Raw genomic sequence first — 144,179 nt, forward strand, 5'->3', positions numbered from 1 at the left:
TTTCAGAATACACAAAATTGAATTACTAATATATATATATATATATATATATATATATATATATGAACTGAAAAAGTAGTTTCAACCCTGGAAATTTACAGAGAGGTAGCCCAATTAACATCTTTGATAAAAGCAGATAATAAGAATACCCTTGGGCATAACTGGTGAACATTGTACTTGGTACCAGCTAGGAAAACAATTTGCATTTATCTACCATACCTGGTAGATAATCATATATTATATTGTGGGCACCCAATTGAAGGCCTCACCTAGTTCCTTAGACTAATAAATAAAACTCCCTTTCATTTGTCTTTAGTTTTTTAAGCTGATTTATTAATTGAGTGACCGGTTGGGTGGTTGATCAGCTGGTTGGCTTTTGAGAGGGAGAACAGTACTCCCTTCTGGCACATACAGTGGTAGGGTGGCATCAAAAAACTTAAGAGTCTAAGGTGACTGGGTAAAAAGCTGTGGGGTACTTGTTTATTGAAGCATTTTTCTGTCATCAGAATGGGTGGGGATGTATTGCTTGGAACAAAATGGATGAAAATGGAGGTGATCATTCCACGTGAACCAAGAAAGGGGGTAAAGAAGAAAACGGCCAGATGGTTCCACTCATATGTGGAATATATATGACTAGAGCATAATAACTTAAGTACCTAATCAAATAATCTTTACTTAGACCTAGACACCCTCCTAACCTACTTTCTTTCTTTTCTTTATTGTTGTTGTAGTTATTATTGTTATTATTGATGTTGTCTCTGTTAGATAGAACAGAGAGAAATGGAGAGAGGAGGAGAAGATGGAGAAGGGGAGAGAAAGATAGACACCTGCAGACCTGCTTCACCACTTGTGAAGCGATTCCCCTGCAGGTGGGGAGCCGGGGTTTTGAACCAAGATCTTTCCATTGGTCCTTGCGCTTTGAGCCACATGCACTTAACCTGCTGTGCTACTGCCTGGCTCCTCCTCACCTACTTTCTATTTCACTTCCCTCAATCACTTCAACACTAACCAGAAAAAGTAAGGATTACAAAGGCTGGATAAAGGCAAGAAACTGGTATACTTTAATGATGACTCTGGTCACTACCAGGCCACCCCATCATCTGAGGCCCTATTCAGAGAGTCCTGGGATTCCTCCACAGACATGATGGGCCTAGACCTCTAACAGATCCCTCTCACCACTGTCACTGGCCATGTCCATCAGGAACAACATAATGGACTCCTTTGTGGGCCTCTAATGGATCTTGTCTTCAATGTGAATCAACAATAGTAGGGACTGTTCTATTCTCCAAAGGGAGGTTGGGCAACATACTCTATATCTGGTGAAGATGGTGAAATGAAATTAATTAGTGCAGCCTTCAATGTTCTTAGCTGTGACCATAGAATATGAGCTCAGGCCTATAGGGATACAGATGCTACATAGGCTCCTGTGCTGAACATGGCCACCAGATCAGATCAATGGGGTTTACAGTTAATAATATTTATATACTTTCCCTATATTTGGGAGCTACTCTCTTCCTTGATCCAGCTTTCTAGTCTTTTTCCCATCTATTACACACCATCACCCCAGACAATACCTTCAGTCCACCTGCATATTGGATGTCAGGCTCAGGAAAAAATGAGTGAAGTCATGGACCATTTGAAATATACATAAAATAGATCCACTAGCTTTTTCTAAAATGGAGATCTCCAAATATTCATCTGTAATATTCTTACCATTAAGTTCATGATTAGTCAACAATTTGTTCTGCTTTTTATCTTAACTCTTTTTCAGACACCAGGTTCTAGATGCTACCATAATGACAACCAGACTTCCTCAGAGCCCTTCCCCACTATGGAAATAGAGACAGGCAGGGAGTATGGATCTACCTGCCAATGCCCATGTTCAGTGGGGAAGCAATTACAGAAGCCAGACCTTCCACCTTTTGCATCTCATAATCATCTTGGGTCCATGCTCCCAGAGGGATAAGTAGGAGAGTTTTCAAGGTGGGGGAGCAGATAGAATAGGGAGTCCTGATGGTGGGAATTGTGTAGAATTATACCCCTCTTCTCCTAAGGTCCTTTCAATCTCTCAGTTTTATAAATTAAAAAAAGTAAAGTAAACACACACACAAGGTAACTAGATGTGTCTCACATTTCATGAGAAGTAGGGTGGTATGGGGTGGTGGGGGCACAGAACTTTGGCAAAGGGAAAACTGGTTTACATGTACTACGTGTGAGTCTGAAAATACTCATAAAATCTTACAGTTCTTGAATACACTGTTATATTACTGATAAAATTCAGATATATTAAGGAAAAAATTCTTGTTCTCTTATACCAGAATCACTCTATAAAAAAACTTTTGGTTGTATTATTATAAAACTACAACCTAAATATCAAACTAATAGGTAAAAATGAGTAAATATATACTTTTAAAAATTTCTTTTAAAAAATCTATTATTTTTAGATATTGTAATTTTATTTTTATTTATTACTGGATAGAGACAGAGAGAATTGGAGGCTGGATGGTGATGCACCAATGAACAAGGACTGGGGTTTGAGCACCTAGTCCCTAACTGCAGAGGGAAAACTTTGCTAGTGGTGAAGGAGGGTTATAGATGTCTCTCTCTCTCTCTCCCTCCCTATCACCTCCTTCCCTCTTAATTTCTGGCTGATATCCAATAAATAAATAAAGATAGTAAAAAAATTAAAAGGGATAGAATTGGAGAGGAGAGGGGAAGATAGATATAGACAGTCACCTGTAGCCCTGATTCCCCACTAAGAATGCTTTCCCCCCTTCATGTGGAGAACAGGGGCTTGATCCTGGGTCCTTGTGCACTGTAATGTGTGTGCATAGTCAGGCACATCACCACTTGGCCCCTTAACTTTTCTTATATAAATCAACAGTATTGCTTGGATAGTGTGCCTGCTTGGTCCTGCATGCTACTCAGATTTGACTCTAGCCTCCACAAGCATAGAGGAAACTTGGAAGCTGTGGTGTCTTTGCTTCTCTCCTCTGTCTCTGTTTCTGCCTCCCTCTATCAGAACAAGTTGAACTGAATGATGAAGTCCTGGTGATTCCAGATTAAAATAAAATAGTTATTTTCCAATAGAACAAATACTATAAATAACAAAGTATAACTTTTTTTTTTGTAGAAACAAAATGAGAGAGGAGAGGGAGACACAGAGATGATATTCATGGAGCTTTGCCCATACAGGTGGGGCCTTGGTGCTTGAATCTGAATCCTTTCACGTGGCAATGTCTGCATTCCACTAGGCACACCAATGTCTATCCCAAAACACAGCATTTTCCACAACATGAGCAAAGCATGAATTGAAAAATCATTAAGGCTAGGGTTAGGAGGTGGCACAGTGATAAAGCTTTGGACTTTCAAGCATGAGGTCCTTCCTTCGATTCCTGGCAGCACATGTGCCAGAGTGATATCTGGTTCTTTCTCTCTCCTCCTATCTTTCTCATTAATAAATAAGTAAAATCTTTTAAAAAGAGAGAAAAAAATTATTAAGGCCCATGGCTATACCACCCTGATCTCATCTGAAAACTATTAAGAAGGCTGGGCAGTGGTGCACCTGGATGAGAATGCACCTTACCACACGCAATGAAGCACATAACTGATGAGCACAAGGACCCTGTTGGATCCCTGACTGCACACCTGGAAGGGTGACATTTCGCAAGTCAGGAAGCAGTGATGCAGGCATCTCTTTTTTTTTGTTTTTTTTGTTTTCCTATCTTCCCCTCTACTCTCTTTTTCTCTCTATCCTATCAGATAAAAGGGAAAGAAGAAACAAAGAAATGAAAGAAGAAAGGTAAGAAAGAAGAGGGAGAGAGAGAGAGAGAAGTTGAGTAGTGAATTTTCTTATTGCCACCAGGGTTGTCTCTGATTAAGGCTAGCACTATGAATTCACTACCACTACCACTACCACTACCACCACTCCCACTCCCCTAGCCCTACCACTACCACTACCACTACCACTACCACTACCACTACCACTACCACTACTACTACTACTACTACTATCCATATTTTCCTTTCACCTCCTCTTCTTATTCCTCCTATTCCTCCTCCTCCTTCATTATATTTTATTAGATAGGACACTTTCTGTGAGAAGGGAAGGGAAGACAGGGAAAATGAAAGACACCTGTTGACCTACTTCACTGTTCATGAAGCTTGCCCTGTTCAGGTGGAGAGGCTTGAACTGGGTACCTGTTCATAGTAATGTGTGTGTTCAACCAAGTGTGCCACACCTGGCCCTCCACAGTGTGCTTCTACTAAGATGAAACTCAAATAGACAGATCTGACTAGTATACCATTAAGGCATGAATACTCATGTAGCAAAATCTATAAGAAAAATGACAGGTACAATTTAGAAGAGGTTACTTTAGCCAAAGAAATAGGGAATTTAAGAAGAAATATACACTGAAGATTTCAAATGCATGTATATCTGTCAAGAAATATAGTACTGAATAATAATTACTTTTTAGAAGCTATAGTGTTTCACATTTAAAATCATTAAATTAAATACTTGATTAAAATATACTGATATTTTCTATCATCTAAACTAATAACTATGTGCACTTTTTCACTTGCAGTGATAATGTTTTTTACATTGACTTTAATAGTTCTTTGAGTACCTTGTATAACTGTCATTCTATATAAAATGTGAAAGAAGTAATTTCTTATTACTGTTTATTGTTAGCAAAAGATATATTCATAAACTTAATTAGATTTCCTTTAAAAATAGTCCAAAGATTTTATATCATGTTTAATTTAGAAGTGTAATGTTTTATTGTTTCATAATTAAGAAAAGTGGCAAGTCTGAGGAGATAGCATAATGGTTATACAAATGGCCTTTATGGCCGAGGCTCAGGACCCAGGTACAATCTCTTCTACCACCAAGAACCAGAGATAAACATTGCTCTGTTTTCTCCATGTCATTCTTTATGAATCTCTTTTTCATTAAAATAAAATAAGATATTGGGCTGGGGAAACAGAATAATGGTTATGCAAAATTTTTCCTGCCTAAGGTTATGAGGTCCCAAGTTCAATCTCCAGCACCACCATAAACTAGAGCTGAGCAGTGGTTTGTTCTTAATATTTATCTTTGTATATTTATTTCATTTAAAAACAAACAAACAAAAAAAAAAAAAAATAATATATATATATATATATATATATATATATATATATATATATATATATATGTTGTTTTCGATGGGCTGGCTTCACGGGCGGGTAACAGATGACCAGGGACTCATGGCTGGGTTGTACGCAGTATCTCTTTATTCATGCAGGACGAAGCACAATCTATACCAAGCTAAGCTAAACTAAAAACTACAAACAATCTTGTCCTTATAAATATACTAGCCCAGTAGGGTGAGAACAGGATGCGACACAGATAGGGTGGAGAGAAAAGTGACTGGTGAAAATCAGGGTATGACAAGGAGAGGGGGCGGAGCAGGCAGGATATATATATATATATTTCAAGAAGGAAAAAGACATTTAATTATTATTCACAACTGAATGACATGCTTTGATTTCATTTTTCACCATTGGACACAAGGACCATTGGTTGTTCACTTGGAAAAAAATTGGGAGATAATCCAAGGACACTTGTCTTTTTAGAAACAGTGAACTTAATCCCAGAAGACATGATTATTTCATATGCCACAGACAATGATACACATACTGAGTAAGGACACAAAGTTCTTGCCTCAAAGTCAAGAGAGTGGATCACTCATAGAGGTTATCAATCAGCCTTATTATGTACCCCTCAAAATAAAAAAGAAATGCACATGCATTTCAAAGGCCAAGTAATATAGCATGATCTGCTTGAGGCATGAGTGACTAGATGCCATGTCAACATCAGGAAACAGGGAGCTGAGGGTAACTGCTAATTACATGCCACTGGTAAAGAACTTGGGAAAAACTGGATTAGGACTGAGCTTACATCTCAAAGTTAACACTTGGCCACCAAGGAGAGAAAAATAGCAGGGACTAATGTTGTAATGAAACAAATGACATGGCCCCACCCCACACATGTTGCACTATGCCGTGTTAATTGTTACTGTAGCTTTCATTTTGAGTGGTTACCTTGGCCCATCAGTGGAATGGGTAGTGGAAGAAATTACATATTACATCTAATTGTCACATTGAGCAGCACTGTGATGCAGGCTTTCCTGGAATTTGAACAGAGACCTGACTGACTTGCCATCTAATATAAACTCAGCCTCCTAACTACTTTCCTTACTCTCATCTTGGTGACCTCAACTGATAAATTCTTATGCCCTTTCTCGATTTAATTCAATTTGTTAGACATTTGAAATTGAATTATTTTGCACAAATTAATGGTAAATGAAGGCTTTCCCTCCACCAACCACCCCTCCCTCTTGCCTTCAGGAGAGATTACAAGGGATAAATTGGAGTATAACTGGCTAAAATTGCACAACTGTTCAACATTAACTCATGAAAGGCAGCGTGGTCTTTCAGAGTGCAAATTATTTCTTAAATCATTGGGTTGATGTGAATAACTGAAAAAAAATTGTTGAGGTTACTCTGTTGTTTGATGAAATAATAAGCTTGTGTTGATAAGATTCCCTTTCAAGTCAGATAAGCAGGAGTTAAAGTCCAGGTGTATCTACTTAGTAGTTGCATTCAAAGTAGACAAGATACTTAAACTCTGGAAATGGCAGCATCCCACATGAACACAGGCATCTTAAAAATTGATTTTGTGGGTGGGGTGGGGAAGATAGTGTAATGGTTATGCAAACAGTCTCTCATGCCTGAGGCTCCTAAATCCCAGGTTCAATCCCCCGCACCACTATAAACCAGAGCTGAGCAGTGCTCTGGTGTTTCTCTCTCTCTCTCTTTCTCCCTCTCTCTCTCTCACTCTCTCTGCATTTCTCTCAAAAATAAAATAAATAAAATATTTTTTAAAATTGATCTCGCACAGTGAGTGTAAGACTTTGATGAGAAAATGTACATATACTATTTAGCAATGTATCTGACATATAAAGGATCTTATGACTGTATTATATTTCTGCTTTTAACTATTATGCCCCAGATAGAATCTGCCTACCAGGATCTTCATCTCATGATCTTCTAAGACTCTGCACACCAGCTCCAGGTTCAGAGGTAGTATTGAGTGTGAATGGCCCGTGCAGACGGTAGTGATAGGTTCAGTGCAAATGAATCCTGTGCCAGCCCTGTGGTTTGTAGAGTTCTATGTCAATATGGTCCTGTAAGTATCTGACTCTGAATCTTACAGGCACCCCCGGGAACATTAGGGCAAAATTAAACAATCTCAGATATTCTCAATTTCTTCTTCTTGTCCATGTCCACAGTTAAACTTAGGGATCCAATCTACTTTTACATGAAGTTAGCATGGGCTTGTTTTACAGCAACTTGAAACATTTATGGAATACCTCCTAATTGTCCTTAACATGAAGACGATGACCTGCTTGTACCAATTCCAGATTTGGGTCAATTCTAAATCTAAAAGACAATTTGAGAACAATTCTGGAGGTGGGGCTATGGAGCAACAGCAGCTGTGTTTCTCTCCTCTCCTCTACCAGGTCAACTAGGAATACCAAAAGACACCACCTGGGACTGCAATAAGACAGGACGAGAATGACTTCAGAAACCCACCAAATCATTGATGAGTGCAAAAAAACGTATGGCTCATGGACAGAGAGGAGCCTAGTGAGTGATTAAGTGGCTGGTAACAGTCCAACAGTTTACCAGTTGATACACCACCTCCAGTCTGTTTCACCAACAAGGAGATAGCTGAAAGGAGGATAGGACACCCCTGAGACTCACCAGATGCAACTGTGAGTCTCAGTTGCTACTGCCTTCAGAATAAGGAGCAGTGGCAGAGAAGCTCTGTGCTGACACCAGGGGATAGAGAATTAACCAGGAAACTCAGGAGAAGATCTATACCTTGGTGGCCTAGCAGTGGGACTGTGAAAGTCTCTTTGAATAACCACTGGATTATCTCTACAGCAACCTACTTTATCTCTTGGTCAGGAGTCAGTGATTAAGCTAAGAAGCCTAATTATAGTTTAAAAGTCCTCAGTCTCCCATAGCCTACAGGGAAGAAAATGAAAAAAAAGAATCTTTTAAGCCACTGAGCCCCAACTCAGGGATTAAAATACTATTGAAATAACCGTCAGTTTCCACAACTGTGAACCCTTTAATTAACTTACCTAGACACAAGTCAATCCAGGCAAGAGTGATCAGTAATTTGAAAAGTACTGAGAAAGGGACCTCATAACATATTATATAAAATGGTTAAACCAACAAGAAGAAATACTGGAGAAATGAACCAGGACAAGAGTCCAGCTAAAAGCCCCCCAAAGGTTGAAGCACAAAATAATGAGGTCAACGTCCAAACACTCGTTAAGGAAATAAGCACAGGAGTGAGTAAAGAGTTTGAAAGAATAGTCATCAAAAATGCAGAAGCAATCAATGAGACCTTGGAAGAAAACACCAATTATCTCAAGGTTATTAGAGAGCTGAATGCTGAAACAGCTGAACTAAGAACACAAGTAGCTGAACAAGCTAAAACAGTATCAGAACAGGGTAACAAAATAGATGAACTCCAGAAAATAGTAGAGGGGAGAAAGAACAGAATAAAAGAGGCTGAAGACAGAATTAGTAAGATCGAGGACAAATGAGAGACAACTAAAAAAGAAGTAAGAGATCTCAAAAAGAGATTAAGAGATAACGAAAACAACAGAGACCTATAGGATGACTTCAAAATAAATAATATATGCATTATTGGCTTACCAGAGGAAGAAAAAGAGGGAGGGGAAGAAAGCATTCTTCAGGACATAATAGCTGAGAACTACTTTAGTCTAGACAACAAAAAAGATATAAAAGTTCAAGTAGCCCAGAGGGTCCCAAACAGAATTAACCCAGACATAAAAGACACCAAGACACATCCTATCTAGAATGGAAAGGAATAAGGAAAAAGAAAGGATTCTGAAGGCTGCAAGAGAAAAACAAAGAGTCAACTACAGAAGAAAACCCAAAAGATTAGTAGCAGACTTCTCCACACAAACACTACAGTCCACTAGAGAATGGCAAGATATCTATTGAGTACTCAATAAGAAAGGCTTTCAACCAAGACTACTGTATCCTGATAGTCATTCCGACTAGATGGAGGCATAAAAACTTATCAGACAAGCAACAGTTGAAAGAATCAACTGTCACCAAGTCTGCCCTGAAAGAAGATCTGAAAGTTCTCCTATAAACACTCAGATCACCATAAATAGACCATATATCAGAACACTCTAAAAATTTATAAGAATGGCATTAAAATATCTGCAATCTTTGATATCAATAAAGGTCAATGGCCTGAATTCACCTATTAAAAGGCACAGAGTAGAAAAATGGATCAGAAAACACAACCCAACAATAAGCTGTCTGCAGGAAACTCACTAAACACAAGACAAACACAAAATCAAAGTGAAAAGATGGAAAACTATCATACAAGCCAATGCCCCCCCCCCCTGCAAAAAAAGGGAAGGAACAGCTATTCTTGTATCAAACATGATAGACTTTAAAATAAATAAAATTTTAAAAGAAAGGGATGAACACTACTTTATGGTCAGTGGATGAGTCAATCAATAGGACTTAACAAATTTTAACATCCCTGTACCCAATGAGAAGCCATCTAAATATATCAAACAGCCACCAAAAGAGCTACAGCAGTATATTAACAGCAACACAGTCATAGTAGGGGACTTCAACATCCCACTCTCTCAACTTGTCAGATCATCCAGGCAAAAAATTCAATAAAGACATGAGGGAGTTTAGTGAGGAGACAGAAAAACTAGAACTAGTGGACATTTTCAGAGTCATGGATCCCAAAAGACTGAATACACAATTTACTCAAATCCACATGGGTCAATCTCAAGGAGGGACCATATGTTAAGCCACAAAGACAGCATCAGCAAATTCAAGAGCATTGAAATCATCCCAAGCACCTTCTCAGACTACAGTGGAATTAAACTAGCACTTAATTATCAACAAAAGATTAGTAATAGTCCCAAAATGAGGAAGCTCAATAGTACACTACTTAACACCTACTGGGTCAAAGAGGAAATAAAGGAAGAAATCAAAATGTTTTGAGAGTTCAATGAAAATGAAGGCACAAGCTATCAAAATATTTGGGACACAGCTAAGGCAGTACTAAGAGGGAAGTTCATAGTCATACAAACACACATTAGGAAACAAGAAAAATCACAAATAAACAGCCTGATTGCATCTAAAGACATCTAATCTTTGACAAAGGTGCCCAGACTATTAAATGGGGAAAGCAGAGTCTCTTAAACAAATGGTGTTGGAAGAAATGGGTTGAAACGTGCAGAAGAACTGAACCACTATATTTCACCAAATACAAAAGTCAGTTCCAAGAGGATGAAGGACTTGAATGTTAGACCACAAACTATCAGATATGTAGAGGAAAATATTGGCAGAACTCTTTTCTGCATAAATTTTAAAGACATCTTCAGTGAAATGAATCTAATTACAAAGAAGACTAAGGCAAGCATAAACCTATGGGACTACATCAAATTAAAAAGCTTCTGCACAGCAAAAGAAATCACTATCCAAAACAAGAGACCCCTCACAGAATGGGAGAAGATCTTTACATGCCATACATCAGAAAAGAGGCTAATAACTTAAATATATAAAGAGCTTGCCAAACTCAACAACAAGAAAACAAATAACCCCATCCAAAAATGGGGGAGGGGCATGGACAGAATATTCACCACAGAAGAGATCCAAAAGGCCGAGAAACATATGAAAACATGCTCCAAGTTTTTGATTGTCAGAGAAATGCAAGTAAAGACAACAATGAGATACCATTTCACTCCTGTGAGAATGTCATACATCAGAAAAGTTAACAGCAACAAATGCTGGAGAGGTTGTGGGTTCAAAGGAACCCTCTTGCACTGCTGGTAGGAATGTCAATGGGTCCAACTTCTGTGGAGAACAATCTGGAGAACTCTCAGAAAACTAAAAATGGACCTACCCTATGATCATGCAGTTCCTCTCCTGGGGATATATCCTAAGGAACCCAACACACCCATCCAAAAAGATCTGTGTACATATCTGTTCTTAGCAGCACAATTTGTAATAGCCAAAACATGGTGTCCAACAACAGATGAGTGGCTGAGCACGTTGTGATCTATATACACAATGGAGTACTACTCAGCTATAAAAAATGGTGACTTCACCATTTTCAGCCTATCTTGGATGTACCTTGAAAAATTCATATTAAGTGAAATAACTCAGAAATAGAAGGATGGATATGGGATGATCTCACTCTCAAGCAGAAGTTTAATATCAAGATTAGAAGAGAAAACACAAGTAAAACCTGAACTGGAATTGGCGTATTGCACCAAAGTTAAAGACTCTGGGGTGGGGGTGGGGAGTAGAATACAGATCCAAAAGGATGACAGAGGACCTAGTGGGGGTTGTATTATTATATGGAAAACTAAGAAATGTTATGCATGTACAAACTATTGTATTTACTGTTGAATGTGAAACATTAATTCTCCAATAAAGAATTTTAAAAATAAATAAATAAGTAAAAAAGAACTTGAGGGAGCTGAGTGATAGTGTACCTGGTAGAGAAAACACATTACAGTGCACAAGGACCCAGGTTCAAGCCCCTAGTCCCCATCACAGGAGGAAAGTTTCACAAATGTTGAAGCAGGTCTGTAGGTCTCTCTCTCTCTCTCTCTCCCACTCTATCTCCTCTCCCCTCTCATTTCTCTCTTTCTCTTTTCTAAATAAATACATATTTTTACAATGAAATATTTTATTATTAAAAGACTACTTGGTTCTGTGAGTCAAGCTTTTAACCATGTTTCTCTGACTAGAGGATGTGGCCAGGCTTTGCAGTTGGGAGGAACAAGAACCGCAGTCTCTGTGTGTTCTTACTGTCTCTCCTTGCTGATAAGAAAACTAAACTTTGTGTGGATCTTCCTCCTATGTATGAAAAATATAGCTCATGAAATTAAAAATGGCTATTATTTGTGACCGTGAAACCCAAAATCCAAGTAAGTAGACTGAGTAGATTCTTCAGTTAAAGCCTTGTTTCATTCTCTACACCTACCTTCATTTTTAAAAAATAGTTTATTTATTAACTTGTTTCTGAACCCAACAGCTAACCTTAGGTGGGCCAAAGGTATTATCTGGGGAGTTAGTGTCAGGGTTGGAAATAGGAATAGAAAGCTGGATCAGGCCAGAAAGTAGCTCCCAAATCTGGCAAAGGTATATAAATATCATTCACTGTAAACCACATCAATTGGACCTAGGGCCCATATTCAATGAAGGAGTCTGTGTAAACTCTGTGTCCATGTAGGTCTGAACTTGCATTCTGTGGTCATATCCAGGAATGTTCTACGCTGCACCCATAGCCAGACCCATTTTTCTCAAGTGGTAGAGGATTTTGGTCTAACCTCCCTTCTGAGAATGGGGCAGTCCCTACCATAGTTGATCCACAGTGAAGAAAAGATCCTATAGGGGCCCACATAGGAGAGCATTATGTTCTTCATGACAGAGCTGACCAGTGACCAGTGCAGAGAGGGATCTGTTAAAGGTCTAGGCCTATCATGTCTATGTGGAATCCCAGGACTCCCTGACTAGGGCCCTGGAATATAAGGTGGCCTGGTAGTAAGCCAAAGAGCCATCATTAATGTATACCAGTCTCTTGCCTTTATCCAGCTTTTGTAGGCTTTACTTTGTCTGATATGGTTAGCCTTAGAGTTATTGAGGGAAGTGAAATAGGAGATAGGTGAGGAAAGAGGTCTAGGTCTAACTTGAAACTATTTGATCAAGTACTTTATGTTTTCTTTTAGGTTTTCCTACTTGCTTGCTGCACTTATTGGGTCACTGAAAACTGTTGTGTATTTTTGATTTAAGGTATATGTTTTCCCCTACCTTAGGGATACAAGTGTGCATGTGCTCTATCATTTAGGTCCTGGTTCATATCTAGGTATTAGGGCTTTATTAGGAAGTGCACTACATGAAATGGAATTAACGAGTCATATGAGCCAGGAATGGCCATGGGCCCCTTGGAATATACCTAAAATAGACCTACTATCATTTTCCAAAATGGAAACCTCAAATATTATCTGCTATATTCTTACCTTTAGGTTCAAGATTATTAAACAATTGGTTCTTCTTTATATCTTAATGCTTTTTTAGACACCAAGTTACAAATGCTACCATGATTCCAAACTGATTCCCCCCCAGGCAGATGACCTCACCAATGTTCCCTGGGACTCCATCTCTCCAGAACCCTGCCCCATTAGGGAAAGCTAAAAACAAGTTGGGAGAGTGGGTTGACCTGCCAGTGCCCATGTCCAGTGGAGAAGAATTACAGAAGCCAGACCTTCCACCTTCTGGACCCTATAATGACCCTGGATTCATACTCCCAGAGAGATAAAGAATAGGAAAGTTTCCAATAGAAGGAATGGAATATGGAACTCTGGTGGTGGGAAATGTGTGGACTTTTACCCCCTCTTATCCTATTGTTTTGTTGATATTTTCTATCTTTACTTTATAAGTAAATAAAATAAGTAAATAAAATATTTTATATATTTATTACCAAGAGAGAAGTTGAGAGGGTAAAAAGAAGGGGAGAGAGAGAGAGAGAGAGACCTGGAGCCTTACTTCAACACTTGTAAAGCTTTCCCCCTACAGGTGCAGACCAGGAGCTTGAACCCAGGTCCTTGGGCACTGTAACATGTGTGATTTGCCAGGTGCACCACTGCCCGGCACCCTACATTAATCTTTATCTTTAGCCATAGCCCAGTGAGAATATGTGTCAGGTGTAAGGCATTGCTAGCATTAGATCTGATTTGTAAATACCCCTTTCCTCAATTTCCTCCGCTGCGACCAAACAACATCACACTACACACCATACACATTTCCTTCTTTTCCAATTTTGTTCTTCACTTAAACATTTCTCTCTACTAAAGCATGTATATCTCAAGCATGTGACATCAGACCTACTATAGTTCTTCAGTTTTCCCCCACTACAAGCAGCTGACACATAAATTCTCTAACCCATGGAAATCCAGCCTCAAAGAACTGAACAGTTATCTCCTCTGTAATCCACGTTACCAGACTGCCTCTTGCTCTGCCAGCTCAGGTGCCATTATTTGGGAGATTTTACTTCTCAACATTTTCTTCTTTTCTCGATGTTTGCTTTTTCCCATTATTTGCAGTTCAGCAGCTATTAAGATCCAGTGCTGTGGAAAACAACAATAACAACAAAAGAGCCGCTTAATAACTAAACTTAAAAAACAAACTAGTCAGCAGCAAACAATGCCTTGTCAACATTTCTAAATGGAGCAGAAAGCAGGTGAGCCAAAAAGACAGAGAGAGGGCAAAAGATACAAAGGGACACATCCTGATGGAATCGCTGTGCATAAGTGCTTCAGATAATGGCTAAGACATATAGCCTGCAGCAAATTCAAAGTGGGGAGAAGAGGAACAGGGAAGATCTCCACAAAAGGCCCAAGCACAGAGATACAGGGAGATCCAGAGCTTGGCAAATTGTGGCCAACAGCATCTCTCTGCCTTGTCATTTATTTACTGTCTCCTATGCAGCCTCCCATGTCAAGATTCCCCACCATCTTCCTCGCCTGCACAGGAAAAGTTTTGCAAGTGGTGAAGCAGTGCTACAGGTGTCTCTGTTTCTCTCCCTCTCTATTATGCTTTTCCCTCTGGATTTCTGGCTGTTTTTATCCAATAAATAAATAAAAATAATAAAAAGTTAAAAATAGAAAAGAAGAGAAGAGAAGAGAAAAGAAGAGAAGAGAAAAGAAAAGAAAAGAAAAGAAAAGAAAAGAAAAGAAAAGAAAAGAAAAGAGGGGATCAAAACCTCCCCTTGGCTTTCTGTCAGAGCTCCTCTTGGTTGAGTATACCAAGCAGACAGACCACCCACAAACTGTAATAAATAACAACCTTCTCTTCTGAGTTAGTTACTCAGTTTCACCCAAGGTAAGAAGTGATTAAAAAGTTATTCTTTCTTTCACATTCCAAGTGTACTTCAAACCCCAGCCTTTTCAATGGCTTCACAAAAACACTTTGAAAGGACAAAGTTCCATGAGTCAAATTTGATTCTCTACCATGAACTTGGAAGTATCAAATTGATAATAGCATTGACATTTTCAAGGATAAAAGTCCTTAATAGTTCTATTTTTGTACTTATGCAGTAGTCAGATTTGTGCAGTTTCCTAAGACTTTTTTGTTTTTGTTTGTTTTTTTTTGCACCAGGATCACCACTGGGTCTTGGTGCCTATGTTAATATGCGGCCAATTATGGCTATATATATCAAAAGAAGAAAAAAATGTTAGACTGTAGCACTGTGCCACCACTTGTGAATCTTCCTCCCCATAAATAGGGGGACTAGGGACTTGAACTCAGATCCTTGTGAATGGTAATGTAGGTGCTATACCAGGTACACCACCACCCAACTTTGACCTTTTTATTTCCTTTTGCAAGATATGGTACTGAATGACTTGTTCAATTTTTGCTCCTCCTAAAATGAATTCTTGGAAAAAAATCAAAGGATATTCCACTTCCCAAATAGTCTACAAATTACTAAGCAGCAGTTCTTTGAAAACTATCATCAAAATTCATGTCTAGCAGGACACCCCACTCATAGTCTCACGTTTAGCTTAAATATCTTAGTCAATAAGACACTCAATGATCATCATTAGTTGATACTGCTGATCTTGTATTTATATGTGAACATTTTTAATAGATAATAAAAAAATATTTCTATTTTTAATTTGTTTTTAATAGTGATTTAATGTTTCATGAGATCATAAGATTACAAGTTTATAGTTCCACAGGACATCCAACACCACAGTTCCGTGCCTCCCCTATCCTACTCTCAGTTCTTCTCTTCCCCCTTTCTAAGATAAACATCATAGTTTTCAGAAAGTCTTCACAGTAGTTAGATTATATATTTTTTTGTTTACAGATTCATGTGTTTCAATTCTTCATATTGCACATATGAACAAAAACTTATTTCTCTTTCAGAGAAATAAGGTCATTTGTTAACAGATGTAAACTACAGCAATAAGAGTCCTTAAACACACACAAAAAACTGAAGGATAAAACCCTTTGTCTAACCTCCCCACCCCCACAGTTTTTTCTAAGAAAGAGTTAGGTAGTGGTAGGTTATCCCATCATCATTCAAGGCTTTCACAACTGAAGCTCCATAATCCCAGGTTCAGTCCCAGGCCTCACCATAAGCCATAGCTGAAAAGTGCTCAAGTGAAAAGAAAAGAAACAGAGAGAAAAGAGAAAGAAAGAAAGAAAATGAAAGAAAGGAAGAAAGAAAGAGAGGAAGAGACGAAGAAAGGAACAGAGTCGGGATGAATTCAAGACTTCTTGAACAAAGTAACACTGAGCTTTCTAATAAACCTATTTTTTAATTTTCTTTTGTAAAAGGAAGATACACAGGGAGGGAAGGATCAGCAGACATACCACAGCACTGCTCCACCATACATGAAGTCCCCAATGCTGAACCAATTATTTCAAAAACAACTTACCTTTTAATAAGTAAATGGAATCATATGATTCCATCACTTTGAAGCTCAAGAACAAAAAAAGGAACCAATAATGGAAAAAACTAAAAGAGTGTCTGTTTTGGAATTTGGATGTGATTGAGAAAAAGTGAAGAAGCATTATAAGATGGTCAACATAAAGTAAATGATAACTTTTTTTTTCCTTTTTGATAAAGAGGAGAGTTAGAGATAGATAGAAGATGATAGGTAGAGAGATGACAGATAGATAGATAGATAGATAGATAGATAGATAGATAGATAGATAGACAGACAGACAGACAGACAGATACCCTATAACACTACTTCCCCACCTATGAAAAAGCCCCCATCCTCTGCAGGTGGGGACCAGGGGTCCGAACCTGGGTCCTTGCTTATGGTAACATGTGTGCCTTACTAAGTATACCACCACCCAGGCCTGAAACAAATCATTTACATAGGTGCATATAATCATCAAAGTTTAGTCAATGTTCATTCCATCAGTTTCTTTTCTCCTCCAAAATGTGTGCTCCTCCTCACATCAGCAGGTTCAAACATCCCCTTTGCTTCCTGTGAAAATGTTTGGAGAATTTGCGTAAGAAGGCATGAAAGCTTTACATTCCCATCACACAGTATTGCTCTCCCTGAAATACTTTATTATCCCCTTTAAGCATCCCTCAGGACACTTTCAATAATGTGATGCTTTTGGGATCTGTAGAGATAATTCTCTCCTGTCATTTTTCTTTCACTTATTTTTTTCTAATTCACTTCACATACCAAATTATGGTAAGTTTCTCAAACTGAAGTTTTCACAGCCCCAATTCTACCTGGTATGTAGAAACAAAACAGGAGAACATTTTTGAAAGACTTCAGCTTCAGTGGGGCTGGGAAGTGTGTCAGGTGAATAACCAGAGGTTGTTACACATGGTACATGTGTGCAGCACCAGGTGAGCCAGAAATGTGCCCATGTTACTGGACTTTGAATATTTTCTTTTGAAACCTCACACTAGTTTAAATTAATTGAAAATCAATCTTTAAAAAATAGCATGACTTCTGATCTACTTGGTCTAGGCTTTTGAGAGAGTCTGCATATCAAATACACAGTCTATATATTAAAAAGATTCAGTCTGTGTTTTAAAAAACTTCGAGACATACAATTAATTTTCCCCCTCTCATATTAATTAACTAGTGATTTATATGACTACATTTTACTAGGAGTGTACATAAACACCATTCCCACCACCAAAAGACTGTGACCCATCCCTTCCCACCCACTCCTACCCCCCACTGGCCCAGGAAGCTGCATGTCTACCCCTCACCACAGGGCTTTTACTTTGGTGCCCTACTTACAATTTGGTCAGGTCCTGCTTTTAGTTTCCCTTTCAGATCTTCTTACTCAACTTCTGTTGATGAATGGGATCATCCCATACTCATCTTTATCTTTCTGACTTGGCTCACTTAACATAATTCCTTCTAGCTCTGTCCAAGATGGGTCAGAGAAGGTGGGTTCGCAACCAATAGCACATCTATATACAAGATATTGGGTACTGTACAGCAAACCCTAACATAAGGACTTTTCAGAGTTAACCCAATTACCAAATAATGTGATGATAACATTAACTATCCATTGTCTTTCTGAACCCTAAGGCAGCAGGAACCTCATATCTCCACTATAGAGCCTCTACTTCCCCCAGTCTTGGAACCATTGGATAGGGCCCACTTTCCCATATGCCTCTCCCCATCCATATAAAATAATATTGCATCTGCCGATCACAACCTAACCAACACAATGATTGCCACCTCAACATGCTTCACTTCAGACTGTGTCCAGAGTGTGTCTGAAGTGAAGCATGCTGAGATGGTACTCCTTGCATTGGTTAGATTGAGATAGGCGGATGCAATATCATTTGGTATGACTTGAGAGAAGCATGCAGGAAAGTGAGCCCCACTCTAGAGGTTCCAGGACTGGGGGAAATACTAACAAAGGGATATTACAAAGTTAACCCAATTGTCAAATAATGTGATCATAGCAATAACTATATATTGTCTTCTTAAACCCTAAGACAGCAGGAACCTCCCGCTGCCTCTACAGAGACTGTATTTCCCCCAGTCCTGGGGGATGTCTCTCCCTTATTAAAATTATGTATCAGAATCATGTTAAGTTAGATAACCCAGAAATGCAGACTTTGGGAAGTAAACAAAAAAGGAAAGCACAAATTAATATTGAAGGATCAGAGGGCTGGGTGGAGGCACACCTGGTTGCGTACAGGTGTTGTAGTGCTCAAGGACCTGGGTGCGAGCCCCTGGTACCCACCTGCAGGGGAAAGTTTCACAAGTGGTGAAGCAGTGCTGCAGGTGTCTCTCTGTCTCCTCTCTCTAACTCCCTCTTCCTCTCAATTTCCAGCTGTCACTATCAAATAAATAAAGATTAAAAATAAAATAATATGCAGCTATCAAGAACAATGAACCCACCTTCTCTGACCCATCTTGGACGGAGCTAGAAGGAATTATGTTAAGTGAGCTAAGTCAGAAAGATAAAGATGAGTATGGGATGGTCCCACTCATCAACAGAAGTTGAGGAAGAAGATCTGAAAGGGAAACTAAAAGCAGGACCTGACCAAATTGTAAATAGGGCACCAAAACAAAAACCCTGTGGTGAGGGGTAGACATGCAGCTTCCTGAGCCAGTGGGGAGTGGGAGTGGGTGGGAGGGATGGGTCACAGTCTTTTGGTGGTAGGAATGGTGTTTCTGTACACTCCTAGTAAAATGTAGTCATATAAATCAGTAGTTAATTAATATGAGAGGGGGAAAATTAATTGTATGTCTCAAAGTTTTTTAAAACACAGACTTAATCTTTTTAATAAATAGGCTGTGTATCTGATATGCGGACTCTCTCAAAAGCCTAGACCAAGTAGATCAGAAGCAACCAACAGTACAACTATATACAAGATACTGGGTACTGTACAGCAAACCCTAAGAAAAGGACTTTTCAAAGTTAACCCAATTACCAAGTAATGTGATGATAACATTAACTATCGATTATCTTTTGGAACCCTAAGACAGCAGGAACCTCACATCTCCCTATAGAGCCTCTACTTCTCCCAGTCCTGGAACCCTTGGATAGGGCCCACTTTCCTGTATGCCTCTCCCAATCCATATCAAATAATATTGCATCTGCAGATCGATTGCCACCTCAACATGCTTCACTTCAGACTGTGTCCAGAGACTTCATGTGTGGAACGACAACCCTTCAGCTTTATTACGCAGGTGAGACCTTTCCTTTCATAGTATACTCTAATTCCATCCCAGGTGGTTCACTTTCTAACAAAGTCCCAAAACCTAGATATAGACCAGTTTCTATGAGAGAGAGCATATGTTCACACGTATCCATAAACTACTGCAAAATATACACCCAAAAGCAGAAGTACACTAGAGTTTGCAGTGAGTACTCCCCTAACACTTCCTCTCCACTATTCCAAGCTTGGGATCCATGATTGCTCAACCATTTGTTTGGCTTTGTATGTTAACTCTCTTTTCAGCCACCAGGTTCCAGATGTCATCAGGATGCCGGCCAGGTTTCCCTGGACTGAAGACCCCACCAATGTGTCCTGGAGCTCAGCTTCCCCAGAGACCCACCCTACTAGGGAAAGAGAGAGGCAGACTGGGAGTATGGACCGACCAGTCAACGTCCACGTTCAGCGGGGAAGCAATTACAGAAGCCAGACCTTCCACCTTCTGCAACCCACAAAGACCGTGGGTCCATGCTCCCAGAGGGATAGAGAATGGGAAAGCTATCAGGGGATGGGATGGGATATGGAGACTGGGTGGTGGGAATTGTGTGGAGTTGTACCCCTCCTACCCTATGGTTTTGTTAATTAATCCTTTCTTAAATAAAAGAAAAAAAATAGCATGACTATATCATCTCTTTGCTATTTTGAAAGATTATGCTAAGTATTACACACTTTTGAAAAGAATCATTAAGCTCAGTTCTCAACAGATTTTAGAAAATAATATTGTTGCTGGTATTTGTTAAAATAATCCTTCAACAACTTACTAAATGGAAACAGACACCTTGCTAAATAATAATACTAAATGTTAAATAATATTTTTATTATTATATATAATATATACTATATATTATATATTATTATTTCATCAACTTCTTTAAAAATTTTTGTTAATATTTATTTATTCCTTTTTGTTGCCCTTGTTTTATTGTTGTTGTTATTAATGTCATTATTGTTGGATAGGACAGAGAGAAATGGAGAGAAGAGGGGAAGACAGAGAGGGGGAGAGAAAGATAAACACCCGCAGACCTGCTTCACTGCTTGTGAACCGACCCCCCTGCAGGTGGGGAGCCAGGGGCTCGAACCAGGAGCCTTACGCTGGTCCTTGTGCTTTGTGCCAAGTGCGCTTAACTCACTGCGTTACTGCCTGACTTCCCCTATTTCATCAACTTTTAAGAGTTTAAGTGTAAAGTTTGGGAAGAGTTCAGGAACTCGGGATAGGCCATGTGACTTTCCCAAGGGATACCTTCATACCCATTCCTGCCAGGTTACAGTCAACAACTGTGGTTTGGGAAGGGAAATCATTGAGCCTATGTGACTTCTCAATCAGAGTGTTAAAGAGGCTCATGTAAGGTAATTCATGGGAACTGGGGGTGAAAGGAAATGAACTTGAGAAGAGAAGAAAGTCTTGAAAAAGAATATACAGAATTGGGGGTTGGTGGTGGTGCATCTGGTTGAGCACACATGTTATAATGTGCAAAGACCCAAGTTCAAGCCCCCGGTCCTCACCTGAAGAGGAAAAATTTGCTAGTGGTGAAGCAAGGCTGCAGGTATCTCTATCTCTGTCTCTGTCTTCCCCTTCCTATACATTTCTAGGTGTCTCTGTCAAATAAATAAAGATAATTTTTAAAAAGAATATATAGAATTGGGACCAAGCAGTGATGCACCCGGTTGAGCATACATGTTACAATGTGCAAGGACCCAGGTTCACACCCCCAGTCCCCACCTGAAAGGCAAAAGCTTCATGATTGGTGAAGCAGTGCTGCAGGTATCTCTCTGTCTCTCCTCTTCTCTATCATCCCCTTCCCTCTTGATTCCTGGCTGTCTCTAGCCAATAAAATAAATAAATAAAGATAAAAAATTTAAAATTAAAAAAGAAAAGGTGAAAAACTCATTTTAAAAATAGAATATACAGACTTGACCATTATATATTGTCAATAGCATCCCAACAGTGTTCTAGTGCAAACAAAATCCAGGTATTCACCACGGCCCCAAAACCTTACCCCTGCATGAAGCCAACCACAGCCAGTAGGACACCCTGTAGGACAGAGTGGAGTTAAAACTGAGAACAAGGAAGGAAAGGTAGTGGAACACACACATGAAAGAATGACACAGCATACTGGAGCTATTCTAGCTGGCCTTTCTGTGGATGAGAAAACAATAGGCCAATACATTTTCACTGGCCCATGGATAGTTCGTGATAGTGACAGTTAGGATAAGTGTTAATACCTTCTAAATGCAGGAGCAATGTCCCTTTTTTTTACTTGTAAACAATGATTTTCGTTGATGCAACTTTCAGCTGTACTTTTGTATAAATGGGAGCCTAAATCAAGCTAGTTAATTTCCTCATGTTTGAGAATATTCATCTGCATGGTCATAAGGACTGGCATGTAGATTAAATGGGATATCACATATCAAATCTAAGTGGCTAGAAATATTTCACAAGATGGTTATAAAAAATGCCATCTAACTGGAATAGGTCAAGACCAAAGTTTCTACAGTCAACACTAGTAGTTATCACTGTGGATCACCATAAGATTATAGCCATCCGTCTAAGGTTTGTAAAGAACAGTCTCCACAGTATAATTTTACACACATTTCCTGTTTAGTATTATATCATTTTCCCCTCTCTGTCAGTTTCCTTGAACTTTGACATCAGCTAAAGTGACTGATACATTTTCACCTGACTATATCTTCTCATCTATTCCTCTATGATAGATACGATATCTCTCTCTAAATAAAATTGTCTCTAATTTTCCATCCATTTATTTACATAGCATTTATCTTGGTTTTACAATGACCAGCTTCTCACTGCCCTGGGGTCATAGATGCATATGTGCTGGAAGATCTGAGTGAACAATATCCCCTTATGCACTAAAACGTTCTGAAATTTTGTGTAACTCCAGTAAGGACTGGCTCTGGGAATTCAACAGGGAGCGGTACAGAATGACATCTAACCGTTAGGGCACATATCATAGACTAATGGACAATCAGTGAAGATAGCTCAGAATATCTAAGTTTGCCATTGTGGTAAAGGCAGGAAAGAAGAGAGCTGAGTGTTTTAACAGCAGAAAAACAGAAGGAGGTAGCTTGCATCTGTCCAGAGAGAGCAAAGTGTATAAGATCTAAAGCATGACTTCAAGATAACCAATGTGTGTGTTGTAGGGAATCTAAGATAATCCAGACCAGGTAGAAGGCATGGCATATTTGGGAGACCCTTTAAGTAGAAAGAGCTACTATGATGAGAAAAAGACTGTGATGGAAGAATCTTAACCACATTCTAATATAGTTAAAGGCTAAACTATAAAGTTTGCACCTTCTTCTCAGTGATGAATGTCCTAGATCAGAGAGTTAGCTCACTAAGTAGGACTCACACTTTCCCATGAGCTCAGTGCTGTTTGAGCCTCAGAAGCACATGAGAGTGCCACCTTCCCAGGGGATTCTCCAGGGCTGTGCTCTCTCCTGTGCTCATTCTGTCTGTTTCTGCCTCTATCTCTTTCTATCTCTCTCTGAATGAAAATATGGTCAATAAGTGGTGAAATCATATATATGTGAGGCTTGGGCTCTACGAGAAAACAGTGATGAATTAGCTATTATGTATTTTAGAATATATGCACACTGAGAATTCAAGTTTTCAGGGTTGTTTTGCATTTTTCCTACTGGCTAAATGTTTCCCCTCATTTTCCTTCTCTCTCAGACAACTCTGTTTTTTATGTTACGTATCCTAATTATGGTGGGAAGAGGAAGAGCAAGCCGCCTATTCATAAGGATGTTTATTTCTACCTTCAGCATGGGCAGACAGTATCAGCTGACAGACAGAGGAGAAAACCACCAGAAATGTAAGGACCACATACTGAGAAGGAGATATAGAGAGGGGGAGAGAGGAGTCCCACCCTGCATTTCTGGTGAACTGGTCCATTTGAAGTCCTCTTTTCAAGCACAGAAAAGACAAAACGGGGAGCAAGCAATTTTAAGAAGGTTATTTTGAGGGTTGGTTTAATTTATGCGATTTACTTGTATCCTGTTTCGTTCAGCAGGAGACCTTGTAAATGATGTTTGTATGCACTAAAGTGTGATAACTGAACTGTTGAGTTAAAGACTTGACTGAACATTTAATGTTGCTTATTAAATAATTATGATGAGGTTTGATGAACGGCTCTGATTCCCTGAACTTCCAACTGAGATGTTCAGCGTGAGTTTCATTAGACAGACATGGATGGGACCTGCTGCAAGCCAGCTGCAGATGAGCTTGCTAAACATTTGAACCAGAAACCCTCAAACATGAATAATTTTACTATCTTGTTCTATCTTTCTTGGTTGCCAAACTAGCTTTTCATTTTCATTTTCATTTGATGGAGTGGAGACAATCTACCCTATATCTGTAGAGCTTTCTATAATATCACTGCAAGATATCTCCATATATACTTAATGAAAAATTAATCTGTATTCTTTCTGAAAGGAAAAATGTTTGACTAATGACATCCCCTAGAATAAATATTATTATGTGATGTCAGTCACCTTTCTACCATGAATGCCAAGGCTATGTCTTCCCAGTGACAGTGGGAGAAGAAGCATGTTAACTATTTTTTGAGAATAAACTTGTTCAATTTCTGAGCCATTTGTTTTTATTTTATGTTTTATTGATTTAATAATTATCAGCAAGACCATAGGGCAAAAGGGATACAATGCCACACAATTCCCACCACCAGAGTTCCGCATCCTGTCCCTTCCTTTGGAAGCTTTTATATTCTTTATCCTTCTGGGATCATTATGGGGTACAGATAACGGGAAATCTAGCTTCTATAATTGCTTCTTCACTGGACATGGTATTGGCAGTTTGATCCATACTGCCAGCCTGCTTCTATTTTTCCCTAGTAGGGTAGGGATCTGGGCAGGTTGGGTTTCAGGACACATTGATGAGGTCATCTGCCCAGGGAAGTCACATTGGTATTATGGTAGCATCTGCAACTTGGTGGTTGAAAAGTATTAAGATATGAAGCAGAAAAAATTGTTTAATAACCATTAACTTAAAGGTGAGAATATAGATGAGATTTGGAGTCTCTGTTTTGGGAAAATCTAGGAAGTCTATTTTAAGTATATTCCAAGAGGCCAATAACTTTACTAATTTTACCTGAGCCTGACAGCTAACATGGTAAGCTTAGAGTATTGTCTGGGGAGATGGTGTCAGAGTTGGAAATAGGAATAGAAAGCTGGATCAGGGCAAAGAGTATCTCTAAGATATGGGAACAGTATATAAACACTATTAACTATAAACCCCATCAGTCTGATATGGAGCCTACATTCAGGAGCCTGTAACCTCTGCATCCCTGTAGGCCAGAGCTTGCATTCTATGGTCATAGCTATGAACAGTCTAGGCTGCACTCATTTTGGGACCCATCTTCCATGAGTGGCAGAGTATGTTGACCCAACCCTCTTTGGAGAGTGGGGATAAACCAGTCACTTTTATAATGGTATTTATCATGTACCTTTTAATTCAACAGTGCAAGGGTTCATATTATACCATCCCACACGTTTATTTCAAATAAGAAATTATTACAACTCTATGATATTTTTTTGTATCTTAACATAACTTTGTACATAGTTATGTCTTTTTTGATGACATATAAAATTTATTTTAACTGTTAATAATTTATTTACTTTTTAATTTCTTTGTTGGGGAATTAATGTTTTATATTCGACTATTAATAATTTAAATTGTATTTAATGTACTGACATAGTTTTATTCCATAAAGACAAACTGAAATTCTACTCCAAAACTGAAAGGAAAGTAGTTGGTACGAAGTACAAGGAGCCCTGGATTCAAAGAGGCTATAGAAGGTGAGGGCTAAGCCCCTGAGACCTGGAGCCTCGCTGTTTTGTCTAAATCACAACTCAACCACCACCAGCTATAGGGATAAGTGCAACTGGGAGAGGAAGAAGTCCCTGAGTTCTTAATCTGCTTTTCTAGTGGCCAGACCCGCATCTGGGAAGCAACTAAATTCTCTAACCTCAGTGTTTCTCATCCATATATGTTCATGTTTTAAGTGATTTGATGAGTTAGCAAATAGTCCTCTAGAATTAATTTCCTTGCAATCAGTTAAGGGTATTTAATGGCCCATAAAAGTGTAATATGTTGAGTTTTTTTATAATTTATTTCTTTATTGGGGAATTAATGTTTTACATTCAACAGTAAATACAATAGTTTGTACATGCATAACATTCCCCAGATTCCCATTTAACAATACAACCCCCACTATGTCATTCATCATCTTTCATGGACCTGTATTCTCCCCACCCACCCACCCACCCCAGAGTCTTTTACTTTGGTGCAATACGCCAATTCCATTTCAGGTTCTACTTGTGTTTTTAATTCAATATATTCTAAAACTGTTCTTAATTTTCAGTTTTGGTTATAATTTCTTGAACTTTTAGTGCCATAGAAAAGTCAGTCTACTTTTACCTTGAATTTCTGACTCAAATGAAAAAGGAACAGGTAGCTAAATTAAATTTCTTTTTATGTTAATCCAAAACCAGTTTTAAGTAATTTAATAAGTGACAGAGAAACACTAGACACCCTAAATCACAAATGACAAAGTTTACAATTGGGATGACAGTGTGATCCAGATGTCATTCAACCATTTTTTCCCTCGAATTGCCCTTGATTTCTGAGGGAAAATTTTCTACCTCTCAATAAAACAACACTGATTAGAGAGCAGAAAGTCGACAGTGGCAAGGCCCCTTATGAAGGTGGAGAGAAGAGCACAGTAATCTGTTCAGAAATTTGAAAATAAGGACTTGAGAATTTGAAAACTAGCTATGAGTTGTAGCTTCATATTGTGTCCCTTCAGCTGTTGATCTGAATCTCTTTTTGAATTTTCTTTCACCTTTGTGTTTTCATATAATAACTTATGTACACACACACGCGCACACATGCACGCACGCACAAGCACACACAAAGGCATACACACATGCACATGGACTTCACGTGGGGACTCTAGGGACTTAAGAATGAACATCTGGGAAGTCGGGCTGTAGGGCAATCAGCTAAGCGCATGTGACGTGAAGCTCAAGGACTGGTGGAACGATCCCGAGTTGGTGCCCCCGGCTCCCCATCTGCAGGGGAGTCACTTTACAGGTGGTGAAGCAGGTCTTCAGGTGTCTATCTCTCTCTCCCCTTCTCTGTCTTCCCTCCTCTTTCTATTTCTGTCTGTCCTATCCAACAACAACATCAATAATAATAACAATAATAACACAACAAGGGCAACAAAAGGGAATAAATAAATATAGAAGATAATATAAATATCATTAAAATATTTTAAAAGAATGAACATCTGTTGCTCTACTGTGTCACTGTTTCCCTGTCTATTTTTCATTGGCTACAGTAAGAATTGCTAGATAGTGGACTTACAGATAAATTCCATAGATATTATGATAAAAATAAACACTATTACATTATCCATAAGTAGCGACAGTTTGAATTCTTTTCTTCCAACCTGTAGCACATCAGGGCTTCTTTCCAGAAAGCAGGAGAATGTCTTCCCACCTGCACGGTGGAGCTTTACTAGCCCAACCTCTTCTCCCTTGCACAGTCAGCCAGCACTGCATTTATGCAGAGGCCTGTATGTCATCTTGTTTCTGCTAATATCCAGTCCCACATTTTTCTCCACCCTTCCTGTAATCTCTAGGATAAAAAGCCTGGGACCCTACCCTAGGGATTAAAATTTAATTGCTGCCACTATTTATGTCATGATCAAAACCATCATAGACCAACTCTTCCTAATCAGCACATGCAACTGCTATGAGCTGAACAATTACTGTCCTTGGTGTGTGGCTCTCCTAATGTTTTATTTTTCTAGACTTGCAGGGTCTCCAGACTCCAACTCTAAGATAAAGTAGTGACTTCACCTACATTGCATTTAGCTTATTCACATTTGTTTCCCACTAACTGTCTTCCCTGTTCCCAATAAATGGCTAATAAGAGCTGTCTGAGACTTTGGAATTGCACCAACAACTTCACCTTATCAGGAATCATTGATAAATAGCAGAAGCCAGTAGATAACTTTAAAGGGGAGAGAAGAGTCTGGAATGCTACCAGATGTCCAGAAGAGACTAGTCACAAGGCACCTGGACATTAGTCATTCATGATACTTAGAAAGTAATCAATGGATTATTTATTAGAATAATATGAAGATAGTGGGAGCTGCTTCAGGCTTCAAACCCGAATTGGCTCCACAGCAATAGTGATAGGGCAAGGCAAGCGGTTTTCAATCATTGGCAGTACCTGCATTCCCTGGGAAAACAAACTGTTCTGTAGCATTTCAGATCATGTTAAGAAAAATTCTGAGAATACAGAAGGACCTTCCAAAGTTTACCTGGAAAGTGGAAAACTATATGAAAGTCAGGTTAGAGGCTGGTTCACAGACTTCTGAACCACAGGTGTCTGGGGTGTGTTCAGTGCCCATTGAAGACAGCATTTTCTTTTAACACCTTTTCTCTTGCATTCCCTTTCCAGGAAGTGCATTTAAAATTTTTTGTTAGTGATTTATTATTGCTATACAAAATTATAAGACAACAGGAGTATAGTTCTACGCCTTTCCCACAACCAGAGTTCTGTTGTCCCTATTACCTCCACTGGAAACTGCTTTAGTTCTCCCAAGGTCATAGATATGGGTTGACTACTATTATTTCTTTAACTATTTCTCTCTCTCTCTCTCTCTCTCCATATATGTACATATATATATATATATATATATATATATATATATATATATATATCCTTTTTCCCCTATGGTCCTGTGTTATTTTCCTAAATCACACCTACTACTTCTGAGTGTCCTCCACCCTTTATTTCCCCTCTCTCTCTTTGGAGATTAGATCTAGAAATAGACAAAGATTTCAATTTGCATGTATGGTGTAAAGGAAATTAGTGAATTAGGCAAGTGATAAGGACAGCTAAATTAAGACTCAGAAATTAAATCTGGCTTGCTCTACCTTTTGTTATAAGGAAGACCAACTCATAGTGACTTTTACAGATTCACATGTTTAATAATCTAATGCTTGAGAATACTAACTTTGAACTCCTATTCTGTAACATGCAATCCCATCATAACAGTTAGTTTCATTCTTATGTCAATTTTCTAGAGGGCGCCATATTAAAAAAAAAAAACTGGTTGAATTATACTAATAGAAATGTAATGCTCCTATAGTTATGAAGGTTGCCAAGTTCCAAAGCAAGGTGTTTGCAGGAGCACACACTGCCTAGCGTGTATGGGGGAAATCTTTCTCTGCCTGCATCAACTGTGTCTAGAGCCTCTTGGTTTGTGACAGTTTAAGCCTCATCTCTGTCTCTGTTTTCTTTGAATCTCTGTAATTTTTTCTTTCTTTCCTTCTTTCTTTCCTTCTTTCTTTCTTTCTTTCTTTCTTTCTTTCTTTCTTTCTTTCTTTCTTTCTTTTTTCCCCCATCCTCTTCCCTTTTAGTATTATCAGTCTATTATCAATGTCCACTGGCTTGTTTTTTTGAAAAAATTTCCATCAATACATATGATGGAACCAAGAAGTGGTGAATCCTGGAGATCAGGCTTGATATATTCAAGAATCCATAGTCAATCTCCCTGGTCATGTGTGTGTGTGTGTGTGTGTGTGTGTGTGTGTGTGTCTGGGGCTTCAAGAATGGTGGTGTAATATTCGAGGTGTCTGTCTTTCTCTCTTCCCTTTGCTATTTCTCTGTCTCTAGTAAAAAAGAAAATTAATAATCAGAAAAGATCACCAGGAGCAGTAGAGTCATTGTCATGAAAGCACGGATCTGTTTTCTTAAATAACAAAGCCAATAATTGAACCCATTCTAAATTCAGACGATTTCATCTTGAAATGCTTAACTTAATTATACCTGCAATGACCCTATTTTTTTAAAAAAAATTATATTTATTTATTTATTTTCCCTTTTGTTGCCCTGTGTTTTAACATTGTGGTTACTGATGTTATTGTTGGTGGATAGGACAGAGAGAAATGGAGAAAGGAGGGAAAGACAGAGAGGGGGAGAGAAAGACAGACACTTGCAGAACTGCTTCACTGCCTGTGAAGTGACTCTTCTGCAGGTGGGGAACTGGGGGCTTGAACTGGGACCCTTATGCAGGTCCTTGTGCTTTGAGCCACCACCTGACTCCCATTAACCCTATTTTTAAAAGAGATATTTGAGATTAAACCTTGGATAGATAAAATAACAAATAGCAATGATAATAATAATAATAAAAGACAGACCTTTTTTTTGTTGGACACAGATCTGGTACAGTATATCTGTTTTACAGAAAAAAAATGTTCTCAATTATTAGAATTAACTTTAATCCCTTCATAAAATGTTTGGAAATGTGTTTACTCTCTGGTTTTGTTATTAAGAAAAAGGAATTACATTATAACCTTGGTTTTTCCTCTTAAATTAAAAAAAATTCTGACCTCTGTACTAAATGTAGCTAATATCTATATATAAATATGTAAATTCATATCTCTAATTACTGTCCAGTTTGTATCAGTATCATGATTCACTTGTTCTCTCACTTCAGGAAAGAACAATTCTTTCACTTTCTCTTAAAAGAATTTATCCACCCTATTATCTTCTTGCAGGGTTTTTCACACACACAAAAAAAAACTGGGTTAAGAAAAATGAAAAATACACACAAAAGACAACACTTTAATTATGTAAATTAGTTTGGGATTTGGCTAAATGAGTCTGACATGTAATCTGAGATTTTACAGTCTCCTGTGCTAAATATGAGTAGATATGGGCCCCAGGTAACATAGATGTGGTAAGCAGTTAATTACATGTATACATTTTCTTCAAGTTTGGGAGCTACTCTCTACTCTAATATAGCTTTCTAGCCCTATTCTCAACTCTCACACCATCTTCACAGATATTTCTATTACATCTCCATGTCAAGCTCAAGCAAAGATTACTAAAGACATGGGCCTCTTGGAACATACCTAAAATATATTTCCCAGCTTCTTTCCATCCTAAGGTATCTATAATCATCAGCTCTATGCCTACTTATTTTTGGTTCCTGTTTATTAAACAAATTTTCCTGCTTTCTATCTGACTGCCATTCAGCCACGAAGTTGAAATGCTACTATGATTCCATCCTGACTTTGCTGGGCAGATGACCTCACCAATGTGTCTTAGGACCTCATCAATGTGTCCCATAACTCACCTCTACAGAGCCCTACCAAATAGGGAAATCTAGAAACAGGCTGGGGTTATGAATTCATCTTCCAATGTCCATGTCCAGTGTAGAAACAACTATAGAAGCCAGAATTCCCACCGTCTGTACCCCAATAAGAAATTTGGTTAATACCAAATAATAAGAGGAAAAGTATTAAGGGTCGATGACCAGAGGGCTCTGGACCCTAATTCCACCAGGATCCAAAACAGTTGTCACCAGAAATCTTGTTTTTACACTATCCCTAAAAGAGAAGTGTATCTGGAAAAATACCAGAGGACATCAGACACTGTTTCTTATCTGAGAAAGGGAGGGAAAACAGAAGAACACAGAACTCTGGTGGTGGGAACAGTGTGGAATTATAACCCTATTATCTTATAATTTTGTAAATCAATATTAAATCACTAATAAAATAAAAAGTGAAAAACTACACACCAAACAGAAGAGAGAAGTTTTGCATATGCAAATTATCTTGGGAATTGTCTAAATCTAAAAAATTTAGTCTGTTAAATGAATAGCTATTTTAATAGATTGGCTTCAGAGAGTTTATATTTAACAGTGTCCTCCATGCCTCCCTAACCACTTCCAAAAGACTAAAAAATAAAACAAAGCAAGAGCATAGTGTCAAATACAAATTTTTTACTGCAGAAATATACATTGAAATATAGTTTAGATGTATTACCTGCATTCAAGTTGAAAATAGAGAGTGAAAATATTCAAAGTCGGACAATGTTGTATACAAGGAAACAAATTATGGAGCTTGCCTGGGTAAAAAATAACTTACAAAACGTTAGTCCATTAGTCCAGCGTTAATGTTACACACCCACATTGCCATATCAACAAAAAAATCAAGCAGGAGTTGGAGTGAGTCATAAGATCTTGAAATGTTCTCAAGTCTTGAGCTAGACTTCAACTGTCTTTATGCAAAATGGGCCAGCAATGTCTTTGAAGAAATAAAACTATTCATCTTGCAAAATACCAAAGGAATGGTTATTGAAAGTCCAGAATTCTACTCTCTCCACCCACATTCTACTGCTACTTCCAAACAAAACTGATCAGATTGTAGAAGAGAAAATCTGAAAAAAACAAATTAATCCCACAAAATTCTAATTTCCTAGATAAGAAATATTCTCAAAGGTTGGAGAAAAATGAGAAATGAAAGTCACTACATAAAATAAAGCAGCTAAAAGATGCCAAAAAAACCTTGTTCCAAAGGAAAAAAAGGAGACACTCCAGTTGCTGCAATAATACTGACACATAGTTTTTTTTTTAATATTTTTATTGGGGGATTAATGTTTACAGTTGACAGAAAAATACAATAGTTTGTACATGCATAACACTTCCACATAACAATACGACCCCACTAGGTTCTCCTCAGTCATCATTTTCCACGACCCAAACCCTTCCCCTCACACCTGAACCTTCACCCAGTCTTTTACTTTGGTTTGATACAGCAACTCCAGTCCAAGTTCTGCTTAGTGTTGTTCCCTTCTGATTTTGCTTTTCAACTTCTGTCTATAAGTGAGATAATACCATATTCATCCTTCTGTTTCTGACTCATCTCACTTAACAAGATTTCTTCAAGCTCCATCCAAGATAGGGTAAAGAAGGTGAATTCACCATTTTTAATAGTTGAACAGTATTCCATTGTTTATATATACCACAAATTGCTCAGTCACTCAGCTGCTTTGAACACCTGGATTGGCTATCACAAATTATGCTGCTATGAGCATAGGTATACACAGATCTTTTTGGCTGGGTGTTTTTGGCTCCTTAGGATATATCCCCAGGAAAGGAATTGCATGGTTATAGGTTAGGTCCATTTCTAACTTTCTCAGTGTTCTCCAGGTTTCTCTTCATAGGGGTTGGATCAGTTGACATTCCCACCAGCAGTGAAGGAGGGTTCCTTTGCCCCACAACCTCTCCAGCATTTGTTGCTGCTACCTTTTCTGATGTATGACATTCTCATAGGTGTGAAGTGGTATTTTATTGTTGTCTTCATTTGAATTTCTCTGACAATGATGACTTGGTGCAAATTTTACTATGTTTATTAGTCTTTTGGATCTCTTTTATGGAGGATATTCTGTTCACATCCTCTCCACTTTTTTGGATGGGATCATTGGTTTTCTTGTTGTTGAGTTTGGTGAACTCTTTCTATAATTTGGGAATTAGCCACTTGTCTGATTTATGGCATGTAAATATCTTCTCCCATTCTGTGGGAGGCTTCTTTGTTTGGGTGGTGGCTTACTTTGCTGTGCAGAAGTTTTAAATTTGATGTAGTCCCATTGATTTATTATTTATTTAATCTTCTTTGTTGCACTGAAGATATATTTAAAATGTATACAGAAAAGAGTTATGCTATTATGTTTCTCTAAGTATTTGATAGTTTCTGGTCTAACATCCAAGTCCTTGATAAATTTGAAATTTACTTTTGTATTTGGTAAAATATAGTGATTCATTTTTATTCTTCTGCAGTTTCAAATTTTCTAATACCACTTTTTGAAGAGACTGTCCTTTCCTCATTTAATAGTCTGGCCACCTTTGTCAAATAATATATGTATAGATTTGGGCTTTACTTCTGGGCTCTCCATTCTATTCCATTGGTCAGTGTGTTTATCTATGTTCCAATACCAAGCAGTTTTGATCACAATGGCCCTGTAATACAATTTGAGACCTGGGAGTGTGATGCCTTCAATTCTGTTCTTTCTTTTCAAGATTTTTTGGGCAATTCTAGTTATTTTTTGGTTCCAAATAAACATTTGCAGCTTTTATTGTATTCTCCTAAAAATTGGGTGGGATTTTGATGGGAATTGCATTACATTTGCATATGGTTCTGGATAGTATATTCATTTTTTAAATTTTTTAAAAATTTTGTTACTGTGGAATTAATGTTTTACATTCGATGGTAAATACAATAGTTTGTACATGTATAACATTTCTCAGTTTTCTCCCACTAGGTCCTCTGTCATCCTTTTCAGACCTATATTTTTAAACTATTTATTTATTTTCCCTTTTGTTGTTCTTGTTGTTTTATTGTTGTAAAGCAATTGTTGTTGGATAGGACAGAGAGAAATGGAGAGAGGAGGGGAAGACAGAGAGGCAGAAAAAAAAGATAGACACCTGCTGGGAAATTGTGCAGATGCAGTCACATCTGCCAGGTTGTCCCCTCAGGCTATTGCTAGTTCCTGCAAGAGTTGGGACATTCTCCGAGCACCTGTTCCACCATGTTGTGGCCTCATGGCATTGTCTATTCCCCACAATAGTTGCAGTGCTTTGGTTACTCCTCCACCTTCCCATTCTCAAGAGAGTTATTATCCTACTTTGGAGTGCTATGGTTACTCTTCCCCCTTCCCATTCTCGCGAGAGCTACTCCCATAAAAGCCCTTCTTCTTCCACACCTCTCTCTCTTGCCGGCCCTTCACTTCAGTGTTTAGACGCAGGAAAGGTTACTGCGTGTGGCGGCCATTTTTGCTACCTCCACATGGCCCAATCTGCTTCTCTCTCACCCAACTCTGAGTTGCCAGCGCAAATAAAGATTTGTGTTCCCTCTTCACTCCAGATCTCCTCTCTCTCTTTTCCATGGCGCGGCTGAACAGACACCTGCAGACCAACTTCACCCCCTGTGAAGCAACTCCCCTGCAGGTGGGGAGCCAGGGACTGAACTGGGATCCTTACACTGGTTGGTGCACTTTGCGCCACATGTGCTTAACCTGCTGCACATTTAACATTTTACTGGTGTTAAATCTTCCAGCCCATGAACATGGAATATCTTTCCACTTCTTTGAGTCTTTTACTATTTCCTTGAACAGTGACTCATAATTTTCAGTATATATGTCTTTGACTTTTGTTAGATTTATTCCTATTTTATTGTTTTGTTCTTATAATAAAGTAGATTAACTTCTGAACTTATTTTGCTAACTTAATGTTTGCATAGAGGAATACCACCAATTTTTATGTGTTAATTTTTTAGCCTGACACCTTACTATATTGACTGATAATTTCCAAAAGCTTACTATTAGATTCTTTAGGTTTTTCCTGTGTATATTATCCTATCATATGCAAATAGTAAGAGTTTGACTTCGTTTTTCATGGTCCATTGGCTTTCACTTTGAATCTGTGTTTGCTTTTATGAGTTAGGTGGGATTCCTGCAGACAACATAAGGTTGAGTTGTTTTCTGATCCATCTTCCTACTCTTTTAATAGGTGAATTCAGGCCATTGACATTTATTGATATTATAGATTGAAGATATTTTAATTCCATTATTCTAAACCTTTACAGTGTTATGATATATGGTATGTTTATGGTGATATAATTATTTATAGAAGAAATTTGAGAACTTCTTGCAGGGCAGGCTTGGTGATAGCTGATTCCTTCGACTATTGCTTATCTGAAAAGGTTTTTATGCCTTCATCTTGTCTGAATGACAGTCTAGCAGGATAGAGTAGCCTTTCTCATAGATCACTAGATAGACAACTTGCTATTCTCTTCTGGCCTTTATTAATGTTTGCGTGGAGAATGCTAATCTTATAGATTTTTCTATGTAAGTGATTTTTCTTTCTTACTGCCTTCATGACTCTTTCTTTATCCTTATTATTTTGCATTCTAAATATGATGTGTCTTGGTTTCTTTAAGTCTGGGTTAATTCTGCTTGGGATCCTCTGGGCTTCTTATACCTTTTTGTCTTTATGTTGTCTAAAGTAGAGAAGTTCTCATCTATCATGTCCTGTAGAATGCTTTCTCCCCTTCCTCCCATTCTTCCTCTGGTATGCCAAAAATGTGTATATTATGTCTTTTGAACTCATCCTATATGTCCATGTTATCGTTTTCAGTATCTCTTAATCTCTTTTTGAGATCTCTTATTTCTTTCTTAGTTTTTTTCTAATTCATCTTCAATCTTGCTAAGTCTGTTTTCTGGCTCACTTACTCTGTTTTCTGGATCACTTACTCTGTTCTCTTTCTCCTCTGTTGTTTTTTGAAGCTTAATTCTTTTGTTATCCTATTCTGATACTGTATTAGATTGTTCAGCTAGTTGTGCCCTCAGCTCAACTACTTCAACATTCCAATTAAGATAATTAGTCTTTTCTTTCAGAGTCTCATTTGCTATTTCTCAATTTCTGACAATATTACTTTCAAATGCTTTCGTTGCTGCTGTGACTAATGTCTCAGTTAGTGTTTGGATGTCCTCATTCTTATGAGCTTCATGGGCTTTTTCTCCTGGTCTGTTGTCCTGGTTCATTTCTCCAATGTTTCTTTTGATTTAGCAGTTGTATATGGTGTGTTATGAGGTCCCTCTCTCAGTACTTTTCAATGGGCAAATCACACTTCTATGGATTGACTTATGTCTAAGTAAGGTATTTAAACAGTTCACAGTTGTGGAAACTAAGAGTTGATTTTTAACTGTAAGTTGACTTCTTTTGCATAATCATTAATCCTGACCAAGAGATAAAACAGGATGGAAGAAAGCTAACACAGAGGTTATTCAAAGAGACTCCCACACTCCAAGGATCCAAAATTCTGGGCCCAATTCAGTACTCTGCCAGCAGTCAGAGGAGAGCCATGCAGCAATCCTTGATCTTGTGAGTTTCCTTAAAAAAACCTGTCTGAAGCAACTGGTGGCATAGCTATACACAAATAATGTCAAAGGACATAAATTATGGTGATGTTTTGTATGATACAGCAAATCCTAACAAAGGGATTTTTCAAAGTTAACTCAATTGCCAAATAATGTGATTATAGCAATAACTATCTATTGCCTTCTTAAACTGTAAGACAGCATGAACCTCCCACTTCCTCTATAGAACAAATATTTTACCTAGTTCTGGAACCTCTAGGATGGGGTTCACTTTCCTGCATGCTTCTCTCAATTCATACCAAATGATATTGCATCAACCAATCCCAACCTAATCAATGCAATGAGTACCACTTCAGCATGCTTCACTTCAAACTATGTACAGAGACATCAGGCATGGAATGTCAGCCCTTCACCCTTATTACTTGGGTGAGACCTTTCCTTTCATAGTATTTTCTAATTCCATTCCAGATGCTTCACTTCCTAACAAAGTTACAAAACAGATATACCAGGCCCATGAGATGGAGCATATGTTCACATTTATCCATAAATTAGGGCAATATATATACCTGAAAAAGTATACATTTTTAAATATATAAAAAGGGTACACAATAGGCTGCAATGAGTAAATATAAAGTTCATAGTGAAATAGTATCTACTTAGACTTAGAAACCCTCCTCGCCTACTTCCTATTACACTTCCCTCACTCACTCCAAAGCTAAGCTTATCAAAGCAAGGTCTGCAAAAGCTGAATAAGGGCAAGAGGCTGGCATACTTTAATAATGACTCTTTAGTCACTATCAGGCCTTCCCATCAGTGGGGCCCTATTTGGGGAGTCCTGAGATTCCCAAACAGACATGATTGGGCTAGAACTCAAAGAAATCCCTCTCCCCTTGTTATCCATCATCTCTATCAGGAACAATAAAATAGAACCCTTTGTGGGCACCCATAGGATCTTGCCCTCAACTTGGATCAACAATGGTAGAGAATGTTTCATCCTCTGAAGGGAAGCTGGACAACATACTCTATGCTAACCTGAGGAAGATGGGTCCTGATATTGGGGCAGCTTAGAATATTCCTACTCATGACCACAGAATGGGAGCTCAGATACACAGGGATGCAGAGGCCACATAGGCTCCTAAGTTGAATATGGGCCCCAGATCACATCAAATCGATGGGGTTTACAGTCAACAGTATTTATACCCCTTTCCCATATTTGGGAGTTACTCTCTTCCCTGACCCAGCTTTCTAGTCCTTTTTCCAGCCATGACATAATCTCCCCACACAATAACTTGGATCCACCAGTATATCAGATTTCATGCTCAATAAAAACAAACAAAAAAAAACTAGTATAGCCACAGGCCCTTTGGAATAGAATTAAAATATGCCTACTAGCTATCTACAAAACAGAGACACCCCCCCCACACACACACACACACACACTCTTCCTCTGCACTAGTCCAGCCTTTAGGTCTGTGATTAGTAAACAATTTTTTGGCTTTATATTCTAACTATCTTTTCAGCCACCATGTTCCAGATGCTAGCATGATGCCAACCAGACTTTCCTGGAAAGACAACACCACCAATGTGTCCTGGAGCTCAGATTCCCCAGAACCATGCCCGACTAGGGAAAAAGAGAGTCAGGCTGGGAGTATGGATCAATGTGCCAATGCCCATGTTCAGTGGGGAAACAATTACAGAAGCCAGACCTTCCACCTTCTGCATCCCACAATGACCTTGGGTCCATACTCCCAGAGGGATAAAGAATAGGAAAGCTATCAGGGGAGGGAATGGGATACGAAGTTCTGGCAGTGGGAATTGTGTGGAATTGTACCCCTCTTATCCTATGGTTTTTTCAGTGTTTCCTTTTTATAAATAAAATAAATTTTAAAAATCCTTTTTGTACTCCGTGCATTCAGCTCCACCTCCACAACACCAGGATATTCTCCTGAGTTGTCTGGTCAGTTCTCTGCTCCCTGATGTTAGCGCAGGGCCTCCCAGCTGGTGCTCCTGCCTCCAAGGGATAGTAGTAATGAAGACGTGTAGTCGCAATTGCTGTGACTTAGGGGGTCCTGTCCTCTCTTCAGCAGTCTTTTTGTTGATAAAACTCAAATGGTATGTGGCACCTTAACTGGATAAGTTCCAGGATGTTACCAGCTGCTTCCAAGTAGATACAGGCTTTTAGTCCCAGGAATCTCTCCTTAAGCTCCTTTCAGCCCATGAGTCACATGTGTTTGCACATGTCAGTGACTTGGTGGGTTCCCAAAGTAATCTGAGTCTTGTTTTATTGTGTTCTCAGGTGATCCTCTTTATTATTCCTAGTTGACCACGGGAGCAAAGTGCACCTGCTACTATTTTATAGCCCCACCTCTGGAAGTCTGTAGACTCCAAGGTTTTTATGGGGCCTTAGTGCCTATATGATTCAAAAATCCTGGCACAGTATGTTTTAGACAGAAGATGAGAGACATATATCCTGACACACAAAAGTTAACAGCAAGGAACTTCTGCATTTCTTTTCTACTGTAGATTCTGGGAAAAGTATTCAAGTCTTTCAGGTAATCAGCAAACAGATTGTTTTATTAGCACTCAAAACCTAATTTTTCCCATTTGTTCTTGAAAACAAGGCAATCAAATTCAGAAAAAAAGTTATTGTGGTTTTGTCTGTTTGTGCATGAGATAATATGACATTTTAGTAAGTGGTGCTAAGCATGTTCTTATCCCCCCAAAACAAAACATATTAAAGACTGCAATGAAGAAAGTATCAGAAAACACTCCCTAGCATCAGAGGGTGACACTGAGATTATCAGGCAGGTAAATTGAGGACCAAAGACTCGGTTTGTCTGGCACCTTAAAAACAGTGGAGGGTGGGGGTGTGGGGGGGGGTGGTGGGGATGGGACACAGTCTTTTGGTGGTGGGAGTGGTGTTTATGTACAATCCTATTAAAGTGTAAACATTATATAAACCACTGCTTAATTAAAATGAAAGGCGAAAAAACTGATGATATGTCTAGAACTTCTTAAAACACAGACTGAGTCTTTTTAATACATAGGCTGTCTTTGATATGTTCTCTCCCAAAAGCCTAGACCAGGGAGAACAGAAGCAACTGACAGCACAGCTATATACAAGATGCTGGGTACTACACCCCAAACCCTATCAAAGGGACTTTCCAAAGTTAACCCTATCACCAAATAATGTGATGATAACAACTATCCATTGTCTTCTTAAACCCTAAGACAACAGGAACTTCACATTTCCACTATAGGGCCTATATTTCCCCCACTCCTGGAACCTTAGGGTGGGGCCCTAAGGTTTTCTTTTCTGCATGCTGCTCTCAATTCAAATCAAATAATATTGCATACACAGATCACAACCTAATCAACACAACGAGTGCCACCCCAGCATGCTTCACTTCAGACTGTGACCAGAGACTTCAGGTGTGGAATGACAACCCTTCAGCTTCATCACTCGGGTGAGACCTTTCCTTTCATAGTATTCTCTAATTCCATTCCAGGTGTTCCACTCCCCAATAAAGTCCCCAAACCCAGATATAGTCCAGGTCCCCTGACATAGAGCATAGGTTCACCCGTGCCCATAAACTAGGGGGAAAATATATACCTGAAAGCAGAAGTACACAAGAGCATGCAGGGAATACCCCCAACACTTCATCTGCACTATTACAGTCTTTAGGTCCATGATTGTTCAACAATTTGTTTGGCTTTGTACGTTAACTCTCTTTTCAGCCACCAGGTTCTGGATGCTGACCAGACTTCCTGGACAGATGACCCCATCAATGTGTAATGGAGCGCCACTTCTTCAGAGCCCCACCCTACTAGGGAAAGAGAGAAACAGACTGGGAGTATGGATTGACCAGTCAACGCCCATGTTCAGCGGAGAAGCAATTACAGAAGCCAGACCTTCCACCCTCTGCAACCCACAATGACCCTGGATCCATACTCCCAGAGAGATAGAGAATGGGAAGGCTATCAGGGGAGGGGGTGGGATGTGGAGATCAGGTTATGGCAATTGTGCGGAATTGTACCCCTCTTATTGTATGGTTTTGTTAATGTATCCTTTCTTAAATAAATACATAAATAAAAATAATGAATAATAATAAAAGAAAGAAACAGTGGCTTCTGAGAACATCAAAATGCCCAATGCAGGACATGTTCTCATAGTTCAGTATGATGAGTGGGCAACAGAAAATCTTCATTCATAGTCAAAAAAATTAAGTAAAGTATAATTTATTTTCCCTAGGGGTTAGTGATTTATCATTATTTAGGATTTAGATAGTCTCACATCTGGTCATTTTGTTTATTGACTCGAGTCTGTGGCCAAGACTCAGCATATGGCAAAGACTATAGAGCTGGTGATGATGGAAGGGAGCCAAGGGGTCAGGGACAAAGAACATTCGGGGCTCAATAGAAGAGAAATCATTCTGTATTCTACCCTAGTCTTATTCTTTCACTTTGGGCCATCTAATTTCCAGATATCTGAGTACTGAACTGATCTCAAGTTCAGTACTGTGCTATAAGGTAAGCTAACCAATAATAAAAGCAAAATAACTGTGGTAAGGTGAGCTAACGGTATTATCTCCAAAACTGTGCCATTATTATTAGTTTATTTTCTATGTATTATTGCATGTATGGATATATTTGTGCACTTATATATTTTTAATAAATTATTTGTTCGTTTTATTAGACAGAGATAAATTGAGGGGGGAGAGGAAGACAGAGAGGGAGAGAGACAGAGAGACACCTACAGCCTGGCTTTATCACTCATAAAACTTTCCCCCACAGGTGTGGGCCAGGGGCTTGAACCTGGGTCCTTGTGTACAGTATCGTGTGTGCTTAACCAGGTGCACCTCTGCCTGCCGCCCTATATTTGTGTGCATTAACCCTTGCCCTTTAAAAATAATTTGTGCTAATCAACATACTCAAAAACGTTATTTTGAAGTCATTGCCAAGCATTAAAATGTTTCCCTTCCATTTGTCCTAAAATGTCTTTATAATCAAGGGGACCCCTGCCTAATTGGTGTAAGAAGGTTAAGAGTCCATGTAATAATGGCTGGCAGTTCATTTTACACATGTACATTACATATGTATTTTTGTCAGAGTCATTTAATAATTAATTTAACATAATAGTAATAAAGGGAGCATGCCAATATTTCTTTCTTATATATACTGTAACTTATTTTACTTCATCTATATATGTGGCGATATAAAACTAATTGACATTTGTTAGTAACCACTAAGACCATAGGAGCACTATCAACACTCATATACTAATGGATATATTTTTTTAATTGGTAAAACAATAGGAGATGGTAAGATGGGTTAAAAGAGTTAGGCTTTAGGTGTGATCATGCATATATCATGTTCGAAGTTCAAACATACTGCATCTTGTTGCTTTCTCCATCTCTATTGCACCACTACCGGAATCAGAGATAAACCACACGTTTCTGTAGGTTCCTCCACCTCGATGTTAATACTGGGGTGGTGAGACTACAGCAGTAGTTCAATTCAGTGGAGTCTTAGAAGGCTTCACACATGTTTGTCCAGCTTAAGGAGGTGCTGTGGTACATGTTTTCTGGGGGGAAATGGAGTGTTTGCCACTGGCAGATGTACACTTCTAATAAGGGAAAGGAAATTTATTATCTTGCAAACAAGATTTAGAGTCACTGTGAAAAGCACACTGGAAAAGTGTAAATAAATAAGTTGCCAGAAGGAGAGTAAAGACAATAAATAGAATAATAAAAAGGCCCAAACCGAATGACACACTTAGGCTAGAAATCTCCCAGGCCTTAGAGAACAGACAATACAGGGAGATGCACAGTAATGGATTCCTTATCTCCACACACCCATGCAGTCCCCTCCTCACTAAATGGGGGACATTATGATGCTTGATATCACTAAGGCACATTACCCTTTCTGATGAAGGCACAAAAGTCTAGGGGGTCCACTCTGCCATGAGAATGGAAGGGTTAAACAGACTTTGAACTGAATTTAAACCATGCGACAGAATTGATGCATCTCCTTTGATTGTTCAAAAGCCAACTGAATCCCCCGATCCATTCCATTCCATTTATTTCTGTCATGCTGAGCTAAAGGATAGAGAAGACCTTTCTTACTCTAATAAGTGAGTAGCCCTGCCTCTCCTATTGCTGCTGCATCTTTGCTGACCTATATTTCTCGCATATGGATGGATCTCCACGAGCAGCTTCGACAGACGCTATAATATCATTATGCAAATGCAGGTTCACTGCCACTCGGGAATCCTATAGACTGATCGCTTCATTATCAGCCTTATCAGAAAATACAAGAGAATTGTGTCCCATACTCAGTGAGATGAGAACATCATTTAAATTAAGTGGTTGACTGCTTGGCAACTCAACTGGCCAGGGTGGGAGAGAAGGAACACTGATTTTCAAAGCTGTGCTATCAACAGGCATTGCTTCCTACAGAAGCTGTTAGCAGCACAGGCTGATTTTCTGGATCTGTCCTCTCCTCTCCTGCAAGTAAGATCCACATCTAAGCACCTGGCAGTGTCTAATGTGTCCCCTTGCTGTCAAATATCCTTGAAGAGTGTCTGTGTCCAAATAGAAGCATTTTTTACTTCTGTACCTAGATAGGTGCATTGTTGAGTGAAAATCTTTCAAACCGTAGACTCCGGTGACCTGGGCTCTCCACACCAGGTTCCCAGTAGGACCTTGAGCATTTTTCAAGATTCCTGGTTATGAAAATCTACTTGACCTAGTTAAGGGGCTCTTATTTATAAAATCGTGGATTTAGGGAAGACTGTTCTTAAAACTCCTCTTAGCAGAAGCATTCTATTATTACTTATGATTTTCATTTAATGTATTTACTCTGTCTTATTTTATTTTAAAAAGGGGGGTATGACACACCAAGTTGAGCAAACATGTTATGGTGTGCAAGGACCCAGATTCGAGCCCCTAGTCCCCCCACTTGCATATTTGGCACAGAATAGAGCTCAATAAAGAGTTGATCAAGTCAGCTCACAATAAACTTAACTCAGAAAAAACTTAAATCCTGTAAGGGAGTACTATAAAAAGAAAGTGTCTCCCAGTCTCTTGGAGAAATAGAAACACTTGACCCTACAGGGAGAAATTAATCAAAGATATTATTACCCAGTGACCCCACCCATCCACACTGGGAAGAAATTGACTGAGTTTGTAGTATCTCACCAAAGTAAAAAACTCTGGGTGGAGGGAGAGGGTAGAATTTTACTTTCTCTATAAGGGGGTGGGGGTGGGGACACATACCTTTGGTGGTGGAAATGGTGTTAATATACAAAAATTAAAAAAATTAAATGGACTTGCTCACCCAGGAAAGCCGTCCCAAGAAGAGCTATAGCTAATGTCTGTGTTGTTCAGATCCCCCTCTCTAGTTTGCTATGTTGTTTCTGGAATGATTCCAAACACCAGAGTCTGCCAGAAGAAAGTGGAGCATTTTTTACTTTATTGTAGCAGAGATTCTATAGTCTAGACTGAAATGTTCATTTTATAAAAGCTCTGACTCTAGAAAAAAGTAATAATCCCACTGGCCCCTCCATCCCTGGAGCAAGTGAGGACTGACTCATATTACCTTTAGTGCACAGGTGTCACAAAGTCCAGTTTGAACATCAGGACAAAAGCTGTAGCTACCCAAGAAGGGGACGAATGCCAAAGTTGCAAATATAGTCTTAAAAACTCAAAAATGAGGAGAGCTGGGCAGTAGCACAGCGGGTTACGTGCATGTGGCGCAAAGCACGAGGACCCGCATAAGGATCCTGTTATGAGCCCCCAGCTCTCCACCTGCAGGGGAGTCGCTTCACAGGTGGTGAAGCAGGTCTGCAGGTGTCTATCTTTCTCTCCCCCTCTCTGTCTTCCCCTCCTCTCTCCATTTCTCTCTGTCCTATCCAACAACAATGCTATCAGTAATAACTACAACAATAAAACAAGAGCAACAAAAGGGAATAAATAAATAAAAATAATTAAAAAACCTCAAAAATGCCCACCCAATCTTTTCCATAATTTTAAAGTAAAACTCTACTAAATGCAAAAAAATACAGTTTTTGATTAGAAGAATAAGAGAATGAATATTTAAATAGCATATTTCAATTAACTAATTACGTGAGTACCTGACGCTGTGGTTCATTAACTGATACTTTTCAAGTTGAAGAATTAGTATGACTGGGGGCCAGGTAGTGACACACCTGCTTAAGTGCACATACTACAGTGCACAAAGACCCGAGTTCAAGCCCCTGCTCACCACTAGCAGAGGGAAAGTTTCACGAGTGCTTAGGCAGGGCTACAGGTGTTTCTCTGTCTCTTCCCTTCTATTCTCCCAGTCCCCTCTCAATTTCTTTCTGTCTCTATCTAATAATAAGTAACTTAAAATAAATGTTAAAAAAATAATTAACACAACTGGAGCAAAGTTTTCATCAAATGATTAAAGATACACTTAAAATTATACTGTAGTACTATGTAATGGACAAAGGAAATTGGGAACCAGAAACACTGGGAATCTCTCCCTAGATTCAGTCAGTGGCTACAGTATTTCTGTTTTCCAGAAATTATCATTCCCAAACCACCACATCTGAAATTTGCTCTTGGACAAACCTATGACTTCAATCACTAGTGGTAAAGTTCCTAGAACTGACTAAGATCCTCTGAAAATCTGAGCCTAAGTGCTAGGGAGAAGAATCAGGGCTAAAGCATGCATGAGGCACTGAGTAGAATCTCCAGAACCTCATATAACATAATAAACGGTAGAGGGATCGGGGACGGGGGGGGGGGGGGGGGGCAGGTGTTAAGCAGTAGGTTAAGTGCACATTGCACAAAGTGCAAGGACAGGCTGAAGGATCCCAGTTTGAACCCACTGCTCCCCACATGCTTGGGGTAAATCACTTCACAAATGATGAAGCAGGACTGCAGTTGTCCATCTTTCTCTCCCCCTCTCTGCCTTCCTTTCCTCTCTCAATTTCTCTCTGTCCTATCCAACAATGACAACAACAATAACAACAACAACAAAATGGAGAAAATGGTCTCCAGGAGCAGTGGATTCATAGTGTAGGCACTGAGCCCCATCGATAATCCTGGAGACAAAAAAAAAAAAAAAAAAAAAAAAACCAACCAACCAACCAAGCAAACAAACAAAAAACAGTAGAGGGATGCTCTGGCTACAAACACACACGCACACACACATGCACCTAAATGAAGTAAATATAATACAGTTCAGACATACCGTATTAGAAAATCACTGATCATGTTTCATGTCATTCCTTCATCCCATAAACAATTAATCATTCCAATTATTTTGCAGGCATCTGGTCAAACCAGAGCAGCATTGCAACATAAATATGTCATGTATGCAGCTTTCCAGACACCCTGAGTTTCATGCAACTATATAATTGAACAAACTCCATTTTCCAATTCCCTGGTTCTCTGTTGGTATATGTAAGGATTAAGAAAATACATGAACTGCTATTAGAATAACTTGCAGCTGGAGAAAATGCCCAACTTCCAGGTAACATTTTTTTTTTTTTTAGGAAAGAATAGCATCAAACCTTAATCCACTTTAAAAGGCTTAAGTTTATCTAAATAAGCTTAATTGTCTTTGCAAGTGAGATGGTCAGTTTGAGAAAGTGAATGGCCTGTTTCTCTTCCCCATGGTGGTAGACAAGTGCTGGGCTTTCTTTCTTTTTTTTTAATTTATTTTTAATTAATTAATTTACTTATTCCCTTTTGTTGCCCTTGTTGTTTTATTTTTGTAGTTATTACTGTTATGTTGATGCCGCTGTTGTTGGATAGGACAGAGAGAAATGAGGAGGGGAAGGAAAGAGAGAGGGGGAGAGAAATATAAACACTTATAGACATGCTTCACTGCTTCTGAAATGACTCCCCTGCAGGTGGGAGCCAGGGGCTTGAACCAGGATCCTTATGCTGGTCCTTGCGCTTGGAGCTACCTGCGCTTAACCCGCTGCGCTACCGCCTGACTCCCAAGTGTTGGACTTTCATGTGAGGTCAGGAGGTGGTGAAGTTGAGAAGAGGAGTCAATGCTTCTCCTCCAGAATTTCTGAGACTGTGCAGCTTATTGTAGGTAGAAAATGAAGGGACTGCAGTTTGATGGCTAGGATGGGGAAGAGGGGCACAGCCATGTTAGTGTTCTGCAGGTCTCAGAGAGTTTTTGAATATGACCAGTCTGGTAGCTCCAGGGAGCTGGGTGTGGAAACTAGTCAGAGAAGCAGACTGAAAGGAACTAGTGAGCTCCTGTAGACAAAAGGAGGTACACTCACCACCTCTCCATACTCTTTCAGAAATCCAGAGTCAGAATGAAGTTAAGCATGACCTGAATCAACCCTGACACCTAATTCTCCCTTTCTCTACAGTTAAAAGAAGAAAAGCCCTGTGATGGTAGTAGGGGCAATGAAAGGAAGAAAGGAAGGGAGAGAGGGAGGGAGGAAGGAACAAACCAGAAAGTGGATTTAAACTTATAAATGACATAGTTTCTAATATACTAATAGTTAAATCAGACTTCATAGTCATGGACTTAACTTGACAAGAAGGAAAAGAATAAGTTTTCTGAAATAAGTGAACTTATTTCAGAAAACAAAAAGATGAACAAAGTAGGCTCTATGGCTATGTAGACCTAAAACTTATGATTAGTATATTTTACAAGGAAAATGGATAATCAGTCTGAAAGGTAAGCAAGGCATGTGGAGAGCTCCTTGAAAGTAGAGTCAGTGCCTTGGAGGTGGAGGCCAGGTGGTGATGCACCTGGTTAAGAGCATACATTACAATGTGCAAGGGCCCAGGTTCAAGCCCCTTGTGCCCACCTGCAGAGGGAAAGCTTCAGGAGTGGTGAAGCAGGGCTGCAGGAGTCTGTCTCTGGAATCAAAGGGTGGTGCACCTGTTTAAGTGCACATATTACAATGTGCTGAGACCAGGGTTTGAGTCCCTGGTCCCCATCTACAGAGCTTTGCGAGTGGTGAATCAGTGTTGCATGAGCCTCTCTGTCTCTCTCCCTCTCTATTACCCATCTCTCTCAATTTCTCTATCCAATAAATAAAAAAATAATAAAATTTTATATTGTTAAATTAAAAAAAGATGCCGTGGGGAGGATGACTAGCAAGTACCCATGGATATAAAAAAGGTTAGGAAAAAAGTTAGGAAAAGTGCATGAAATGATTCATCTTGAGCAAAAGGTACTATAGGAGTTTACCTGCCATAACTAGTGAGGGGAACTTTTTTAAAAAGTGGATGGCATATTGTAAGAAATGTTATCACTCCATTTGTTAGAGGAAATGAAGAGGAAAACACAAGCTCTCTGGATTCTGAATGGTAGGAGATCAGATAGCATAACAGTTGAGTTGCTTATTTGAAGAAATAAGACACTCGGCGCTAAGTAGGGGCTCACCTGGCGGAATGCACATGCTACCATGCATAAGGACCTGGGTTCAAGCCCCCAGCTTTCACTTACAGGAGGCAAGGATCAAGGGTAGTGAAACAGTGCTCTACGTGTCTCTCTTTTCTCTTCCTATTAACCTGTTTCTATAAGAAATTTTAAAAAGAAGAGTGGTATGGGAGGTGGCACAGTGGACAAAGCATTGGACTCTCAAGCATGAGGTTCTGAGTTCAATCCCCGGCAGCATATATACCAGAGTGATGTCTGGCTCTTTATCTCTCTCCTCCTATCTTTCTCATTAATAAATAAACAAACAAATAAAATCTTTAAAATAAAAAAGAAAAAAGAAGATTAGAGTAGGTACTGAACCCTAGCAATAACCCTTATGGAAAAAAAGGAAGGAGGAAGGAAGGAAGGAAGGAAGGAAGGAAGGAAGGAAGGAGGGAAGGAAGGAAGGAAGGGGATGAACGGAAGAAAGAGACACTCAAAATATGTGTCTCAAAACTATATGACTCAGGACTGATCACATAAAAATAGTGAGTGGATATCTCAAGCAGAATGATAGCGATACTTTTTGAGTCCTTGCTATGTAAACAGCAGTTCTCTGAGTACATTATGGATGTGATTCTCCTGAATGTTCTTATGACCTTCTGAGAAAGGAATCTTCTCTATTTGGACTTCTTTATAGGTAAGGAAAGGAAAACTCATATAAATTTAGTTTTTGAAGAACAAAATCTGTATTGAAATCCAATCTAGGTACACCCAATGTTCATATTACAAATGTTCAAAATTGATAAACATACACAGCCATTAAGAACAATGAAACTACCTTCTCTGACCCACCTTGGATGGAGCTAGAAGGAATTATGTTAAGTGAGCTAAGTCAGAAAGATAAAGGCAAGTATGGGATGATCCCACTCATAAACAGAAGTTGAGAAAGAATAACAAAAAGGGAAACTCAAAGCAGGATCATACTAAATTTGGAGTAGAGCACCAAAGTAGAAACCCTGAGTTGAGGGTGAGGGTGGATGTTCAGCTTCATAGGGTGGGGGGAGGGGGGAAAATAGAGGGGGGATGGGTTATGACACATATTTTTGGTGGTGGGAATGGTGTTTTTGTACACTCCTATTCTTCTTTTTCTAGCGTTTGTCCTTCTTCCGTAGCCAGTCAACAGCGTCAGGTTGAAAGCTGTCAGGAGCTGCTTGTTGCTGGCTTTGAAAGTGACTGGGATCCATGTGGATTCAGTTGGCTAGGAAGGATTTTCAGTTTCCCCAATGAATGGGTACTCACAGGATACACCACGAGAAGGTCGATCCAATGCATCCCAACACTCCTATTAATTTGTAATAATATAAATCTTTAAGTAATATAAGAGGGGAAAACAGATTGAATGTCTCAAACTTTTTAAAGCACAGACTGAGTCTTTTTAACAAAGGCTGAGTCTTTGATATGGTGACTCTCTTAAAAGCTTAGTTCAGGGAGAACAGAAGCAACCAGTGGCATGGCTATATATAAATAATGTCAAAGCCAATAAAATATGGTGATGGTGTCTATGATACTGAAAATTCTAACAAAAGGACATTTCAAAGTTAATCCAATTGCCAAATAATGTGCTTATTGCAATAACTATTATCTTAAACCCTAAGACAACAGGAATCTCCTACTTCCTCTATAGAGCCTATATTTCCCCCAGTCATGGGACCTCTGGGGTGGGGCTCACTTTCCTGCATGCTTCTCTCAAGTCATCCCATCTGCCAATCCCAACCTAATCAACACAACACAAGTACTACCTCAGCATGCTTCACTTCAGACTGTGTCCAGAGACTTCAGGCATGGAATGCCAACCCTTCACCTCTCATTACTCGGGTGAGACCTTTCTTTTCATGGTATTCTCTAATTCCATTCCAGGAGGTTCACTTCCTAACAAAGTCCCAAAACCTAGATATAGTCCAGGTCCCGTAAGATAGAGCATGTGTTTACATATATTCATAAATTAGGGCAAAATATATACCTGAAAGCAAAAATACACAATAGTCTGTAGTGAGTCGGTATCAAGTTCATAATGAAATAGTATCTACTTAGACTTAGATACCCTCCTCACCTACTTCCTGTTATAGTTCTTTCACTCACTCCAAAGCTAACCTTATCAAAGCAAGGACTGCAAAAGCTGAATAAGGGCAAGAGACTGAAATACTCTAATGATGACTCTTCAGTCACTATCAGGCCATCCCATCAGCTGGGGCCCTAATCAGGGTGTCCTGAGATTCCCAAACAGACTTGATGGGCCTAGAACTAGAATAAATCACTCCATTGTTACTGGTCATTTCTATCAGGAACAACACAATAGACCCCTTTGTGGGCCCCCATAGGACCTTTCCCTCAACTTGGATCAACAATGGTAGAGAATGTTTCATCCTCTGAAGGGAAGCTGGACAACATACTCTATGCTACACCTGAGGAAGATGGATCCTGATATTGGGGCAGCTTGGAACATTCCTACTCATGACCACAGAGTGTGAGCTCAGATCTACAGAGATGCAGTGGTCACACAGGCTCCTAAATTAGTTATGGGCCCCAGATCACATCAAATTGATGAGGTTTACTGTCATCATAATTTATATCAATATTTATACACCTTTTCCATATTAGGTAGCTACTATCTTCCCTGATGCAGCTTTCTGGTCCTTTTTCCAGCCATGGCATTATCTCCTCAGACAATAACTTGGATCCACTGGCATATCAGATTTCAGGCTCAGGGACAAAAAGACAAAAGAAAAAAAAACAACTAGCATAGCCACAGGCCCTTTGGAATTTAATTAAAATATGCCTACTAGCTATCTACAGTTGGGGGTGGGTTCTCCATTTTGTAGATAGCATATTTTGAGGCCCATGATTTTAAGGTCCATGATTGGTCAACAATTTGTTTGGTTTTGTATGTTAACTCTCTTGTCAACCTCCAGGTTCCAGATGCTAGCATGATGGTGTCCAGACTTCCCTGGACAGACAACTCCACCTATATGTTTGGGAGCACTGCTTCCCCAGAGTCCCACCCTACTAGGGAAAGAAAGAGACAGTCTGGGAATATGGATCGACTTGTCAATGCCCATGTTCAGCGGGGAAGCAATTACAGAAGCCAGACCTTCAACCTTCTGCATCCCACAATGACGTTGGGTCCAAACTCCCAGAGGGTTAAAGAATAGGAAAGCTATCAGGGGAGGGGAGAGGTACAGAGTTCTGGTGGTGGGAACTGTGTAAAGTTGTATCCCTCTTATCCTATGCTTTTGTTAGTGTTTCCTTTTTATAAATAAAAAAATTTTTAAAATTGATAAACAAATGGACTTACAATAAGTAGGTTGTGAGGGCAGATGGATGGATGTGTGAATAATTTCTCAAAAATGCACAGCTGTCAATTGAGGAGGTGGCTCAGTGGTAGAACACAGTAATTTCAATAGCTCATGTCCTAAGTTCATTTCTCCCATACTCCATATGTCAGAGTTATACTCCAGTTACTCGTTCTATTTATTACAAAATATATATTTTACTGTTTTAAAAAAAATCACAATAGTTTTCTCCATTCTTTCCTGACCATTACTTCCTACTCAGTCTGCATTTACTTTAGCTCTGAACCTTTTAGAACTATTTGGATCTTATACTAGACATATTGCCTTCAAACTTTGATCCCTGCCTACAAAGCTTTGAAATATAGTCACAGTTTTGTTTTTGTTTTTACATCATCCTATAGTATAGGGAAAAGTAGCTTTTGTTAAGAAAGGGTCTTCTGAAATCTATGTGTTTTGTCATAAATCTCAACTTTAAAAAAGTACTTTTCTAGAAATTGGCACCATGTAAACAAAATCACTTTGTATTGCTTTTCTTCCCAGTTCTGTTCTATCCCCATAAATAGTCCTGGGCTTTCCTGTTCCAAAATTTATTTTGTTTTATACTTCAGCTTTAGTATTACAAAGTTCTTGGGGTAGCAGCAGCACTACCTGAAACATGCAAATTTTCACCACTCCACACCATATTTTCATTCTGTTGGAGTGAGTGGCAGAGTTAGGAAAAGATACCACAATATTGGAATTTTGTTCAGTATCATAGCTCCAAACATGTGACACTGGAATTCACAAAGAATGTGCCCTATCTGCTGAGCTGTCTCCCCAGTCCACAAAGTTATTTAAACCAAAGTGAATTATCCTGGGGCTGACAAAACAGCTCACTGGGAGAGTGCACCTGCTTAGCTACCACATGTCACCAAGGTTCAGACTGAGCCTCCTCATGGTGTTGAAGTAAACTGTGATGCTCCGGATCATCCTCTGTCTCTGTTTCTCTCTCTGTTTCTAGTTCCTTTTTTTCTTTATTCTTCTCTTTCTTTTTTTTTTTTTTTTTTGCCTCCAGGATTGTTACTGGGGCTCAGTGCCTGCACCATAAATCTACTGCTCCTAGAGGCCATTTTCCCCCTTTTGTTGCCCTTGTTGTTGTAGCCTTTTTGTGGCTATTATTGTTGTTGTTTGTTGTTGGATAGGACAGAGAGAAATCAAGAGAGGAGAGAAAGACAGAGAGAGAAAGACACCTGCAGACCTGCTTCAACACGTATGAAGTGAGTCCCCCCACCCCCCCGCAGGTTGGGAGCCGGGGCCTTGAACCGGGATCCTTAAGCCGGTCTTTGTGCTTTGTGCCACGTGTGCTTGATCCGCTGCGCTACTGTTCGACCCCCTCTGTTTTTATTTCTACCACTATCAGAATAAGCTTTCCTGCAGTTGTGAAGCTACTTAATTAAAGAAGCTGAATTTGACCGATCGAATAATCTGCACTGAGGTTGCTCTACTTATTAACATTTGCATTTAAGAGCTGAAAACTATTTGCTTACTGGGATTAGTCTAAAAATCGAATCATTAGATTCTTAGGAAGCATGTTATGCTACACAATTTTTGTTCTCTTTTACCCAAAGCATAACCAATATATATTAGCTCTCCCTGACCTTTCCTCATCTTATGTGTCCCACACTCCAGCACGGACAAGTCTCAAATCACCTATCAATACAGGTAGGCTGCTCATCTGTGGAGTTGGAAGATAATAAAGCTGTGGCAGTGCTGTTATAAAAACTTCAATGAGATGCACAGGAGAGCTGATGCATACAAAGTACTCTGTATAGTAATTGACTTTCCTCTTTGGCCATCCCCAGCCTTTATCTCCTTGAAATCTCTCATCTTTATATCTTCATGTCCTCATGTCCCTATGACTTGCTCCACTTATGTTTTCCTCCCCACCCTTCCAGTGTGCATATCAAAAGAGGGCCAGGTGATGGTGCACCTTGCTGGGTGCATGCATTACCATGCATAAGGATCTGGGTCCAAGCCCTCAGTCTCCACCAACAGGAAAAAGCTTTAGGAGTGGTGAAACAGTGCAGCGGTATCTCTATATCTTTTTCATTCTCTCCCACTCCTTCCCTCTCAATTTCTCTCTGTTCTATCAAATAAAATTTTAAAAAAAGATCCAGCTTCAAGCCTAACCCTCACCACATGGAAAGAAACTTAGATACTATGGTACCATTCACCCTCTTTCTACCTCTCTGTCTATATACTGATAAAGAAAAAAATAAACTAATTATTTAGGATCATGAACTTAATGACCAAATTTGGGGCAGCAGTAGATCAGTAGGGAATTTTGAGAGAAAGAGAGCCAAAGGTTTGCACGCTAGAGTCCCTCTACCATCTGGCTCACGCCTGGACCTAGATTCTGACTCCTTTGTGGTTTGTTATGTCAATGAAGAAATTCAGAGGGGTCCTATAGGAGGGAGGGGATGACAAATTGCTGTCTTCTTCTGATTTCATTTGTTGTCAAGGATTCTTTGATCCGTGACTGCTTTGAATAGATTACCCAGCACAAAATATAATTAGAGCAGGACATCCAGGGCAGCCTTGCTGAGGGACGTATCAGGCCAGACATTCACCTGTCTTTCAAGGTTCTTATAATGACTTCTCCTCCCTTTATAGCATCTTGCCATCTGCCCTGTCCAGTGCTTCGCCTGCTGAATAGAGGGAAGGCTCTTGGGTGGGTGTTTCTCAGAAGCAATGAGAGAATATGGACAATCACAAATGGGTGCCAGAGTTAGCTCTTCTGGCTCATTCAGTCTACCTATCGCCATAGATTAATGACAGGATATGTATACATTCCTTCTATCATTGAACTGTATTATTTACTGGCCAATCAGTGACTGTGTTACTGTTGCAAGCAGGAATGGAGATAAGACAAAGCATTGGCTGATGGAACAGGCACAGAAATTCTGAAATGCAAAAGGTGAAACAATTCACCTTGCAACCTTGGGCAAAGATGACTAATCACAGATATGACTGTGCCAACCTTACTATAAATATTTGACTGTGTATTTATTCTTAGAATGAGAAGTACAAGATAGATAATAATAAGTTTCATCCATATTTTTTAGCTCAAGTTGACCTTCATCTAAACAGGCAGTAAACCTTCTCACTTCCATGATTCCAGATTGGAGATTACTCGCTGGCTCCTAGTAGATAATGCTGAAACTTCTGGTCTATGTGATAATGTCCTCAATGTGACACTGCTCTGCTCCAGGGGGACTTTAGCTTCCCGTTTCTCAGTAGGTTCATACAAGATGCCTCACAATATCAGACATGCCCATGGCGATGTACACGTACTACTTAAAGACTAGAGAAAGAAGGATGGAAGAAACCCATGTAAAGATAGAACCCCTGGAGTCACTAGTAACTAGAATAAATAAAAACAAAGCAAAAAAAAAAAAAACCTACCCAGAGTCTTTGGAAGAATATCCTAGAAAACACTGGTTTTGGACTTCTGGTGCCCAGAGCTATGTAAGGGAAGCTTCATGCGAGGAATGAGTAGTGTATCCCTCTTGATCATCTTGTAAAAGTTAATTTCTGTTGTTTTGTTTTTTGTCTCCAGGGCCCAGTACCTGCACTACAAATCCACTGCTCCTCAAGATCATTTTTTTCCATTTTTTTTTCTTACTGTTTGTATTTGACAGGACAGAGAGAAACTGGGAGGGGTCTGGGGTATATAAAGGAGGAGAGAGACAGACAACTGAAAATCTGCTTCACTGCTCATGAAACAGACCCCCTACAGGTAAGGAGGTGGTCTCAAACCAAGGTCCTTGCACTTGGTAATATGTCCACTTAGTATGTCACCACACATCCCCAGTTTCTGATATTTTGCGATGGCACTTTACTGATCTTCCCCAAGCTCTAAGAATACTAGTCCTCTGAATACAACAACAACAACAACAACAACAACAACAAAATCCAGTTATTTTCTATATGGAATTTCAACAAAGAGTTTCAAAACTAGATGTCATGGATACATTGAGAGGAAGAAGTAGAGTGCAAAAGGGAAAATGAATTGATGTAGTCCAGGGATGGGATGAATACAGTGAGAGAGTAATTTTCTATGAGCCTGTGTGTTCACATGAATTGTGTTTGTATCCCTCAAATATATCATGATCCTAAAAGCCTGAGAATCTGTGACTTAGTTCTCATTTTCCTCTCTTCAAGCAAGTTGCAGGCCATCATTACCCTTGAGTAATAAGACTTTCTGCTTCAAATTCATGGATTATGCACTCCTTGCTACTTTTCCTAAAGACATGTTTACTTACTAGTGATAGAGAGAAGGTGAAGCAGCACATCACTCTGGCACAACTGACACCAAGGGTTGAACTTGGGACCTCATGGTCCTATGTTCAGTGCTCCAGTCATTATCCCACCTGCCCTGTCACAACTTGGTATTGTTTTGAAATATGAAAAAAATAATGACTTTATGTTTGTGGTCTTCCAAAGGCTTTTCTTAGCCAGATGCCCTCTTCTGAAGACAGATTATAAACCACAGTCTCACATGAGCATATGTTCCTCCAGATAGAATATTGCTCCTTGAGACCAGAACTCAGTTTTAGTAACTGGTCTTTTTAGAGAGTTAGCCTGCTCCAGGAGTCATTTCCAGAAATGAGAACTGACCCAGAGACATCAGGCATGGAAAGTGGAATATTAAATATTGTGTGACTCTTTGCCACACTGCCTACCCTATACTTTTCTAATAATGTATGCCAAGAACAAACAGCAGTCTGGAATTTTGTCCTGAAATCCTCTACTACACACAGAGCAATAAATCTGTGGATTTGGGATAGAACTATCTACCCTGCTCACCTAAATGGAAAATGCCCCCATCATTTCTGATAGGTCCCATCTCAGATGTCTGTGTATGTAGATATAGAGGATTCGATAAAGGAGAACAAGGACTGAAGCAAGTAGGAGTCCATCTATACTGGGTATTAGATAGTCCCTTTATTCTGTCTCCTTGTACTATACTTGGACTAGTCTGCAGGGAGTACATGAAAAGAAGGAATACCTTTCTAGTGTATAGGAAACACATAGTAAATAGAATGACACAGGAAGTTGATCTCATCCATGGGCACTGCAACTACTCAGAAATTAGAAATCTTTCCCAGACATTTTTTACTCAGGCAGCAAAAAAGGCTGGACACTGATGCCACATGATATGGTCCATGTCTGTGTAGCAGTGTCAAGAGATAATTATAAGGTGCTTTCAAAGGTAACAAGGGGGACGGAAGTGAAAGATGAATCCCAATCCTTCCCTTAAAACAGATCCTACAACATATCTCTGAACTAGATCCCTCCACCTTTATACAGGCCTTGCTCATTTCCAACTTCAAATTGATAGGATATCATCTGTCTTATTTAGTACAGTCTTTCTGTTTATTCCCATGTCTAGTTATGAGTCAGGTCTAGCTCTGCCTCTTGGCATCCAAAACTTTGACATGATCAATTGCAACGTTCTAAAAGCTTGGTGTTTTTCTAGAAATTTTTGCTACATCCCAGTGTTCCTTCTGATCCCAGCACATGTCCTAACATGATCAAGTCTTTTACTGAGACAACCAAATTAAAAGTCCCAGCTGCCCACAATCAACTTTGCCCAAATGAATTCACTTTCACTAAAACAAGAATGAGTAGCGCAGCCTCTAACAGAATTTTGGTATGTCAGTAAACTATAAACTAATCACTTCCAGTGGAAAGTTATGTAGAAGCACCTCAGCTATGCAATTAAATAGATTTTGAATGTGAAAATATTGTTTTGCACTTACACTGAGGTAAGTGAACTTAGAAAAATATAAATGATGTGTTTGGGTGGTAACACACTTGGTTGTGAGCACACATTGCCTGGTGCATGAGTTCAAGTCCCTACCTACAGTGGGGGAGCTTCATGAGTGATGAAGCAGTGCTGTGAGTCTGTCTCATCTTTTACTCTTTCTCCGTCCCCCTCCTGAATCTCTCTCTGCTCTATAAAGTAAGAAATAATAAGTTATTTTAAAAGATAAAATGTAGGTAATGCAAATTTGTATTTGATTAGATGTGTCACTTCTCGTTTTCACTTGTAACAGCACAAAAAGTATATAAAGGAGTCTGGAATTACTTCTGACTCCAGCAACAGTAGTCACTGAAGCATATGTATAGTATATACATAGGTGCTCTTTTGTTTATTATTTTTATTATATATTTGATTAGCATATTATATAGTCTTCACATAAAGTTAATTACCAATGCTAATAAGCTTTTGACAATAATACTTCTGGATGGCTCTACTCATTCAGAAAAAAAAATTCAATGCAAGCTCTAAACTAAGTGCAATAAGACTGCTATTAAATCATAGAACTACTGTGTAGTAGAACAAACTGGAATATTTTGTTTCTGTTCTAATAAGTTATCAACCTACGAAAGGTTGAGTCTACATAAAATCAAGATCAATGACATTCTTCTGTGAAATTCCCAGCTCAATATACATGATGGATTTAAGTTGTCCCTGAAAAGAAGCTATTGATGAATGTAAGATGAATATTTCTTCAGTAATTCATAATTTCACAGAAATTACACATTATCCCATTCCACAGATATTTTCATCACTTGACTCCATTTCAGATTATAGTTAATTAGTGTTTACTCATATTTCTTAAAAATAGTACTGCGAGTTGGATGGTAGCTTAGCAGGTTAAGCACACATGGCGTGAAGAGCAAAGATTGGCATAAGGACCCAGGTACCAGACCCAGGTTCCCCACCTGCAGGGGAGATTGCTTCACAAACGATGATGCAGGTCTGTAGATGTCTATCTTTATCTCCCCCTCTGTGCCTTCCCCTCCTCTCCTGATTTCTCCCTGTTATATCCGGCAACAACAACAGCAATAACAATAATAGCAACAAAAAGGGCAACAAAATTGGGAAAAATAACCTCCAGGAGCACTGGATTCTTAGTGCAGGCACCAAGCTAAGCACCAGTGATAACGCTGCAGGTTAAAAAAAAAAAAGGAGTCGGGCGGTAGTGCAGTGGGCTAAGCGCACGTGGCACAAAGCTCAAGGACCGGCTTAAGGATCCCAGTTGGAGCCCAGCTCCCCACCTGCAGCAGAGTTGCTTCACAAACGGTGAAGCAGGTCTGCAGGTGTCTATCTTTCTCTCCCCCTCTCTGTCTTCCCCTCCTCTCTCCATTTTTTTTCCTATCTAACAAGACGACATCAATAATAACAACAATAATAACTACAGCAATAATAAAAAGACAACAAGGGCAACAAAAGGGAAAATAAATAAATAAAATAAAATAATTTTTTAAAAAGTATTGCATGTAAGTAATCCATACAGAAAATTCATGAAATAATAACTTTTAGTAACTACAAAGTCAGTGTTGGCTTCTCAAATAGAAAACTTATCAGTCACACTATTATCTGTCAACTCTTCCAGTACTAATAAAAGCCACTTAAAATTTTTTTCAGCATAACTATTGAATGGAAACTACTCCTAATGTCTCCAAATCCTTGAACAACTATTCTCACTAAAACTCTAATGTTATAAGTGAGCGTATTTTCTCTGGATGCCATTCACTGACTATTGCAATCAAACATAATTTCAAAACCTCACCATCACGAATGCTTTTTACTTGATTACTTAACAGGTGAAACACTTGAAAATGTACTCTGGTTTAAGCTCCATGTTCACATGTCATTGTTGTGAAGAGGGTCTCTGTGATGAGATATTGTTTCAATTATTTGAACTTTTCCAATCATTACTTTCCTACAACTTGGGACTATTAGAAGAACTCTTAATCAGTCAATGTGAATATCTACTCTGTTATTATATGATTGCTAGAGTAACACTGCATAGTAAATAAAACATTTTCAGTCTCTAATTTAAACAAAGGGCTAGATAAGGTAAAGTACATACTCTATTCTCTGAGCTATAGCTATTCACCCTACTTTCACCACTTTGTACTTTCTCTTCTTTAAGAGACTAAGGACCACATGGACATATGTGTACTCATATTCACAGTGAGTGACCAACACAACTTCCTTCATTATTCTTCACATATTCATATTTTTGTATCAATCAGTATTTAGTAGTTGGCAGCAGCAGACAATTTAACTTATTTAAGCAAAAGTAAATTTGCTACAGGCAACTAATGAAATTACAAAACCAAAGAGGACTAAAGATCATGCTTAAGAAAAAAAGGCTCATGGGCGGAGCCAAGATGGCCACCTAGATGGATCTACTGGCCTGAGTCCCAACAAAAACTGCTGGAAATGGTAGGATTTTTTTTGCCTTCAGAAGGACAATAAGTTGGGGTCCTAGCTGTGACATCAAGGGGGTGAATATAGCTCTGTTTGGGTTAGAATATAGAGGAAAAAAGAAAGGGAAAACTTTTTATTATTCCTGAAGCGTATGCTGCCCCCCCCCAAACCAGACCCTGCTCCTAGCAGGCTCCTCTACTGAGCTTCTTTCTTTACCAAGATTCCTGGCCCAACAGGGGTTCCATTCCTTTCCTATTCCATTCTGTAACCCTTGGCCTTCTATTTTTGTGTCCCTTTTTTCCTTTCTCTTTCTTCTTCACTTGGACTTGGTTGATATTTTCTCATGGACTAGAGACATTGTTTGGCTAACTGGTAGTGGTTAAACTGCTTCAATCCTTGCTTCAGTTGCTATTGTAATTTCTGAGGTTGGTGAGTGCATTTGTCATAAAGGTATTTAGTACAGTGTTGCCTGTACTCAAAACACAACAACTGAGGAACAACAGAACATAAAAATAAGTAACACATTAATAAAAAAAATGGGTAGATCAAGACCAAATAAACTGCTACTACAATGAATGAAGACAAGAGACCAGAAGAACCCAAAAATCAGCCAGAAGTAACCATAGATAAGAAAAGTATGCAAGCAATAATAAACTTATTAATCACAGAAATGAAAGAAATTGAGGAAAGGAATGGCATTATTGGAGAAACAACAAATGATACCCTCAGGGAAAACACAGATTACCTTGAGGCAATTAGAGAACTGAAAGCTGAAATAGCTGAAATGAAGAAAGAAGCTGAGGGAAGGCAAAGCATACAAGCAGAAGCAGAAAACAGAATTAGTTAGACAGACTATGAGCTAGATAAAACTAAGAAAGAGGAGAAAGAGCTCAAAAAGAGATTGAAAGACACTGAAAACAACAACAGAGACATATTGGATGATCACAAAAGAAGTAACATTATGTGGAGTTGTTCCCCTCTTATCCTATAGTTTTGTCAGTGTTTCCTTTTTATAAATAAAAAAAATGAAAGAAAAAAAAAAGAAGTAACATTCGTATAATTGGCCTGCCAGAGGAATAAAGAGAGGAAGGGGAAGGAAACATTCTAGAAGAAATTATAGAAGAAAACTTCTTAGACCTGAACAACAGAAAGTGCATTAAGATTCAAGAGGCCCAGAGAGTTCCTAGCAGAATAAACCCAAACCTGAAGACACCAAGACACATCATAGTCACATTGAGAAGAAGTAAGGATAAAGAAAGGATCCTAAAGGCTGCAAAAAGTCACATACAAAGGAAAACCCATAAGACTATCAGCAGGCTTCTCCACTCAAACTCTAAAAGCCAGAAGAGAATGGCAAGATATCCATCAAGCCCTGAATGAAAAAGGGTTTCAACCAAGGATAGTATATCCTGCTAGACTTTCATTCAAACTAGATGGAGGGATCAAAACTTTCTTAGACAAACAACAGTTAAAGGAAGCAACCATTACCAAACAAGCCTTGAAAGAGGTTCTAAAAGACCTCTTAAACAAGCACTTCACCATAATACTTGCCATGTATCAGAGCAAATAAAAACTTGTTGAACAATGGCACTACAATACATTAAATCCATAATATCACTGAAAGTCAATGGCTTAAACTCACACAACAAAAGGCACAGAGTGGAAGGGTGGATCAGAAAACATAACCAAACCATATGCTACTTGCAATAATCCCATCTGTCACAACAAGATAAACACAGACTTAAAGTGAAAGGATGGAAAACTATCATACAGGCTAATGGACCACACACACAAAAAAAGCTTGAACAGCCATTCTCATCTCTGACACAATAGATTTTAAATTAAATAAAGTAATAAAATATAGGCAAGGACATTACATAATTATTAGAGGACCAATCAGCCAAGAAGACTTAACAATTATTAACATCTTTGCAACCAATGAGGGACCATCAAAACACATCAAGCACCTACTGAAATAACTTCAAAAATACATCAATAGTAATACAAGAATAGTGGGAGATTTTAACACCCCACTCTCACACTTAGATCAACAAAGCAGAGAACCAAGAAAGAAACAAGAGAACTAAATAAAGAGATGGTCAGACTAGACCTCCTGGACATTTTCAGAGTTCTTCACCCCAAAAAACTGGAATACACATTCTTCTCAAATCCACACAGCACATACTCAAGGATAGACCACATGTTAGGCCAAAAAGAAAGCAAAAATAAATTCAAGAGCATTTAAATCATCCCTAATATCTTCTCAGACCACAGTGGAGTAAAACTAACATTTAACAACAAAAATAAAATCATTAAAAGACACAGAATTTGTAAACTAAACAACATACTGTTTAAGAAACACTGGGTCAGAGAGTCACTCAAGCAAGAAATTCAAATGTTCCTGGAAACAAGTGAAAATGAAGACACAACCTATCAAAATATTTGGGACACAGCTAAAGAAGTATTGAGAGGGAAACTCATAGCCATACAAACATATATTAAACAACAGGAAAAAACTCAAATAAATGACCTTACTGCATACCTCAAGGACTTAGAAGAAGAGGAACAAAGGAACCCTAAAGCAACCAGAAGGACAGAAATCACTAAAATTAGAGCAGAAATGAACAACATCAAAAATAAGAGCACCATACAAAAGATCTATAAAGACAAATGTGGTTCTTTGAAATATTAAACAAAGTTGACAACCCCCTAGCCAGACTCACTAAACAAAAAAGGGTGAAGATTCAATTTAATAGAATTGTAAACGATTGAAGAGATATCACAACTGACACCACAGAAATCCAGAAAATCATGCGAAACTTCTATGAAGAACTATACGCCACCAAACTAGAGAATCTGGAAGAAATGGAACAATTCCTAGAAACATATGCCCTTCCAAAATTGAACCAAGTAGAACTACAAAACCTAAATGCACCAATCACAGACAAAAAAAAATCGAAACCATTATTAAGAATCTCCCCAGCAACAAAAGTCCTGGACCAGATGGCTTCACAAACAAATTCTACAAAACCTTAAGGAAACAGTTAGTACCCATACTTTGAAAGCTTTTCCATAAGATTGAAGAAACAGGAATACTCCCTTCCACCTTCTATGAAGCCAACATCACCCTGATACCAAATGCAGATAGGGACACACCAAAAAAGGAAAACTACAGACCAATATCTCTGATGAACATAGATGTCAAAATATTAAACAAGATCTTGGCCAACTGGATACAGCAGCATATCAAAAAGATTGCTCATCACGACCAAGTGGGATTTATCCCAGGAATGCAAGGTTGGTTCAACATCCCTAAGTCAATCAATGTCATTCACTACATCAATAAAATCAAAGCCAAAAACCACATGATTATCTCAATAGATCCAGAGAAAGCCTTTGACAAAACCCAACACCCGTTCATGCTCAAAACCCTACAAAAAATGTGAATAGATGAGAAATTCCTCAAGACAGTGGAATCCATATATATCAAACCTACAGCCAACATCGTACTCAATGGACAGAAGCTGAAAGCATTCCCCCTCAGATCGGGGACTAGAAAGGGCTGTCCACTGTCACCATTACTCTTCAACATAATATTGGAAGTTCTTGTCATAGCAATCAGGCAAGAGAAAGAAATCAAAGGAATACAGATTGGAAGGGAAGAAGTCAAGCTCTCACTATTTGCAGATGATATGATAGTATACATAGAAAAACCTAAATAATCCAGCAAAAAACTACTGGGAGTTATTAGGCAATATAGCAAGGTGTCAGGCTACAAAATCAATGTACAAAAATCAGTGGCATTTCTTTATGCAAACACTAAATCTGAAGAAGAAAACACCCAGAAATCACTCCCATTCACTGTCGCAACAAAATCAATAAAATACCTAGGAGTAAAGCTGACCAAAGAAGTGAAAGACTTGTATACTGAAAACTATGAGTCACTACTCAAGGAAATTGAAACTGATACCAAGAAATGGAAAGACATCCCATGCTCATGGATTGGAAGAATAAATATCATCAAAATGAATATTCTCCCCAGAGCAATATACAAATTTAATGCAGTACCCATCAAAGTTACACCAAGCTTCTTTAAGAGAATAGAACAAAATATACAATAATTTATCTGGAACCAGAAAACACCTAGGATTGCCAAAACCATTTTGAGGAAAAAAACAGAAATGGAGACATCAGACTCCCAGACCTCAAACTTTATTATAAAGCCATCATCATCTAAAGAGCCTATTATAGGAACAAAAATAGGCACACAGACCAGTGGAACAGAATTGAAAGCCCAGAACTAAACCCCCACACCTATGGACATCTAATCTTTGATAAGGGGGCCAAAGTATTAAATGGAAGGAGGAGGCTCTCTTCAATAAATGGTGCTGGGAAAATGGGTTGAAACATGCAGAAGAATGAAACTGAACCACTTTATCTCACCAGAAACAAAAATCAACTCCAAATGGATTAAAGACCTGGATGTTAGACCAGAAAAAATTGAATACTTAGAGGAAAACATTGGTAAAACACTTTCCCACCTAAACTTCAAGGATATCTTTGATGAAACAAACCCAATTGCAAGGAAGACTGAAGCAGAAACAAACAAATGGGACTATATTAAATTGAAAAGCTTCTGCACAGCCAAAGAAACTATCACACAAAGAGACCCCTCACAGAATGGGAGAAGATCTTCACATGCCATATATCAGACAAGAGACTAATCACCAAAATATACAAAGAGCTCAGCAAACTTAGCACCAAAAAAGCAAATGACCCCATGCATAAATGGGCAGAGGATATGAACAGAACATTCACTCCAGAGGAGATCCAAAAGGCTAACAAACATATGAAAAACTGCTCCAGGTTGCTGATTGTCAGAGAAATGCAAATAAAGACAACACTGAGATACTACCTCAATCCTGTGAGAATAGCATACATCAAAAAGGACAGCAGCAACTAATGCTGGAGAGGCTGTGGGGACAGAGGAACCCTTCTGCATTGCTGGTCAGAATGTAAATTGGTCCAGCCTCTGTGGAGAGCAGTCTGGAGAACACTCACAAGGCTAGACATGGACCAGTAATTCCTCTCCTGGGGTTATATCCCAAGGACTTCATAACACCCAAACAAAAAGATGTGTGTACTCCTATGTTCATAGCAGCACAATTCATAATAGCTAAAACCTGGTAGCAACCCAGGTGCCTAACAACAGATTAGTGGCTGAGAAAACTGTGGTATATATACACAATGGAATGCTACTCAGCTACTAAGAGCAGTGAACTCAACTTCTCTGACCCATCTTGGTCAGAGCTAGAAGGAATTATGTTAAGTGAGCTAAGTCAGAAAGATACAGATGAGTATGGGGTGATCCCACTCATCAACAGAAGTGGAGAAAGAAGATCAGAAAGGGAAACTAAAAGCAGGATCTGACTAAATTGAAAGTAGGGCACCAAAGTTAAAACCCTGGGGTGAGTGGGAGGATAGACATGTGGCTTCCTGGGTCGGTGAGTGGTGGTGGTGGGGGTGGGGGTGGGGATGGATGAGTGGGATGGGACACAATATTTTGTTGGTGGGAATGGTGTTTATGTACACACCTATCAAATTGTAGTCATATAAATCATTATTTAATTAATATGAGAGGGGGGGATTGATTGCATGTCTAACAAAGGGACTTTTCAAAGTTAACCCAATTACCAAATAATGTGATGTTAACAATAACTATCCATTGTCTTCTTGAACCCTAAGACAGCAGGAACCTCACATCTCCACTATAGAGCCTAAACTTCCCCCAGTCCTGGGATCCTAGGGTAGGGCCCACTTTCCCGTATGCTTCTCCCAATTCTTATCAAATGATATTGTATCCACTGATGGCAACCTAATCAACATGAGTGCCACCCCAGCATGCTTCACTTCAGACTGTGTCCAGAGACTTCATGTGTGGAATGAAAACCCTTAAGCTTCATCACTCGCGTGAGACCTTTCCTTTCATAGTATTCTCTAACTCCATCCCAGGTGGTTCACTTCCTAGCAAAGTCCCAAAACCTAGATATATGACCAGCTTTCAGGAGATAGAGCATATCCATAAACTAGGGCAAATATATACCTGAAAGCAGAAGTACACTAGAGTTTGCAGTGAGTACCCCCTAACACTTCCTCTCCACTATTCCAAGCTTTGGGTCCATGATTGCTCAACAATTTGTTTGGCTTTGTATGTTAACTCTCTTTTCAGCCACCAGGTTCCAGATGCCATCAGGATGCCGGCCAGGCTTCCCTGGACTGAAGACCCCACCAATGTGTCCTGGAGCTCCTCTTCCCCAGAGACCCACCCTACTAGGGAAAGAGAGAGACAGACTGGGAGTATGGATTGACCAGCCAATGCCCATGTTCAGTGAGGAAGCAATTACAGAAGCCAGACCTTCCACCTCCTGCAACACACAATGACCCTGGGACCATGCTCTCATAGGGATAGAGAATGGGAAAGCTAGTGGGGAGGGGGTGGGATATAGAGATTGGGTGGCAGGAATTGTATGGAGTTGTACCCCCCCCCCCCGTCCTATGATTTTGTTAATGTCTCCTTTCTTAAATAAAAAAAAGGGAAGAAAAATGGCTCAAAATATCATTCCAAAACAAGATCCTATGTGTTTCCAGCTGTGCCACATTCAGAAAATTCCAAGATTGGAAGTGAAGAGGACAGTTACCAAGTTATCAGAAGACTGCCAAATTGGAAAAAAATAACAAATAATGAAGTAAATGCCCCAATTTTTTCTTCATTTGATTTTTTTTCTGTATATAACTACCACCACTTCCCCTAAGACTTAATTATAAGATCTTAATATTGGAACCTAGCAGTGGCATACCTGTTACCAAGTACGAGGACCCAGGTTTAAGCATTTACTCCCCACGTGCAGGGAGAATACTTTACAAATGGTGAAGCAGGTCACCAGATGTATGTCTTTCTCTCTATATATCTCCCCCTCTTCTTTCAGTTTCTCTCTGTCCTATGTGGTAAAAATTAGAGTGGAAAAAATGACCACCAGTAGCTGTGGATTCATAATTCAGGTATCAAGCCCTTCCAATAACCCTAGTGAAAAAAAAAGTCACCAATAATTGATCAGTGGTAAATTTAAACTTCTCAAGGGCAATAGGAAATCTGCCAGTTAAATTTTCTCTGCCCTTACGACCCATTAGTCACAAATTCCACTTGATGTTACCTTGAGCACATGTGGTGTGTCACCTCTTCCCTGTGTTGAAGTCTTTACTTAGTTTAATTCTTCGCTTGCTAAGGTATAATCCCTCCTAACTTGCTAAATATCAGAAGAAGAAAGTCAAATGTGTGTTAACTAGACTGTAGTGATGATATATGTGAAAGCATATGTTCAAATACATCAAATTGTATGAATAAAACATTGACTCGGTATATCACTATCTCAGAAAAGCTATAAAGCAAAATAGTGAGAGATTAATACTAATAAATATAACAATAACAAGAGAATAAAAGCAAAATGAAGACCATCAACAAATAAACAATTTTTTAAAAAGTAATGTTTTATAAATAAAAAAAGGACCCAGTTAGGTTGTTTACTTGAACTTTTTCTTGTCCTCCAATGTATGCTTATATGGCTTTGAGTTTCCCTCTAAATACTGCTTTATCTGTCCCAAATATTTTGATAGGTCCTGTCTTTATTTTCATTTGAATTTCTTGTTTGAGTTCCTCTTTGACCCAGAGGTTGTAGAGCAGTATGTTGTTGAGTTTCCAAATTTTGTGACTTTTACTAATTTTCTATTTGTTATTTAGTGTTAGTTTTATTCCACTGTGTTCTGAGAAGATGCTTGGGATGATTCCAGTGCTCTTGAATTTGTTGATACTGTCTTTGTGGCCTATGATGTGATCTATCCTTGAGCATACGCCATGTGGATTTGAAAAAAAAAATGTATTCCAATTTCTTGGAGTTAAGAACTCTGAAAATGTCCAGGAGGTCAAGTCTATACATCTCTTCAATTAGTTCTCTCATTTCTTTGTTGATTCTTTGCTTAGATTATCTAAGTGTGAGAGTGGGATGTTGGATTCTCCTACCATTTTTATGTTACCATTGATGTATTTTTGTAACTCTTTCAGTAAATGTTTAATGCATTTAGATGGGCCCTCATTGGGAGCATATATGTTAACAGCTGTTAAATCTTCTTGGTTAATTGTTCCTTTGATCAGTATGTAATGTCTATGCCTATTTTTTTTATTACTTTATTTATTCTACAGTCTATTATGTCAGACATGAGAATAGCTATTCCTGTTCTTTTTTTGTTGCTGTTGTCAATTAGCTTGACTGATAGTTTTCTATCCTTTTACTTTGAGTCTTCATTTGTCTTGTTGAGTCAGATGGTATTCCTGCAGACAGCATATAGTTGGATTGTGTTTTCTGATCCATCTTCCAACTCTGTACCTTTTAATGTGTGAATGTGTGCAGCCTAGGGTGTTCCTAGCTATGACTACAGAATGCAAGCTCAGAACTGCAGGTATGCAGAGGTTACACAGGCTCCAGTGCTGAATATGGGCCCCAGATCAAATCAATGGAGTTTAAAGTTAACAATATTTATATATTCTCCAAATATTTGGGAGCTACTCTCTTCCTTGATCCAGCTTTCTAGTCCTAGTCCTAAAACGATACCTTTAGCCCACCTGCATATTAGTAGTCAGGCTCAGGCAAAAATTAGTAAAGTCTTGGGCCCTTTGGAATATTCCTAAAATAGACCTACTAGCGTTTTCCAAAATGGAGACTCCAAATCGCATCTGCTATAGTCTTACCTTTAGATTCCTGATTATTAAACAACTTGTTCTGCTTTATATCTTAAATACTTTTTTCAGACAAGTTGCAGATGTTACCATGATTTCACTGGACAGATGACCTCACCAATGTACCCTGGAACCCCACCTCTCCAGACCTCACTAGGGAAAGATAGAAATAGGCAGCAAGTATGAATCAACATGCCAATGCACATGTCCAGTGGAGAAGAAATTAGAGAAGCTAGACCTTCTACCTTCTGCATCCAGTAATGATCCTGAGTCCAGAGGGATAAAGAGCAGGAAAGCTTCCAGTGTAGGGGATGAGATACAGAACTCTGGTGGTGGGAATTGTATGGGATTGTACCCCTCTTATCCTATGGTCTTGATCATTATTAAATCAATAATAATAATAATAAAGAACACAGTGGATGTATTTTTAATCACATAGTAGAAACTCTTTATAGAATTTATACTCTGGAGATCTCTGTGTTGGTGCACCTGGTTGAAGGTACTTATGACAATGCATAAGGATGCAGCTTAGAGCCCCTGTTCCCATCTGCAGAGGGAAAGCTTTGCAAGTGGTGAAGCAGGCATGCAGGTTTCTTTCAGTCTCTCAGCATTTCTATCCCCCCTCTCTTCTCAATTTCTGGCTGTCTCTATTCAATAAATATAGATAATAGTAAAAAACAATAAAAAAGAATTTACTGTCTGGTGTATATATTAAAATAATACATGAAGAATCAATTTCAGAAGAACAGAAAATGAGTAAAAACAGAAGCATCAAACTGACAGTGGGTCTAGTGACTAGAGAGACTAGCAGAACAAAAGGGGAGTAGTGGGGCATAAGCAAAAGGTGAAAATCAATCACTGGAAAACTTTATAAAATTCATGTAGACACCACACCGTGCATTTGAGAGATGCTAAAATTCCAAAGTAAATAAATATAAAGTTGATCCTGTGATTGTCAAAATACAATCTCTGAAAGCATCCAGAGTTTCTTAATGGAGGAATAGTAAAATGTGCAGCCAATATCACACCAGAAACAATGAAGGCAAAATAAGAAGCAAGTTACATTTGCAAAGCAATAAGCTTGATCTTTTGGTTTTGTGGAAAAGCATCATACCATATATACATATATATATATATGTAACATATTATAATTATTATATATATTATTAAAAAGGGAGGAGGGTCAGGAGGTGGTGCAGCAGGTTAAGTGCATGTGTTGCAAAGCACAAGGACCAGTAAGGATCCTGATTCGATCCCCCGACTCCCCACCTCAGGGGAGTCGCTTCACAAGCGTGAAGCAGGTCTGAGGTGTCTATCTTTCTCTCCTCCTCTCTATCCTCCCCTCCTCTCTCCATTTCTCTCTGTCCTATCCAACAACAATGACATCACCACAACGTTGTTAAACAACAAAAGCAGCAAAGGGGAAATAAATAAAATAAAAAATTAAAAAGGGAGGGGGGGATAGAGAGAGGGAAATAGAGAGTCATCTGCAGCTCTGCTTTACTACTCATGAAGCTTTACCCTTTAGGTGGGGACCAGGGGCTTGAATCCATGTCCTTGAACACTGCAATGTGTGTGCTTAACCAAATGTCCTATTGTCTGGCTCATTATTTATTTTTAATACCTTTCTTTTAAAAATGTGTATTATTTTTAATTTGATAAGACAGAGGAATTAAGAAAGAAAAGGAGATTAGAGAAGAAGAGAGACACCTGTAGCACTACTTCACCACTCATAAAGTTTCCCTCTTCCAGATGGGGATCAGGGGCTTAAACTTGGGTCCTTACACATGATAATGTGTGTGCTCAACCAAGTGCAGCACCACCCCGCCCCTATAATACTATGGTATATTCTTTGGGGACAACTAATATTTATTAATTATAAGAGATGATATTTGTCCTCTGAAAATGTTGTACTTGACAAATTTTCACCTCATTTTAGCCTCCATTAATGACCTTTGCCTAATTCAGTTATCTATTGATATTTTTATAACAGCTGATTTTTTATTGTTTCTTTAACATGCATTAACTGATATTCTACAAAGCAACCTTCCCCTTAGCAACTGTTAGAGACTGACTGTTCCCCCCTCCTCCAATTCCTTTGTTAAAGTTTCAGCTGCCAAATGTGATGATATTTGCAAATGGGCCCTTGAAGAGGTAATTAGGCTCTGATGTAGGCATGAGGATGGAGATCCACATGCTGATATTACTATTCCTATCAGAATAGCAAAAAACCCATATTGAAGGGAGGACATAGTAGTAGAAAATATCTGATATTTGTCTATCAAATTTCAGAGGAAGGAAATTTCTACTGCTTAGACCATTTACTATACAGTATTTCCTCACAGCAGTCTGTTACCACTTATTCTTGGTAATTTAAATAAAGGTTTATTTCTTTCTTCTCCTCCTCTTTCTCCTCTTCCTCCTCCACCTCCTTGACCTTCCCTCAGCCTCCTCTTTCTTTTCTTCTCCTTCTCTTTTGTAGCAAGGTAGTAGTCTAACAACTACTCCCAATGGTGACAAAATATTTATTTTCACTCACAACTTCTCTCGCACTCTTTTGATTTTTTGGTGGAATCCAGTTCTTATAAATGCATTTCATTGCCTTTTTTCATTCAGACGGAGAAAGGAAATGAGAGCAAGAGAAAAGGAATGATTCCATAACACTGGGACTTCTGATGTGAAAGCACTCTTATATGGTGCTGGGGCTAAAATCTGGGTGCAGTAAATCAGAAAGTATGTGTCCTAACCAGTGGCTTTCTCATCTTTGAATTATTATTAAGTGAACTACAAATTCAAGGATATATGATTATAAACTTTTCCAAGAAAGCCTTCATGGTCTAGTTTCCCTATGCTAGCAGTGGTTACAAACCTCTACAAGCTTTTAGTTCTAGGTAAAAGCTTTTGCTTTCTAGTAGAAGATATTACAGATTCAACTTTCATTCTCCCTAGCTTGAGCCCTGTCAGTCACTTCCCTCAAAGTCCTTTAGTCAAGAAACCAATATTGGATTTAAGACATATTGCTAACTCTTTATTGTCTGAGTTTGTTCTGAAAATCTCTGGCTTGTAACGGTTAAATACTAGGCAACACCTTCTATTTAAAATAACTGAAAACCCTTGCAGACATTGCCCATATTCCCTAAAGGGCAACTGAACTCCAAGTTGAGAATCCCTGATTTAAGTGAATGAAAGCATTGTGTGGAATATTGTCTATGCCTTGATTTGTTTCTTTAATAATATGTCCTAGAGGTCATTCTACAAGAGCACAGGAATAATCTTGATTATCTTTGAAGATCTTTTGGTATGCTACGATGCAGCACTATCTAGTGTTCACGGAAATATTCCCCAATGCTGAGCAGAAATGACGGTTGTGTATATGTTCTTTTACACTGACGAAGGTATATCTTTGGGAAAGAGTTCTTAAAAATGAGATATGTGATAAAAGGAAGTGTACATGTGTAATTTTGTTTTATGTTATGAAATTTCCCACAATAACATTTGTGTTGTGTTCCATGTCCTCCAGCAATGTGTGGGAATGACTGTTTTCTAACAGCTTTGTCAAAGCAGTTTATTCCACTCTAGTAGTGTAGCATAAGACTGAGGCTCAGATAATACTGGCTCTGCTAATTTAACAGGTGAGAAATAGTACTTTCAGTCTTCTGCATTTCTCTTTTAAAAAAAAATACTGCTTAAAGTATATACTTTGGCTGTGATTGCCCCTGCTTGATTTCAATTTTTACATTTCCATCAGAGATATTTTTGGAACTTATTCAGATGAGTTAAAAGCATAGCACCAAAATGTGTGTTTATCTGCACTTTATAATTCTTTTATTGAATAAGTTTCTTCATTATTTGACATGTTACCTTTATAGACTCATAGACTTCATTTTCACATATGCATAGATTCATTTTGGAGGATGTCTTTCTATTCCACCAGTGGGACTAGCTATTCATGTTCTGATACTGCAGTACTTTCAAGAGGTATTTTAGAGTCTATCTTAGCATATAGAGAGATTCAACATTGTTGAGTACCTTTTCAAGATGTTCCTGATGGGTCATGTTTGTTTATTTTCCCTATTTACCTTAGAATCAACATATGTAGTTTCAAAGTAAATTGTTTTGGTCAACATAGACTAGCTTACTGTTAGTTCAAGTCTAATATAATTTAATAGCTCAACAAATTAGGCTTCATCAAATTAGGACTCTGGATTGTCAAAAGATACTGTTTGGCAGGGGCAGGGGGAACAATTTAGGAGACAGTACTTACAAAACATCAATCTGATAAAGTACTAGTATCCAAGATATAAAAATCATTTTCCTAACTCAAGAAATCAAGGGACTGGGCTATAGTGCAGCGGGTTAAGCGCACATGGCTCAAAGACCAAGGGCCCACTTTTCAAGTGAGCTCCCAACCCCCTGATTGTAGGGGTGTCACTTAGCAAGTGGAGAAGCAGATCTATCTTTTTCTTCTCCTCTCTGTCTTCCTCTCGTCTCTTGATTTCTCTCTGTCCTATCCAACAACAGCAGCATCCATAAGAACAATAACAACTACAACAAGGGCAACAAAATAGGAAAGATGGCCTTGAGGAGCAGTGGATTCATAGTGCAGGCACCAAGCCCCAATAATAACCCTGCAGGAAAAAAAAAAGAATAAGAAAGCAAACAACCCAGGTCAATGAGCTAGCTCACTTGAATAGTTCACTGCTTTGTCACAGTTGCATCTGAGGCTCAATTCTGACCTGCACAACAATGATTGTGGAAAGAAGCTCCAATATTGTAATCTCTTTCACTCTCTCTGTTTCTCTGTATCTATCTGAAAACAAATAAAAAATGATTTTAAAAAGAAGGAAAACAACCAAATTTCAAGCATGCAAAAGATTTTTAATTTTGAGTATTTTAATAGAAATTTACAAGATTAAAGATAATAGGGTATAATTCCACACCACTTCCATCACTGAAGTTTTGTGCCCCACCTCCTACCAAGGATAGTCACAAAATTTCTCCGAAGGTATTAAAGATAGGTCAACACATTTTCCCTCAATTTTATGTATTTCATTTATCTACACTTCACACGTGCTCAAAAAGTCTAGGAGTTTCTTTTACTTCCTCCCTTCTTTATCTCACTAAGTATAGTCACCTCCGTCCGGTTCCATCTATTTGATTCAAAAGGACACAATATCCTTTTTAACAGTCAAGTAGTATCTCATTGAGTATATATCCCATAAAGTCTTTATCCAGTCATCTGTCAGTGAGCATTTGGGTTGCTTTCATATTTTGGCTACTATGAATAATGAAGCTATGAACATGAAGTGAACATGTCTTTGAATTAGTGTTTACATGACTTTTGGATAAATGTTTAAGAGTGGTATTTCTGGATCCTAATTTCTGGATTTTTCTTTTTGTTGCCTTTATCTTTTTTATTGTTGTTGTAGTTATTATTGTTATTGATGTAGTTATTATTATGTAGTTATTATTGTTATTGATGTTGTTTTTGTTGGATAGGACAGAGAGAAATGGAGAGAGGAAAGGAAGACAGAGTGGGGGAGAGATAAGGTATTGCCATATTTATTTGTTGCCATATTTATTGCCATCGGGTATTGCCATATTTATTTATTCAAGGATTGTCTATACACTTTTTCACAACAGATGCACCAATTTGTATTCCCACTAGCAGTCAAGCAGGGTTCCTCTTTGTCTACATCCTCACAAACCTTTATGATTTCCTGTTTCCACTTATGATTTATGATTTCCAAATCAACATTATGATTTGTAGATGTAGGTCATTCCCACCTGTGTGTAGTCTTAGTATGGATTTAATTTAGACTTCTCTCTCCCTCTTTTTTTAATCTTTATTCATTTATTGGATAAAGACAGAAAGAAATGTAAAGAGGAGTGGAAAGTAGAGAGAAACAGAGAGATAACTGCAACACTACTTCACCACTCAAAAAACTTTCCCCTTCCATATAGGGACAAGGGGATAGAACTTGGGTCTTTGTGCATATGTGCTCAACCATGTCCAGCACCACCTGCCCTCTAATTTATACTTTTCTTAAATATGTTTTTTCTTTTTTTAATATTTATTTATTGATTGATTGATTCCATTTTGTTTCCCTTGTTTTATTGTTGTAGTTATTATTGTTGTTGTTATTGATATCGTTGCTGTTGGATAGGACAGAGAGAAATGGAGAGAGGAGGAAAGACAGAGGGGGAGAGAAAGACAGACACCTGAAGACCTGCTTCACCGCCTGTGAAGTGACTCCCCTGCAGGTTGGGAGCCTGGGGCTCCAACCAGGATCCTTACTCTGGTCCTTATGCCGGTCCTTGCACTTTGTGTCATGTATGCTTAACCCACTGCACTACTGCCCAGCTCCCAATTTATACTTTTCTAACGGTGAGTGAAATGCAGCATTTCCTCATATATCTGTGGGTCATGTGTAACTATTCGTTAAAAACTGTCTTCATATATTCTCCCACTTCTTAAATGTGTTATATTCATTTTATTTTTATTGATTTGTATGATGTTTGATACAACTACTTGTCAGATGTATGATGTGCAAATACCTTTGCCCAATTCCTCAGCTGCCTGTTTATCCTTGAGGAATTTCCTTTCAATGTGCAGAGGTTGTCCTGTCAAAAACCACCTGTAGATTCAATAAAATTCCTATCAAAATTCCAATGACACACTTCAATGGAATTGAAGAATTTATCCAAAAATTAGTGTAAACCATCTAATAATACAAAAGCCCTTTTCAGAATAAAAAAGTAGAGGTGTCATGCTCCATGACTTCACTTTATACTGCAGAGCAATAGTAATTAAAACAGTATGGTATTGAACAAAAATAACCAGACACTTGGACCAATGAAACAGATAGAAAGTATATATAGTTTAGATGTGATAAGGAGGCCATAACATTTGACTTATGGGGAAAAGAAGAACTCTTCAAAAAAAATGCTGGGATAACTGGATAGATGTGTGTAGAAAAATGAAACTGGACCACCACTTAACAACAAATGCCAAAATTAAATTAAATGCATCCAAGACATGAATATAGGACCTGAGTCTATAAATACACAAAAGAACATATCAGTGAAACATTTCAGGACTTGCACATCCAACATGCGTTTGGAGATTCAATCCCATGGAGTAGTGAAACTGAAACAAGATTAAATAAATGGGACTTATATCAAACATGTAAAATATTTAGACAGTCACTTTTCACAAAGGATAACAGAATAAGAAACTTTAGAAATTATCAATATCATTATTTAATACGGAAATAAAAAATTAAAGCCAATATGTTGCTATTGCACACCTGCTAGATGATCTAAAACCAAAAGAAATCAAAGGGCCTCACCTAACTACAGATAAGCAGGGGAAAACCATCTTGTCACATACCAAGAAGGAATAACAAAATGGCTGACGAATGGTTCTGAGATAGTTAGTCTTTTGGAGGCTACATGCTCATTGTTGTAACTTCAACCCTAATCCTAAAACATCTGCTTCCTACTCCCTGGATTCCAGTCTCTCTGACTTCTTTCCTGTTCAAAATTTCCAAATTACTTTCAGTCATTAGAAGGTTTTTTTGTTTGTTTGTTTGTTTGTTTGTTTTTTGTATTGCTTACTCTGTTTTGGTATTCTTTCTTTGTGCCCATTTCTTTCCTACTCCTCTGAATATTCTTATGTTCTCAGTTTAAGTGTTCTTACTCTTCCAGATTGCCTATCAGAAGCGGAATTCCATATTGTGAAATCACTTGATGAATGTCTCTTTATACACAAACACAGAGAGTTCAAAGGGAGAAGGGAATTGTGATTTCACTAGATTTTATTTCTTTAGACTCGTACCACTCAGTATAGTGCTGGCGTATTTTATATGTTGCTGTAACGTTGTTGAATCAGTGCATGACTGGTTGAATTAATGTTTGAAGTGTGTAGAAACTTTATTATCAACTTTTATCAGCAAATAATATACATGTAAATGAACTGTGAAAAACTAAAAATAAATAAAATTAAGAAAACTGTATTTAAAGGATTCTTAAGTAAAAAACTAAAAACAAGCAGAGTACCCTCTCTGATGGCCATTTAATTTGAAACTTGGAGAAATGTAACAAAATGCCATATCTAATAACTTAAATAGGGTGAAATTAATTATTGATAAACTTGACTAAACTATTTTAAAACATGCCCAGATAACAAATAAATGTTTTGTTTTACTACATGCTGTCTCTAAAGTGTTACTGTTTTTAAAATCATGGAATTATAAAACATTATAATTTGAAGAGTCCCAGAGATTATTTTAATTTAGTTGACTACTATTTTACTGGAGAGAGAATTGAGCTAGATTCTAGTTCAGATATTATACTGAGTATGTTTTCTTTCTGATTTGTTGTTCAGTTCTTGCCTTCTCATTTCAGATTACCTGTTCTATTTTTATACTCTTCTAATTCATTTCTAGTTATCTTTTATGAAAGGATATTACTTGGGAACCTTTGTTAACTCAACTGGTGTCTGGATAGGTGACATCATATGCAGCATCAGGCAAACAATGAAAATAAAATAATGGGTTTTGTTGTAGCTTCATCTTTTTCTTTTTAAATATGGAAGTGACAATTATTGAAAACAACCTTTGTCTACTTAAAATATGAGAAAACTATGGACTGATGGGTTCATTTCTTTATAGTGTTTCAGAATTATGGTTTTCTGAAGTAATATATTTTTACATCACAATTTCTCAAATACATTACCTCTATTATTCTGAATTCTGAAAGCAGTGTATTTGGCATGACCCTGAGAACTAAAAATTGTAAAGAAGTTTCCCTAAACAGTTCAACAGCTAGGCAACCACTGTCTCAAAAGATTATCAAAAAATTTATAAACTCCGAAGATAGTCATATTAAACATACCTAGCTCAATTTAAAAATGATAACAATAATACATATTGTAGTGATATAGAGTCATAGAATAAATGGATTGCTGAAATCTTAAAGGCTTTTTGATTGAAGCATTCAATTACTTGTGCATGCAAAATTTAGTACTAGGTGGATTGGGGGAAGCAATAAAATAATCTAGAATGTGAAATGCCCAAGTCCTATATTATTCAGATTGAGAAAGCGCCCCTCCTGACATTTCTTCTGCTGCTTTACAAATGCCATCATCTTTATGACTATAGCCTTTTTACGTTGCCTTCCTGCAGACTTTAGAGCAGCTCTGACAGTCCCCCTCTTGATTCATTGAATCCTCCCTCCTTCTCTTGCCTGTCTTTCCCCTCCATCTATTTTAAGTTACAGAGGAGAGAAAAGAAAATCACAGCCTAAAGGCTTTCAGAATTTAACGTTTTCACTCCACAGAATATATGAATCACTCACTTGCACATTCTGAGGTTTAGTTATTTGTTTCCTTTGCCAAAAGAAATTGTTTTTACAGATTGCAAAACACTAATTTATATATTGACACTTTTTTGAGACTCTCTCTTCATCTGAAATGTCCCATGTTCACTGATCAAATGCAAACATGCTCACAAATATATTGCCAGCAAAGGAAAGCAGAAAATGCCTTGCACAGTGCAATGCTTTGGGTAGATAGAATCTTTAAATTACTGTGGTTATGAGAATCTGGTCTTAGTTAGTAGCACCAGTACAATTCATTCACAAGTCGGGACTCAATACCTCAATCCAGGCTCATTGAAAAGGGAAATGTTAGCCTATTTTATGGTCACTGTTTTCCTGTCTAGTTGCCTGTTAAGTCCTAGAGGATATGATGTTATAAAGAAAAAGGAAAAAAAGGAAAAAGAAAAAGAAAAAAAAAATTCTTGCATTATTCATGTTTTTTTTCCAGTGGATGGTTTCAGCTATTTGATCCTTTTTTTTTTTTAATATGTTCATCAGAAATATATTGGAGGTTAACATGAAAGTGGCTTGAGATACTTCCCACTACTGAAAGTTCTTGCTACCTGTAATAGCTAACCAAATTAGGAAGAGGACCAAGGCAAATAATAATAATAATAAGTCAAGTGGAATGTGGTAGAAAGGACAAACAGTAGGTAGTTTTGCCAGTTACTGATAATTTGGGGAGAGTTTTTTTCCTGTCTGATTGAGTTTTTGACTGTATTTTGTTTGCTGATTCCTCCTTTTGTTAGAACACAAAATCAAGGCAGAAGGGAGAGGACTAACTTGGCTGTATCTGGTTCTTCAAACTAGTCACTCAGAAACTAGTTACACACAGCTTAAACCAGGCAATGAAGTTAGAACCAAAGCTGTATAGGAATTCGTTATGATTAAGAAGGAATACGTTATGCTTCATATCCTTATTTTACTCCAGTGCTTGTAGTCTAAGCCTATCTGCAGCCATGCTGAGTGACAGAACTAGGTTGGTTATCTGGAGTTAGGGTCTTTAGTCATGACTTTCTCACTGACTCTTCCCTTCTTGTGGATACATCTGAGAGTAAGCAGGACTGGAGAAGAATATCAGTGAGTGCTAGTGCACAGTGGATGTTATACAGATATGAAAAAGACTTGGAGTTTGAGGTCAGCACTGTCAACAATTGAATCAAAGGATAAGACAAAACCAAACAACAAATGAAGTTGAAAAAATATACTTCATATACTTCATTTTAATGAGTTAGAGATAGAGAGAGGAAGAAAGGAGACCAGAAAAGCATGGCAGAGGGTCTAGTCGGGGTTGTATTGTTACCTGGAAAACTGAGAAATGTTATGCATGTACAAACTATTGTATTTACTGTTAAATTTAAAACATTAATCCCCCAATAAAGTAAAAAGAAGAAGAAGGAGGAGGAGGAGGAGGAGGAGGAGAAGAAGAAGGAGAAGAAGAAGGAGGAGGAGGAGGAGGAGAAGAAGAAGGAGAAGAAGAAGAAGAAGAAGAAGAAGAAGAAGAAGAAGAAGAAGAAGAAGAAGAAGAAGAAGAAGAAGAAGAAGAAGAAGAAGGAGAATTAGAAGAAGAAGAAGGAGAATTAGAAGAAGAAGAAGAAGAAGAAGAAGAAGAAGAAGAAGAAGAAGAAGAAGAAGGAGAAGGAGAAGGAGAAGGAGAAGGAGAAGGAGAAGGAGAAGGAGAAGGAGAAGAAGAAGAAATAGAAGAAGAAATAGAAGAAGAAATAGAAGAAGAAATAGAAGAAGAAAGAAAATAAAAGAAAAAGAAAGGAGACCAGAGCCTCTGAGGTGCTGGGGACCTTGGAGCCTCAGGCATAAAAGTCTTTTACATAACCATTATGTTGTTTCCCCAGGCCTAACAGACATAGTTTTAAGATGGCAATACACTAAAATACACATAAAGAGCAAAAAGAAATTCAAGAATTAGTATGTTAGTGCTACATAAATTCACAATACACAAAGTCATTTCAATGCAAGAAGTTCTAAAGTAATTCTCAGGTGGTCTCCAGTTTTGTAATGTCTATATTCAGAATAGCCCAAGTAGTCAGAGTATTCTAGTTTTAAAGAACTCATAATCCATTTCAACTTTTCTTTCTTTTTAAAAATATATTTATTTTTTTATTATCAGATAGAGACAGAGATAAACTGAGAGGGGGAGAGGGAGATAAAAGGAAAGAGACAGAAGGGTGGAAGTATAGCATAATGGTTATGCAAAGAGACTTTCATGCCTGAGGCTCTCAAGTCCCAGGTTCAATCCCCACACCGCCATAAACCAGTGCTGTGCAGTGCTCTTGTTAAAAGATTAAAAAAAAGAAAAAGAAAGGAAAAAAAAAAAAGAGAGAGACAGAAAGAAACCTGTAGCCCTGCTTCACCATTCATGCAGTTTTCCCCCAGCAGGAGGGGGCCAGGGGCTTGAACCTGGGTCCTTATGCACTGTAATGTGTGCACTTAACCAGGTGCACCACTGCCTAGCCCCTTGCATTTCAACTTTCCTACAGCCATCACAGATATGGTGTAACATAGACTTAGCAAACAAATTATTGATCTTTCCAGAAAGGAAAGAATCTGGCAGTCTAAGAAACTTTGCAGATCTATTTCTACTGGCTGGGTCACAGTAGAATTTGGAGCTCAACAGGGACTCTCCATCTTCAGGGAAATAAACTAGATTTAATCAGAAGTGGAGATGAAGAATATGAGATCTAAATCTGAGGCTAGGAGCTTCTTTTCACTGGTTCCTCCTGTCTACTACTACAACTAACACCTAGATTTCCACTGAAGAGATTATTCCAGATTATTCCACTAATATGCTGTGATTTACTGTTGACTTGGTCAAGCTCCACCTTATTGTTGTCCCTTGAAATGACATAGTTCCTTATGTCACGCCCCTCAATTCTCTCATATAAAGTGGTCTCCAGGGAGTCAGGCGGTAGCGCAGTGGGTTAAGCGCATGTGGCGCAAAGTGCAAGTCTGGGTTGAAGTCCCCGGCTTCCCGCCTGCAGGGGAGTCGCTTCACAGGTGGTGAAGCAGGTCTGCAGGTGTCTTTCTCCCTTTCTGTCTTCCCCTCCTCTCTCTATTTCTCTCTGTCCTATCCAACAATGACGACAGCAATAATAACTACAACAATAAAACAACTAGGACAAAAAAGGAAATAAATAAATAAATATTTTTAAAAACTGGGACAACAAAAGGGAATAAATAAATAAATATTTAAAAAAAAAAGAACTGAGCAGTGCTCTGGTAAAAAAAAAAAAAAATAGTGGTCTCCAATGACCATAGTTTAGTTCACCATAAATATATGTTATTCTGATAACAAGTTACCAAAAAAAAAAAATTAACTTCTGCATGTTTAGACAGACAATTGCTAACAAGAGTAGAACTCAAAAGCTGCTAAAAATAAATAAATATTTAACAGGAAGTTTGGATTAAGGGAAGAAATATCATTCATTTATTATAGTCAGACACTAAAAAAAAAATGAGTTTGCGTCTTAATCACTGGAGAATTTCTTTTACATAAGTCATGTACACAATTGAAGGTATTCATTTCTGTTGGTATGCATGAGACCCCTTCTGTTTCATTTGGTTTAAATCCCCCCTGGTTAACACTATTCTATTTACAAAACCACTTCATTCTATTTACATAACCGCTGTTAACAAGCACCTCCCTCCAGGGCATTGGTTCAATCCCCACTGTTTCATGATATGTTTTTGCTCCACCACCCCCCCTTGTCACACCCTGATCCCTTCTTTGTCACACCCTGATTTTCACCAGTCACTTTTCTCTCCACCCTCTCTATGTCACATCCTGTTTCCACCCTACTTGGGAAGTATATATAAAGACAGCATTGTGAGTTTTAGAGTACTGTACTTTAGTTTAGCTCGGCTTAGATTGTGTTGCGTCCTGCATGAATAAAGAGATACTGCCTACAGCTCAACCATGAATCCCTGGTCGTCTGTTACCCGCCCGTGAAGCCAGCCCGGCGAAAACAACCTAACCCATCGAAAACAACACATTTCTGACTCAGACTAAGCAGTTACACTTTCTATCTTTCTGGTTTCTAGCAGTAGTAATGTTCTAGTCACACCTCTAACAACTTGCTTCAGTGATTTAGTTCTGAGTTTGGCCAGCATGGACCTTAAGCAATTACATTACTTTCTTCTTAATTTTTGTTCTAAGTCTGTACTGAATTAATTCACTGTAAAAAAAAAAAAAAAGAGGAAAATATAGATAGGGAAATGTAAAACAGTTATAATTTAGGTAGTCTTGAGTTAACTTTTTAAAAATAAATTTATCTATTTTGTTACCTATTGATTTTGGATAAAGAAAGAAATAAACTAAGAAGGGATGGAGAGATGGAGAGGGAAGAGAGAAAGTTAGATACCTGCAACACTGCTTCACTTCTTTGGAAGTTTAGCCCTTGCAGGTAGGGACCAGGGGCATTGTAATACGTGCACTCAACCAGGTGCATCACCACCCAGCACAAGTTAACTTTTAAGTTTTGCATTTCTGTAGTATTTAAATTCCATAGCAGGTTTATATATGCTGTGTGATTTGATTCATGCACCAAAGCATCACGGTAGGGAAGATACTGTGGCAATCCATATTTGATTTGCTTATAAAACTGAGTGCTCACATGGGATAAATGTTTACAGTTGAGGATTCTCATATAGCAGAACTCTCTTTATAAAACCTGAGCCACTAACATGAGAGTCTTTCCCTCAAAAAGGCAATTACCATGCATTTTACCTGTCATTCCTCTATTAACCAACAAGCTTCAAACTAAGGTGTCATCAATAAGATTTTTTTTCTACTTGGACTTGTTAAAAAAAAATCACTGTGCCTTTGTGCTGTGTGAATGTAATCCTCCCTTCCCTTCTTTCAAAGCCCCACTATTCCCTCTTACTTTGTAGCATAATTCGCTCTTGTTTAAGGTCTTTCATACCTGCAGCATAACAGGATCAGTTACTAATCTTATTTCTCTTTTCACTTCATTGTTGGCCAGTGAATGCGTGTGCATGCGTGTGTGTGTTTGGAAAAAGGATAGATTTCTTACTCCCACTACCAGGATTCTGGTTTTGAACCAGAGAGAACTTGACAGTGGTTTAGCCTTTGAGGCTGTCTGTTCAATATATATGGTTCAGGTCCAGATTACATAGGGGCTTCACCAGGTGTGCTAGTAGGTTCACATCTCTGGAGTTGTGGTTCCCTTATATCTCCCCAACATGCCAGATGTTTCTCAAAATTGCACTCTCGTTTAGCAGACTTCCAATCTGTGGGGCCTGGTGATAAAGATGGAGGGTTGTTTTTCTCAATTTTGCTTCTTAGCTTTGAAGTATCCTGCCACAGCTGTGTACTGAAAAAAAAAAAAACTAACTTTTTTTCCCCTCTGTGGTAAATTTCATTTGGGGTTCTACAGTTTCATTAGTCCAAGCAGTCCAGGAAGCTATTGCTGTCCTCATCACCTGAGGCAGAGGCTAAAACTCAAAAAATGGGTAGAGTTCTGCTTTATACCTTAGATTTCAGTCACCAAGTTACAGTTGCAACCATGACACCAACCGGACTTCCCTGTGCAGACGACCTCACCAATATGTCCTGGAACTTCACCTCCCTGAAGCCCTGCACCACTAGGGAAAAATAGAAACAGACTGGGGAGATGGTTACACCTGCCAATGCCCTTGTCCAGTGAAGAAACAATTACAGAAACCAGATCTTCCACCTTCTGCACCCCACAAAGATCTTTGGTCCATACTACCAGAGGGATAAAGAATAGGGAAGCTTCTGATGGAGGAGATACAGGACTCTGGTGTTGCGAACTGTGTGGTACTGTACCCCTCTTATGCTGTGGACTTGTCGATCATTATCAAATCAATAAAAACAATTTAAAACAAAAATGGGTTGAAGGGGACAGAGAGTCACATTGTGGTTGTTTTTTTTCTCATTGATAATTATAATTGTTTTTAATTTATTTTTTATTTAATAAAGGATAAATTAACAAAACCATAGGGTAGGAGGGGTACAACTCCACACAATTCCCACCACCCAGTCTCCATATCCTATCCCCTCCCCTGATAGCTGTCCCATTCTCTATCCCTATGAGAGCATGGACCCACGGTCTTTGTGGGCTGCAGAAGGTGGAAGGTCTGGCTTCTGTAATTGCTTCCCCACTGAACATGGACGTTGACTGGTCGGTCCATACTCCCAGTCTGCCTTTCTCTTTCCCTAGTAGGGTGGGTCTCTGGGGAAGAGGAGCTCCAGGACACATTGGTGGGGTCTTCAATCCAGGGAAGCCTGGCCAGTATCCTGATGGTATCTGGAACCTGGTGGCTGAAAAGAGAGTTAACATACAAAGCCAAACAAATGGTTGAGCAATCATGGACACAAAGGTTGGAATAGTGGAGAGGAAGTGTTAGGGGGGTACTCACTGCAAACTCTAGTGTACTTCTGCTTTCAGGTATATATTTTGCAGTAGTTTATGGATACGTGTGAACATATGCTCTATCTCCTGGAAGCTGGTGTATATCTAGGTTTTGGGACTTTGTTAGAAAGTGAACCACCTGGGATGGAATTAGAGAATACTATGTGGCTTTTTATAGATGTTTCTTTGACGCCCCATTGCAGGTAACCCGAGACTGCAGAGTCAAGACAAGTCTCCTGTCTTGTTTCTCTCTGGTGTTCTTCTGACATTACCTATCTTATTGATGTCTTTGAATAAAGACACAACTTTGAGCAAGAGTGAGAGGAAGAGGAGAGGAAACAAATCCAAGATCACTTTGATGAAGGTGATGCTCAAAACCACACTCAGGACTTCATGCTTGAGTATCCTAGGCCTTTCTCCACTGAGCTGTGAGACCCTGCAGGTGGGGAGCCCAGGGCGTGAACTGGGATCCTTACGCCAGTCCTTGTGCTTTGTACCAGGTGCATTTAACCCACTGCGCTTAGCCAGCTGAGCTACCGCCTGGTCCCTCGTGTGATTTTTAAGGACCTCTTCCACTGACAACAGTGAATAAGCTGTAAAATTTGCTTAAAAAACTCTACTGGGGTGGGGACTGTGCAGTGGCTCCTTCAGTTAAAGTCACTATCAGGCCATCCCATCAGCTGGGGCCCTAGTCCGGGAGTCCTGAGATTCCCAAACAAACATGACCAGCCTTGATCTCGAATAGATCCCTCTCTCCATTGTTACTGGTCATCTCTAACAAGAACAACACAATAGACCCCTTTGTGAGCCCCCATAAGATCCTATCCTCAACTTGGATCAACAATGGTATAGAATGTTCCATCCTCCGAAGAGAAGCTGGACAACATACTCTATGATACACCTGAGGAAGATGGGTCCTAATATTGGGGCAGCTTGGAATTCTCGTGACCACAGAATGTGAGCTCAGATCTAATGTGAGCTCAGATCTAGCTCAGATCTAGCTCAGATGCAGAGGTCACATAGGCTCCTAAATTGAATATGGGCCCCAGATCAGATCAAATCTGATGCACCCCATAATGACCCTGTGTCCATACTCCCAGAGGGATAAAGAATAGGAAAGCTATCAAGGGATGGGATGGGATGCAGAGTTCTGGTGGTGGAAATTGTGTGGAGTTTTACCCCTCTTATCCTATGGTTTTTGTCAGTATTTCCTTTTTATAAATATATTTTTTAAAAAAGACCAAAAAAATCGCATATATGTGAGACCCCAGTCCTTTAAAAGATAAGATACGGCATCTACAGTCTTCACATTCAAATATTTTAAGTGTCCAAGTTAAATGAGATAATAAATATGCATAAATCAGGCTGATGGGTGTTACAGTCCAAATCACTGATGAGGAGTGGTATCTTAGGAACATTCCTTAGTCAGATTATATGGAGAAACTGGAGAGTGAGTGCTAGTTTCAACTTCCCACTTATTAAGTGTTTAAGAACAGATACCTTGGCAATAGTTACTATAGATATTATAGAGAAAATATTACCTACTATATAAAAGTCTTTGAAATAATGCGTGATACTCTAATTGTCCAGTTAGACAACGTGAGCAACGAGCCATTATACTAAATATTTAATTCAAGTACTTGTGGTTGGCATTTAACTTTACCTGTTGAACCAGCAAGCATCACATTTCTCCAGTTGTATCTCACTTAATGGTTGGATGGCTCTCTATTACAGTTTATGCCAAATGATGACTCAGAATTCAGGCTTCTGCCATCTTTTGCTGCGGCCAACTTAAACGCATGGCCTCCATTCTACAGGAGAGACAGATAAAATCAAATTGCAAGCTAAAATTCCTTCAGTTCCCCATGTATTATCTCATAAATGCCAAGTTACTTGTAGCATTTCCAAAGTCATCCTATTTAACTTGTTCTTCTCTGTACATTCTACATAGTTAATATGAAAGTTCTTTTTTTCTGCTTCTCTCTTAGGAAGCTCCTGTTTACATATGCTATTGCAAAGATTTTTAATTACTTTTTTATATTTATTTATATCCCTTTTGTTGCCTTTGTTTTTATTGTTGTTGTAGTCATTGTTGTTGTTATTATTGTTGTTATTATTGATGTCATAGTTGTTAGGACAGAGAGAAATGGAGAGAGGAGGAGAAGACACAGAGGACAGAGGATGAGATAAAGATGCTTGCAGACCTGCTTCACCTCCTGTGAAGTGACCCCCCTGCGGGTGGGGAGCCACGGCTCTAACTGGGATCCTTATGCAGGTCCTTGTGCTTTGCGCCATGTGGGCTTAACCCCGCTGTGCTACTGCCTGAGTTCCTGATTTTTTTGTGTGTGTAAATTCTGTTCTGTAGGTAGTATTTTCCTCCTTGTGTGATGTTAAATGCTAAAAGTCAGTTTTACTGTAAAAAAAGATCATCTTACTTGGATATATATGTATACTTATTCTTAGTCAACTGAATTTATCAATAACCAAACATCTTTCTCAATACATCTTTCCAAATATGACCCTAAATATCTCTTGCTATTGCAAAATTTCTTTCCCCTAGATCTGATTCCTCTGCCTTGTAATTGACTTTATCCTAATCTAGACATAACTCTGTGCAACACAGTCCTGAGCATTTACACTATCCATGGTCTTGACTTGGTTCAAGGCCTCAACTCTCTTATCCTAATCAAGACAGTAACTTCAAAACATGGCCACTTCTCTCTTTAGCATTTTTCAGTTGTACTTCCAGTTGTTTTTTCCTCTTGTTGTCTAAGACAGATGACAGTGACTTAAAGATAAACAATGATTAATAAATTGTACTGCTCATGATGGGCCTAGACCTCAAATAAATCCCTCTTTACATTGTTACCGGTCATTCCTATCAGGAACAACACAATAGACCCCTTTGTGGGCCCCCATAGGTCCTTGCCCTCAACTTGGATCAACAATGGTAGAGAATGTTCCATCCTCTGAAAGAAGGTTGGACAATATACTCTACGGTACACCTGAGGAAGACGGGTCCTCAACTTGGAATGTTCCTACGTATGACCACAGAATGTGGGCTCAGATCTACAGGGATGCAGAGTTCACATAGGATCCTAAGCTGATTATGGGCCCCAGATTACATCAAATTGATGGGGTTTACAGTCAACAATATTTATACACCTTTCCCATGTTTGGGAGATACTCTCTTCCCTGATGCAGCTTTCTGGTCCTTTTCCCAGCTGTGACATCACCTCCCTAGACAATAATTAGGATCCACCCGCATATCAGATTTCAGTCTCAGGCAAAAAAAAAAAAAAAAAAAAAAAAACCCACTAGTATATTCGCAGGCCCTTTGGAATATAACTAAAACATGCCTACTAGCTATCTACAAAATGGAGGGTCCCCCAATGCTTCATCTGCAGTATTCCAGCCTTTAGGTCCATGACTGGTCAACAATTTGTTTGGCTTTGTATGTTAACTCTCTCTTTTCAGCCACCAGATGCTAGCATGATGCCAACCAGACTTCCCTGGACAGACACCAATGTGTCCTGGAGCTCTAATTCCCCAGTATCCCGCCCCACTAAGGACAGAGAGAGTCAGGCTGGGAGTATGGATTGACCTGTCAATGCCCATGTTTAGCGGGGAAGCAATTACAGTAGCCAGACCTTCATCATTCTGCATGGTACAATGACCTTGGGTCCATACTCCCAGAGGGTTAATCAAAGAATAAGAAAGCTATCAGAGGGGGTCGGGCGGTGGCGCAGTGGGTTAAGCGCATGTGACGCAAAGCGCAGGGACCGGCGTAAGGATCCCGGTTCGAGCCCCCAGCTCCCCACCTGCAGGGGAGTCGCTTCACAGGCGGTGAAGCAGGTCTGCAGGTGTCTATCTTTCTCTCCCCTTCTCTGTCTTCCCCTCCTCTCTCCATTTCTCTCTGTCCTATCCAACAACGAATTGCGTCAACAAGGGCAATAATAATAACCACAACGAAGCTACAACAAGGGCAACAAAAGGGGGAAAAAAAAAAAAGAAAGCTATCAGAGGAGGGGTTGGGATACGGAGTTCTGGTGGTGGGAATTGTATGGAGTTGTACCCCTCTTATCCTATGGTTTAGTCAGTGTTTTCTTTTCATAAATAAAAAATTAAATAAATAAATACATTGTTTTGCTATTATCAATTATAATAATAAACACTTAAGTAATACAAGCAATGATACAAATATAAATTCTACATATGATACAAGAATCAATCAAGATGATGACTAAAAATCATCTTCCATGAATTTAGAAATCCAAAGATCAACTATGAACATGCTTGAATGGTTTAGTATATCTACTTGTGTGCATGCACTTATATAGAGGCAAACACTCAAAGGTGGGAGAATTCATCCTGACATAGTGCTAAGTTCTGAGCTACGTTTTTTTCTTCAAATGGTGTAAAATACCTTTAAAAATTTTATTTCATAAATGTGTCTGAAAATTGTCTTAGAAAAGGATATATATGTGTGTATATATATTCTAATCAAAAAGAGCAAAATGAAAAGGTCTATGCAACTTCCTAGACAAATGCTGTTTTAATCATGAACTGTTTCCCAATAGATGAGCATACCCTAGAATTGCATAGAGCATTTTAGGATTTGCGAAGAGCTATACATATTCTTCCTTTTAAAAAGTTAATAATAACACCTTCAAGTGGAAAAAACTTTCCAAAGTGTGAAACTGCAGTTGTTAAAAAAAAAAAAAGTGGGGGGAGGAGGATGGGGAGTCAGGCGGTAGCACAGCGGGTTAAGCGCAGGTGGCGGCGAAGTTGCAAGGACTGGCATAAGGATCCCTGTTCCAGCCCCGGGCTTCCCACCTGCAGGGAACTTGCTTCACAAGCAGTGAAGCAAGTCTGCAGGTGTCCGTTATTCTCTCCCCCTCTCCGTCTTCCCCTCCTCTCTCCATTTTTCTCTGTCCTATCCAACAACAACGACATCAACAATAATAACTACAACAATAAAACAACAAGGGCAACAAAAGGGAATAAATAAATAAATAAATAAATAAATAAATGCTGCGAAGTTAACCAAATGAAACTGCAAAACTTCTCTAGGTTATAAAAAGCAATATATGTTAAGCACAAATGGTGTGAAGCGCAAGGAGTGGTGTAGGGATCCCAGTTCTAGCCCTGGCTGCCCACCAGCAGAGGAGTTGCTTCACAGGCAGTAAATCAGGTCTGCAGGTGTCTATCTTTCTCTCCTTCTCTCTGTCTTCCCCTCCTCTCTCCATTTCTCTCTGTCCTATCCAACAACGATGGCATCAGTCACAACAACAATGATAATAATTACATCAACAATAAAAACAAGGGCAACAAAAGGGAAAATAAAATAAAATAAAATAAAATGCATATAAAATTTTAAAAATAATATTAAAAAGTCAATATATATGAGTCTGACTCCCTGGGGAGAAAGCTTTGTGAGTGGTGAAGCAGTGCTTCAGAGATCTCTTTATCTCTCTCCATCTCTTTCTCTCTCCCCTCTTAATTTTTCTTTATCAAATAATTAATAAATATAAAAATTAAAATAAATTTATTTAAGAATACATCTTTTGGGGGGCTGGCAGTAGCACAGCAGGTTAAACACATACAACACAAAGCACAAGGCCCAGCATAAGGATCCTGATTAGAGCCCCCAGCTCCCCACCTGCAGGGGAGTTGCTTCACAGGAAGTGAAGCAGGTCTGCAGGTGTCCATCTTTCTCTCCCCCTCTCTGTCTTCCCCTCCTCTCTCCATTTCTCTCTATTCTATTCAACAACTACGACATCAATAACTACAACAATAATAAAAAACAAGGGCAACAAAAGGGAAAATAAATGAACAAATGTTAAAATTCAGAAGGTGGGGACCGAAGAGTGGAACCTGGGTCCTTGTTGACTGTAACATGTGTACTCAGCCAGATGCACCACCACCTGGTCCCCTTGAAAACAAATTTTATAGAAATAAAACTGAAAATATAGATAAAAATAGAGAGGCAGTCAAATAATCACGCTCTTTATGTCTCATCAGTATGTGAATTTCAATATAAATGTGAACTATATTTACAATATATGTACAGATATATAATTTATGCTATATGCTTCACATAATGAGGGTCTTAAATTTTAAAAGAATCATTAAAGTACTGTAATCTAGTCCATCCTAGAAACCAGCTTAAATATTTCTCAGTGTCCCTAATGAATGGTAACTCTACTTGCCCAGAGTAATGCAAATGAAGAAGACAGCACAACCCTAGGCTCTATTTTGAGACCTTTGACCTATTAAATTTTTCTTCTTCTATTTAGCTAAAATCATTTCCCACTACTTGCTACTTATTAGTTTATTTCCCAGTGCTCTGAGAAAGTGGAGGAGAAATCTACTTCTTTTTCTATGTGACAACCTATTAACTCTGAAATAAATGGTTATGTTCCCTCTTGACCTTGCCTTCACGAAGATGTCAAATCCTATGGTTTCATCAAGAACTCACATGGCTCTGAGTCCTACTCTCATCTTAGCTAGCCTTGCCCAATGTCCTTTCACTCTGAGACATGATGTGCACCATTTGAAAGGGGAATCATGTCAAAACAGGAGAAATTCTAAATAAGAAAGGATGTCAGAAAAGAAGATCTCTGTGACTTGGAAGGATAAACTCAAACTGCACAGAATAGATAAAATTTAGGGGAGCTTCTATAAAGTCAGTGAATTTAGGAAGACGGAGTAGAAAAAGTATTACCCATTCTCATAAAATTAAAAGTTTCTTTTAATATTCAAAAATCTATCTTTAGTAGAGGAATAGGGGAAAAAAACAAAATGTGTCTTCTTAATAATCTATATATGCATTTTACACTTCCATACATCCTACTGTCTTTACTGTTAGGGCAAAGGTCAAAATAAGAAGTTTGTCTACTTAACCTGTTTGGTGCCATCATTTACTGTTAACAAAAGCCAAGATAGTTGTTCACTGGGGGAGTCGGGTGTTAGTGCAGCAGGTTAAGCACACATGGCACGAAGCACAAGGATCAGCATAAGAATCCTGGTTTGAGCCCTGGCTCTCCATCTGCAGGGGGATTGTTTCACAAATGGTTAAGCAGGTCTACAGAAGCAGGTCTACAGGTATCTATCTTTCTCTCCCCCTCTCTGTCTTCCCCTCCTCTCTCCATTCTCTCTGTCCTATCTAACAATGGTGAAATCAGTAACAACAATAATAACAACAACAACAATAAAAAAACAATAAGGACAACAAAAGGGAAAATAAATAAATTAAAACAATAGCTCACTGGGTAGGGTGCATGCCTGGCCATATGTATTGTCTTACCACATGGGAGACACCATGACATAGGGCGAAACTGTGCTGCTGTGGTGGACCTCTCTCTCTCTGTGTCTCTTTTTACTTTGTTACCTAAATGAAAAAGCAGCCTGGAGGGTTAGCACACAGTTCACTTGGATATTGTGCTGCATTGCCATGTGGGCAGCCTAGATAAGAGTCCAACCCCACCACATTGAAAGAATCTTTGGTGCTATTATCTCTCTCTCTTACTCTCTCTGCCTCTCTGTTTCTCTTTCTCTATCTAAACAATAAACAAAAATCATTAAATGTTCTGCTTTCTATTACTCATAAACTGTTTCCAATATATAGTGTTCCAAACCCCAGTTATACTATAAGAAGCTTAAAGTAACAGAAGCATCTTTACCTTTATCATCAGCTACTCCATATGCCCAGCACCAACATACTATGCCAAAAAAATTATATTTTCCTATATCAATAAATATTTTTAGTCTTATTATGAGATATTGTCTGAGGTATCATAACATTTCTACCCCATCAGTAAAAACCTAGGACCTGTGTGGTGTCCCACTAGGAAGAATAAAGTAGTAGTCCAGGCAGTGGTGCACCTGGTTGAATGTACACATTACCATGTGCAAGGAATCAGGTTCAAGCCCTAATGTCACAAGCAGTGAAGCAGGCATGCAGGTGCCAATCTTTCTCTTTCCCTATCTCTTCCTCTCCTCTTAATTTCTCTCTTTCTCCTATAAAAATATTAGGGAAAAGAAAAACATGGCTGTTTGGGATCTGTAGATTTGTAGTGCTGCCACTAAGCCCCAATGATGAACCTGGTGGCATTTAAAAAAAGGACACACACCCCTTGGACTATACCTAAAATATACCTATTATCCTTTTCCAAAATGGAGACCCTAAATCTTCATCTCCAGTATTCTTGCCTTTAGGTTCATGATCAATCAACAATCTATTCTGCTTTATAACTTCTTTTCAGCAACCAGGTTCCTGATGCTACCATGCTGCCAACTAGACTCCCCTCGCCAGACGACTTCACCACTGTGTCCTAGAGCCCTGCTTCCCCAGAGCTCTGTCCCACTAGGGTAATAGAAAGGCAGGCTGGGAGTATGGATTGACCTGCCAACGCCCATGTTCAACAGGGAAGCAATTAAAGAAGCCAGGCCTTTCATCTTCTGTACCCCATAGTGACCCTGAGTCCATACTCCCAGAGGGAGTAAAGAATAGGAAAGCTATCAAAGGAGGGAATGGGATACAGAGTTCTGGTGGTGGGAATTGTGGAATTGTACCCCTCTTAGTCTATGGTCTTGTTAATATTTCCATTTTTTAAATTTCTTTATTGGGGAATTAATGTTTTACATTAGACAGTAAATATAATAGTTTGTACATGGATAACATTTCCCAGTTTTCCACATAACAATATAACCCCCACTAGGTCCTCTGTCATCTTTTGTGGACTTGTATTCTCCCCACATCCCCCACCCACCCCAGAGTCTTTTACTTTGGTGCAATTTTATAAATAAAAATTAAAAAAATAAATTCAGCATTTTCTTTGATAAATTCCATGTTCTTTACAGTTGTAGACAGGCTTTTTTATATTTTATTTATTTATTATTGGATAGAGACAGAGAAAAATTGAAAGGGGTAAGGGGAAATAGAGGAGAGAGAGACTTCCAGGAGGTATGTCCATAGTTTAAATGGCACCAAATCACCTTTCCTCCCAAAACAAATAAATACAATAAGAGATCCAACTGAAGTCATACTAGTTATACTAAATATACTAGTTTGTACAGGCATAGCATTTCCAATTTTTCCACATAACAATAAAATACTCATTGGGTCATCTGCCATTACATTCCAAGACCCGAACCCTCCCCCGCACTCACCCCAGAGTTCTTTACTTTGTTTCAATAAACCAGGAATCTTCTCTTTTTTATTATATTATATATAATATAATATAATATAATATAATATAATATAATATAATATAATATAATATAATATAATATAATATAATATAATATGGATGAATTAGAAAGGAAGTGAAGGCAAAGCCATTGAAAAAATGAGGAATATATATATATATATATACATATATATATATATATATCCTATATTTGTGATATTTGTGACTTTGAGAAAACTACTGTAGTTTCTAATGGAAGGGATGGGACAGAGAACTCTGGTGGTGGGAACTGTATCGAATTATACCCCTATTATCTTATAATTTTGTAATTCAATATTCAGTAACAAATAAAAAGAAAGGAAAAAATTAAGACCCCAGATAATAGCCAGAAGACTGAAGAAAAATGTATGTCTTTTGTTACTATGACAACAATTACTGGGGCCAGGCAGTGGCATACCTGGTTAAGTGCATACACTACAGTGTGCAAGGACCTAGGTTCAAGCCCATGGTCCTCACCTGCAGGGGGAAAGCTTCACAAATGGTGAAGCAGGGTTGCAGGTGTCTCTGTCTCTCTTCATCTCTATCTCCCCCAATTTCCCTCTATCTCTATCCAATAATAAATAAATAAATAAATAAACAATTACTTGCACTCAGTGTCACAAGCCCTTGAATATATATCCTGAAAGCACTACAGATTAGATGGTCTCTAGAGATAGAAAGTAGGTATGGATTTGCTAGTATAAAATTAAACTTGAGACAGTAACTTGACTAGATTAAGTATTTAACAAATAATACACTGGCAGTGAAAATGTAGAGAAAATTCTGGTATAGGATGTGATATCAAGAATTATGGATGCCCTGACTTCCCTGGGCAGATGACCAGTATGTCTTAGAACCTCCCATCTCCAGAGCCCTCCCCAACTAGGGAAAGGTAGAAACAGGCTGTGGGTATGGATCAGCCTGTCAATGTCCATGTCCAACAAAGAAGCAATTATAGAAGCCAGAACTTCCACATTTCACATCCCATAAAGAATTTTGATCTATAATCCCAGAGGGGATTAATAGGGGGAAGATGACCAGAGGGCTCTGAACTCTAACTCCATTAAGACCCAGAGAGAGAAGAGGAAAAAGAAAAGGACATTTGGGTGTAGTAATAGGTGTATGTGTGACTTGGAAAGGAAGAAAAGATAGGACACCCCCACACACAAAAAGGCCAAATACATGCAAATACAGACAGATAGTTGTAGAAATAATAGTTGGCCCATATCTGCAACCTTAGGAAAACAGCTGTAGCTTCCAATAGAAGGATTGGGGATCCAGAACTCTGATGGTGGGAACAGTGTAGAATTGTATCTTGTAATTTTTTAAATCAGTATTAAATCACTAATATATATATTTAAAAAATGATGGATGGCCAAAGAATGTTTAAACAAGGAATGCAGATCCTGAACACACTATTTTCAACTACAGTGACTTTAAGTACTTGATTAGTGTCTTAGGATCCACTCCAGATCATAATTCCCCTGGAAGCTACCTCAGAGGTTATATGATATGACATATCATGAAGTTATGACACAGTAGTGGGCTTCTTAAATACTCTCTTTTTATGAATGACTGGTTTCCCATGGGATAACTTAGATATACAGCATCTTGAGTTTGATTAACCGTCTTTGGGACCTGTCTCCTTCATGAAAGCAGAGTGTGTGCTCACTGGGGAGGACAATGAGCACAAAGCCTTTGCCCTTCTTCTCATAAATGACACATCCTCCGCAGAACCAAACCCAAAACTGACTGACAAGCCCAATGGGGAGAGAGAGCAGAAACAGGAAAGTGTGCATTATACATCGCCCCACATTCATCAGACCGCCTTTCAGAAAGGGGAAATAACAAAGACTGAATGGTGGGAAGTCATTTTATCTGCTAGAAAAATATGCCTTGTTCCCTACTCAAAAAAATAAGTGGTTGTGAAGCAACCACATTATTTAAAGCTGCAAGGCAAACAGGAAGAGGCAAACCAAACACCCAGACCCTGAGAACTTCCCACAATTGCTCCCCTCAGCTGAGCTGCTCTGCAGTGGTGCTGGGCAGGCTGACAGGCTCTCCTGGTAGCTGCTGCGAACTCACAGCATACTTGATGAGAAAGTAAAGGGAAAGGAAAGTGCCAGTTCCTCTTTAGCAAGCTATTTGGGAAGCAGTAGCTCATTGAAAGGAATAATAATGATTTCCACACCCAACCACCTTCACTTTAAACATTTACCATCTGAGTAAGAATTTGCATGTTCGCATGCCAGGTTGGAAGATGTAGGAAGTGCCAGAGAATAAAAAGCAAAAGAAGGATATTTCCCAGACCCTGGGAAATAGTGGTGCCTTAAAATCACTTAGCAGCATAGAATTGCACTGGAACGGAAGTACTGTCATTCAAACTTGTAAGTTCGCAGAGGTTGTATAGAATGAGTCCTCAGTTCTGAAATGACTAAAGTGAGTGAACAGGCACTTCAGAGACTTTCTGAAGGTGAAACTCTCAGTCTCAAGTCTATATATATAATTTGTTATTGGATAGAGACAGAAATCGAGAGGAGAGAGGGAGATAGAGACACCTGCAGCCTTGATTCACCACTTGTGAAACTTTTCCCTTGCAGGTGGGAACCAGGAGCTTGAAACTGGGTCCCTGAACCTGAGCCCTTGAGCATTATAACATATGCACTCAACCAGGTATACCACCACCTGGCCCCTTCAACTCTCATTTAATTAAACTCCAGAATATCTACTGATAGAACTGAATTACACGATCAACCCTGAGCTATGTTGTCATTCTGTTGCTTCACAAATCAGTTACAGACCCAAAAAGAAAAAGAGGACCATGGTTCTGACTGAAGAGAATTTCCCATTTGCTCTTCATCATTTTTTTAGTCTACTAGATGGTGTCCCAATGGCGTGATTTATAAATGAAGGTCCTGAGTGAGAAGTAAGTGTCCCACCACATAAAAACCAGTCAGGGCTAGAACTCCCCTCTGTGCCATAAGCTAATGCCTAAAAGGGAACAGAGGAAAAAAAAAATGCAAAGAAACAGATTTCCTTCTGAACCAGAACAAGCATTCATGTTGGAAAGATCTCCACTGGAATACAAGAACCAAAGACTTGCTCCTTCAGGATAGGGATAATACCGAAAAACACGCCACTAGGCTGACAGTGATATTAATGTATATTTTCCCATTTCTCTCACTCCTCTGACAAGATGTAGTGTCAGACAGAACCAAATTAACACACCGGGAGGCTTTGTCATTAAAAAAATACAAGCTTGCTTTGATTATTGCTGGCAAGAGAGCAGAGTGTGCGGTGCAAACAACAGTCCTATTCTCAGAACTAATATTCTCGCAGACAGCACAGTTCCATCTTGGAGTCTCTCGAATTGGGAGACGGGGGTGCAATTTTTCAAATCTGGAGGGACAAAATTATTTCCCAGCTTGGTACTTAAAGGTATAGCCAGCTATAGATTGCAATGAACACAGCTGTCAAGGTTGCTATAATCATTAAAAAAAATGAAAGCAAAGGAAAAGACAGGAAAGGAGAGGAGAGAAGAGGAGAGGAGAGGAGAGGAGAGGAGAGGAGAGGAGAGGAGAGGAGAGGAGAGGAGAGGAGAGGAGAGGAGAGGAGAGGAGAGGAGAGGAGAGAAAATAAAGGAGAGGAGAGGAGAGGAGAGAAAAGAAAGGAGAGGAGAGGAGAGGAGAGGAGAGGAGAGGAGAGGAGAGGAGAGGAGAGGAGAGGAGAGGAGAGGAGAGGAGAGGAGAGGAAAGAAAGGAGAGGAAAGGAAAGGAAAGGAAAGGAAAGGAAAGGAAAGGAAAGGAAAGGAGGAAATTAAAGCAAAGGAAAGGAAGAGAAAGAGAGGAGGGAGAAAATCACAAGAAGTAGTCCTTGATTTATTTGTATGTATAGAATATGGTATTTATGAGACTAGGCAAGAAAGGCACTTAAGAAAGGAAAAACCAAGATTCATTTCTCACAGAATAATATAATATGACATTTGACTGAAGACCTTCAAGAGGTTTCACTTTATTATAACTGTTTGCCTTTGAATTCCAATCAGGGTGATGGTGTTTAGCTTTTGTTGTTGCTGTTGCTGTTTGTTTTCATTGAGATTTGTTGTTTTGCCATAGTTTGTAATCTAGTTGGTGGCCAGGGAAAAGCAGTTCCTCAAACCCCCCCCCCAAAAATAAAAAAGCTCCTGACTAGTTTCTTTCTATTTGATAAATTACCTTACCCCTCAAAGTCTCTGTTACCTCATCTGAATGTATGGAGAACAGTAATACAGTAGTACCTAACTGCTAACACACAGAGGATGTGAACATTACATGGGAAACCGAAGAGAGAGCAAGTTGGAAGCATATGACCTCCCTTCCCCAGTGTGGCCAGTGTCTCCATAAGTGTCAAGCAATCACAGCACTAGCCACCAGGACAGATAAGTTGGAGGGGTGAGCAGAAAATCTGGTTTCTTGTCAGAAACAGCAAAAGTTTTGAACTCATATGAAATCTGACCTCCTGGGATACAAACTACATTAAGTGAAAGATAAAATAAAAGTAAACAATTCATCAAATCAGTTCAATAATCACCTCATAAACTAGTGTGGCATTCAGTCACATGGCGCAATTTCAATCATCACAAACAAGTTAAATTAAAAAAAAAATTCGGTGGTAGTGCAATGGGTTAAACGCAGGTGACGCAAAGCACAAGGACCAGAACAAGGATTCCCTTTGGAACTCCCAGCTCCCCACCTGCAGGGGAGTCACTTCAGAGGCAGTGAATCAAGTCTGCAGGTCTCTATCTTTCTCTCCCCCTCTTTGTCTTTGCCTCTTCTCTCCATTTCTCTGTCTATCCAACAATGACGACATCAATAACAGCAACAATAATAACTACAATAATAAAAAAAATCTGAAAAAGTAGAATGAGAGAAGAGAACCAGCAGAAGCTTTATATCTTTAAAATTAGACATTCTAGACATTTATTCTGTAATAAAATGGCCTCCTAATAAATAAGCAAACATTGGAGAGCAATAATTCTGAGACAACTAACATCTAGTTCTGGAAAGATCATGGTTACAAAAGTTAGGAATTAGCCAGTTAGTCAGCTAGAAGGAAGAGCCATAAGAGAATAGAACCCACATCCAAAGACTATGAACCAACACAAATATCTTCCCCTATCAGCCCTTTGTACCTGTCAATCCGGAGAATAAAAATGTCATTTTGTAAGTGAGAAAAGAAAGTTTCAAGTTTCACAAACTTTAATTTGTATAAAATTACAAGGACATAACAACATAAAATGTTTCTTATCATCATAATAATCAGCAGAATGCCATAGGAAAGACAGAAAATTAGATTCATACACTTGAAAAAGAATATAGGAAAATGATACTAAAACAACTACTCTGTTCTGTCAAACACCCAAGATTTTTGTTTCACAAGGAAATGTTTGTAATCTAATTGGGTTTCCAGGGACAACTCAACACATATACAGGAAAGAGTAGAATTAGGCTCTATTTCATATCAATAATGAAACACTTCAGAATTTAGGCATATTGACAATATATCTATCCCCAGGATATCAGCCAAGAAAACAGGAGAATAGCATTTCACATTTTTCTCCTAAAATAGACTATATGTTTTGAGTCTAAAAGCAGTAACCCCTTGAATAATATTTCCCTCTGGGGCCAGGAGGTGGCACACCTAGTTGAGTGCACACATTACCATGCACAAGGACCCAGATTTAAGACCTCAGTCAGCACTTAGAGTCATCACAAATAGTGAAACAGAGCTACAGATGTCTCTCTCTCTCTCTCTCTCTCTCCCTTTCTGCTCCCAGTTTCTCTGCACTAACAAATAAAATAAATAAATATAAATAAATATTTTTTAAAAAGAATATCTCCCTCAATGTTTATTTCTCTTTCAGTCAGAACAACAAATATGTCTAAATCTGAGCAATTTAAAAGGCATATTTAAAACTATAACATAGTTCTGTTATAACTGAAATTAATCTAAATCTCAATTCCCATTTCTAATAATAATAGAAAACAGAGCAACCGGAGTCAATCCAGTTTTTTTCCATTTATACACTCAGAGTCTCAGATGACTCACCTCTTCACCTCTGCGTTCTCTCTGAAATAAAGAAAAATTCATAGTAAGAAAAAGTTTAAAACTTTTATTAAGTTCAAGGCATCACTTTCCCCTTTTATATTCAGTGTTCTTGGTTTTCATTTTTAAAACTGTGTCTGTCCACAGCTATATACAAATAATGTCAAAGGACATAAATTATGGTGATGTTATGTATGATACAGCAAATCCTAAAAAAGGGATATTTCAAAGTTTACCCAATTGCCCAATAATGTGATTATAGGAATAACTATCTATTGTCTTCTTAAATTCTAAGACAGCAGAAACCCCCCTCTTCCTCTATAGAGCCTATATTTCTCCCAGGGGAACCCCTGGGGTGGGGTTCACTTTCCTGCATGCTTCTCTCAATTCATACCAAGTGATATTGCATCTGACGATTGCAACCTAATCAATGAATGGGTACCACCTCAGCATGCTTCACTTCAGACTGTGTCCAAAGATGCCAGGCATGGAATGTCAACCCTTCACCCTCATTACTCAGGTGAGAGCTTTCCTTTCATAGTAGTCTCTTATTCCATTCCAAGAGGTTCATTTCCTAACAAAGTTCCCAAACCTAGATATAGACCAGGTCCTGTGAGATAGAGCATGTGTTCACATGTATCCATAAATTAGGGAAAAATATATACCTGAAAGCAAAAATACACAATAGTCTGTAGTGAGTCAGTATCAAGTTCATAATGAAATAGTGTCTACTTAGACTTAGATTCTCTCCTCAACTACTTCCTATTACAGTTCTCTCACTCACTCTAAAGCTAACCTCATCAAAGCAAAGACTGCAAAAGCTGAGTAAGGGCAAGAGACTGGCATAGTTTAATGATGACTCTTTAGTCACTATCAGGCCACTCCATCACCTGGGGCCCTATGCAGGGAGTCCTGAGATTCCTCGACATGATGGGCCTAGACCTCTCTACATTTTTACCAGTCATCTCTATCAGGAACAACATAAGAGACCCCATTGTGGGCCCCCATAGGACCTTGCCCTCAACTTGGATCAAAAATGGTATAGAATGTTCCATTCTCCAAAAGGAGGCTGGACAATATACTCTATGCTACACCTGAGGGTCCTCATATTGGGGCAGCTTGAAACGTTACTACATATGATCACAGAATGTGAGTTCAGATCTACATGGATGCAGAGGTCACATAGGCTCCTGAGCTGAATATGGGCCTCAGATCACATCAAACTGATAGGGTTTACAGTCAACAATATTTATACACCTTTCCCATATTTGGGAACTACTCTTTTTCTTGATCCAGCTTTCTGGTTCTTCTGCTAGCCATAACATCATCTCCCCAGACAATAATTAGATTCCACCTGCATATCAGATTTCAGTCTCAGGCAAAACAAACAAACAAACAAACAAAACCACTTATAGCCGCAAGTCCTTTGGAACATAACTAAAATATGCCTACTAGCTACCTACAAAACAGAGAATGCCCCCCCCCCCGCACTCTTCACCTGCGCTATTCCAGCCTTTAGTTCCATGATTGGTCAACAATCTGTTTGGCTTTGTATGTTAACTCTCTTTTCAGCCACCAGGTTCCATGTGCTAGCAGAATACCGACCAGACTTCCCTGGACAGACAACCCCACCAATGTGTCCAGGAGCTCTGCTTCCCCAGAACCCTTCCCCAATAGGGAAAGAGAAAGACAGGCTGGGAGTATGGATCGAACTGTCAATGCCCATGTTCAGTGGGGAAGCAATTACAGAAGCCAGACCTTCAACCTTCTGCATTCCACAAGGACCTTGGGTCCATATACCCAGAGGGTTATAGAATAGGAAAGCTATCAGGGGAGGGGATGGGATACAGTGTTCTGATGGTGGGAATTGTGTGAATTTGTACCCCTCTTATCCTATGGTTTAGTCTATGTTTCCTTTTTGTAAATAAAAATTAAGAAAAAAAACAAGGGCAAAAAAAAATACCTTTGTCCTCAGGTTATGAAGATACTATTCTTTTATATATATTTTTTAGAAAATAGGGCTTACATGTTTAGATATAATTCTTCTTAAATTAAGTTTTGCAGGTGATGTGAAGTATGATCCTGTTCATCTTTTTCCTGTAAAATAATTCATTTTTTTCTGAAGCAATTTATTATAAATATTTTCAAAGACATGAGTTTCCTACAAAATTGCCTGGGTATCTTTATCAAAAATCAACTGTATAATAAATAGATTATGTAGATTTTCTTTTTCTTTGACATATATACATCTTTAGACAAATGTATCATACCTTCCTTATTGTTGTTGATGTAAAAGCAGACAGTTTTGATATTCTTAGTCTGTTCTCCTTTTCTAAGATATTTCATTGGGTACTCAATATTTCCTGGGGCCACATACATCTTATAATGATCATCTCAATCTATAATGCTATTTATTTTTTGTTTGTTTTTCATATTTATTTATTCCCTTTTGTTGCCCTTGTTGTTTTATTGTTGTAGTTATTATTGTTGTTGTTCTTGATGTCATCATTGTTGGAAAGGACAGAGAGAAATGGAGAGAGGAGGGGAATACAGGGAGAGTGGAGAGAAAGATAGACACCTGCAGGCCTGCTTCACTGCTTGTGAAGCGATTTCCCTGCAGGTGGGAAGCCTGGGGCTCGAAATGGGATCCTTAGCCAGTTCTTGTACTTTGCACTATGTGTGCTTAAGCCCTGCGCTACCACCTGACTCCCCCTATAATGCTACTTCAAAAAATAATTTTAAAAAATATATTGGGAATTTCTTGAATCCATAGCTCAATTAGAAGTAATAATCATAGTACTAACTCTTTCAATCTATGACTAGTGTGGTGTTTTGCCATTTGCTCAGGTCTCCTTTAAGTGTCTTTATACTTATCTCATAGATGTCAGCATTCTTTACTTCCTTTGTTAAATGTGGTCCAGGAGGCAGCACAAATTTGGGTAGTTTGTCAGGAAAAGTGTGGTGTTTGCATATGGAAATACAGGTTAAATACCGGGAAATACATAAGCCAAAATATTGTAGTGTTTTTCACTTCCTCTATAATTAATACCTAAAAGATTATTGGGGTGAATTCTTGTTCTTACTGGGAAGAAATTTAAAGTTTTCTTTCTTTAATTAAGTAGAAGACAGGACTGCCCACTATCACTGTTACTATTCAACATAAACTTAGAAGTCCTGGTCATCACAATTAGGCAGGAGGCAGGAATTAAAGAGATAAAAATTGGAAGAGAAGAAGTGAAATTGTTATTATTTGCAGATGATATGATGATGTGAGTGTGTGTGTATGTGTGTGTATAATCCTAAGATGTCCAGTAGAAAACAATTAGCAACTATTGCACAATATAGTGAGGTGGCAAACTACAAAAATCGATGGTGTTCCTCTATCCAAACACTAAAGTTAAAAATGAAATGCAGAAATCAATCTCCTTTACATAGCAGCATAGGCAATTAAGTATTTAGGAATAAAGTTAACAAAGGAGTTGAAAGATGTGTACACTGAAAATTCTGAACCACTATTCAAGAAAATAGAAAGAGATACAAAGAAATGGAAAGGTTTCACATGTTATGGATTGGAAGAATATTTAAAAAAACTTAAAAGATAAAGTTATATCATTTGCCTCATCTTGGATGGAACTAGAAGGCATTATGTTAAGTGAGATAATCCAAAAAAGACAAGGACAGATGCCAAATGATCTCACTCACAGGTTGAACTTAAAAAGCTGGGTCAGAAAAGGAAGCATAAGGTGAACCTTGGACTAAGTGGGATATATCACATCAAAGCAAAAGACTCTGAGGAGGGAGAAGCTGGGAGGTGGTAAGTGGGTCTTAACATCGTGATGTAAGATGATGGAAAATGTCGGCAGACACCTACTCTGAGGAGATAAGAAGACGTACCCATGTGTCAACCCCAGCACTGTAAACCATTTACCCTCAAGTAAAGTAGAAGGAAAGAAAGAAGTGTCATCTCAATCATGCATTCACAAATATTTTATATTTCTAACTCTTTTGAGAGTAATCTACTGACATGATGCCTATAGACTACTAGATGCTTTATCCAGAATGACTTTCCCAAAGTACAAGCAAAGCAGGCATGGCTTGAGAGATAACTCAGCAAATGCAGTTATCTTTCCATCCACGCAGCCCAAGTTTAATCCCCAGCACCTTATGGTAGTAGGTGTGATGATTCCAGGAGATCTTCTAGTGTTATAGTGTTTCTGAGTGTCTTTCTCTGCACCTCCCTCTGAAAGAAAAATTAACCCAGAAAAAAGTGAAAACACCCATCTATTACTCTTTTGCCACAAACATACAAGCACAAAAAGCCAATGAATTGTTATAACAATCATAAAATTAATAATTATATTATTTACATTTTGTAATTTTTTTCCCATTCATGCCCTTTATAGTACAACCAAATTATGGGATTTTACTCAGTTGTTTTACTTGGTCTTTCTTAGTCTATACCAGAACTGATAAGTTAAATGTTTTGTGCTGACAGAAACATATACCTATATTGTCCACTGTAGAGGCTTCTGACTACATGTAGTTGTTTAATACTTGAAATGTATCAGGTATAACTGAGACACTGATTTTTTTATTTCAACTGATTTCACTTGACGGTTTTTTTTTTTTTGTCAAGCCAATGTTTTGTGATTAATAGTGATTTACACAATTGTCTGATTAAAGTTCCACACTGTACTCAGCACCAAAGTTCTATGATCCCATCACCCTCACGATAACCACCCTAATACTCACATAGTACTCACAAAGTCTCCGGGACAGCTTGTTTACTTCTTTTATATTTGTCTATTCATTTTTTACGATAACCACCCTAATACTCACATAGTACTCACAAAGTCTCGGGGACAGCTTGTTTACTTCTTTTATATTTGTTTATTCATTTTTTGCAAAGTCATGTATTTCAGTTCTCTGGAGTCCACACGCAAGTAAAACCAAACTGTAGTTGATTTTTTTAACTCTCCTTAATTCACTAAGCATAATCACATCCAGGTCCATCTATTTTTTTTTTTGTCCCATAGTACTCAATACCATCTTTCTGTCTGCAGAGTAGTATTCTGTTTTATATCTGTTTTATCCAGTCATCTCTAACTTTAAGTTTAAATAATCATGTGTAGCCTGTAACTTCTATGTTCAACAATGAAATTTTCTGGGGTAATTCCTTTATTTTTTTTCTTTTAAAGTTCATGCCATATTTGATAAGTAAATTAATGGCCATTTATTTCATTAAAGGTCCCTTAATTTGGATTTATCAGAAATTTATCATATCTAAATTTAATACAGTTGAAGAAGAAAAAAAGGTTTAGTATAAATGAGACAACTCTTCAAGAGATTGAAGACTATATTAAAAAAACAAACATCAGAATCATGGGAGTCTCAGAAAGAGAGGAGAGAAGGTAGCAGAACTCATGTTCAAAAAACATGTGTGAAAAATATTCCAAATTTTTTATTTGCTCAGGATGTAGATGTTAAGGAAGCTGAGAGGACTCCCTATACCAAGAGACAATATTGTGAAATTATCAGAAGTCAAGAACAAATAAAAAATTACAAGCTGCCAGGTGAAAAAAAGAAAGTGATTTATGAAGGTAATTTAGTCGGACTTGAATCAGATTTTACTGCAGGAACTATGGAGGCCATATAAGAATGGAGTTGTATATTCAAGATTTTAAAGACAATTACCAGGAATATACACACACACACACACACACACACACACACACACACACACACACACACAGAGTTTACCCTGCAAGATTATCATTCAGATATGAAGAAAAGTTACAATCAAGATGACTACATGAAGACAGCACCTCAGTTGGTTCTCCTCAAAAAACTGCTTCAAATCCTGGCAATTCCAGGACAGCAGGAGAGAACGTATAGAGAAGGGGACAAAAAGAAACCATAGTGGGGTATTATAACCCATATATGAATTGGCAAAAGAGTACTGAAAAGGACAAAGGAGAGCTGAGTACTGTTTCAATAATCTACCCCCCCTTTAGTTTTAACACAAGAGATACTTCATCTCATCTGCCAAAGGCAGTGGCAGTGATATCACATAAGAACAGTAGCTCCAGCTACTCCTGAGACAGACCACAAAGTCACTGGCTTTAGGAGTCTAGGAACCAATAGAACAGAGGTCACCCCACACCTTACCTGAACAGCAGGAACCAGGTCACACATTACAAAACACACCAAAAATAATGATCAAATCATAAAACTACTATAGCAATGAACCAGTACAGGAGCGCCCCCCCCCAAAAAAAAAATCCCACCAAGTCAGAAGAAACTAAGAATTGAGGAAAGTATCCAAACATTAATTTATGCATTAATAGCAGGAGTGAGAGAAGCTTTTGAGGGAAATATTATTAAATATGAAGGCAAAATCAAAATAGTACCAGATAGACAAAAATTAAAGGAGCTTGCCCTTGCCAGACCTGCCTTATAAGAGTTTGGGATGTTATAAAAAACATCCACATCATCATGGTATCATCCACATGCCTAAGCATTTTTTTTAGACACAGTGGCTTTGATATCCTTATATTTCCACCAGATGTCTCAACATTATGGTCAAGAATAGCAGCCCTACAGACATCTAGCAATTCCTCCATATTAATTTTTCCTTAGCTCTTTGAACAAGCATTGACTCAATATCTCTCTAAATGAACACACATGGGAGGTAATTTATATAGAATATCATTAAAACCTAGGTCTTGCTTTTCAGAATTCAGAATGACTAGTCATTAGTTCATGAAAGCATTTGAAAGGGGTAGGTGTTCCACGGTAGCAAAATTAAAACTAGAAATAAAGTAGCAGAACAAGTAATCAAAAGGTTACACCAATATCCTACAAGTCAACTTTGGTAGAGACCACTAGAGTGAGACTCATAAATCAGTAGAAGGAAGGATATCAGTCTCAGTTCAGTCTCATATCCACCCTTACAAACCTCGAAAGAATAATAAAATACGGCTTTTAAACAAAAGGTTAAGGGGGGCAGATGGTGGCTTACTCAATTATTGGCATACATTACTATGTGAAAGTACCTGGATTCAAGCCTCCACTCCTCACCTACAGGGAAGATGCTTCAAAAACAGTGGAGGTCTGCAGGTTTTGCTCTTTTTATCTCCCTTTCTACCTCTCCCTACTCTTTCAATTCCTATCTGTTCTATCTAATAAAAATAGAAAAGGGGGAAGGGAATAAATGGCTGCTGGGAACGGTGGATTTTTGTGCTGGCAGGGAGCCCTAGTGATAAACCTGGTGGCAATAAAGATAAATTAATTAATAAGTTCATTAATTATTCAATCAATTTTTAAATGTTGAACTTTGGTGTACCCACAAACAATATGACAATCACAATGAGAGCTGCTGGGGATATAGGCAATAGAAGAGAAAAATGATGGCAAAATATAATAACAGAAAGACTTGAAAATAGATAAATAAAAAACATTACTCCACTTCAGACAGGAAGTCTTCAGGTGGGAAAAGAGATCTATCCTGCATCTGGGAGGGGACCTGAGTGTCAGTCTCCTTGGATTTACTAGTCTATGCATGGATGTTGCTTTAGAAGTATCATGAAAGACTCTATGGATCTTTATTTCAAAGACAGTATGCAGAACAGATTGTATTAGTAAAGTGAAGATAGCTCCTGGATAATCATGCAGGGAACATGGAGAATGTGATCCCTCTCTGGGTTCTCTTTCTTATTTTATTCTCATTTTAGTTCCACCTGGACCTAAGTTCTCATTTGGTCCGTTGAGATTATCTGCTTTATTCCACAGAATTTCTCTTTTCCTGGTGCAGCTACCTTTCTAATGCCTCACTTTTAATGAATGGTACTTCTTGGTGCTCTCTTAAAACTTTTCCCCTTTTATGGGGAAACAGGTGGAAAAAAGAGAAAGCAAGAAAGCAAGAAAGAAAGGGAAGTAATTAAGAGAGAAAGGAGGAAGGAAAGAAAGAAAAATAAAAAAGGTAAAGAGAGAGAGAGAGAGAGAGAGAGAGAGAGAGAGTTCCAGATAGTCCCGGCTATTTGAGGTTCAGGGCACTTGCTCTAACAGTCCAACCCCTTAACCTGTCTGAGAAATCTTCTTAGATTCCATATTACTTATTTCAAAATAAGGGGCAGACACACCAATATCTCTCTAGAAAGGTACACCCTCAGATGAGCAACCCCTTAATAATCTTGTGAGTGAAGGAGGACTAGGAAATTCCTGTATCTTATCTGACAGCTTACTTAAAGATTCTACAACTCTTTATGCTCTAACTACAGTCTAGTGAACATCTGTGTAACATAGAGATTGTGTTAGCCTATTATATGTAAAAACGTAAGGCACAGTTTTAATAATATTAGGGATGAGTGTCATAATGTTGACATACAAAATTCATCACAGAGGTAGGTTACTGGTAACTGAAAAATGAGGGAAGACTTCATAGAGACATCATATATGTATTACAATTTAGAGAACAAAATGATCTTCATGAAACTGAAAAAAAATCTGTACAGCAGAAGAAACCATCATCAAAGCAAAAGACACACTACCACTTGGAAGAAAATATTTACACATCACATTTCAGACAAAGAACTATAACAACTATATATATATATATATATATATATACATACACACACACACAAATAAGCAACATATATATATATACACATATATATATATACATACACACACACACACACAAATAAGCAACAACAAAAAGACACTATAACACTATAAATGGACAATATATCTGAATAGACCCCTCACCAAAAAAGATGTCAAATGACCAACAGGCACATAAAATTTATTATCAATGATTATCAGATAAATGTCAATTAATACAAAATACCACTTCACACCTGTGAGAATGCCTACACCAAAAATCGACAGAAAAAAACAAGTGAGGGTGTAGAGAGAAAGGGACCTTTCTACACTGTTTGTGGGAATGTAAATTGTTCCATCCTCTGTAGTTTTCATCATCTAGAAGTGAAGTTGAAATGACTCCTTAGTCACCCAACAGTGTGCAACCATAATCAACCGTTTGGTCAATATGTAAGATTTAGATGTCCTAGAAAAAGATTTTATATATGTTTTGCCTATGTTTTATGGACGATTACAGTCAATTTAGTGTATGTCTATCTGATTCACATGATACCTCAATTCTAAGAAATTAGTGACTCTAGAGGACATTTGCCCTTTTATCATATTTGCATCTACTCCCATAGAGAGGGAGAGATATGTCTTCCCTAGCCCCTGACAACTAGACTACAAGCACTTTATTGAAACTCAATCAATTGGATATTTTCCCTGGGACTTTAATAATTGAGAGCAAATAAAGCAGAGACACAGGGAGCAAATTGGAAAGCCTTCCAACAGTGGTGGCAGCATGCTTCCCCTGGCAACAGAGCCAGTGACATATTTTAATGCTGACTCCTGGAATTAGAGGTCAAAAACCTTCTGAAGCATCTTTCTGGATGCAATTCTGGTAGACCTGCCTCCTTTAGCTTGTGTCCCTTTTCTGAGATTTGTTCTTGAGTTTCGCCAATTGTTTCTGGGATTATCCATATCCTTCTACTAAAAGTCCTTTTCTGCTTAATTTACCCAAGCTTTGTCTCTGTTGTTTGCAACCAAAGACCTTGACTAATAAATGTGTCTCTATTTCTTGTTCCCTCTTGTTGACATAAAAAGCACTCAATTGTTGAACTAAATTGAATTAAAAAGGCCTGTTGCCAGATTGGGAAAGGCTTTATGTTTTAAGTTGACTACTCAGTACTTTATTTTTTCATGTAATGAGCCATTATGAGCTTGTTTGTTCTCAGTAGTCTCTCTTACAATTTCCTGTGTTTCTATGACTTCAGTGGGCTTCTCCATACAAATAGTGCGATGAGCCTTTTCCCTCCCTTTGGGATTTTAAATGAAATGGTTGGTTGCTTGATGAACATCTTTATCTGAGTCCATCCAGTACTTCAAGTTTATAGATCAATTTTTTCATCATATAATCCAAAGAAATTCTATTACCTGACTTTACTCTGTTTCATAATTATATAATTTTCTTAAGGCTGTGGGTATGGATTGACCTGAGACTACCCATGTCCAGCAGAGAAGCAATTACAGAAGCCAGAACTCCCACCTTCCACACCCCAAAAAGAATTATGATACATACTCCCAGTGCGGGAGAAATGATAGGGAGATGACCAGAGTGCTCTGAACTCCCACTGCATCAGGACCCAGAGAGAGAGGAGGAAATGGGAAAGGCATATGGATGATCTAGTAATAGGTGTAAGTGTGACTTGGAAAGGAAGAGATGATGAGACCTTAAAAAATGGGCAAATATATACAACTGTAGACAGATAGTCATAGAAATAATAGTTAACCCATATCTGCAACCTTGGGAGAACTGCTGTAGCTTCCAATGGAGGGATTGGGGATCCAGAACTCTGGTGGTGGGAAAGGTACACAGTTTCACACCTGTTATCTTGTAATTTTGTAAATCACTATTAAATACTTAATAATAAAAAATAATGATTATATACTTTTCTTTGTGAAGCAGTTCTAGAATCATAGGAGTCACTTTCAACTTCCTCTTCTCATGACTCATCACCAAATCTAACTAAACCGGAATCTAGAAATGTATCACTGAATACCAAGGTTGGATTATTAGACCCATTTTTTTTCCCAATTCATATTATATTCTTCTGGGGGTTAATCTCTCAAGAGCACCTTAAAGATACAGATATCTCAGGAAGGGCTGGGACTGGCAGAGAGAGTGGACGACTTAAACTTGAAAATGTCTTTGTAAAAGAGATTTCAGGAGAATACTAGTAGTACATAAGTTAGAATAAAGGGCTCTGAAATCCTGACTTTCCTCCTCCTCATCAGGTAAGTCAGAATGATAGTCTTGTTCTCTCTCTCTCTCTCTCTCTCTCTCTCTCTCTCTCTTTCTCTCTCTCTTCTCTCTTCTCTCTCCTCTCTGTTTTGTCTTAAATAAATGAATCTTTAAAAATAAAAGCACTTCAAGGGGCCAAATCAAATAAAAATCAGTAAACAGAGCTATAGCATATTTTTTCCTTTATACTTTGGAAAACATATGAAGATCTTAAGAGACACAGGTGAAAAGGCAAAACAAAGAATGAAAGAGAAGAGAAAAATGCTAGAGCTGGGTCTGTGAGGCAAGAGGATGGTAGAGCAGCTCAGATTTCTATGATAAGCTGCTCACAGGGAGATGGCACCTTTTATCTAAGACTCAGAGGGAGAACAAAGCAGCTCAGTTCAGAGAGTTTTCTTAACTGCAGGGTGAAAAATGGGAATGTGCTGAACCCTCTGCACTGAGCTCCCCCTATGCTGTTCTGCATCAACAGAGAGCATGGAGAGGGAGGGGACCTGCTTAAGGGATTGAGCGGAAGAGAGACAGATTTCTGCAATAATCACTGGGACTCTTAATAATCTCTTTGGTTTGAGCCCAAGGAAGGGAACTCAGCTGGTGATCTCACTCCTGGACCACTTCAACATTTAGGTCCTCTTCTGTCTATGTAGCAATAGACATGTGAACTCACACATCCCAGGAAATTAACTCCTGTGCTTTGACACTTACCCCTTTCATCAGCTGGGTGGTCATACATTGTGTAGTTAACGGAGAAAGAGAGTGAAAGAATAGATTCTTGATAGGCATCTGTGTAGCTCTATTTTCTTGAAAGAGCCTCATAACATCTCTTTAAAACCTATGGACCTTTCCCCAGTGTGGTTTGGAAACATTTACACAACCTAGGAAGCTATGTAAATTGGAGAGTTACATCACATTACACACAGATGTACACTTTGTCTGCTCTAAGGCTGTCTCTCATTTTACCCTCCCTACCAGGGAACTCTGCCAAGGAACTTCTGAGAAGCAAACAGGTCACAGTCCTAAAAGGAGGGGAGAGGGATAGATCCTTCTCACTCATTCCTAGTCCACAAACTAGTCAACAGGGATCAATTCAGTTCTAAAGGTCAATGTCTCTGAGGCCATAGCCAAAATCTATTCTTCTAGAGGGATAAAGAATAAGAAAACTTTCAAGGGAGGGGATGGGATATGGAGCTCTGGTGGTGGGAATTGTGTGGAATTGTACCCCTCTTAATCTATGGTCTTTTTAAATTTTATAAATAATATTATATATATTAAATATATATAAATAATTATATATATTTATATTTTACAAATATTTTTTTTAAAAAGAAAGTAGCAGGGGCCAGGTGGTGGCACACTTGGTTAAGCGCACATACTGCAGTACATAAGGACTCAGGTTCAAGGCCCTGGTCCCCATCTGCAGAGGGAAGGCTTCATGAGTGGTGAAGCAGAGCTGCAGATGTCTCTCTGTCTCTCTCCCTCTCTATTCCCCCCTCCCCTCTCAATTTCTGTCTGTCTCTATCCAATAAATTAATAAAAAATATTTTGAAAAAAGAAAGAAGGTAGCGGGACTGGGTGGTGGCACACCTGGTTGAGTGCACATGTTACAACGCTCAAGGACCCAGGTTCAAGCCCCCGGTCCCCACTTGTAGAGGGAAGGCTTTACAAGTGGTGAAGCAGGGCTACAGGTATCTTTCTGTCTCTCTCCCTCTCTATCACCCCCTTCCCTCTAGATTTCTGGCTGTCTTTAGCCAATAAATAAATAAAAACAATTTAAAAATTTAGAAAAATAGCTGTCAGAATAGTAGTGCCTCTCAGTGCACAACAGAGAACATTAAAAACATGTCTTGTAAGGAAACTGATAACCCCCTAGAAAAAGATTAACATTTATCCACTTGATTTTTCTATTCCAGTTATTCCCCCAATAATCCAACTTGTCAATGGAGTTAGTTATCATAATTATACCATAGAAACATAATAATTGAGACACAGGAGCCCTTAACAAAATTCCTTTGATGTCCATCATGCTTTGTGATAGCATCCATGAATTACGTGCAGTTTCTATTTCTTTTCTTTCGTTTATTATTTATTGAGTAGACAGTGAAATCAAGAGGGAAGGGAAGGGTAGGGAGAGAAAGAGAGATGCCTACAGCAATGACTCAACATTCATGAAGCTTTCAACCTTCAGGTGGGGGCCAGGGGCTTGAACCTGTATCCACATTGTAACACGTGTATTTTAACTGTTGGCACACAAACATAATTAGCATACAGCTGACCACAGCCTGACAAGCATACTATCCACTTATAAACACACAGGGGATGCTGGGTGGGTGTGTCGGAAGTTACTTAAGTGAGTGTCAGCCAGAAACTGTCTGAAAAAGAAAGCTGTCTGTTCCTGCAAGTTCTCAGTGCCTGCTCTCTTTCCCAAGATCTGCCATGCCTCTTTCCTCCAGACCTGAACATGTGTCTCTGAGCTCTGGTAACTAGCTTAGATTTATGGCTTCCACCATCAAGACTAGCCAATCTTTGCCCCTTTGCTTATCTTGTTGTACCTAAATAATCCTGATATAATAAACCTCCAGTTTATGAAAACCCCAAAGCATACTGAAGTTTTAATTTTTTTTTAATTACTGCATTCAACCAATTGTGCCACTGCCTGGCCCCTCAGTTTCTACTTCAACAACATAAAATTAAGCAGGAAATTTCACTACCTACTAAATAAAATATCTTGGTAGTTATTGAGACAAATGTTGTAACACAATTATTGTACATTTAGCATCTTACCCACTACCTAGCACGTGATACTTTATTTGATGTAAATTAGTTAAATGTATCAAACCAAACAGAATTGAGTGCTTTATTTTCTGCTTCTTTAAGATATTCTTATTATTTCCACCTCTACTGAAATAAATAATTTTTATTTCAATGTATTATACGTCCAAGGACTGCTGAGAGAATGTACATGTGTGTGTCCATGTGCGCACACTTCATTGTTCTGAAAGGAATTTTTTTTGCCTCCAGGGTTATTGTCAGGGCTCGGTGCCTGCACCACAAATCCACTGCTCCTGAAGACCATTTTTCCCCCATTTTTTTTGCACTTGTTGTTTTATCATTGTTGTGGTTATTATTATTGTTGTTGTTGCTGCTGCTGCCGTTGGACAGGACAGAGATAAATGTAGAGAGGAGGGGAAGACAGTGGGGGAGAGAAAGATAGACACCTGCAGACCTGCTTCACCGCCTGTGAAGTGACGTCCCTGCAGGTGGAGAGCTGGGGGCTGGAACTGGGATCCTTATGGCAGGCAGTCCTTGTGCTTCACACCATGTATGCTTAACTCTCTGCACTACTGAACGACTCCCGGAATTTTATTTTTTCTTTTTTAGATAGAAAGAGAAAGGAATGACAGGAGAGTGGGCAAAGTACCATAGCACAAAAGATGCCCTTAGTGCACTTGGGGTCCCACTCAAAACTGAGTCATATGCATGGCAAAGCAAGTACACTCTCCAGGTAGGATATCTTACCAGCCGGAAATGGAAATATTAACCCAACACTAATAAAAGGCGACTTTATTTCAAATTTTATGCATTCTTCATCAAGGTCTGCAGGAATTTTGATACAGATGGACAAGTCCTATATAATATATTCTCCTTTACTGAGTTCCCCAAGAATAGGCACTATATAGTATTTATACTGTATATCTCCTTCTCCATACCCACATATATCGCACAAATTCTGAAAATATTTGGAACAAATGGAAGGATTTTGCTTCTGTTTCTTGGACCAAGTCTTTTGTTGTTGTTGTTGTTTCTCATCAATAGTGGCTAAGAGGCAGGGTGTGTAGTTGCATACTGCATCACCACCAGAGTTCAGCCCCCCCTCCCAATGATGGCACCATATTTCTTCTCTTAAAGTCTTAAAGATAGTTTGCTTACTTCTGTATTTTTTTTTTTGCATGTTCATATGTTTCAGTTCTCTAGATTCTACATATGAGTGAAATGATGCAGTGGTTGTCTTTCACTTCTTTACTTTTATCCTTAAGCATAATCACTCTTGTTCTATCTATTTGGTATAGGTTTTGGACTGACTATATATCAATTTTTGAAAGTATCTCATTCCATGACATATAACCTAATCAAATAATAAAATCACTACTCCTGTAATCCACCTACATGAGTTTGCATGAGGTACTGTAGAAGAGATACTGTTTTCTGAGTACTCTTTGAAGAGGAATGATGCTCACATCTATGCTGGACACATAAAATTATGTCTTGTAAAACTTAGAGAGTCATACGATGCAATGATCAAGGTTTCACTGAAGAGATGATGCGTAAGACCCATCAGGAAGAAGGGGCCATCAAATACATTGGTCTCCACATGAATTGTTATCAGTTGTATTCATACTGAAAGTGACTATGAACACATGGAGGTGAACAATCTGACCTGATTATAAATAAGATTGTTATGTAAGACATTATTCCAACCCCTGAATTCCTCTTTAGAGATAAATTTGCAGTTTTCTTTGCATTTTGATTTCTTAGAAATGATGACTCTTTAGTCACTATCAGGCCACCCCATCAGCTGGGGCCCTATTCGAGGAGTCTTGAGATTCCCAAACAGACATGATGGGCCTAGACCTCGAATAAATTCCTCACTTCATTGTTACTGGTCATCTCTATCAGGAACAACAAAACAGACCCCTTAGTGGGCACCCCATAGGACCTTGCCCTCAACTTGGATCAACAATGGTAGAGAATGTTCCATCCTCCCTTCGGAGGATGGACAATACACTCTATGCTACACCTGAGGAAGATGGATCTTGATATTGGGGCAGCTTGGAAAGTTCCTACTCATGACCACAGAATGTGAGCTCAGATCTACAGGAATGTAGAGGTCACATAGGCTTTTAAGCTGACTATGGGCCCCAGGTTACATCAGATCAATGGGGTTTACAGCCAACAATATTTATATACCTTTCCTATGTTTGGGAGATACTCTCTTCCCTGATCCAGCTTTCTGGTCCTTTTTCCAACCATGACATCATCTCCCCAGACAATAACTTGGATCTACCTGCATATCAGATTTCAGGATCAGGGGGAAAAAAAGAAGAAGGAAAATAACCACTAGTATAGTCACAGGCCCTTTGGAATATAACTAAAATATGCCTACTAGCTATCTACAGAACAGAGACCTCCCCCCAACTCTTCATCTGTATTATTCCAGCCTTTAGGTTCATGATTAGTCAACAATTTGTTTGGCTTTATATGTTAACTCTTTTCAGCCACCATGTTCCAGATGCTGGCACGATGTCAACCAAACTTCCCTGGATAGACAACCCCACCAATGTGTCCTGGAGATCCTATTCCCCAGAACTCCACCTAGCTAGGGAAAGAGAGAGGCAGGGTGGGAGTATGCATTGAACTGTCAATGCCCATGTTCAGCGGGGAAGCAACTACAGAAGCTAGACCTTTGACCTTCCTACAATGACCTTGGATCCATACTTCCAGAGGGTTAAAGAATAGGAAAGCTATCAAGAGGGGGGATGGGATGTGGAGTTCTGGTTGTGGGATATGTGTGTAGTTGTACCCCTCTTATGGTTTTGTCAGTGTTTCCTTTTTTAAATAAAATTTATTAAAAAAAAATCTTCCAATAACAGTACCAACAGAAATCACAATCAAAACACAAAACAAAACAAAAAAAGTAACATTAGATTATTAGTGGCTCTCAGGTTTGTCAAGGTAAGATTGGTCACCTTGATCTCAGACAACACGATGACAGAATATTCAAGCAAATACGTCAAGGCTCACATAGAATCCCCATCAACCAATGGCAATATGCAAATACACAAATTCCCACCCTCCCACCTATGCATATATATACATAATGCAAAGTCAGCTTAAGTTTTCCATTATCACGGGAGACAAAAATACAATAATATCCACCAGAAAGCTAATGTTTCTCAATCAAAAATTTCATTTCTTGCCTTGATCTGGTCTAAGTTTGCTTTCTCTCAGGTAACTAGGGATCTCTGTTCAAAGACACCGCCAAAATTTCTAGAGGCATCATCTTATTTTCTCACTTTGGAAGAATAGAAATTGGCCGAAGGGAAGAAGGAAAGACATGATGGCAAAAAAGCTTCCACCAGGCACAGTGACAGATCATGCACATGACAAAATAAGTACAGTAGCCAGATACTCCCACTGACATTAATTTTGTTTCCATATTCTTTCTTCACTTTTCTAACTGTCACTCAGTTAATTCTAAGTTGTAAAGGACTAATAAAAAAAGGACTAATTGCTAGTCCAAACTGGAGTTATTTATAACAAGTATAGCTTCACAATAAATATTGGTAATCCATCTCTAACTATAGCATTAAAAAAAAACCAATAATTTGCAAACAAATAATTAGGGATGTTCAATTTTTCTATGATCTATGGTATTTAAGCAAACACACATTAGAAACTAGACTCTTGATACTCTGTCCTCTTTCTTGGAAGTTCAAGTTCACACTAACTTATCTACTTGACCATGGAGCTGAGTAACAGAAGGAACTCTGCTGCTAGGAGCATCCTTCACTCTCCTTCACCCAAGGCTAATTTCCAAACGCCAACACAAAAGGCATATTATATGTCTTCAGCAACATGGCCTGAAGGTACCTGACTAGAACTGGGAGCCTGTCCAGTCCAGACAGAAGGAAAATATTACCCCTCTACTTAACAAGGCAGTGCTGAAGGATTAATCACTAAGTAAACAGCAACAAGCCAGGAAGCTTGTAGGAGGGGACAGAATCCCAGCCCATGTTCTCAGTTTTTCTGGGGTTCAGGATGGAAATTATTACAGGAAGAGTTTGTGACTGAAATCACAACCATCTTCCAGGGCAAGATGGAACAATGCACCAAACCTCAGGCTTGACCTAGCCAAGAGGAAAGTTCATTCCCAGAGCCTTCCACAGAAAACAGGTTTATTTTGTCTAATAATCAGCATCCACGCGTAGAGCTGATAAAAGCTGGAGTGTTTGTCGAGGTTTGGGCACATGTTGCTGTGTGACTCTGTATAAGTCAGTTAACCTTTCTTGGCTTTCTCCAAGTAAAAGTGATAGGTTGTCATCTATTGTCAGGTATGTTAGAATTAGCTGCACAAAGAAAAGAAAAACCTTTAGAGCAATCACTTGGAATATTTTATTCTCTTTAGATGCCCTTACTATGAAGACAAACTCAATGAGAGATAGTGCTCTTAGGGAAAATACTTCTGTAATCTGAGTCAGGGGGCCTAAGACTTTTTTGTCAGAACCAAATGGTGCATATACTGGCTCTTAGAAACTAGATCCAGTGGGCAGGGGTACATAGCATAATTGCTATGCAAAGAGACTCTCATTCCTGAGGCCCCAAAGTCCCAGGTTCAATCCCCTGTACCACCATAAAACCAGAGCTGAGCAGTGCTCTGGTAAGGAAAAAAAAAAAAGTAACTAGATGCAGCATTGCCCCATAGCATTGCCCACTTAAGTGAGGGTTTGCAACAAATGTGGTCTAATCCATGTGACTGTGTGATGGTTGAGGAGATAATAGACAGCTCATGTAATGTTATTTTCTCAAAGCAAGTCCCCTATTTTAAAAGGTGTTTGAATAAGTGTGTGTGTGTATGTATATATGTATGTATGTATATGTACATGCACACACTCAAGCACAAACTAGATAGTATGAAATGGATGGATTAAAAATGCATGCTCAAGTATGTGCCCAAGAGTAATATCAACATTGTCTACAATAAACAGCTAAATTTCCAAAGAGGAAAAGAAAGACTAAAATACAGTTTATAAACAAGTGATGGGTACATGATCTACAGTCTCACATGACCATTTTCTGTAGGGGAAACAGTGATGGTTTAAGAAAAGCTGGGGAAAAAAAAAAAAAGAAAGAAAGAGAGAGAGAGCCGGGCAGTGGTGCAGTGGGTTAAGCGCACATGGCACAAAGTGCAAGGACCAGCTTGAGGATCTCGCTTTGAGCCACTGGCTCCCCACCTGCAGGAGGTTCACTTCACAGGAGGTGAAGGTCTGCAGGTGTCTATCTTTCTCTTCCTCTGTCTTCCCCTCCACTCTTGATTTCTCTCTGTTCTATCCAACAACAATGACAGCTATAACAACAACAATAATAACAATAATGATAAACATAAAGGACAACAAATGAGAAAAAAATAAAATTAGAAAGAAAGAAGGGAAGGAAGGAAGAAAGAAAGAAGAAGAAAAGAAATGAAATAAGTTCCAAACTGTGGGAGGGGTGTAGAAGGCAGAACATGTTCTTTCCCCAGGGTTTCAGAACATGAAACCTACAGTCTCCTGACCCACAGTTTTCTGACAGCTTCCCCACAAATTTCCCATCCCCTCTACTTCCCATGCTCATGTTGCATGGATAGCTTTCCAGAACACAATCAAGAAGATCCTTTGTTCTCACACTGCAATGGGTATATGCTTCACCAGTGTGTGCTTATAATCTGCCCCCTTGCCCAGTTCTTCTGTGGTAGCAGGTGAAATATCTGGTCTGTCCCACTCAGTGTCTAGCACAGAATAAAATAATTTGCTGGATGAATGAGTCAATAATTATCAGACTATCAAGAGTGAGATCTGGACTTCAAGAATTGGTGTTTATCAAGGTGCAAATACTACCATGATACCATCATAACCTTGCTGGCCAGACAACCTCACCAATGGATCCTAGAACCTCCCCTTCCCAGACCCCTATCCCACTAGGGAAATATAGCAACAGGATGGGGGCATGGATTCACCTGCCAACATCCATGTCCAGCAGAGAAGCAATTACAGAAGCCAGAACTCCCACCTTCTGCACCCCATAACGAATTTTGGTCTAAACACACAGAGGGATAAAGAATAGGAAAGCTTCCAATGGAGGAGATGGGACAGGGGACTCTGAGGGAACCATATGCAATTGTACCTCTGTTATCTTACAGTCTTGTTAATGATCATTAAATCACTAATAATTTTTTTAAAAGAAGTGGTAATATAAATGTAAAGATTTGAAATAAGTCTTAGTGTTCACAAACTGCATTGTAGCAACTGTGGGATACAGGTACTATGTAAATGTCAAAGCAATGTGAGAGAGTTTCACAGTGCTGTTGAATGTATGAAAGGAAGCATCCTCAGTCGCTATCGAACAGGCCATGGCCGGTGCGCCGCTATGTTCCATCGCTGGGGAGCCAGAGACGACCCGAACTGCCCCTGTGGCTACAGACAGACTGCCACCTCTCCAGATTCAAAGGAGGTCTCGAAACTTTACATCAGGCTCAACCTGACGCTGTTGACTGGCTACAGAAGAAGGGCAAACGCTAGAAGAAGAAGAAGTGCTGCTTGGAGAGTCAGGGGAGGCTTCAGAGAGGAGATGAGTTCTTTGCTGAATCTTAGAGGACGAGAGGAATGCAGACTGCTAAGACAGAAGAGAATAAAGCAGAGCATTTGAAACAAGAGGAGTGCAGTGAGCAGTAGACAAAACTAGAGTTCAGAGATGCTTTGAATTTCAGGCTTTGTTTTATCTAGAGAGAATCACAGCCAAAGCATATTGTCACAAGTTGAAGTCTAAATTGCTTTAGAACATAAGTTCCCAAAGGGTAAGTAAGGATCATGTCTTTGGTGTGTTCTCACAGAATTTCATACCCCTGCTCTGTGGGTGTTCATAAATATTTAATAATCATGAGTTGATTAATTGAGAGCATTCATGTTCCATATGCAGGAGTAGAGCCCTCTTTTCACTTTAATTACTGTTGCTTTAATCATCATTAAACAGCATTTCTTAGATAGCAATTCGGTTCATTGTTAAACACATTGGCTTCCTAAGTGTCTAGCCCTGAGGTAAATGGCAGTATCAGAGAAGAGTTCTCTGCTCACAGCTAGTGATGATTTGGAGCTGCTGCTTCTATGACATTGGTATCAGTGGAATTTGGAAAGAGTGCACTTAGAGAGAGAGACAGCCTCTAAATATGTTCTGGGACTAAAAAGATTAGGAAATGGATAGAAGTAATACCCCAGTAAGAGTTAGGAGCTAAGTTAGCAGTTTACCACATGACAGGACTAAAAGAAAATCAGAAAAAAAGTCTTCCAATAAATGTAGCGGAAAAAAAATGGATAAACTCCCAGCTTGATGATGGAATCCAGGCATTGTGGCTACACCAGAGGGAGTATACTACATACAGACTAGACAAAACCAACTGAACTTTATGGGTGAACAGTCTTGCCAACCAGCTCAGGCATGACTTCTCTGGCTGAGTGCATAAAAGGCCAGTCTCACCTGAGCAAAAGCTAAGTGGGATTCCAGACTCAGGCAATTTGACAATTTCATTTGGAGAGCAATGACCTCTATTCAAAACATCCATTGAACAACCAAGTCAATACTACAGAGGAAAGATAAAGTAAGAACTGTTGAGGAAGAAGGAGTAGGACAGAAGTGAGGACATATAAGAATTCTTCATAAGCACAAATGGAGAAAACACTTTGGGAAGTGGGACGATGGATTTCTGTCTAATATAATATAGATGCATCACAAAACTGATAAACACCACAGGCCAAGTAGAAGACTAGGGTTCTCTGGTGAATACTCTGGACAATAGTCATTGATATTAATACATTTTGAGTCCTTATTTCTCTTCTTCACTTCTAGTCAAGGTAGATCCCATTATTTACAAAACACCCAGAGTTGTATTGTTCAAAAAGTATCTGATTTTATCACTCACCTGCATATAGCTCCCAGAGTATTATACTCTGATGTTTGTAGAACATTTGTCTCTTACTCAACTCCCAGCAGAACCAAACTCTAAATATTAAGTATGTGTTTATGAGATTGGACAGAACTCTGAACTAGAGTGTATGTAACCTATTTAATGAATACTATTACTACATATCTCCAACCATGTAGATATGTGAACTCATACTTACTAAAACCACGAGCTTTTCAACACAAACTGGATATCTTAATTTCAAGTAAAATCTAATTTTGAAGTGTTGGATCTAATTTGCTAAATGCACTTCAAGCCAAACAAATATATCTGCATGAGAGTGCTATCTTTTAGCTGCCAATTTGCTTGCACTGGACTAGGACCTAGGCCAGTTCACAATCAGTACCAGCTAACTTGATCTCATGATTGCTGGAATAAGGGCTGAAATTGTAGGAAATGTAGCCAGTGTTATGGAAAGTAAATGTCCAAGTCAAAGGGCTAAACTTACCTCTGTGAAGTCTACTGAAGCATTGAAGGCTGAAGATAAAAGATAAACACAGGGAGGCTTACTGAAACAAATTTCTAAAGCAAATGACTGGCCCCCACTTCAGTAGTTAACATGTCTGGTTTCTAACCAGGCAACTTTGTCCTCAACATTCATGTGTTAAGAAAATAAAAAGAAAGGAAGGAAGGAACTAGAAAAGAAATGAGCACATAAATAGCCAAATTCTCATTTCAGTATCCATGTCTTTAGGGGGGTGAGTGAATAGGGAGTTCACAGAGAACATGGCTTTTTATGGATTGTGAAAGAAGGGTTCTAAAGACTGGTCACAAAAGGCCTTGGGAGACATGGCCTGACACTAAACATAACTAAAGCAGAATACTAAAGAGTATGTGGTGCAATCCCAAAGTTAAAAGCAAGTCAATTAATAATGAAAGAGTTCAGAAGCTTAGAGAGAAATAGGTTGATACAATCAGAGGAATTTTCAGAGGAGGCTGCCTTTGTGGTCAAGAATAGATTGATACAGTCTCCATACATCCAGTAGTTTAGAATATGTTTGTGAAATGTTATACTTGATTCTAGAGACTGCAGATTACATATGAAAGAAAACAACGACCTGGACAAGAATAGATAGTATAATGATTATGCAAAGAGACTCTCCTGATTGAGGCTCCAAAGTCTCATCTGCAATCCCCACATTACCATGCACCAGAGCTGAGCAGTGCTCTGGTAAACAAAAAGAAAGAGAAAGAGGAGGAGGAGGAGAAATAAAGAAAGGAAAGAAAACAGAATACAATGACCTTGTGACAAATAATTGCTTAAATTAGCCAAAGACAGAAATTGGAAAACTTAAGTCAGAAAAGGAATATAATAAGAATAATAGATAGAGATGACTGGTGACAATAGAGAGAGGGATTTATTCAAGGTCTAGGCCCATCATGTCTGTTCGAGAATCTCCTTGACTAGGCCCCCAGCTGATGGGGTGGCCTGAAAGTGACTAAAGAGTCATTGTTAAAGTACGCCAGTCTATTGCCCTTATTCAGCTTTTGCAGTCCTTGCTTTGATAAGGTTAGCTTTGGAGTGAGTGAGGGAAGTGTAATAGGAAGTAAGTGAGGAGGGTATCTAAGTCTAAGTAGACACTATTTCATTATGAAATACTTTATACTGACTCACTGCAGACTATTGTGTATTTTTGCTTTCAGGTATATATTTTGCCCTAATTTATGGAAACATGTGAACATATGTTCTATCTCATGGGACCTGGTCTATATCTAGGTTTTGGGACTTTGTTAGGAAGTGAGCCACCATGAATTAGAGAATCCTATGAGAGCAAATAATGAGGCTGAAGGGTTGACATTCCATGCCTGATTTCTCTGGATACAGTCTGAAAAGAAGCATGCTGAGGTGATATTCCATTGTTACTGGTCATCTCTATCAGGAACAAAAAAATAGACCCCTTTGTGGGCACCCCATAGGACCTTGCCCTCAACTTGTATCAACAATGGTAGAGAACATTCCATCCTCTGAAGGAAGGCTGGACAACATACTCTATGTTATACCTGAGGAAAATGGGTCCTGATATTGGGGCAGCTTGGAATGTTCCTACTCATGACCACAGAATGTGAGTTCAGATCTACAGGGATGCAGAGGCCACATAGGATCCTAAGCTGAATATGGGCCCCAGGTCACATCAAATTGATGGGGTTTACAGTCAACAGTATCTATACCCCTTTCCCATATTTGGGATCTACTCTCTTCCCTGATCCAGCTTTCTGGTCCTTTTTCCAGCCATGACATCATCTCCTCAGACAATAACTTGAATCCACCTGCATTTCATATTTCAGGATCAGGGGGAAAAAAAGAAGGAAACAAACACTAGTATATTCACAGGCCCTTTGGAATATAACTAAAATATGCCTACTAGCTATCTATAGAACGGAGACCACCCCTCAAGTCTTCATCAGCACTGGTCCAGCCTTTAGGTTCATGATTAGTCAACAATCTGGTTGGCTTTATATGTTAACTCTCTTTTCAGCCACCGTGTTCCAGATGCTAGCATGATGCCAACCAGACTTCCCTGGATAGACAACCCCACCAATATGTCCTGGAGCTCTGATTCCCCAGAACCCTGCCCCACTAAGGACAGAGAGAGGCAGACTGGGAGTATGAATCAACCTGTCAACACCCATGTTCAGTGGGGAAGCAATTACAGTAGCCAGACCTTCCACCTTCTGCATCCTACAATGACCCTGGGTCCATACTCCCAGAGGGTTAAAGAATAGGAAAGCTATCAGAGGAAAGGTTGGGATACGGAGTTCTGACGTTGGAATTGTGTGGAGTTGTACCCTCTTATCCTATGGTTTTGTCAGTGTTTCCTTTTTATAAATATTTTTTTTTAAAAAAATAATAACATTACTCTATGCACCCAATGTGGGACCATCTAAATACATCAAACACCTTCTCAAAGAACTTCAAAAATACATCAATAGTAATACAATAATAGTGGTAGACTTTAACACCCCACTCTCACACTTAGACAGATCAACAAAACACAGAATCAACAAAGAAACAAGAGAATTAAATGAAGAGATGGACAGACTAGACCTCTTGGACATTTTCAGAGCTCTTCAGCTCAAGAATAACATTCCTAAAAGATTACAAGAAACTTTTCTGTAATACTAATGTAAATAGAAAAAATAGCAGTAGTTTGTCCTCCTAGAAAGTACAGAAATTAGAAACACAAAATATTAAAATCTGTTGTATTATTTTAATAGCAATGAGAGCTAAAGCAGATAAGTGAGATAGGACCATGAATAAAGATTTTGAATCCTTACTTTGGGGATTATTTTAATTATTGAAAAGAAGATTGAGATGTCCTATCACAGGATACTGATTATAACAGATTCAATTGTAGTCCAAGAACTGACAATAGTATGATATCTGAATTCCTTGCTAAAGACAATCACTTCAGGTGATGTTGACCTTTGGATTCTGATAGTATTGGTTACCAGGAATAACAGCTCTTCTTACTGAGGCTTTGTACCTGCATGATTCCATGGCTACTAGGTGACTTTGTCTTCTCCCTTTTTCTCTTTTTGAAAGGAGAGAGAGACAGAGACAGAGAGAGACAGAGAGATATGTAGAGAGAGACAGAGAGAGAGATGGAGAGAGCAGAAAGAGAGATGGAGAGAGAGAGAACAAGACATAGATAAAGAAAGATGGCAGAAGACACAAGATAAAGACAGACAGATTTGAAGCTTTCCTTTTGCACTGTACTCCCAATGGTTCTTGGGCATGGTAGCTGTGCACTCTACTGGATGAGCTATCACAGTCCCTCAGATTTCTGATAGGCCTACACAGTATGGCGGTCATGGGACCTTTTTTTTTTGAAAGCTTAACACACTTGGCTTATTGAACCCTCTGAGTGGTTTCATAATTTATTTGCTACTTGCATAAGTTCTTTCTGAATCGAACTTACTCAAGTGGATTCTGCTTCTGCAACTGTGCTGAGAAATAGAATGACAATTTCTAGAACTGAACCTGAAAATCTTGGAGGCAATGGAAGAAAAACGATGATAACATTAACTATCCATTGTCTTTTTGAACCCTAAGACAGCAGGAACCTCACATCCCCACTATAGAGCCTCTACTTCCCCCAGTCCTGAAACCTTTGGATAGGGCCCACTTTCCCGTATGCCTCTCCCAATCCATATCAAATAATATTGCATCTGCCGATCACAACCTAATCGACATAACGATTGCCACCTCAACATGCTTCACCTCAGACTGTGTCCAGAGACTTCACATGTGAAATGACAACCCTTCAGTTTCATTACTCGGGTGAGACCTTTCCTTTCATGGTATTCTCTAATTCCATCCCAGGTGGCTCACTTTCTAACAAAGTCCCAAAACCTAGATATACACCAGTTTCTGTGAGAGAGAGCATATGTTCACACGTATCCATAAACTACTGCAAAATACATACCTGAAAGCAGAAGCACACTAGAGTTTGCAGTGAGTACCCCCCTAACACTTCCTCTCCACTATTCCAAGCTTTGGGTCCATAATTGCTCAACAATTTGTTTGGCTTTGTATGTTAACTCTCTTTTCAGTCACCAGGTTCCAGTTGCCATCAGGATGCCAGCCAGGCTTCCCTGGACTGCAGAACCCACCAATGTGTCCTGGAGCTCCACTTCCCCAGAGACCCACCCTAATAGGGAAAGAGAGAGGCAGGCTGGGAGTATGCAGTGACCAGTCAATGCCCATGTTCAGCGGGGAAGCAATTACAGAAGCCAGACCTTCCACCTTCTGCAACTCACAATGACCCTGGGTCCATGCTCCCAGAGGGATAGAGAATGGGAAAGCTATCAGGGGAGGGGGTGGGATATGGAGATTGGGTGGTGGGAATTGTGTAGAGTTGTACCCCTCCTACCCTATGGTTTTGTTAATTTATCCTTTCTTAAATAAAAAATAAAAATAAAAATAAAAAAAAGAAAGATAAGTTAGGTAGCTGAGACAAGTATATAGACAGAAAGAAAAGAGTGTCTTCTCTTAGAAGAAGTGAAATAGGCAATATGAAGAGAGAGAAGCAGGTCCAAGACAGGGCAGAAGTTGAACCCATCCACAAAGAAATCAGCAAGCTTGAATAAATGAACTCTCTTGGTCTAAGCACAGACAGGCTGAGGGACTGCAGCTGCATGGAGAGCTCAGGAAGCAGCAGCACCATGCTAGGAGGTTAGAGATTCTAGCAGGGTCACTGAAAACAGAAAAATTCACTGGAGAGCATCCCCATGACTATTTAGATGAATTCAAGTGGTCTGTGTGCATGCTTTGAACATTGTCACAAAGAAGGAACATGGGACAGAGCCATTGGATACAGAGCCTGCTTTCCTTGTGAGCCAAGACCCCAGGGGCTGGTGCCAGCACAACATAGCAGAAACCTGAGGAAATTAACACCAGGTACCAAAACACAAGGCATCCAGAGGCTGCTGTTAGGTAAAGTCAGGGGGGAAATACCTTCTTTCCAGAGTCTGCATGGTCTAGGGATGTCCCATGGAGTACATAACTGGAAGCATCTTCTCAGTGGGACTTTAGAATGATTTGCAGAGCTGTGAAACTATCTTGGGTCTGCAATGTCCTGGGCTTCCAGCTGCTCCTATCAACTGCACATTAAGGATTAGATAGGGAAGACTAAGAATGATTTAGAATACAAGAAAGGGCTGGAGAGGCCTTGCTTTTGGGTCATTGGATGTATTTTGTATGTTTGTGATGTTTTCTTTTTAATAATTTATTCATGCATTTGTTCTTGCACTATATTTAAACCCTGGCCCATTTCACAAAGCTCTTAAGACAGACTTGGGTAACATATTCAGTGATTTTTTTTTTCTTTTAATGGTCACCAGAGTTATTTCTGATGCTCAGTGCCTGTACATGGAATCGACCACTCCTTGTGACCATATTTTTATTTCTCTTATTTTGATAGGACAGAGAAAAAGTGAGGGGAGTGGAGAAATAGGGAGAAAGAAAGGAGACGCCTGCAACCCTGCTTCACTGCTTCTGAAGCTTCTCCGTGTAGGTGAAAACCTGGGCCCTGGATTTAGGTCATTGTGCATGGAAAATGTGTTTGCTCTACCACATGAGCCACTGTCTGGCCCTATTTAGTGCTTCCTAACTTTAATTGTGTTGTCAGCAGTTTCTGCCTTGTTCATGTTCATAATATGCCTATCCCCTTCCGTATCTCTATCAATCTCTCCAGTGAATTTATGAAGAAATTTTAATAAAGGAAAAGCGAAAGGACAGTGAGTCAGCTCACTTGGATAGTGTTCTACTGTTCTACTCTGCCACATGTGCTATTAAGATTCTAGTACAGCCCCAGCCTCACTGCATCGAAAGTGCTATGTTCTCTCTCTCTCTCTCTCTCTTTCTCTGTTTCTTTCTCTCTCTCTCTCTAAAATAAATAAACAAACATCAATATGGTTACTCAGGAATCATTATCATGTGGAAATTACTTAGGTGACTCATTTAAATGTATTCATTGTGGCAATCTACAAACTATATCATGAAGGAGAAAAAAACATACCCCAGGTGATGGGCCCACATGAAACACAGGAGAAATATGCTGTCAACCCATTGAGCAGGTAAATGGCACCTGTCCTTTTTAATGTTGCAACCACAGCATCTTAGACTATAGGTATTTCTAAGTGGATATATGCAACACCACTAAAAACGAAAGGGTAAGGTTATCCTTCACAGTTAGCTCTCATGTGTGTTAACAGAAAAACACAATTATAACTCTATTTTTCAGTCTAGAGGTTATGGGAGTCAGCCTACACATTGCTGGTAAACTTCATGTTACCCCTCCCACTGACACAGGGATGTATAAAAAGTGTCAGCTCCAGGTGGGTGCAGCCACCTTCTCATATTAGACATTTAGAAGTAGAAGCTATAGTAAAGACATGAGAAAACCCTACAGATGTAGATCTCCACATTCCCTGTGTCCCTGGATCACCACCAGCATTTCCATGAAAAACTGTTAACCTGTCATAATAATTTAGTGGCAACCTGTATGAGCTGGTCCATCTCAACAGAAATGCTCTCCCTTCAGGACCATGGAGAGGCCATGTGAGCTGTATCCTGGGAATTAAATCTCTATTAATCTGCTTCTCTCAAAGGAAAAGATAATGGTGGCAATGGTATAATAGGCCTAGTCATGTGCCCTCAATATGCATATGCTAAGGTTCCAGTATCACACAACGTAATGTTTATTTGGTCATAGAATTGTAACCATTGTAATAAACTGAGTTTTTTGATTGTCCCTTGGTCCAATACAACTGACATCATCGTAAACAAAAGCAAGTTTGGACAAGAACATGCATATAAACACAGAGAAAACCATGAGAAATGAGGCATGAATCTGTAATTTAAGGAAGTAAAGACTGTCAACAAACAGAAGCCAGAAAAGAGGAATGGACAGGTTCTCCCTCATGGTCTAAAGAAGGAAACATCTCAACCTGCCCCCTGATTTTGGACTACCACCCTCTGAAACTGTAACACAATCCAAATCTATTTCCCTTGTTCCAAGGGTGGGGAAACTTCCTTCTGCCAAGGGCCATTTAGAAATTTATAAAGTCATTTGTGAGCAATACGAAATTAACAACTTTAAAATCAGCACTTAGTGTTGTTGTGAAAAAAAAAAAACAAAAACTCCTAGATTTATTGAATATTGACTTCTGCCTGTGGTTGTCTTGGTAGGATGAGACCAAATGACTTTGTGGACCTTATATGGCCCATGAGTCTAACAGCACCCACCCCTGACTAAGCCAGCTAGTCTGTGATATTTTGCAATGAAAGCCCTAAGAAGTCCATTCTGGTGAAGATGCCAGTTATAAACATAACTTGATGAATATTCCTTTACCAAGAGAGGAGACAAATATTTTTTTAGACAAAAATTGATAAAACTGAATCCTCAGATGATACCAAAAGATATAATGGAAGAGCTGTGATGATGGAAGTTTCCAGAAATGACTTTCTGACAGTCTGTGATCACTATTTCCCTGGCCTTTAAGGAAATAATAGAAGGAAAGAGAGGGAATGCAACTCCAAAATATTCCCTATATTCCTGGGTCTATTTTTACAAGTATAACTGCTCATCTTCACCAAAACATTGAAATAAATAGTTGCTATAAGCTATGTCAAAATGAGGTCATTTGGACTTTTAAAATTTGTGCTGATATGAGTATATGTGTACATAGATCAACTTGGATAGATACTTTTTCTTTCTTTGGATAAATCCCCAGGAGAGAAATGTTGAGTCATAGTGTAGGTCTACTGCTAGTATTCTGAGAAATGTCCAGACTGTTTTCCACAGAGGTTGAACCAATTTACATGCTACCAGCAATGCAGAAAGAGTCCTTTCCCCTCATATTCTTCCCAAAATGTGTTGTTTCTCTCCTTTCTCTTTAGCTCACATACTTCTTTTTACTTTCTAAATATTTCCATTGAAAATTAATTTTTAAACTTTGTTTTATCTGATAGGATAGAGAGCAACTTAGAGAGAAGGGGATAAAGAGGGAAAGAGACAGAGAAACACATGCAGCCCTGCTCCACCTCTCATGAAGCTTTCCCCTAACAGGTGGGGACCAGTGGCTCCAACCCAGGTCCTTGAACACTACAATGTGAGTGCTTAACCAGGTGCACCACCACCTGGCCTGCCATTGCATATTTCACTGATGTAATATTCATTTTTTTATAATTTCATTGATTGGGGAGGTTAATGGTTTCCAGTACAGTGTTGACACATGGGTATAATATCTCAGCTCACAGGGATAGGCATCTGCAAAACATGCTCATCCCCAATTTAGTTACCTCTGCACCATCATGCATCAGGACCCCAAAAACTCTCCCTGACACCAAACCCCTTCCTCTTCTCCTTCCCCAGAGTCCTTTACTTTGTTGCAATACACCAAACCAAGTCCAAATTCTACTTTTTGTTTTCGCTTTTGACCCTTGCATCTTAAATTCCTCCTATGAATGTGCTCATCCAGTATTTACCCTTCTCTTTTTGCCTTATCACACTTAACATAATCCTTTCACCTGACAATCTGTCCTTCTCAACACATGACACTCTCACAAACATAACATGTATCTCATTGTTGCCTTTATTTGCATTTTATGGTAATCAGTGACTGCACATTTTTTCATATACCTGTTGGCTCTGAATCTTTTTAGTGAAGATTCTGTCTATATCCTCGCTCCATTTAATGGGATTATTAGTTTGTTTATTTTGTTGTTGTTGTTGAAATTACATATGTTTGTTATTTATGTATCTTAGTTATTGGAACATACATATTTTAGTCATTAACTCTTTCTCTGATGTATGGCCTATAAAGATCTTTTTCTATTCTGTAGGGTGTCTTTCTCTTTTGGTGATGGTTCCCTTTGGTGTGCAGAAGCTTTTCAATCTCATGTAATCCCATTGGTCTGTTTTTATTTTTCTTGTTTATTATACTAGAATTTTCAAAGATATTTCTGAAGCAGAGAGATTGTGAAGAATTCTGTCAATATTTGCTTCTATTTGTGTGACGGTTTCTGGTCTAATATCCATGTATTTGATCCATTTAGAGCTGACTTTTGAGCATGGTGGTCCTGTTTCATTTGTTTGCACGTTTCAACACAATTTTCTTAATATTATTTGTAGAAGAAATTATCCTTTCTCTACTTAATGTTGTAGGCCACTATGTGAAAAATTCATTGTCTGTGTTAGAGATTCTTCTATTAAATTGGTTGAAGAAAATGTTTTCCAGAAAATAGTTTGTATAAAGATTAGCAAAAAGGTCTCTGGTGTAATGGCAGGGTAGTGGGCATGGTTAGTCTTAGATATGTATATGTATGTGTGAAACTGTATTCCTAAAAATCTCAAAATATTTTAAACCAGTGATAAAACAGAAAGATAAGTAAAGTTTTAAAAACAGCATGGTTCCAAAAGTAAAGGTCAGTCATTATATTATGTCCCATTCCAAGGATTTTGAGTCCCTCCAGCAATATGGTTGTAAGAACAAATAGAAGTATACCCTAGGAAGGGACATTGGAGTAATAAACCCAAGAGAATCCTGATAAACCCAGGAACTACACTTTCTGTGTGCCCTTTAAGCAACTCATCAAGCATTGGTTATGCTACTTACTCAAGTCTCTGGCTGATCAAGCTGTGATGACTCAAGGTGCAGAATTACAACAGCAAAGGTAGGTGAGTGGGACTGGGTTTTGACAATCACAATATGATATAGTCTCTTGGATAGTAAACAGAACATGTTGGTATCTCTTAAAGTAGGCCCCTATGTTGAACACAGTTGTTTACAAGTAACAGGAGTGAATTATGGTTTACTGAAGTACATGGAAAGTAAATTCAGACTTCAGGAATGACTTTGAAGACACCCTTGGTGATCGAATGCTTATACATAAAATTTAAAATTAAAAAATAGGAGGAAAGACTGTTTTTGGAACTGTTGGAATAGCTGACCTTAATCATTCCTGGTCTTTGTATCATTACTCTTGAAGACATTGATTCCAAAAAGAGAGTCTTGTGTTCTGGATGAACTTCTTTGCCTAAACCCTTTTCCATGGAGACCAAATCCATTTACAGGCCTCCTGTGAGGACTGCCTGTATGAGGGGATAGACAATGTCTCAGAAATAAAACCATCATCTTTCTGACACTAAAGCAAGAAATCACTGCAGATAGAACAAAAAAAATAGATGTCCATTATAGGAACTAGAATAGGCTGGAAATTTAAAGAAGAACTCATGAGAGAAAAATGGCCAAGAGCAAAAATGTCAAAGAAAAATAAATGTGAGTGCAGTGGGCAAAAAAAGAAAAGGAATGGATTGAAAAGGTGTTGGGTGGGGAGGGGAGGCAACCAGATGGTAGTACACCTGGTTAAGTGTGAAAGGACCTGGGTTCAAGCTCCTTGTCCACACCTGCAGGGGAAAAGCTTTGTGAGTGGTGAAGCAGGACTGCAGGTATCTCTCTGCCTCTCTCTCTCTCTCAGCCTCCCTCTCCCCTCTCAATTTCTGTCTCTACCCAAGAACAAATAAACAAATAAAGCATAGAAATAAATAATTTTTTAAAGAAAGAGAAGAAAAGTAAAAGTAAAAGGTATTCTAGGTATGTGAAAAACAGGGACTAAAAGCACAAAGAGAACCCGAGGATGAAAAGTAGAGAAATTTTCACAGTAGCCATGAAAGGGGGCAGAGGGTAGTCAGGATTCAGTTTGTAAGGAATCCCTTGGCTTCCATTTAGTGGCAAGGTTGTAGAAAAGAGGATGAGGAAAATCACGCAAAAAAATGAACTGTGAAAATCACGCAAAAAAAAATACTCACTGTGGTATCAAGGTGATAGAGGCAAGAAATAAGAGCTGGAGAGATAAGTGATTTGGCACAGGGTATACTTTGCAATGCATCTGGCCCAGGTTTGAATTCCAGCACTAAGTAAGAGTGACGTGACACCTACACCACCAGGGAGCTCTGGTGTTATGGTGCCACTTCTCTATCTGAATGAAAAGGCAGTCCTGGAAGAGTGAAACTGTGCATGTGAGAGGCCCCAGCTCAACAAAGAAAGAAAAGTAGAGGGAGGGAGGAAGGCAGGGAGATGGAAGGAAGGAAGGAAGGAAGGAAGGAAGGAAGGAAGGAAGGAAGGAAGGAAGGAAGGAGAGAGGGGAGAGGGAGGAAAAGACGGAAGGAAAAGAAAGCAAGCAAGAAAGGGAGAAATAAAGAAACTATAGAGATAAGTGTAAGATAAAGCAGTGCCAATCACCTGATTAACGCTTAATCAGCAGAGTTTCCATGATGATTATAATCATAGGATGAGGGACTAATAACACCTTCTGTCCGGGAAATCAGGCAGAAAGGGGACAGGGAGTGACAGTGGATAGCAGGTGTATGTTCAATTTATCTCCCACCTCCTTCCCTGCACTTATGCACTCAACTAAGGAGAAAGTCCAGGTCCTTAGCAGCTCAGGATCTAAATGACTGTGCTGTGCCTGTGAGTTGACTCTGTAAGGTGAACAATTAGCTTGAGAGCACAGGGAGAAGCCTAAGGACTTGCCACGTCTCAGATGTGGGAGTCTGTCAGAGAATGGTGGTTTCTGAAAAAAACGGAAATACGCTTAGTTTGGGAATATAGAAGGGAAACCTATTAAACTGGGGCTTTATATTGACTTTGGATGGCAGGTTATTCTGACCCTCTGTCACAGCCTTGCTGCCCATTGCTACCCACTGTGGGACTGTACGGGTATGAAGGCCCAGAGTAGGGATGGGCTTATAGGTGCAGCCAGGCAGTGACACACCTGGTTAAGTGCTCACATTACAGTGCACAAGAACTCAGGTTCAAAGTCCTGGTCCCCACCTACAGGGGGAAAGCTTCACGAATAGTGAAGGAGGGCTGCTGGTGTCTTTCTATCTCTTGCCCTCTCTATCTCCTCCTCCCCCCTCAATTTGTCTGTCTCTATTCAATAATAAATAAATAAACAAATAAATAAATTAGATCTCCAGTTGGCAAAGGACAGGGGAGTCTCTAAAATAAGCCACAGGTATCCTCATCCTCAACTCCCCTTCCCTCTCAGCACTTCCTGACATCTTCTGATTTAAGTGCCTGCAGAAATCTCCCTTATGGTGATATCTCTACTAGCTCAACTCTTTCCAAAATGAGAGGAGGGGTAGGAGAATTATTTTTTTTTAATCCTCAGAGAATCTTTTTTAAAGTCTTAGAAACATTTCCTCCTGAACACCTGGGGTTTCTGGGGTGGCAAAAGTTTCCAAGTTCCTTCAAAGTCAGAGAAGACTCTGGGGTCCTTCTGCCCCCCCACCTGCGCCACATCCCACCACAACACTCAACACATGGTGATGAATCATCTGTTCAGAGTGACTCTTTCTCAGCACAAGGAGTTGCTTTTTCTTCTTTGTTTATGATATGTTTCAGATCTCACAACATCTGCTTGTTTAGATTTCAACTGGGGATTTTTTTTTTTGCAGGGTACAAGATTTCCTAACTTCTTAAAATATCAACTTCACGTGGTCATATGAATTCTAATTACTTTCACTGAGTGATTTTTTTCATCTCTTTGATTTCCCAATAACTCTGTGGCACAATGACGCCTGTAGTATCTTAATCATTGGCAAGTAGGTGTCACAAAGGCAGAGGCTGATTTACCCAAGGATTTAGGATGATTGCCCTGGTTAGAAAGAGCTTGGCATTTGGGGTTCTTAAGTCCTAGAGCAGAGCTCCTCCTCAATCTCTCTACCATGTGTCACACTGAAGTGTGTTCCCAACGGACAGACCCTCATCAGAACACACCTCTTACTTGAAGGCAGTGCAATCAGCCCGGAGACTCTTCAGAAGCACCTGCTCTCACAGGCAGAGATTACACCACACAGCTCACTCTGCAAGGTTGATTACAAAGGTCAACTATCCACACGTGGCTGGGAAGCTGTTCAGAGCAGAAATCAGGTGCAGGTTCTCTCTTTCCTCTCACAACTTTTCAATTTGATCAGAGTAGCATGTTTGAGGGTGGAAGTTGACCTTTTGGAGGACTATAGCTTTATCTGTTCATGATATTTTTCTTTTAAAAATTTATGTGACCCAGACATACACCAAGTAATGGAGTAAGAGAGGTTTGGTATGAGAAGATCTCAATCGGTGGGGGGAGAAGGGAGTAAGTTGTTTCAATTAATAAACAATGAAACTCAGACCCAGGAAAATTAAGCCATACACTAGCTGGCACAGTGCTGGTTGCAATGAGATTAATAGTTGAAAGCCAGTCTTTGAATTCCAATAGCTGGGAGGTCTCTTCACATTGTACAGTCTGCGACTGCAAAGGATAAACTCAGGTAACTACATTTATTCTTCACTAATCAAGTGAGTAGGAAAGAAAATATATATAGGGTGGGCGGTGGGGAAGACAAAGCCTTAGGCTTAACAAATAACAAATTGGAAACAGCCCTCAGGCACCGCTCCAAATCTGGGCTGGGAGTCTCAGAGTCTATGACCCTAAATTCTGAATCAGAGCCATTGCAATGACTCATGTTTTCAGGGCTGACCCCCCAGGGTAACTCAGCATATTTGTAGGAGACTTGCCAAATAAACAGACAGACAGGTTCAATGCAAACCAAAAAGGCTGCAACTCTCTTCTAGTCTGGGACCACTGAGAGTGGTGACCTGTCGTAAATGATTTATATAGAATTTTCCCTCTAATTCCTCTGTACCACCTTAGAAGTGTGAGTACCTATCATAGCATGGCTCAAGGAATAGGGTTCATATGTTAGAAAACACCTCCACCAGTGTAAAAAATCAAAGTGGCTATGATTTCAAAAAGAAATATCCCTTTGACTTTTTTTTAACTTTTATTTATAATAAAGGAAACACTGACAAAACCCTAGGATAAGAGGGGCACAATTCCAGACAATTCCCACCACCAGAACTCCATATTCCATCCTCTCCCCTGATAGCTTTCCTATTCTTATCCTTCTGGGTGTATGGACCAAAGAACATTATGGGGTGCAGAAGATAAAAGTCTGGCTTCTGAAATTGCTTCCCCTGCTGAACATGGGCATGGAAGGTCAATCCATACTCCCAGCCTCTCTCTCTCTTTCTCTAGTGGGGCAGAGTTCTGGGGAAGTGGGCCTCCAGGACACATTGGTGGGGTCGTCTGCCCAGGGAAGTCCGGTTAGCATCATGTTAGCGTCAGGAACATAGTAGCTGAAAAAAGAGTTAACATATAGTTAGTTACAAATTGTTGACTAGTCATGAACCTAAAGACTGGAATAGTTCTGATTAAGAATTAAGAGGTCTCCATTTTGTAGATAGCAGGCCTTTGACCTTTTAGAATTACCTTCTAAACTGCAAATCCTCAGAAAAAGAAAGGGGAGCAGGGGCTATTGGAATAGAGAGATGGAACTACCAAAAAACACATCTACACTTCATCTGTCATTAACTTTTTTTTTTAATTTCTTTATTGGGGAATTAATGTTTTACATTCAACGGTAAATACAATAGTTTGTACATGCATAACATTCCCCAGTTTCCCATATAACAATACAACCCCCACTAGGTCCTCTGTTATCTTTCTTGGACCTGTTTTCTCCCCACTCACCCACCCCAGAGTCTTACTTTGGTGCAATACGCAAATTCCATTTCAGGTTCTACTTGTGTTTTCTTTTCTGATCTTGTTTTTCAACTTCTGCCTGAGAGTGAGATATTCATCCTTCTGTTTATGACTTATTCATCCTTTATGACATATTCATCCTTCTGTTTATGACTTATTTCACTTAACATGAATTTTTCAAGGTCCATCCAAGATCGGCTGAAAGTCACCATTTTTTATAGCTGAGTAGTATTCCATTGTGTGTATATACCACAACTTGCTCAGCCACTCATCTGTTTTTGGACACCTGGGCTGCTTCCAGGTTTTGGCTATTACAAATTGTGCTCCTAAGAACATATGTGTACACAGATCTTTTTTGATGGATGTGTTGGGTTCCTTAGGACATATCCCCAGGAGAGGAATTGCAGGATCATAGGGTAGGTCCATTTCTAGCCTTTGGAGAGTTCTCCAGACTGTTCTCCACAGAGGCTGGACCAATTGACATTCCCACCAGCAGTGTAGGAGGGTTCCTTTGACCCCACACCCTCTCCAGCATTTGTTGCTGTTACCTTTTCTGATGTATGACATTCTCACAGGAGTGAAGTGTTATCTCATTGTTGTCTTGATTTGCATTTCTCTGATAATCAGAGACTTGGAGCATGTTTTCATGTGTTTCTTGGCCTTTTGGATCTCTTCTGTGGTGAATATTCTGTCCATATCCTCCCCCCATTTTTGGATGGGGTTATTTGTTGTCTTGTTGTTGAGTTTGGCAGGCTCTTTATATATGTTGGTTATTAAACTTCTGTCTGATGTATGGCATGTAAAGATCTTCTCCCAGTCTATGAGGGGTCTTTTGGTTTGGGTAGTGGTTTCTTTTGCTGTGAAGAAGCTTTTTAATTTGATGTAGCCCCATAGGTTTATACTTGCCTTAGTCTTCTTTGTAATTGGATTCGTTTCATTGAAGATGTCTTTAAAATTTATGAGGAAAAGATATTCTGCCAATGTTTTCCTCTAAGTATCTGATAGTTTGTGGTCTAACATCCAAGTCCTTGATCCGCTTGGAATTTACTTTTGTATTTGGTGAAATACAGTGGTTCAGTTTTATTCTTCTACATGCTTCATCCCACTGTTTCCAACACCATTTGTTGAAGAGACTCTGCTTTCCCCATCTAATAGTCTGGGCCCCTTTGTCAAAGATTAGATGTCCATAGGTGTGGGGGTGTCATTAACTTTTTAATGAGCACATAATACCTCCCAGTTAGCTAGGTTCAGGAAGAAACAAAACTGAATAAGGTATTACCTCTGGGGCTGGGTGGTAGTGCACCTGGTTGAGCACACATGTTACAGTGTGCAAGGACCCAGGTTCAAACTCCCTGTCCCCACCTGCAGGAGGAAAGCTTTTCGAGTGATGAAGCAGGACCGTAGGTATCTCTTTATTTCCCTCTCTACCTTCCCCTTCTCTCTCAACTTCTGGCTATCTCTATCCAATAAGTAAAGATAATAAAAAAAATAAATATAAAGTATGGCCTCTGATCTCAGATCCAAGGATCTCAGAGTCAAACAAGGGACACCAGAAAACAGAGTTTTAATGGCTATATGCTCACTGTGTCACTCTGAGGAAACAGATGAGAACCACCTAAAAATGCCAAAGGACTTTCAGCCTTTGCTGAAGAGGTTCTGTTTAAAGACTGGGATTTGGCAGATGAGAAGTCCACTGTGAAATAAAACAAGAAAGGTGCAGTGTGTCACAGAAATTAAGCAGACACCTTTTTATTCAGAAATGACAACCTGTTGTGCATAAAGATAGCAACATAAACACCATTTTTAGGGTGATTGGCCATGTGGTTTTCTTTGGACTGAGGGGAGTCCTAGGGAATGAGAATGAGACAGGGAAATAAATATTTTAGTGCTGAATTCAGGAAAGTTCTATGTAAACCAGAAAGTCTTCCCCTCCCCCCTACAGATAGACAGCAGGAACAGAAAGATACTTTTCCTTAGAAAAGGACAGAAAAGCAAGTTTCATAAAGGGAGGAGCCCCAGGCAAGTGTTTATGTCTTGAGTTCACACTTGGTTTTTCTATAACTGAAACCTCCCCAGAATCAGTTACTATTCTTATTTTTTTTACCCTGTCCTTGGTAGAGGAGCTCTCAAAATAAATTAGAGACCACGAATCCTATAATTTCTAAACTGTTGAGGATGTTCTGAGAAATGAAGGTGAGGTAGGATGACTTACATGAACAACCAGACATTTCATAGAACAGCCACCCTGTGTGTACAGATCTACACAAGGAAGTTGAGATCTCCAAGGACATCTGCTCATAAACAGCAACCACTGGTCATTTTGGCACCTCCTCTTTCAAATTATCCTCTCCCAGATATTGGTCAATGCTTGGCATATAGGTATCCAATTATTTTAAAAGCTACAAGTCCCTGTTTATGACAACTACAGATGTGTCTATTAAATTGCAATGATCATCAACTGCTAGTCTCAGCTATGCTACAGTGTGGTCTAGACTTTTAAAATTATTTTTATTTATTTATCTTTTTGCCTCCATGGTTATTTCAGGGGCTCAGTGCCTGCACCACAAATCCACTGCTTCTTGAGGCTATTTTTTCCCTTTTGTTGCCCTTGTTGTTATTGTTATTGCTATTGTTGTTGTTGGATAGGGCAGAGAGAAATCAAGAGAGAAGTGGAAGACAGAGAGGAGGAGAGAAAGACAGACACCTGCAGACCTGCTTCACCGCTTGTGACGTGACCCCCCACCCCTGCAGGTGGGAAGCCAGTGGCTCGAACCAGGATCGTTATGCCCCATATGTGCTTAATCCACTACTCTACTACCCAGCCCCCAACTTTTTTTTAAATAGATTTATTCATATATTTTCTAGCTGGAATTACAGAACACGATCTAAACAGCTTACAGGGTATAGTTTCACACCACACCCACCACCAAACTTCTGTGCTCTTATCCTTCCAATGGTAACCACCATAGTTTTCATAAAGTCCTAATTTATTTGTTACTGTCTTTTTTTTTCAAGGTCATGTATTCCAGTACTCTAGATCCCACATATGAGTGAAACCATCCGGTTTCATCTTGTTACTTATTTTGCAAAACATAACCATCTTCAGTTTTATCCACTTTGTCCCAAATGATACAATATCTCCTTTTTTGTTGTTGTTTCACAAATGGGTAGTATTCCATGGAATATATATTCCATAACCTCTTTAACCAGTCATCAGCCAGTGAGCATGTAGACTGCTTGCAGTCTTTGGCCACTGTAAATAATGCATCTATGAATTTAGGACACATATGTCGCTTTGGATAAGTGTTTGCTTGTCCTTTGGGTAAATGCCTAAGAGTGGTACTGTGGGGTTATAAGATATTTCTTTTTGTTTGTTAAATTTATTTAAGGGAGATTCGACTTCCGGAGGCAGAGCTACAAGCAGCAGATCGCTTTCTCTCCTCTCCTCTCCTCTCCCGGATCAACTAGGAATACCAAAGGAGACCACCCGGACCGAAACAAGACAGGACTAGAATGACTACAGAAACCCAGTGAATCACCCGTGAGTACAAACACGCGTGGCTGGTGACAGAGAGGAGAGAGGGGCCTAAGGAGAGATTTAGTGACTGCTAACAGTTCGACAGTTTGTCAGTGGAGACACCACCTCCAGTCTGCTCCACCAACAAGGGGACAGCTGAAGGGAGGAGAGGACTCCCCAGAGACTCACCAGGTGCAACTCTGAGTCTCCATTGCTACTGCCTTCAGAATCTGGAGCAGCAACAGGGAGGGACACCAGGGTACAGAGATCTAACCGGGAAACTCAGGAGAAGACCTATACCTCGGTGGCATAGCTGAGGGGCTGTGAAAGTCTCTTTGCATAACCACTGGATTATCTCTGCCACACCCTGCTTTATCTCTTGTTCAGGAGTCAGTGATTAAGCCAAGAAGCCTATTGATAGTTTAAAAGCCCTCAGGCTCCCATAGCCTACAGGGGGAAAAAAAAAGACTTTTACACCACTGAACTCCAACTCAGGGATTGAAAAAACTGTTACCTTATATAAAATGGTTAAAACAACAAGAAAAAATATTGGAGACTCGAACCAGGACAAGAGTCCAGCTAAAAGTCCTCCAGAGGGTGAAGCACAAAACAACGAGTTCAACATCCAAACATTAGCTAAGGAAATAATAACAGGAGTGAGTAAAGAATTTGAAAAAATTGTAATCAGAAATGCAGGAACAACAAATGAGAATATGGAAGAAAATTCTAATAATCTCATGGTTATTAGAGAGCTGAAAGCTGAAATCGCTGAGCTAAGAAGACAACTAGCTGAACAAGCTAAAACAGTATCAGAGCAGGGCAACAAAATAGATGAACTGCAGAAAGCAGTAGAGGGCAGAGAGAATAGAATCAATGAGGCTGAAGACAGAATTAGCAAGATTGAGAATGAATTAGAGACAACTAAAAAAGAAGTAAGAGATCTCAAAAAGAGATTAAGAGATGCTGAAAACAACAACAGAGTCCTATGGGATGACTTCAAAAGAAACAATATACGCATTATTGGCTTACCAGAGGAAGAAAGAGAAGGGGAAGAAGAAAGCGTTCTCCAGGCCATAATAGCTGAAAATTTCTCTAGTCTAGACAACACCAAAGACATAAAAATTCAAGAAGCCCAGAGGGTCCCAAACAGAATTAACCCAGACCTAAAGACACCAAGACATGTCATACTTAGATTGGAAAGGAATAAGGATAAAGAAAGGATCCTCAAGGCTGCAAGAGAAAAATAAAGAGTCACCTACAAAGGAAAACCCATAAGATTAGCAGCAGACTTCTCCATACAAACACTACAGGCCAGAAGAGAATGGCAAGATATCTATCGAGTGCTCAATGAGAAAGGCTTTCAGCCAAGAATACTATATCCTGCTAGATTGTCATTCAGACTAGATGGAAGCATCAAAACCTTCTCAGACAAGCAACAGTTGAAGGAAGCAACCATCACCAAGCCTGCACTGAAAGAAGTTCTGAAAGGTCTCCTATAAACAACCAGACCACCACAAATAGGACATATATCAAAAAACTCTAAAACTCTACAAGAATGGCATTAAAATATCTTCAATCTTTGATATCAATAAATGTCAATGGCCTGAATTCACCTATTAAAAGACACAGAGTAGGAAGATGGATCAGAAAACACAACCCAACAATATGTTGTCTACAGGAAACTCACCTAACTCAACAAGACAAACACAGACTTAAAGTGAAAGGATGGAAAACTATCATTCAAGCCAATGGCCCACAAAAAAGGGCAGGAACAGCTATTCTCATATCTGACATGATAGACTTTAAAATAGATAAGATTAAAAAAGATAGGAATGGACACTACTTAATGCTCAGAGGATCAGTCAATCAAGAGGACTTAACAATTATTAATATCTATGCACCCAATGAGAAGCCATCTAAATACATCAAACTTCTACTGAAAGAGCTACAGCAATATATTAACAGTAACACAATCATAGTAGGGGACTTCAACACCCCACTATCTCAACTTGACAGATCATCCAGGCAGAAAATCAGTAAAGACATAAGGGAGCTAAATGAAGAGATAGATAAACTAGAACTATTGGACATTTTCAGAGTCATTCATCCCAAGAAACTGGAATACACATTTTACTCAAATCCACATGGATCATTCTCAAGGATAGGCCATATGTTAGGCCACAAAGACAGCATCAGCCTATTCAAGAGCACTGAAGTCATCCCAAGCATCTTCTCAGACCACAGTGGAATTAAACTAACACTTAACAATCAACAAAAGATTAGTAACAGTGCCAAAATGTGGAAGCTCAACAGTACACTTCTTAACAACTTCTCGTTCAAAGAGGAAATCAAGGAAGAAATCAAAATGTTTTGAGAGTTCAATGAAAATGAAGACACAAACTATCAAAATATTTGGGACACAGCTAAAGCAGTCCTAAGAGGGAAGTTCATAGCTATACAAGCACACATTAGGAAACAAGAAAAGGCACAAATAAACAGCCTGATTGCACATCTTAAAGACCTAGAAGAAGAACAACAAAGGAATCCTAAAGCAACCAGAAATTACTAAAGTTAGGGCAGAAATAAATAACATTGAGAATAGGAAAACCATACAAAAGATCAATGAAAGTAAATGTTGGTTCTTCGAAAGAGTAAAGAAAATCGACAAACCTTTAGCCAGACTCACAAAACAAAAAAGGGAGAAGACCCAAATAAATCGGATAGTAAATGAAAGAGGAGAAATCACAACAGACACTGCAGAAATTCAACATATCATGCGAGGCTTCTATGAACAACTATATGCCACCAAGCTAGAGAACCTGGAAGAAATGAATGATTTCCTAGATACCTACCAACTTCCAAAACTAAGTAAAGAGGAAGTGGATAACATGAACAGGCCATCACAGCTAATGAAATTGAAACAGTTATCAAAAATCTTCCCCAAAATAAAAGTCCTGGACCAGATGGTTTTACAAATGAATTCTACAAAACTTTCAAAGAAGAACTAATACCTCTACTTTTAAAAGTCTTCCAGAAGATTGAAGACACTGGAATACTCCCTGCCAGCTTCTATGAAGCCAACATCACCCTGATACCAAAAGCAGACAGGGACACAACCAAAAAAGAAAACTACAGACCAATATCTCTGATGAACATAGATGCGAAAATATTGAACAAAATTCTAGCCAACCGGATACAGCAGTATATCAAAAAAATTGTTCATCATGACCAAATGGGGTTTATCCCAGGCATGCAAGGTTGGTTTAATATACGTAAATCAATCAATGTGGTCCACCACATCAACAAAAGCAAGACCAAAGACCACACGGTCATATCAATAGATGCAGAGAAAGCCTTTGACAAAATACAACATCCCTTTATGATCAAAACACTACAAAAAATAGGAATAGATGGAAAATTCCTGAAGATAGTGGAGTCTATATATAGCAAACCTACAGCCAACATCATATTCAATGGTGAAAAACTGGAAGCATTTCCCCTCAGATCAGGTACTAGACAGGGCTGCCCACTATCACCATTACTATTCAACATAGTGTTGGAAGTTCTTGCCATAGCAATCAGGCAGGAGCAAGGAATTAAAGGCATACAGATTGGAAGAGAAGAAGTCAAACTCTCCTTATTTGCAGATGACATGATAGTATACATGGAAAAACCTAAGGAATCCAGCAAGAAGCTTTTGGAAATCATCAGGCAATACAGTAATGTGTCAGGCTATAAAATTAACATTCAAAAGTCAGTGGCATTCCTCTATGCAAACACTAAGTTAGAAGAAATTGAAATCCAGAAATCAGTTCCTTTTTCTATAGCAACAAAAACTATAAAATATCTAGGAATAAACCTAACCAAAGAAGTGAAAGATTTGTATACTGAAAATTATGAGTCACTACTCAAAGAAATTGAAAAAGACACAAAGAAGTGGAAAGATATTCCATGTTCATGGGTTGGTAGAATTAACATCATCAAAATGAATATATTACCCAGAGCCATCTACAAATTTAATGCTATCCCCATCAAGATCCCAAGCACATTTTTTAGGAGAATAGAAAAAATGCTACAAATGTTTATCTGGAACCAGAAAACACCTAGAATTGCCAAAACAATCTTGAGAAAAAGAACAGAACCAGAGGCATCACACTGCCAGATCTCAAACTACATTATAGGGCCATTGTCATCAAAACTGCTTGGTACTGGAACATGAACAGACACACTGACCAGTGGAATAGAATTGAGAGCCCAGAAATGAGGCCCCACACGAATGGACATCTAATCTTTGACAAAGGGGCCCAGACTATTATATGGGGAAAGCAGAGTCTCTTCAACAAATTGTGTTGGAAACAATGGGTT

This window comes from Erinaceus europaeus, chromosome 15, assembly GCF_950295315.1.
Source record: "Erinaceus europaeus chromosome 15, mEriEur2.1, whole genome shotgun sequence".
Taxonomy (NCBI): domain Eukaryota; kingdom Metazoa; phylum Chordata; class Mammalia; order Eulipotyphla; family Erinaceidae; genus Erinaceus; species Erinaceus europaeus.